This window comes from Perca flavescens, chromosome 2 (genome assembly GCF_004354835.1).
Source record: "Perca flavescens isolate YP-PL-M2 chromosome 2, PFLA_1.0, whole genome shotgun sequence".
NCBI lineage: Eukaryota > Metazoa > Chordata > Actinopteri > Perciformes > Percidae > Perca > Perca flavescens.
The window spans coordinates 37,477,315-37,599,210 of record NC_041332.1 but is presented as its reverse complement, the minus strand read 5'-3'; the positions used below and the strand labels follow the sequence as shown (position 1 = coordinate 37,599,210).

Below are 121,896 nucleotides of genomic sequence, written 5' to 3'. Positions count from 1 at the left end.
AGAACCATTAACATCTATGTGTCTGGCCACACATCTACGTTCATCCTTCTAATCTATTCCGCTGTCCATCCCTCCATCTTTTTTGTCCCTGAGGCTAAATGTGTACTGTATATTTCAATAAGCACATTCATCCAATGACTTACCGCACACCGTGAATGGAGCTTTTCAGTATGGGAGTCTAGTATATGGTGCTTACAGCAAATGTCTCATCTTCAAAGATCTGGATGTACTGCACGGCTCTCATCATGTCTCAGCAGCATAGGACTATGTTGCTGCATATAACTGATATTAGTGTCTGCGGATACACATAAGTGTAGGAAAGAAGCATATAGATCAGTCAGGGCTAGCTCAGAATTGTTTATTACACTGCATGTGAAGGAAGTGCACTTTCAGCAGAAATCATGTCTGTTAAAATCTTTATAAATAATTCCACAAAAGCTTAAACGTAATTCAAGTTGTGCATAGAGATGCATGTTTCCGTCACATTTTAAATTCCCTTTTCTCCTTGAATAAAAACTTAATCATCCAACTGGCACAGCAGAGCAGAGGCTTTTGATATCCAATAGTCGCTGGGTCGATTGGAGGGAATCATTACGGTCACAACAAAATTAGTAGAGTGACCTGGAGTGAGACAGAAATGAAAAGTGAGGGAAAACGTAAAATCAAATTAGCTATCCATTACATTGCCTAATGGTGAAAGAGATTGTTCTACACACCAAAAACTCCCCCAAACAACTAGTAAGTAACTAAGAAGGTAGACGTCCATGCTTAAGTGCCCTTGAACAAAACAATAAACCCCTGCCTGCTCATTCAGTATCAAATGTGTCAGCTAAATGCATTATAATGTAAAAATATAAATTGCAATCTAAAGCAGTAAGTACCTGTGGTGGACAGAGTCCCAGCTCTGGCTGAGGTCTTGTACAGAGGAGCATGGTAGAGGTCAGGCTCAGGTACGTAGTTCTGCTGTGGCTCAAAGTGCACCACCGGCAGCATGGCGTTCATCACTCGAGGTAATGCATCCTCAATCACCATGTTGTCATCGTCCCAGCGACTGGAATCCATGAACAAGCCATGCACGAGCACACCATCCTTGGGCTCTGGTAACTGTTGCATCCACAAATGAGTTGGATGGAGAGTCAAAGATACATATTCAGTTATCAATTCTCTCTTTATAATGCATTGCTGCCTCTTGTATTTTCACATTAAATGGAGGTGGTAATGGAGCATAGTAAGCTTTGACATTCACTGTTGCTCTGACCATCACTTATCCCTTTAGAAGCTGGGTTACCAACACGAACATAATGTTGTTTTTGCCTTTATACAGCAATTTATTAAGGGATTTTTTATTATCCTTACAAAAAAGTTTTACAGGAGCTTATGTGCTGGACTATTTCTTTGCTGGGTGCAGTGACCTCCTCGGGTCTCCCACAGCTATTAAATCAAGTCAAGGTTGGTTACAAAAAATAAAAGACCTTTAATATATTTGGCAAGACATTCAAAAGTACACCAACGTGTGTTGGCTTGAGCCTTCCTCAGACATCCTGAGGTGCCTGGATAGTTTTTTTTCCATAACTCTTTCTCTTCCCTGTGAACTTTATTCCCTGGTTGTCAAAAGTATACTCTGACACTTTTTTTGTTCACTATTGTGACGTGTCTCAAAGGAAGGTTGAGACACGGTCCCTGATCCCATGGGGGCTATGGAGTATGACAAATGCGCGATGTAACAGGAGCTGTGATGTTGGAGAGTTACAGCAAACAGCGCTAAAAATACAGGGATGGTGTCTGATCAGGTGCTCTTTGGGTGCGCAGAAGAGAACTTTTTGGGATGGCAGACCCAAGGACTGCGGACACTTCAGTGAAACAAATCTATCACCCTGATGTTCTATGATCGTGCGCCAGCTCCTGAGCCTTTCGGCGAGTGTAGTGTATGCATGTGTTGTTCCCCAATGATATGAAGCGTCATAATACTGTGACTTCTAGTCTAGTTTAGCCTCTTTGGGGTCTCTGCTGGTTGATGACAAAAAAAACTCCAGTAAGTCAGTGCTCCTGGCCAAAAGATAGTATGGCAGATAACCTCCTGTAAAACCACGTGTTAGGTTTTTGTAAGGATAATTAAACAAATCTCAATTTAAGCTGCGAACAAATCAGAAGACTACTTTAAATCTACAAAAAAACTGTAATGACTGACTTGACTTACTGAAAAACATACTGAATCACTGGGTAAAGACAGTAGATAACAGACTTATTGGCAGATAGGCGACTCTGCTCTGGGACTAGACAAAACCTTTGTGGACAACCATCAGTGAAATACAGTATTTGCAATGTTAAGTTAGCTGTGCTTCGTGCAAAAAAAGCAAAGAAGCTCAGGGAGGAAAACAACACATATGGGTGAGTATGTTGATGGAGACATGAACAACAGAAATTGTAAATTCTGCTAAAAGAATTTGAGGGGAGTGAACTTAAGCAAATGTTCAAACTTAGGTGAGCCTTGTGTCTGCAGTGAAACCTCAAGCAAATAATACTTACTATTGCCAGAAGACACTATTTTTTCTTTTTGTTGTGGGGGAGGGGGGGCATTTAGAGGTGGTGGCTGAGTGGTTAAGGTGATTGACAGCTGATCCATTGTGCTTTGCACGCATTGGTTCGAATCCAATCATCATTAATTCAGTTATTCTGCTACAGTTGCATGTTAACAAGATAAATGGCTGCATTCAAATCACTCTCTTTGCAACATTGTTATCAGTTTCTCTCAGAGAAAATGCTCATGTCATTATTTTATGTGTGGTGATGGCGCAGTGGATATGACACATGCCTTTGGTGTGGGAAACCTGGGTTCAATTCCCACTGTGAAACATCAACCAATGTGTCCCTGAGAAAGACACTTAACCCCTAGTTGCTCCAGAGGCGTGTTACCACTGACACATATAGCAATTGTAAGTCGCTTTGGATAAAAGCGTCAGCTAAATGACATGTAATGTAATTTAATGCTATAGACAGCTGCCACTTAAAGCGTAATTCTCGCCAAAATGCAACCTAGAGTCTTTTTGTGAATTTACCCGAGTCAAACATTGGGTTAAAAGCATATTTAGGACGGAAGAGCCACTTTTAAGATTCACCATATTCTCGTTTTTCGGTTTGAATGGGAGTGGTATGGGCACTTTTATGCTAGCCTCAAAATAGCTACAGTATTTTTAAAACACTAAGAAAGCTCGACACAACATGAAACTTTGCTCAAAGTATCACCAGGGGCTCTACACCTTAACTACACCGGTGCACAAGGGATATACTAAATCTGTGGCTACTTGTTTTGATATCGACTTGTTTTGACTGCCGAGGTAGTAGCGGCCAGAAACAACAAGAGCTACGGTGAGTTGTTCAAAACCTTTTTAAGTAAACTCTATATACACAAACAATGTTCTCAATGCTTTCGTTAAGGTGCAGAGCCCCTGGTGATACTTCGAGCAAAGTTTCATGTTGTGTCAAGCCTTCTTAGTGCCCCTACCACTCTCATTCAAAAGGCCATTTGACAGAAAAACGAGAATACGGTAAATCTTAAAAGTGGCGCTTCCGTACTAAATATGCTTTTAAACGAATGTTTGACTCAGGTATAGTCACAAAAAGACCCTAGGTTCCATTTTGGCAAGAGTTACGCTTTAAAGTAATGAGAGGAAATGAGGTGGGAGCAACATGGGCAATGGCAAGCATCAAGTGTTTGAAATATGGAGAGAAGGACAACTGGAACCTAACGGATTTATCAGAATCCTTAAACATCACTTATCAACAACACCCCCCCTCCTTTCACGTACATCATCATCCATGTCCAGTTTAGTGTTGTTAGGGAGACTGAGTAGAGCCTTACAGACTGCTACCTGGTCTCTGTACAACGGCACCATGTTGAAGCGGAAGTTGAGCTCATCAATGGGCAAATTGTAGTGCCTGGCATGATTCTGAAGCACCCCTACAGCCAAGCAGACAGAGGAAAACATGAAAGATACATTTCATCATGTTCTTTTTGCAACATCTAACACATGTAAATAGAGCAGTTAAAAGCTAATCACATTATTATTATGTAAAATTAAAAGATTAGTTGGAGTAAGAAATATCCCAGTAGCTTTGCAACTTCCCTTACTACTATGGTTCAATGAACACATTGAGTATATGTTGTTGCTGCAGTGTTTTACCAGTAAGAAAGCCTTGAGGGAAGAAGAATCCTGAGATCCAGAAAGATTTTGGCGGACCACGTGTGATCCAAGCCTAGCACGGAGAGAGAAAGGGACAAAACATAATTAGAATTTGTATATATATATAAATAACTTTTTAATGTGTTGTGTTCAATGTTTAACAAGCCATGGTGCATTACAGGCATCCTGTTACATATGGGGTCTGGGAGTGACTCAGCTTGGACTGGCATTGAGGTGGTTTCTCTTTTTTGAGGTAGTGAACATTTGCACTCTGACTCAGTGGCTACCCATCACATAATAAACTAAAGCAACTCTGCCCCCTTTGTCCTCTTTGTGTGTGTGTGGGTGTGTGTGTGTGTGAGAGTGAATTTTTAGTGAATGTGCAACACTCATGTTCAGACCAGTCTCATGGAAGAACAGCTTAAGCCAGAGGAGATGAACCAAATGTTAAAAGAGGGTGTACACAGAGAGAGAGAGAGAGAGAGAGAGAGAGAGAGAGAGAGAGAGAGAGAGAGAGAGAGAGAGAGAGAGAGAGGGTCTGTGCCTCAGGGAAGAACGCAACATGTTATTAGTGTTTTCTTGATGAGAGCACTTCCATTTGTTTCTCAGTTCCATGCCTACCAAATTATTTCCTGTTAGTGCTTCAGAACTGTCAAGGTAAACACACACACACACACACACACACACACACACACACACACACACACACACACACACACACACACACACACACACACACACACACACACACACATACACACACACACAAAGTGCTTCATGAGATTTGAGTCGTGTTAGTGTGTGCGAGTCAGTGATCCAGAGACTTGAGCCAGAAGAAGGAAGTGAGTCCTATTATCATATTTTCCCCATGTTTTCACTAATCTCTGATTCATTTATATGCTTTTACATTAACTTTATTAAGACAAAATATTTTAAACAAAATACAAATACAACTCAACGTAAGCAAGTGCATAAGATGCCAATATGTGTATTTGTGTGTCAGTATTTGTTTCCCTTTAACTTCTTAACCTGGATAAAGGAGGTCCTGAGGGAAAGGTCTCTGACCCAGGAGGCCAGGGGTTTGAGAGAAGGGTAGGCAGAGTTCGCCCAGTGGGTGGGAACCTGGTTGTTCATGAAGCTTGTGTATATGCAGTCCATTTCTTCTGACATCACCACTAAACCTGCTATTGCCTTCTGCAGAGTGACAAGAGACGTCTGGGAAGCACAGAAAAATCATACATCAAAATGAGGCAGTTAAAAGGAAAATGAAAATCTCTCAAAAGTTGTTTATTTTTGATATATCGAATGTTTTAATACATGCTCATTCAACATAACTCATCACCTTTTTCAATCAATGAACTAATCAATGGACCAATCAATGAATCAATCAATTTTTTTTCTCTATTGTCTTTCCTATTCTATTATCACATGAAATGTTACCCCATCTTTTTTATTTGTTTTTGTGGGTTTTTGTTTTTTCTTAGGTCATCAAAGATGTCCAAGTATAATTTCTTAAGCGGTGTTTGCTAATATCAATAGCGACAGGACAGGAAATACAACTTTAGCTATGCTAGCTATGTGTGTCACCCTTAGGACTCTCAGCAGGTTGTTAAATCGGTCTGTCTCTTGGCCCAAGACGGTTGTTAGGGAGTTAAAGCGTCCGTTTTTGTCTTGGACAAACAGAGATTCCACCGCTTCATCCATGTCCAGACGCTCTGCACAGGCAGGTAGACAAGCAGGGAGACAAACCAATAACACAGACACAAAGACAAGTAGACATACAAGATGGAAATGGAAATCACTGAGTTAGTTTATGATGATACATATTCTCAGTAATGACACAAATACATTTAGGTAATTGCATGTGTTTTTGTTTTGTGTGTGTGTGTGTGTGTGTGTGTGTGTGTGTGTGTGTGTGTGTGTGTGTGTGTGTGTGTGCGCGCGTGTACCAGGTAGCTTGGCTAAGATGGATTCAGCGAGCTCACAGACTATTTCATCGTTACTTTTAGCTCCCTGACAGGCTGATGAGCGAGGGTTTACATCCAGTATGGTGCTGATCAGAGTCATGGTTTCTTGGCGCTGTGGAGGACACACACACACACACACACACACACACACACACACACACACACACACACACACACACACACACACACACACACACACACACACACACACACACACACACACACACACACACACACAGGTTTATTGATATTTCGCAGTTGCACTCTCACACTGCTTTTTTTAACTGCCATTAAACTGTATGAGGAGCTACATCATCAGCTCATAGTTCTCATAATGAATTTAGTTAAAATGTGCTATTAAACACTTTACCCTTCTACAAAACAAACAACATGAAAACAAACAATAAGTCAACTAGTTTACAACATCTGCCCATATGAGAAAGATGATCGGTATTTTCTGTAAAATACTACTATTGTTCCTCACCTGGAAGGCCAGGTTGGCATTCTCATGCATGCCAAAGACCTCGGGATCATCTATAATTGGAAGGCTCTCAATATATTTCTTATATTGCTCTAGTTCATCTGCCTCTGGGGCATAGTAGATGCCTTAAAACACACAAGTGAGAAAACCATGAAACCACAGAAAATAAACAGCATATGAGCATGAACGGAGACAAATAGACTTTTGCAAAAACACACATACTTAAATTTCATCATATTGTAAATTGTTCCTGTTATGATCCCTGTATATATACAAATAGAGAGAAGAGAATTTGAGATACCTGAGGAGGAGAAGGTGTAGGCAGGCTCCAGGGTTTTAGGTGAGAAAAAACCTTTGAGGACTGTCCTGAGGCAGCGTTGGTCCCAGGCATCCGTCACTCTGCCTCCATATGTGATCTCACCTAGGGAGACACACACAAAGACCAAGGATCAATATAAAAAGACATAAAGACTACATACTGTATGTAGCTACATCATACAGTCTGTGTGCTACACACAGACACCTTACTGTGTCACACGTGTGTAGGAAAGAGAATGGGGGAGAGAAATACAGATACTTTACAGAGACTTATATTGACTTTTCAGCACATAAAGGCTAGTAGGAAAAGATAAACATGAGGGAAGGGATAGGGAAGAGACAGCCATAGCTTGAGGGTAAATATTGCTTAATCAAAAGTAAGATGGAATTTAAATTATATTCACCACTAACAAATTCAACATTTAAAATCCATTCTTTCTGTTACCACACTGTTACAGTATGTAAGACAATTAGGAAGGGAGTGAACAATCAGACAAATCTCTGCTGAAGCCTTTAGTAAGCTGCAGGCATGGTACAACTGTGACTTATTTTTGCAGAAGAGAGAAACTTCAAAAGAGGAAAGGCAATATCATGCTTGGTTTGAGTCCAAATTTGTTTCCTCAAATAGTGTGTAGCTCTGGCTCACAAGGACTGTTAGAATTAAGGGTTAAACTAATAACACAGTAGTGTGATAACAACAATGAGAGACATCAAATTGATGCCGGTGTGGTGGTGCGCTCCACTGAGACCGAACGCAGCACATAATAATTTTTTTAGGTGTAATTGAAAACCAGGTAAGGGAAATAAATGAACTTTAGAGATATGATAAGCATTGTTAATGAAAGGAATCACTCCCTCTTCTTTATTAATTTTTTTTTTGTTATAGAAGTCCAGGACAGACAATATTAGATCAAAATAATTTATGTCCATTTGTTATTTAATTTGTGTCCGTCTGATATTGGAAATGTATTATCAAACAAAATTAAAATCAACAATTACCACCAACACTCATACCCCTATGGACCTTAGCTAATGTTAGCAATTAATTGCGGTTAAACAAAGAAACTGCAGTTATGTAAAAACAATGACAATTTGACAATTATGTAATAATTGTTACAGGCCTAGCTACAATATGGTTATAACAAAACTGTTGTATGAAAAATGCAAGACTGTGATGTGTTACAATTTAAATCACGAGATGAACTCAGTTGCCAGTTTTGTGGGTACACTTAGCTAAAATAAATGCAGTCTAATACAACAGCCCTGCATTATATTCCTTCATGAATATTTTAAGATTTAGTTTTTAGTTTTAGAGAGGTGTTGATTAAACTTTTAGGTCAATTTGGAGGATGTAGTTTGTTGAGCTGTTGAATTGTATTGTGTTATATGTAGGGTTGGGTACCGAAACTTGGTGCCAATAGGGAACCGGTGCCGACGTAAACGGTAGTAACGAGACCGAATAAGAACGAATGTTTCGGTGCCTCATTTCGGTGCCTGACTTTACACTACACCTGACAGCATGTAACGTTAGCCTACCTTTAGCTAGCAGCTGGATTAATCACGGTTAAAATGCTGACAGCTAACGTTAAACAGTGTAAAGTGTGACTGTATTTCACTGTGGAGGACTTCTACAGCGGGATGTAACAGTCTGCCGTTGTCGCAATTCATAGATATACAGTATGTTTATATTGTCGGAATTAAACAACACAGACGGTGCGTTCACTTGCAGCTGCCGTTGTCGGAATTAAACAACACAGACGGTGCGTTCACTTGCAGCTGCCATTGTCGGAATTAAACAACACAGATTCACTTAAAACAGGTAGCCTCGCGGTGCATTGACAGTAATTGTAAAATACCCTTTTCCCATCTGGGGTTCAACAGCAATTTACTGGTGAAATAAGTTATTGTTATTGTTATAGTTATTACGTTATTATTAAATCTTTAATTTTGACCATGGCCTTAGCAATAAACAAGTCACTGACTGTTGTTTACTACCCTTATTTTTTTTTTTTTTTTTACTTTATTGAAAAGTACCGGTTCAGGCATCGTTTAGGCACCGGCACCGTTTTAAAAGTATCGATTTAGCACCGGAATCGAAAAAAAAAAAAAACAATACCCAACCCTAGTTATATGTGTGTACTTCATAGCCATAACATTTGGATTTCTTTATCTGCTATGTTTGACAGAAAATGTATTGTGCAAGGGAACATCTGTTCTTTTCATTTCGTGCTATTGCAACCACATTTGGCGGACATGTGGAGATATTATGTCTGAGTGGCCATAGCAAATTTGGTGCTATTTGGCTAATAGGTGGTGCTATCCATTATTTCACTATAAAGGAAGGAATATCTGTCTGTCTATCTGTTTACGTATGGATGTTTGTTCTTCACATATTTCAAGAAACGTTCATCTAATCGACTTCCCACTTGGCAGGTGGATTGCTGTGGACCCTAGGGAGTTCAGTGTCAAGTGTGAAGTCGATCAGATGAGTGGTTCTCATAGCTGGGCCCGTTCGGAACAGGCAAAGCAATTTGCCTGTTCCAAAGGGGCACATGCTCAAAATGGGCACTGCACTAGTAAATAGAAAATGTGATTGGAGGATAAAAAAAATCAACCACACAAACAAAACCCCAAATACATCAACTTGTGCTGTATGTATGTCTTTACAAATTTAGATAGACCTGCATGCAAATACAAATACATATTCCTGTGTTCTTGCTTCCCTACCAGTGATGTAGATGAGAGCATCCCAAGGGATGGTGCCCTCTCTGCAGTAGAGATTGAGGTTGAGCAGAGCACACTCCCTGTCACTGTCGTTAAACTCATAGCGGATGTTCCAGCCCAGAGGACCAAATTTCTTCCGCTCCTAAGACACGTGCAAAACCAGACACAAATAAGAAGATGCGTAGAAGGACAGGCACATACCCAAGCAAACACATACATGTACAACAGCATGCAAAAGAGTAAAACATGTACAGGCACACAATGCAGTAAGGGTCAAGTATGTGTGAGGTGTGTGAGAAAGTATGTAACCTGGATGATTGCATGGAAAAAGCACATTCCAAAGACGATCTTCCTCCACTCACGTCCCAGAATGTGGTCTTCAAAGAAATTGCTGGAGATCTCGGTGAAGGCCCGTCGTATGTTGGCTCGCAAACCTTTAGGAGGCTCATTAGTCACCTGGCAACAACAACACAGAAGCACAAAGGGCTCAATGACTGCTATAAAGAGGACTGCAGTGACTTCTTCTCAGACTGCCAAACATTCTGGGGTCAATCTAATTTCCCTTGTTGTGCAGGCAGTTAGTAAGCCCAGTTATGACACCTGTAGCTATCATGCAGTACTCCCTCACGGAAATTTGTGTATAAATCCCACTTATCAGATCTCTTTTGTTGCTAACCCAGAAAGCTGGATAATCAATGGACATGTATTATATTCAAGCAGCTCATTAATCGGAGGGCAGTTAAGATTTCAAAACAGTTCACTTATATTTAATTGATAATATCAAAGGTTAAAGACAATGTATAATGTAAAGTGATCTAAAAAGTGTGTTGCTAATTATTGAGAGTATCTAAAAATTTGTTAAAGGTGCCCTGCCACACGTATTTTATTACTTTGTGGTAATGTCTGAAGTTCTACCATGGACTCTAAACATTTTTGTGGAAAAAATGCCTTGGTCACCTTGTTTCAAGCCATTCTAGCGTGGTATAGAAAGCCTACAGGAAGACTCAGCTCGATTTCTGCCAGTTCTCATTAAAGGAGAACTCCGGGCAATTTTTACGTTAATCTTGATTGCTATATGTATATAAGTACTGTCGATAGCAAAAAAAATGAGCCAAATCGGTGCTAGCAACACAGAGCTGCTGCAGCTAATGCCGAGAGCTCCCACTCAGCTAAAACGGCAGTTACGGGGGCATAAGATAAAGACTACCTTTGTGCCTCTTAACAGACACAAAATGCAATTAAAATGTCTGTGCAACATGAACAGGGACCTTACATGACAACAAGATGCATTTAGCAACTTAACCATTGTTTATGCCCTGTGAAAAGTGTGTAAAAAGTGACGATCGGAGGTGTTCACACACTATGGTCCTCCAACCTGCACACTGCTATTTACCTTTTTCACACTACAACTGAATTCCCACGGGACTTCAGCACGAGACTACAGCTAGCAGTCTAAAACACTATTTTACTCTACAGGGCATAAACATAATTTGGTCCGTTTCCATGTAGTTACATAGTCACTAATATGGTCATAACCACTACAGTGCTCAATTAACTATTTGTGAGGATGAAGTAAAATAAAATGTTTCGCCGTGAAGGCTTGAACGGTCTTCTGGAAGACCTCCACCAGACCAGCGGGCGCTTGTTGGATTGTTGTCGGCCTCGGCAGGCGAGGGAGGCGGGGAGGAAGTAGAAGGATGCCGGTCGGGGCTGCTAGCCTGGCTAAGGAAACTACCACACAATTTGCCACTGCAGAGACTCATATTTACCAACGACAGCACACAAAATGGATATATATGCTACAAATACACATGGAACTGCTGTGTGATGATTATTACCGGAGCCTGGCTGAACACACTCACTAACCCCAGACGGCAGCTAGCAGCTAAGAGGGTAGGTGAATTTAAACAATGGCTAAGTTGCTAAATGCATCTTGTTGTCATGTAAGGTCCCTGTTCAAATTGCATTTTGTGTCTGTTAAGAGGCACAAAGGATCTCTTTATCTTATGCCCCCATAACTGCCGTTTTAGCTGAGTGGGAGTTCTCGGCATTAGGTGCAGCAGCTCCGTGTTGCTAGCACCGATTTGGCTCGTTTTTTTTGCTATCGACAGTACTCATATAGCAATCAAGATTAACGTAAAAATTGCCGGGAGTTCTCTTTTAATATTCAACAAGCTAAGCTGTTTGAATCTGATTGGCTAACAGCCTGGCTGTCAAAATCCTTTACCCAGCCCAACTGGGCGAGCTAATGAATGGTAATGAGCTCAGGCAACATGATGTCAGACTGACCAGCTTTTGTAATTGGCTTGATTTCTCTGCTTATTTCTTTTCAGTGGCTAGAGCTGACAGAGGAGGTAGCAGTTCATGTTCACATTCACAACATAACACGAACACATATGGACCTAACATATTTCAAAAAATGCAAGTAAAAACGGTTTTGTATGGCAGGGCACCTTTAAATAAGCGCTCATCCATCTAGCAAGCTCTATCTTGCACTCAGCGCAATTGCCTTTGTACACCGGACGCATGTATCATTCCTATTTTGCACCCGACGCACAGCGGACTTTTCCCTCCACAGACGCACGTCGGTAAATTAGGGAATGTATTTGCGCTGCTGGGGGCGGTTCAGCAAAAAGAGGAGGCGTGTTCCGGCGCAAACGTTCCCTGGTGCTATTTTGCAGTTTCAGAAAACAATTCCGCCACTGACCAGGAAAAACCTGGTCTAAAGTCAGTGCCGCTGGTCTAAAGTCAGTAGCGCGTTATTCAGATGCTATTTTAGTGGCGCATGCTTGACCATAATTTAGCGTGTGCACAACGCGCATACGCTTTGCTTCTCTCATCTAAGCGGACGCAGCAGTTCCCATTTTTGCAAACCATACATAATTACAAAGAAAAATATTACTGAAAATGTGCTTCAGGTGTTTGGATAGGTCAGGAGGCACTTTACAGTACAGTCCTCAAAAAGTTGCAGCATTCTTTGTGGCTTGTTGTGTTTTACACAACATTTCCATGAATCATGGATGTGTTGATGACATGAATGAGGAAATATTACAGGACTTAAGGAGACGTGATGTTGAACTACGGTGGGATTGGACACTCTGGCGGAATCTGGTCCGGGAGTAATGCACGATGCGCTCCTGGTGGAGCGGGTGGACGGAGATGGAGTGGGGGGAGGAGGAAGGGGCACAACAGGTGCAGGTGGTGCGTTTGGAGGCCCACGCTCCATGGCTGCAGCAATCCTCTCCAGACTTGAGGAGATGCGCCCGAGAGGCTGCAGCAACATCGCCACCCGGTCAAAACGGTATTTATTACTTTGCCGCATCCTGAACAGCTCCCACTGGCGTGCGCCAGGCAAATCCGCCGTCCTAATAGCAATCCGTCATGAAACAAGCGCGCCTGCTCTTAAAGGGAATGTGAGATGACGCTCTGATTGGTTATTTTCACGTTACGCCCAAACCACACCTAGCTACTTCAGACCAACCCATTTTAGATTTGCGTCGGGCGCAAGAGTCATTCATCCCGCCGGTATAATAGCAACAGCTATATATATATATATATATATGTTGGACAATACAAGGTCTAAAAATGGTCTTTATGCTTTGATTTATCCTGTTAATCTCTCCCCCAGATGACTGAAATCGTCCACCGTCATCTAAGCTAATGTTTCCAGTGGACAGAGAGTATAGATCTTGAGTTACTGGAATGCTGCCGAATTGCTGTACTTACATTAGAATATTCTTGCATATGAAGAAATACAAAGTTTAAAGCACTGTGTCAAATAGACCTTTCACAAATGTTTTTCCAATTTAGAGGCTTAATGACAGCAGCAGTAACTTTTTGCATGTTTTTAGATCGATCCAGTGATGTAGGAGCCCTCTCAACTACTACTAACTTATCACAGAACTAAGTGCTGGTGTTGCCACTAAAATGACTTGGACCAAAAACTTAGCAGTATTAAAATAAGGACTGCTAGAATATGCACCTGATTATTCTTGTTTGTTGCTGTTACTTAAAGTTGTTGTGATACTGTGGCTTGACCCAGATGATGTACAGTATAAACAGATCCCAAATGTCAACTTCCTGATTTATGCTGAAATCCACTATTAACAATTTATGTGACCTCATAGACGTTTGAGCAGCTTCACAGTTGTTTACATGAAAGCTGAAAAAGTAAATTACGAGAAGAGTGTCTAACCAATGAATTTATGGATCTGTGAATGGATCACATTTTGGGTGAAGTTAGTTTGACCTACATAGCCCATGGAATAAAAAGCATGCACTTAAAAAACCCTTTCCATTTACTACTACCGATGTTGTGACACTTCCTTTTAAGGTGATGGCATCGGTTCTGCCTTTTGTTCAACAAATTACAAAGCATGCAAGACGTCACGTAACTTTCTATTACAAGGAATGCAAATCCAGTCCATTTAGCCTTTTACTTACATCCCGTATCCCAGCAGACACAAATACATTGCCATTATCTAATGCTTAAGAATTAAACCTTCAGGTTCTTCTTCGTAATTAATACACTTTCTTCAACCATACTATCTCTAGAATACAAAATTTATTAAAATGAATTATTAATAGTCTTTTGTACAGATGCAATATGTGCAGTATCAACTGTGATTTCCCAAATAAGTCGTAAACATTAAACTCAGTATTTGTCTTTAGAATATTTGCTTTCAAAGCATGGGTGTTAATTGTGAGAGTGTATGTTTACCTTGACAGAGTTCTGAAGCACTGTAACAGGAAATACTTTGGTAGGCATGGAACTGAGAAACAAACGGAAGTTCTCATTGATTGATGTTTCTGCACAGGAACAGAAGGGAACATTATTTACAGCCATTAACAAAAGAAAAAAAACAATTTAATGAATGTGGCTCTGACTACACAGAAAAAAATATTTTTCACTGATGCTGATGCTGTGAAAAACCAAGGAAACAACCACAAAAACAGCAGTCATTTAGTCATTTGTGTCCCTGGAAGCTCTGTTATGTTGTGTGCACATTACAGTGTATATTCTGTATTCAATTGAAATTTTTCTTCCAAGTTGCAGTGAGCTGGTTTCTCAGCCACCATGCATTAGACAGGAGCAACAGTCTGAAATGTAATCATGAATGGGACGGTAGCCACATCTTTAATAGGTGTCAGGATGCTCTACCCTTCTGTGATCGTGTGTATAGTTACATGGAAGTGTTTCAATGTTGTTTTAATGTGGTAATACCAGGATCAGTGAAGGTCTTGATGAGCTCCTCCATGGCTAACATCCAGGAGACAGCCAGATGACAATTCTGCAGAAAGACCCATTTGCCACTCTTCAGTGCTGCACGGATCATCTTCTCTGCTATCGGCCCCTGGCCTTGACCCAATGAGATGGACTCAACTCTGACAGACAGAGAAAGTTGGAAATACCCCTGTGACTATATGTCAACACCTATATTCACTGATCATCACAGCAAACTCCTCTTCTCTCTCCCAATCAAGGTTGATGTCTGTTGCCCTTTATATTTTCATCTCTATTCTGTGATAACACCCCAACCTTATATCATCTGTCTTTGTCTTTTACCTGTCAAGACAACCTCTCTCTTTTGCGAAGCGCTGGAAGGCCCCCATAGGGTCGGATCCTGTGCTCAGAATGAAGACCAGTGGTGTGGAAGGGGACATATCATTGTAGAGGTTTGCCAGGTCTACTGGAGGGTTCTCCACAAACTGCTTCCCGAGGCTGACAATCACAAACTCTGTCGCTGCAAACACCACCTGGACAAGACGGATAGGAAGTAAATCAGAGAAAAACAAGACAAAGAGGACAAGTAGTTAAGAGAAAGAGACACAGTATATGCGAGAGATGGCATCAATGTAAGAAAAGCAAGAAAAGGGGTGGACATAAAAATAAATTTCGACAGATGTTATAACCAAGGAGAGTGACATTAAGGGGACAAAATAAATAGAAATAGGTAATCAGAATGTCTTAATTAACGCTGGACTGGACATCACTGACGAGAATGGAAGGATTTTCTTTAAATCCAGTTGCTGGCATGTCTGGTTTTCCATGGGAATGCAAAGGACAATATAATGTTTTGACATGGTCAAGATGCAGGCCAGTATAGTTGTAAATTAGTGTAATTAGCCAAATATTTGCTGGATAAAATGACATGTACAACTTGTTTCTACTGCACATAAATGGCCAAAAAAAAAGCTGTTGCAGGTTTAATAAATATCTTTCCACAGACTTCATCTTAGCTCACCTTTTCTTCAAGGAAGCTCTTGATTAGGACTAGCTTCTGGAAGGCCCCCAGCCTCTCATTCCAGTAGCCTCTGATCCCGCTCTGATGCTTCACCTCTTTGGACTCCCCAAGAGAAGGCAACTCTGACACATAGCCTTCCCAGTTCTCTGGATTGATAGATGCTTGAAGTTGTCCTAGGGAGAGGCAACTGCCATTTAATGCTACACAAATGTTCTACAAATCACAATGTGGTAGAAGATTGTAGAAGAATGATAAAATAAAAGCCTGAAGAGTGAAAAAAATATGTTTTTTAGGTCAAGCATTCTAGTTTTATACTTTATATTAAGCCGAAACACGATGCACTAACTATGCTGATTCTTACCTTATCAGCCAGGATAACATTTGGGTTGGGTTACCTAGCTTGATGTGGATATGGGTTCTGGTGATTTCCTTGGAGATGTCCTTGAAGCAGGGTAGTGTGTCCTCCAGCTCACAACATGTCTGCCAGTAAAAATCAGTTAGCCATGGCACATCTGGCCGTTCTGCATAGTCCTGGGAGAAGGAGAAATAGAAAAGGAGACAATTACAGTATACAACCACAAATGAAGGAGATGGGAAGGAGATAGAGGACCGTCCTTGACTAGAGAGGCAGTAAAGACAAATTGAAGGATTAATAAAAGTGGAAAGAGAGGATACTTCAGAACATCTAAAACACATAGACATAGCAGATAAGAGACAGTGATTTGAAAAGCTTTTAAAATCAGCAAGAGAAGCATAGATGATGGATGTATGAAGCTGTGATGCAAAAGACAGGAGACAGAGGCACAGAGGTGAAGGAGAGGAAAGGAATGACAGCATTAGCATGAGGATCACGACGGCTGACAGCCAGCACCTCCAGCCCAAGTAATGCCATATAAATGAGAGCCAAATGGTGGATGAACACAGAAATATACCCCTGGGTGGGACTGTATTGTGGGCTTAAAAGCGTCTAAATCTAGCTTAAACTCAAAGCGCCCTTTATTCATTGCTATGCACTAACTTTTACCTTCTTAAATGCCTAAACCAATGGCGCTTCAGCTGCACACCCTTCTGACCCACTGGGGTTTGAGAAGGAAGATAACAAACCATTGAAATGCCTATGGACTATTCTGCGGTCTATTGGACTCTTAGTTCAGATGACCTTATTTAGCACCTCTGAAGGTGTCATGCCTGACTTGAGGTCAGGCATGACATGAAGGCTTATTTGTTGATTGTTCAAGACCTATTAGCATGCAACATACAGGTTGTATGGACAGCTGAGAAACAGAGATACTCCCTTTCTTATCTCTCTTCAACAGAAAGATTTTTTTTGCCAACCTCTCTAGAGATTTTCTGATTCTTTTGTCTCTCTCTTACTGTGTGTGTTCCCATCAGTCTCAGTAGTTTTTCAACAATAAGGTTGCCAAGACAGAGAGAGACTGCCACTTTGTGACAAAGCCCTTTTTTCAATCAACTCAATCCCAACGTAAGAGGGGGAGAGATACTGCTTACAGGCCACCCTGGGGGGATTTTGAAAGTGAAAATAAAACGGCACCTTGTTCATCTGCAGTTAAGAGGATCCAGCCAAAAACACTGTAAGATTTTTTTCTATTTTTCATCTAATTATAAGAATACCTGAAAGCCAAATTTTTTTGTTTTTGTTTTTTTAAAGCTTATGCCACAGTTAAACATAGAATGTTGCATCTCTATTCCTAGACAATAAACCTCATAGCTAAACCTCAGCTAGTTCTGGCTTCTGTGGTCCAATCTCCTTATTAACAGTTGGGCTATCTGGTATATTCAAAATGATGTAGTTCAGCCATTGTTTTTCTCAATATATCTGAAGCCTGTGGCACCAGTTCACATATGATAGTCTACACTGTATTCTTTTTTCTAACAGTCAGTTGAAATTCTCTTACTTTCTGTTACTCACGTCTTTTTCTCCTGGGAGAAATGTCCCTCTCTGGAACAATGATTTGACTACAGTCGACTTGGTTATGGCTATAGTAATAGTGCAAGTAGAGATGGTGCAACTGAACAAAGTGATGGGTTAAGTGTGAAACTAAACAGTTACAACACAACAGTTGACTTTACACTAAGGACACTTTTACACCTATAGTTCTGTAGAAACAGGGCGATAACTTATGGATTTGATAAAAATTATCAACTCGGTAAATTGTGCGAAAGGTTGAAATTTCAGTCTAGTAAATGCATTGTTTTTCGGTTCACGTCCTATATTTGGGCACCCCTGTTTTCAAGCAGACCAAAGTTCGGTTGTTTGGTCCGCACCAGAGTTCGAATGAGCTTTCACACTACCCCAAACAAACCGGACTATCTGACAAAACACTCCCGGGTTCAGTTAAAATGGACCAAACTGCTAGGATGTGAAAGTAATCTTAAACTTCTGGTTCATCTGGTACAGACTGCTTGAGCCTTAACTGGCTAAAAACTATCATTGCACATTTCTTTATTCATAAACACCACTGATGCATTGTGGCCTGCTCCACCGCCCTATTAGATAGATTCTCATCTGACACAAGCAATTTATCAGGGGGAATTATTTTTGACTTGATTTCCCACCTCACCTTTTCCAAAGAGGCAGTTCCTTTTAAGAAGTGCTGCCACTCAGCATCAGCGATCTCGCCTCGCTGCCTCATGATCTCTATACATAACATGAAGCTGTAGATAAGCTTGTGCTGCTCAAAGAGGCCACGGGACACATTGATGTAGGAGTTGAGCAGGATCTGGTTCAGTAGGATCTGGAGACGCTCTTCTAACACACTGCTCTTCTCGGACGTCTCAATGGTGGAGTTAAAGAGCTGAGGGTGGAGAAAGAAAAGAACAGAAAAAAAGGGACATCAAATTGTCGAACAGGAAGAAAACAATTATGTTACATCGGGGCTTGAAGTGTTTTCATAAAAATCTGAAGATTTCTCAGTGGCTTCTAAAATGAAGCCTGATTCCTCTCTCGTACCTGTTTGAAGTACTTGAGGGAGAACTGGTACATTGGATCGATCTCAGAGAGACTGGCGATTACAAAGTACATGACTGAGCCTCGGGTGGCCACTGGTCGGTATCGCTCCCTTGCAGCGTTGATCATTATCTCAGTGGCCTCTGCCTCCTCCAGACGATGCTTGATGGCCTCTGATGTCACCTGAGGTATGGTGGAAACGGAGAGGAAAAGACAAAAAATAAAGAGATGAATAGCAACAAAACAAGAACAGAAGAGATGTGGTAGAGGAAAGGAGAAAATAGGATAGAACAATATGAGAACACAAGTAAAATTCCAAACGTTAAGCGGAAATTATGATTTGTATATGATGAAAATATCTATATGCCCTTTGCCTGATTTAAGATTCACCTTTGACTCCTGGAGAGTTTGAACCAGCTCCTCATTGTCAAGTATATTCCCCTCAGAGGTGAAGAGAAGCTTAAGGATGCGGTCTTCAATAGCTTTTAGCTGGTTGCGGTCAGCGTTGATGCGCATAATCAACTCATTCCTCTGTTGCTCCAGATGTGGACTCTCCAGTTGTACCACGTCACTGAGGGAGAGAAAAAGGGGAAAGAATGTGGGGGAAAGAAAATGAATCAAACCTAAATATCACTAGCTAAAAATAGTCTGAGATTATGTCAAGTGCAAAGTGGAAAGTGCAAACAGTCATTACTGAGGTACAGAGAGTTGTATAGAAGGTTGTACATGTGGACCAGGTGGTTTGGAAAAGATGCAATGTCTTTTTTCCGTGTTTATGCATGTATGTACCTAAGCAGTTGGTCCTCCAAGCCAGACCTGGTCACGGTGAAGTTGATAATTGTAACTTTGATGCACACCTGAAGGGCAAAGGAACACACACACCCTCACAAAGTGAAAGCCACAATTCCATTTGTCCTAAAAAACAATTGCACATCAATCTACTGACATGACACTTTTAATCTGTCATGTATTTGACAGCTGATATCCAACAAAAAGACAACAGACAACACTGGGTTCACGTTGTCTAAGTTACTGCCTTGATGCACTGCTGGTTTGAACTAACACAGGAATAAAAGTTTGCAGTCCCATAGTGTTGCTGCTCTCCTGCGCTGGTGTTGAATAAAAGGCCGTAGTCGGTGAGCTGGCGGGCGACTACATCCCTACAATTTCTGCAAACTGACCATAGCCGGTGCCATTAGAGGAAGCCAAGCAGTAATTGTACCAGCACAAATGCTATTTTCTTATACTGTTTCTCTTGGTCCACAAAACATATTATTTTTTTGCAAGCCAATAAATATCTGGTTGCTGTAGTTGTAAAATGTTTGGGAAAAAACCTTAAGGCAACCGACAGAGGTGTGTTGGTATTCGTCTAATCCAAGACTCCATAGTGAACAGGCATTGCATCTGATGCACAATGTTGATGCCAGAGGGAGCAGATGCCAGCTTGCTCCTTATGAGGTCATAAGGAGCAAGGTTACCTCCCCTTTCTCTGCTTTGCCCGCCCAGAGAATTTGGCCCACCCATGAGAGAGAGAGAGACATCATGGCTTTCAAACGAACAAAGTGGCAGCTGGTCAAGGCCACGCCCCCACCCTCCACCTTGCCCCCCCCCCCCTCTCCTCCTCAATAGCTACAGACACAGAAATGGCACATACTAAGGAAAGCTTATTGTGGAAAGAGACTTTCAGGAAGAGACTTCAGATACAGTATTAGGGGACCACTAAGGTCTATATTAAAGCATTCAAAGAGCAGCATGTCATAGGACCTTTAAAGGAGTGTGTGTGTATGCTGTCCTTACCTCTGGTAGGTAGTGTGGGTTGGCCATCTTGGTGGTCATATAGAACCTGAAGTTTTTGTCATAGTCAATATCTGAGTCTCCGAGTCGGATTAATGTCCGTCCACCAGTCACAAATGTCTGCTTCAGCAGGATGGGCTCCAGAGCTGGATCTATGGTTTCTTTCAACTATACACACACACACACACAATACAAAAATGTAGGGATGGCAACATTTATACTCAATCATTAATGTTTTGGTTTTTAGTATGTTCCTACCTCCTCTAGAAGTACGGGCATGCCCATGCGTATGGCATTCTCTAGGGTACGGAGAAAGCTTGGGTCGGTTAGTTTGATCACCTTTAGACCATGCTTGGTCTCTTTAGTACGGATCCATCGGTTGGCCTGAGGGTGAAAGAAATAACCTTTATCTAATGTGATACAAATGGCCTGTTTACATATTTTGTAAACAAAAATAACAAATGTCAGCACTTGATGTAGTAAGGGAGACTATATCAATGGTAGCACAGCGGTAAAAACATACACACAATACTGTATGTGATCATGCTCAATGTCATACATGAAAGGTTACACAAACAACTTATATACCCATATTTGCATTCCTCCCTCTATGTAAAGTAAAAGAGAGCTTCTGTACTCAGAAAAAAAACAACAGACAGAGTTACAGGGATGGAGGAGAAAAGAAAGCTAAAAAATGACAGTGGACATGTCAGTGGTCAAGAAGATATGGAACAGTAAGCTGAATGGAGGCCTCAAAACTGAAGCTGTGACAATAATTCTATCCTTTACGTGTTTGTAAGTCTGAGCGAGCTGGTTTGTGTCCTTTCTGTGTGGGGAAGCTTGGAACTGTGTCTCTGGATCACTGACTCTTGCACACACTGACACGACTCAAATCTCATGAAGCACTTTGTTTGTGTGTGTGTGTGTGTGTGTGTGTGTGTGTGTGTGTGTTTCCTGGGGCAGGGGCCAGTCTCTGACTTTGATTGTGTCTGACAAAAAGTTCTATTTTGAGAGATTTTTTTTTGTTGTCCTTTACGCTGGTACTGCAGCCACCTAGTTAATGTGTTAAACACATGCAATCCAGAAAGAAAAGGAATTTATGGAATAGAATATTATTCACTTGGGATTTCAACCCAGTGTATACACAATAACATGACATCAACAGGACATAATGTGTGAAACTTGGAAAATACAAATCCCAAAATAATAAACTGATTAACTGATTAATCATAACCAACAATAGATTAATCTATGCCTGAAATAAGGCTGAATGAATGCTTCCTTAATTCCAGTTTCTAATTCACCTGATCCTGGGGGTCGATCATAAGTGGCCAGCGGCGGCCCTGAGTCACCAGGATCCCGTTTTCCGTAGAGACGGCGTCACGAGGCAGACCTTCTGTGTTCCACTGGCGGATAACAAATGGGTCACCCAGACTGTTGATCAGGCTGAAACTGGAACTGATGGGGATGTTCAGTTCCTGGCACTGTATTATCCACTGGTCAATTAGCTGGGGAAAAGGGGCACACACACTCACAAGCATGAGTGCATTCATTTTTTTCTTTGGTTGGTTTTCGTATCTTGCATATTTTATAATGTTCCTCCTTTCTTAATAACTTTCTTTTAACTGATTTCAACAATGTACTTCTGCAGTTTAATAATGTACAAACATAATTAGTTTAGTGCCATTAACATATATCTATTCTGGGAATTGCATCTCAAAGCAGAAGTACAATATTGAGACACAATTGGACTTAATTTGCTGTCCTATGAACACTGCAACGTCAAAGGGTGTACTGTATTGCAACAAAGTGTAAGACTATAGAGTAAGCTCATAGAGTAGTCCTAAAAAGCTCTGAATTGCAATTAATCCCACTGTACCCACCAGCTGTCTATAGTGGGAAGTGAACGCTCCATAGTAGGCCACACAAGCAGCTGCAATGAACACATTCCCCACGACGTTGATGATCTCTTGCTCAAACAAGGCAACACTTTGTTCCCAGCGTACTTGCTCATCACCTAGGGCAGAAGTTAGCTTCCCTGCCCTGGCCAACCGAGCCTCTGTCAGAGCCATGGTGTTAACTTTAAGGATAGAGAGCAGTCACAAAGAGAGAGAGGAAAAAAGACTATTAGCAAGGTAAATGCTGACAGACATTTTTTTTTATTCAATTCCAATGGGTAATAATAGACTCCTTAAATACTGAAAGGGATATTAGAAATTTAAGTGAGAACTTTTTTGCAGATGTTCACACATTAATACATATACTGTAATATATGCAGAGGGGCAGTTTAAAACTCAGGAAAAGTTTCAACAGGTTAGGGACCGTTTGGTATTTATGGAATGGACCACCGGACCACGTCTTTTTATTCTTTGTTGATGGGAGGGTCACCCAACTTTTGTATTCATGAAAACAGCAAAATTCCATAGTGGTTTGTTTGGTGCATATTTATCCATGGAGCTCTCTCAGTCTCTGCCCCTATCACTAGAAGATGGATCCCTCCCTGTTTAGTCAGCCAGACAATTTGAGCTGTAGCTTTAGAGACCGTGGGATTTCCCAAACTGAATAAATCCAGCTCACACATATAAACACAAAACTGCTTTGCTAGCTCCATCGTGTTGTAACTAAGACATCTGCTGAAAAAATAATTTTATTCATTAGCATGATTGCCTAGTTAAAACACAGCCACACATCCAAAACACTGTGCGAAAACATAGCGGACCTGACAAGCTTTTATTTTGAAAAGTCGAACCTTGCAGACAGCACCAAGCCGGGAGGGCATGAGACGGGAGGTCTCCAGGTTGCAGCCATACCCGACTCAAATATTCTTTTGGTCCCGGTGATTATTTGTAAAATTGTGCAAACGACAGCCTTTTCAAGGCATTTGAGAAGGATGGAGTGGTAGCATGCAAGCTCCCAAATTGACGCTCGTCTGAGAAATGGAGTTTTGGATAATGTTCAGCTTCGGCAGCTTTACCTATGCTAAAATATACAATGACTGAGGAAGCCTAGTGATGAGTCCATAGCAACCCAGAGTGCTTTGTTGAATGTTCTCAATGTTTTATTTTTTTATTTCATGCAAATACTTGTTTACTAGAGGAGTAACTTAGTATTTGAAGTAATGCAGTAAGTGCATTTAGTTTCCATGCTTATTGTGTTTCCACAACAATGTTAGTGAGTAAATCTACTGAAATGGCCACCATAACAGAGGAGTGTGATGCGGAGGTTAAGTCACTTATGTCAAGGCTGTAAAAAAACAATGGGCATGCCAAGCGCAAACCAGTACAGAATGCATCGATAAATTGTTGGGGAGGGTCATCCCTTTTTTGCACATCATTTTGGAGGGTCATCCAAAATGTATTGCTGGTGAAGGAAGGGTCAGGTCTATTTTGACTTAAGATCCCAAAACTCCTCCGGTGGCCCCTGACATAAATAACGAACGGTCCCTTACATATAAAGATTAGACCCCTTACCCAACTCCTCCTTTTCATTTATGCTGCTGTCAAACTTATCCTGTAGGACCTTGATCTGGTTCTCCACATCCTGAAGCTGTTGTTGCTTCTCCCTCAGGGTTGCCATAGTGGTATCCAGCTCCTCCTACAATGGTTGGAATAGTGGAAGAAAGGAATGGAGGAAAATACCATGTATGAACCATTTTAGAGAATTTATTTTTCTCATTATTTGGTCCAATGTATGTAGGGTAAATTTGAGTAAAAACAGAGAATGGATTGGTGTTTACTGGAAGAATGCTTTGATTTCAGTAGACTTGACAAAAATAGGCATCATTATGATTTAAAGCAAGAGTATGTAAAGCACATTCCATTAAATTGTAATGCATGTATATTAAAAACCTGAATGTCTACTGCACTCTACTGTGTAGAGTGTTACTGACCTGTGCCTTGGCCAGTTTTTCTCTCTTGGGGCCAACTTCTTTGAGGACCCTGGAGTAAAGATCCATTGCTCTGACCCACATGCACATTGATTTGCAGGATTTAGATACCTTCTCTACCTAACAGCAATAACAAAATAACAAATTACACCAAGCAGCAAATAGTGAAGCACACTATATTATGTTTCACACAATCTACATATCCAATGTCCATATTAAGGATTGACCAATACTGTTTTGTCAAGGCCGATTCCAGTTATTAGTAGTTAATAAAACCAATAACCGATATTTGGAAGCAATATGCATTAACAGTGAAAATTTAATTTTTAATTTTAATTAATTAACTTTATCGGTTATCAGGAAAATAAAACGCTGATACAGATAATCTGCAAACTGCCAAAAAATCAATCTATCCCTAGTCCATGTGACCATAATTATCGAACCACATTATCAAAACTTAAGCAGTTATTTTCCATTTTCTATTCAACTCTCACACAATATGTATGTTTGTATATGCATTATTTTATTTTGCAACATAACTATGTATACTGTATTTTAGTTGATTCTTATTCAAATTATCTTTTTATGCTATTGTCATTTTACTGGATTTTGTTTTTATTTTGCTGTTGTGAAGCACTTTGTAAGCATGTTTTGAAAGGTGCTATACACATTTGTATTTATTTTATATTATCATTATTCAAAGCTGTTGTTCAAGTGTTTGAAGTCCAATTTCACCACAGTCTGTTTACTCTGAGCCCTACTCCAAAAAATCTGACTGACATATCAGTGTTTGGCATGAAATCCAAACAAACCTTCTCAGGTATGAAATCAGGGTTGTTGATGTATTTTTGCAACTTCTGCAAGATCTGAGACTTGATATTGTCCTTGTCGTAGTCTGTCAGACGCTTGAGGAAATTGGCATCTCCCAGTAATTGCTTGGCATTGGGCCAGTCCGGTCTGTAGGAAGACAGGCATGTTAGTGGAGCTGTGAAAAAAAGGGGCCTAACACAATGCCTAATAATAATTAATATGTGTGCATGTGTGGCTTAATTTGTATGGGGACAAAATATATCTGTTAAAAGAAATTACTGAAGCTGATTTTTTAGCTGAATCTAAGTCTGGCAGGTTGTTACACGTTTAGTACATGGTGCAAGAGTTAGCAAACCCTGCCTGGAACTTTCAATTGCTAGCATTGACATGAGAATGAAATTCTACTTATAAATAATCAAGGGACATGCTAATGTAAACTACTGTAGGTCATGATACCTTAAATATAATGTAGGGATTCCACTGTGACATCCAACAAATGACATTTAACAGAAAGACTCACATCACAATTTAGAAAAACAAACAAAAGACAAGAGTCTAATTTATCAAACGATAGATCACACATTCATGTAATTTGTCCTAGTAATGCTGTAAATCAGTAAGAGTTCTACATAGTGCTAGTCTGTGGCGGGACAAACAGCGGGTGGTAGGTAAGAGTAGATAGGACATTGGGAAGGATTGGAGTTAGTGCAGCAATGCAGTAGATTAATAACTGATGGAATTTAGGGATTGATGCATGCTGAGTCATGAGATGGTAACTACAAATATGTGGGATTAAAAAATAGGCCCAAAATTGAAACATTTGGCAGAGTGCCTGCAAAACAACAGAGAGGATTGTGATTATAATGATGATCATGATTTTTGGAATTACTAAAATGATGGTGATAATAATTACGCTGAAGATATTATAAATGCCAAAATGATGAAGGTGGCTACAATGCTGATTGTGATTATAATGATGGATCATCATGGCCAATGGGATGAGATCAGGATGCCTGATCAATCTTTGTTGGGACATTGGGTGAATACATTTTCCAATTTGGTATTCTTTCTTTTTTACAGTCACTTATCCTAGATTTACATCAGTTTGGGATTGCATACCAATATCCTCTTTTGATCTCTTGTGCTGAACAACTAAAACACACATCATATAGAGAATGTCTGGTCTGTCCTCAATGCTTTATGAATTTATTATGAAAAAGGCATCTGCCATCCCAACTTTGTTCTATTTCCTTATAAAATAGAATGTAAGGCTATAACATAATAACTGTGAAGGGCCTTTGTAACAATGGAATATAAGATGGGGAGAGAGAGACTCTAATAAAACATCTTGTATTTTAGGGTGAGAGAGAAGCACACTGACTTGCAGCTGAGCAGGATGCAGACAGCCTCCATGACGGTCATGACCATGTCTGGGGGTTTGGTGAACACCTTGATCTCAGAGATGTCAGCCTTGTCAAGAGAATTAAGGGCCTGGTTGGCACCCTCCAGGGCTGGCAGAGCCTCATCCAGGTCCCTCTGGGCATCAGCGGCTATCTCCTGGGTGTATTCAGCTTTGACCTTGGCCAAAGCCTCGTCCTCTGTCACTACTTTACGCACCTGTTGAAGGGATATTTCTGTATGATATACAGAACATTATTATGCTTTTTACTGAAAAAGCATAATAATGATCTTATAGGAAACAACAGACACGCCTTTGAAAGCTCTATGGTAGTACTACCACACACACAAACTCACGCATGCGCACACAAACTCACGCATGCGCACACAAACTCACGCATGCGCACACACACACACACACACACACACACACACACACACACACACACACACACACACACACACACACACACACACACACACACACACACACACACACACACACACACACACACACACACACACACCTTGTCAGCGCTCTCCTGGTCTACAGCCAGTTTCTCCATGAGGGCATCAACATCAATGGATTTTTGTTTCAGCACTGGCTCCAGAGCAGACAGGTCCACTTTCATTGTATCCACAAGCACATTGGTCTCCAGCAGTTTGGTCAGACCATTCTTCACACGATCCCTGGCCTATACAGAAACATCCCCACACACAGGTATATTATGCATACAAAGCTTTTAGACATAATCTACAAAATAAAGAAAATTGTTCACAATTACTACAAACCACTAGCCAGAGCAACTAGCTGCTACTGCCTCTAAGATTAGGGTTCATCATTAACACCACAGCCTTCAACTTATCACTTGTAACATTTGTTGCATTTTGATGGTCAGACTTACAAGCACTAACTGCTGTCTCTTCTCGTCTAGCATGGACAGGTAGAGGTTGATGAGCTCCAGGTAGGAGGTAGGTGTGGTGTAGTATCGGCGTCTCAGCTCCGAGTAGAAGCGCTCAGCCATATCAGTAACACTCACATGTATCTCCACGCACATGGCTGAGAAGCTCTGCTTCAGCTCTTCATTGCCAAAGTCCACATTTTGGAAAAAGGTCTCAGAGACAGAGAGCAGCGCCTCACGAGGCCACTGGATACCCGGGGGCAAAGGGGAAAAGAGGAAGGAGTGAGATAATGATAGTGAGCAATAGCAAGGATATACAGTTTTTATTTGAGCTTTTGTATATTTTTCACAATGATTCAACAGAATAGCAATAGAAAGCCATGCAAATGTACAAATACAATAATAAAGACATTCAATAAAGATGCCAATTACAAGCTTCCTCAACTGAGTTTAACAAAACAATAATTTAATATGCTAATAAAAAACATTAATGGAACGATATGGATAGAAAGTAAAAAACTAAAAGACAGGTGAACAGAATGGTGGAGGGGGGAGAGAATAGTTGTAAAACAAGAAAAATGCAATATGACGAAAGTAGGGTCTGAAAAATTACATCAGAGTGAAAAGAAATTACATTAAGGGTATAGCTGCCAGGACCAGCAGCATGGCTGTAATGCAAGATAGACTGAAAGAAGAATGGCGCTGTAGACTCCCTATAACCTGCTGTGTGTACCATACAGAATATGTGTATTTATATTCTATGGTTTTCTATGCATAATAATTGCATAATCATCTTACATTTCACAACCCCAAACTAAAACAAAGTAAGTATATATGACTAGATATGGTCAGAAAAATTTGACCAATCTCAGCATACCTGCACAAACCAGTCAATGGTGCAGCAGTTCACCAGTGAAGGAAACATACGACAGCGGGACCTGAAGGAATCGCCCACAGGACTCATACACAGAACAATGTGCAGCTTCTCCCGTACACGAGAGATGAAATACTGGAACACCTGAGGGCAACACACACATACATATGCAGAGACTCCATAATATCTGGAGCTTTGGCTGTTTTCTTACAGTTTGCTTGGGGCCATGGACTTTAACTGACTGCTCTTGACAAGACTCTATGGCTATTTTTGCCCTTTGTGGGAGACACTGTGTGTTGTTTTTAAAAAATTTTTATGGAAGTTCTTAATTATCTTAATTAGACACGAGAGCCAGCAAATGTAAAAACAAACGCTTCAAGCTGTCCTTTCTCCCAACGTCTATAACACTACTCAATAAGAAAACAGGTTTATCCTTATGTAGTTCATAAGCCATGAGGCACTGTTGCATTTAGTTGTATGCATAATGCACTATGGTTTTTATGAATTATTTCCTAATTTATAAAATGCCTATGTCTTTATATATTTTACCTTACAAGGCATTTTGTTGTATGTCATTTATTACGGTGTACCGCTGTACTGTCTTGTTGGCTATGTGTTGTCTTAAGTTGATTGCAGCTGTGTGTAGTAGCACTATTGCCCCAGAAAAAATTCCCCTTGTAGACAATAAGGTTTATCTTATCTTATCTACCTTTGGCTACTGACAGCCTGGGTTTTATCTGAACATCGTAAACACTGGGAGGGCAAATCTGCCAGTGTCTTGGATTGGTTTATTTATATCTCTCCGAGGACCCTTTGTGTTACTGTTCGAGGCCAAGAGAGTCTGGCACATAACCCAGTGCTTGTACATGTTGTAGATACATACAGTGCTACATATGTACTGCCTGAATGTATTTTTTTTTAACAGTGTTTGTGTCGGTGTGTGTACCTCATCCCTGTTCTCCTCACTGATTCCAGCCTCTTTGGCTTTAGGGCGGGTGGCAGCTAGTACTTGTTCCAGCTCATCTTTTTCAAAAAGGTTGGGCACCTCGCCAGAGTTCAGCATGTTGTTGATGTCCTCCAAAAACTCCTCCACCACAATCTACAACAGGAGAGTGGACACCTCTAAGGTTAAAAAAACAAAACAATCTGCAGGCATCCAAATATTCATATCAGTTCAACCATCATACCTGAGTATCTGTGAAGAGGAACACCATATTCTTGCCCTCCACACCAGCCATCTTGTAGAGTCTCCTCAAGTCTTCATGGAAGCTGTCATAGTTGTAGCCTCGACTCAGTTCAATCTCGAAGCAGCGGTACCCACACATGTGGGATGCCAACCGAGTGAGTGACTGCTTGCCTGTACCTCCCACCCCCACTAGCAGGGCATTGCCTCTCTCCTGGCGAATCATACGGGAAATCCTACAGTAAAAGATAAGAAAAATAGCATTGTCATTATTTTTTAAACAAAAAGAGAGGGTCTTTGAGCAAGACCGTGTAGCCCTACCTACGGACTAGTCGCTTGTATTGTTAAAGAACAGATTTCTGTGGAGTGATATGCAGTGATACAACAATACTGACAATTAGGGGTCCAAGCCAGAGTCTGGAAGAACCCGTTCGCACAGCAGGGCTGTGGAACCCTATTGTTTTTCTAAGGATTATTTTCCATTATTTTTCTTCTCCGCCTAAAACTCAGCCTAAATCGTACATGGTGGGGGGTGCCATTTTCAGGACTGGTCCAAAACTCCTCAGGCGCAACAACTGACCCACTTCCATCACTAGGTGGCGCTATAGCAGAAAAAACTATAACTAATAGATATTACTAAATAGCCCTATAACTCCCACACCGTACACCGGACATGCAAAAACCATACATCCACGCGTTTCCTGGATCCAACTGAATCACGCGATATAGGCCACGGCGATTTCCGCCTAGTATTTTATGCGTGAAAAAAATCACGATTTATCAAAAACATACTTTTTCGATCTCCTCCTAGACCGTGCGACTGATCTGCACGAAACTTGGCAGGGAGCATCTCCAGACCGACCTAAAGGATTTTGATGGGATAAAAATTGTGCATACTACGCACAAACAAATTTGTGTAGCTAACTATGAAAACACCAACTTTGCCATATTGCGGCCAAAATAAAGGCTATCAACACCAAACTTCAGATTCTTGTTTGCCATGACCCTCTGGAGGTCCCCCACGCGTTTTACGAAAACTCTTCGCTATAATGTTTTTTTTTGCCTTTAACTCCCACATTACACATCGCACATTAGAAAACCTTACATCGCTGTGTTCCTTAAAGCTGAATAACATGATATAGGCCACGCCCATTTCCGCTTAAAGGTTTTTTCGCAATACCAACTTTTTCAAACTCGTCCAAGGCCGTGCGACCAATCTGCACAAAACCTGGTAGATAGCATCTCCAGATGTACCTGACCATAGTTATACAAAGAATTTTGCTACGTTAAAGTATGCACATTTGACAACCAAACCAATTTTCCTGGCTAGCTACCACACATATCATATCTCAGACAAATTAAATGTTATCAGCAAAGAACTTGAGTTCGCTGTACAACATCCCACTAAGATGCTCTCAACCAAATTTGGCGAAGATCGGCCATAAGGGCACGCTATAATCAATGTTTATTTGTTTTGGTCAATAACTCAATGCATTTAAATGGGAAATTTGCAATTGCAATATCTTTGCCACAGTGAATACAATCAACACGAAACTTGTGATGCTCGTTCGGCATGCCGCTCTGAGGCTCTGTAACACATTTTATTCAACGTAGACGAGTTTTGACCCTTTTATTCAATCAATGTTAATGGCATATTTGCAATGGGAATGTACGACAGACCTTGCAGCTCACACTTCTCAATATTTACTGATGTTTGCCTCCTACCGTTACATTTTGGATTTGCTTTTGCATGCTCCCCTGGTTTTCTACAATAAACAAACTTCTTAACCCACGTGACAAAGTTTCTACAGCCTTCACAGTGGAAAAATGCAACTCTTTTCTCTCACTTTTTCAATCCAAAATCAACACCATTCATAGGCGCTGATACCATTGGTGCTTCGGAGTTCGAGCACCCACGGAAGATACTGACCACCCACTTGTGCCAGACTGCCAGTAGGCTACATTCATTTAAAATTAAACATTGCAGTTGGTGTTATGTGGAGCGTCTGTCATAGGTTGATTGGTTATGTCGGTGGCATTGATTCTTAATTTCCCCCCAAGCTTATCACGGTTACGTGTCAGTTAAACTTTTCATCTCCAATCCTATCTGTATTTGTCAGAAGTGGCTCTGTCCTGAGTTAAAATCCTACTTTACGGCTTTTTTATCGAGTTAATAGGCGTGTGTGTTCGTGTCGGCCACTGTCCACTTCCTAAGGTTCTGAAATGCAAACAATTTTTGACTTCTTTTTTTTATTTAAAGGACACGCGCTTGTGAGCACCCATGGAGGAAAACATAAATTGGCGCCTATGACACCATTTACAACAACTTGACCACCTCCCCTGCTTTTTCAACCACCACACCTGCCTCCCCCCTCCGGCCCTCTCAGTCACTCTCTCATTTCTCTCTGCTGTCCCCTGTGGTCAGGGGGGTTAAGAAGTTTGTTTATTGTAGAGAATTGTTAAAGGTAGTCTGTATATGCATGGAGATGAACGGTTTACCACTACATTTGCAACGGCAATGTACCGCAGACCTTGCGGCTTACACCTCTCGATATTTACTGACGTTTGCCTCCCCACCACCAGGTCTCGGGTTCCGCTTTCGCGCGCTCCCCGGGCCGTCGGGGGCAACTGGCATCGGTGGCTTGGACCCCATCATAACTGCTTGCAGTTCTAGTTATATTATACGTTTGTATTAAGCTGAGTCTTGATGTACACAAATAACTTAATCATCAATAATCAAAGCACATCCAAAAATGTTAGTCACCTCACCATCAGCAGCAACACACTGTATGTGTGACAAACACTTGAGCATGTCATAGTGACTTTCTAGGTATTCTTTTCTTATTGGTGTAACTCTCTTCTCACAGTTTGTACAACCTGCAGCTAAAATATATTAACCACCAACTAAGAAGCCGCCTTACAAAAAATCTGGCAATTCAGTGGTGCAAGTTTGTTGTGTACATACCTGGAGACATGCTCAATGGCGTCCTGGAAGAAAACCAGCTTTGTCTCCTTGGAGAAGGTCATGTTGTAATCATCGAGGTAATCTTGGAGAACAACCTGAATCTTATTCATGTCTGTCAGATCCTCATACAGACGATCTTCTTTCTCTGCACCCACCTACAGGGATTATTAGATGAAGAGCAATTGTAATAAATAAATGTTACGTGTTAAATGGTATTTTGGTTTAAATCTAGAAATCAAAATGTTTTCTGAATTTGTCAAGCATTTTCAATAAGAAGAGAGAATCTGGCCTTGATGAAGTCTCCAAATATGATGGGCTGAGTCACAAAGTATGAGGGCTCCAAGGTAATGCCAAAATATCTGCCTGGTAGTAAGAGAGAGAGGGTCAAAGGAGGGGTATTGCAAAGGTGCAAAATAAGTAGAAAATGGGTAGAGTGAACTGTGAAAGTGTGTGCATTTAGCAAAGTGAGTTATTGGGACGGCCTTTGTGAGTTCTTACTGGCCATCTCAGAGACAATGGTGTTGAAATAGGTCTTATCTTGGTTGTTGATGAGCCGGTCGTGGAACACTCGCTGACACTCATGGCAGAAGAGACGGAAGATCTGGTTCCGGTCTCTCACTTGACTTGGCTCACACTGCAGTATACCTAGACATCAAAGAGGTCAAAAAAAAGATGTACGGAAAGGAGAATTGTTCAGTTGTACTTATCTTAAGTAAATACATGCTGTACATAGGAGCAAAAGGATAAGAAAAAAAATGAAAGGATGAAAAAAGGGAGCTCATTAAAATATCTCCAAGAAAACAAAAGGAAGAAAACCAAGAGCACAACAAAAAGGTAGGACACAGCTTTATTGGATAAGAATTTTCAACGCAGTGGAAAACATTGTAAAGATGCAAGATACACAAAATAAAATGAAGAGCTTAAGTGGCTTGGTGGGAAATTCTATATTGTCTGTAAGTGTCTCCGAAAAATGTTTCTTCTGCTCACTTTTAGCAGCTGCTTTACTTACTCGTTATGAAGCCATATGAAGACAACTGCAAAGGATACATTTAAAGTAAAACAAAAAACAGAAAAATACATTGTGTAGAGAGAGGCCATGTGATGTCAGCAATATAAGAAAATGGGAAGAGCGGGTGTCAGTTTATTACCCCTCACCAACAGTATGTACTGCAAAGGGAAACTGTGTGTTTGAGTAATGCACTCAAACTATATGGAACAAGTGGTGTACAGAAAACCGTCGTAGAAGTCACTTCAGCTCATCTTCATGCTATAATGATGCCTGCTGGGTAAAGGAAGAGAGGGAGGGAGGGAGAGAGGGAAGGAGGGTGATGGTGCAGACAATCTGGGAGCATGAGGCTGAGACAGAGCCCATAAATGTTGGTAATGTGGCTTGAAGAGATAAATCACAGCTGTGCCCCAAGCTGTGGAGGTACAAAGATTTAGACACTCTCTGTATCTGTAAGTCTCTTTCAGCAAAGCTACAGTTTAGTTTGTGCTGTTGAGGAAAAGAGAGAGAGTACATGCTGTATGCCTGAACATTAAAATGCATATTTAGTGATCAAATCCCCAGTGACTGGAAATTCAAGTTTCAACCAAAAACCAACACACTGATCTCTGAATTCCGAGTGGCCTTTCAAAAGGCAGAAAAATACATATATACATACAGACATATCTGGATACAAGATACTACCTGTACCAGCCTGTGTTTCAGTGGTATGCATGTTATCCTTTCTCACTCATATTTGTGTTCTGTTTCTGAAACTCAACAAAATAGAAATCTGGCTGCTGGCTAGCCAAGTGGAACTGGAAAGCTGCATAAAAGATGTCAATTCTGCAAAAAGGTATCCACCACTGCCCAGCCCCTGAACTGGGCTCTGGGCTGTTAGTCGTTAGCAGTTGTGACAGCTGCAGCTGCTCTTTGTGGAGCTGATCTAAATGTGTGCTTGTCTGTCACAGCGTGTCTCACCTTGGACGCACTTGGAGAGGTCCCGGAGATTGAAGACATAGTGGGACTTAGCGGGAGTGGGCAGCAGATCTACACTCAAGCGGTTGTAAATCTCCACAGATGCATCCACAATCTGATCGGCACTATCCTTCACCTCCTGGGAAAACTCACTAAAGAAACCGCTCAGGATGGCCTGAAGGAAGGTTGGGAGGGAAAAGAGATAATAACAAGCATTAAAGAAGCAAGTAAGTGTGATTAACAGTTGGGAGTGGGGTGAGATGGAGAAATTGAGAGAGTGAGAGAGCAAAAGTCAGATATCTTAGACATAAGTGCATGAACATTATGGCCGCATAATATTGTTCCTAAACCAGTAAGAATAAACATTAAAACATTACATTAAACATTAAATGTAGCCCCATTCTTTGAGTGTGTCTGTCTATGTGTGACTCCTCACTTTGAAGATCTGCTTGAGACTTTGATCTGAGGGTGTGGGAAGACACAGCATGCTGAAGTGGCGGATGAATCGGGGGGTCACCGGATTGCGCCCCCCTCCCGGAGGAGCACACGCTGCAACAATGGTCATTTCCTGGAGGAGAGGTAGAAAGGAGAAGGAGTGGAGGAGAGGTTTGCCAAAATGTAAAAGAGAGAAAACACGTCTCCCATCAGAAACTTCATCAGATGTCTACATCAGGTACACACATTTCATTTAAACATAAGAAAATTCCACCCCTAATCCAATGTGTTAACAATACCAATATTTATACTGCTCTGAAGTCTGACATTCCAGCATCTGAAAAGCTGCTATGACTATATTAGCATTTCTTTAGATAAAAACATCCATAAGGCCAATAGGTGTGTGTCAAACACACATGCATGTCAAACACACACAGACACACAAGATAAATGGGTTTCTTATATAAATGGACTAACCTTATTAAAACTCCAAATGAAATGATGTTGATGCTGACTGTGCAAAAACAATAATCACCTTGTTGCCAAAATGTGTAAATGTTAAACATGCTCGATCTAAAACAAAGGTTCTAACTGAATACTGAAAGGCATGTTTACTTGTCTGTTTGTAGATTTATAAAATAGACAGCCACATAAGTCACTAAAACAGCCATCTGCTGAACTCCAAGATATATGCACATACATAATCATAGCTGTAAAATGTGTCGTTACAATGTAGCTCATTTTATTTGTATACATTTATACCTGAATCTCCTTCCAGAAGAACTTGTTTCTGTCATAGAAGCCAGAAAAGTCCTGGAACTGGCGCAGGAGTTCTATAGGGGGCTGAGAGCCATAACTGTCAAGTTTAGGCATATTCAGGTCATCAACAAAGACCACTAACTTCTTGTTACCAGGAGCACCTACAGGGAGGGAAAATGAAAAGGATAAGGAGAGAAGGAGAAAAAGGTTAGCGGATGTACAGATGCATACAAAAGGATGATACTGTTTGTATGATATCAAAAGCAGAATCAAGGACAAATGACCAGATAGATGAATGGATGGTTAGAAGAACAGATAAACTGTTCAGAACCTTTCTACACTGCAGCATATAAATGGTTATCGATAATGAAAGTGCGAGCCAATACCCATAATGTTTTTTCTCTTTTTCTCCAGTTTGGACTCAATGATCTCCTGCGTGCGGGCGGAGGTGGTCTGAGCTGAGAAGTTGATGTAGACAGGGACATATCCTGCTTTTTCCTGGATACTGTTAAGTAGGCCCCGAGCCACCACCGACTGTCAGGGACAGAAACATTCAAACATTTTTAAAACACTGACGACTTGAATTTTTTCTCTCTTTCTTCCAAACTTGAGGATTAATGGTCAAGCAAGACAAAACAGCCCTATAATAGAAAACTCAGCACCAAAGCTAAACAGTCAATCATTTTGGGGGTATTTCATATGGATCTTGTAATGATCTCTACAACCACTGTAATTCTTGTATTTTAAAGTTTACCTGAATAGGTGCAGTATGTATAGGTTTGGTTGTATTAATGATTTTTGTGTGTATTTTTAGTCTTCATTTAGTCATGATCTCTAGCTATCCCTTCTACAAATTTAATCAGGAAGGTGGGTGTAGACTACCAGGAGCTATCTACACTACACATTGACTCACAAGGCAAGATCTAAACTAAAGCAAAGAGCCAACTATTAAAAGCACACAAACATTTTATTGACAGTATCTTCCCAGTTAATCATTTTAATAAGCTTAATGAGCTTTCTGTACATTACTTGCTCATAATCCAACACTTCTCCTACCACACTACAACTGGAGGTCACACTGTATTTACTGAAACACCTGGTAATGCCAGAAGCACTACTACTGGGAAGTGAGCCCAGGTTTGAGCTGTAGTTCGCCAGTGATATAAAGCAGATGCCCCTTTAAAGAACACAACTGGGCATATAATTATCAACATAGTGCTGTATCTGGATTCTCTTGTTAAATTCCTATAGGTCAGTGTGCTATGATTTAAAGTACAGTATGTCAGTGTTGCTACCATTTTCACTGTATCCATGAATCCTTACCTTCCCCACTCCAGTGCTGCCAGTGAAGAGTACAGAACGTCGCACAGATAACAGTTTCTCCATCAGGTAGCCATACCGGACAGTGTCTGTGGTGGGGACCAGCATCTCAAAAAAGGGCTGCTCCCTGTTGTATGTAAATGAAGGGATTATCTTCTCCCAAGACTCCAGACGCTTGTGGTTAAAGGGTATGAATGAACTCCACAAGGTACCATCTCTCGGGAGCTACATGGCACACATTAATTTATATTAACATACAACACACACAAAAATTAGGCAAATAAAGTATAATGAATGTTTACAAAAATGTATACAAGTGCCTTCGTAAGACGGTATGCAATAAGCTTTAACACCTCCTCAGAAATCAGGCAATAAAGAAACACATTTTACTTGATTTATTTGTTATGTGGAACTTTGGAAGTTTTCCCGGCGGAATGTGAATTAATATTTGTCAGCCATCTTTGTTTTCCTGAATCCTGCTGTTAGTATTGTGTGTGCATGTGCCCATGTGTTTGTTTTCCCTCAAACTGCACTGCTGGGAGCTGGCTACACTGGCTTTATCTCATGGTAAACACACAAAAACATACACAAAACAGTTCTCTGAGCTAAATAATATCAAAATGCCCAAATACACACACCACCAGAAAATACAACATAAGCACCTAAACAAACGTGGAATCATGTTGGATGTTCCTGATTATACTCTAAAGACTTCATAAACCTTTCCCTTCCATGCTCACTCCACCTTGAGGTAAGTGAGTCATGTTCTGCCCTACTGTGTTCTGCCTTTGTCATTAAGGAATTCCCTCAATCACCTGCCACTGCTGCAAGCCAAGACAAGCCTCTCAAACAATCAACTTTCCATTTCCTGTTAGGCGGAAGGACTCAAAATATCAGCCCCCCAGCATCTACCTTCCTCCATTGTCTAACGACCAACTCATAATTCTTTAAAGTTGGCATGGTGGAATAATGATCTGCATCATTGCAATTTTATAACCCTGGCACAGAGCTCAATGTTTTATCCAACTGACCTTTCCAATATGTTCCCTAACCCACTATAAGTATTACAGTATTACAAAAATGTACGATATGGATGCTCTTTCTTAATGTCTTATTTTCACATGAGTGAGTGATATCATAGGGAATAACCCTTTTTTGGACTAGCTATACTCAAGTGAGATACATTCAGTGCCAAAATTAATTTGGTAATATAATATCAGCTAACCTTCAGGCCTTTTCACATATTTCATGCTAATGTCTGCAAACGCGTCTGCGTACACGGATTTGACTCTGTAATAAAGATGAGTGGGAAAAGAATGCCTTGAGTGGCTGAGTTTTAACAGCAGCACTGGGCCTGTAAGACAAAGTTGTGACTTTTCTGTCTTTATGCATGTCGCTGTGTTGTGAACATATCATATGCAGTGTCTGCAAATGTAACAATATAGTTTAGTGATAAAGCCCTCTACACTGTCCATCTATTTCTGTATGTATGAGTGGGTGTGGGTGTGTGCACAGGTACATACCGTAGCATTGCTGTTGCCTTCAAACTGCTGTTTGATGAAGTTGTCAAAAGCATCCCAGTGAGAACTGACCAGGTTTCCGCCGACTGCCCACAGGTAGCAAAATATGAAGGTCTGACATAATACACTGTTAAGAAGTTTGGAATCCTGACACCAACACATGAACAGAAAAAGGGAAAAAGCTCAGTTAGTAAGTTATGGCATGGTTCAAAATGAAGTACACACACCTATATTGACTTTATGCAGTTGTGGTGTCCAATCATCTACAAGGTATTGGTGACATTTGAGGTCCTGCCTTTGTCATCTGACCTTGCCCACAATAACACTGAATATTTCTTATTATAGTGCTGAGTTATTGTGAGAAAATGTCCTTATTTGCATTAATAGACCAGTCCTGGTGTGGCACCATAGACAGAACTGAAATAGACTAAAGTGACAGTTACATTTTGTGTTTAATGTACCATTTGAAGGTCTGGCCCTCCTTCACCCAGCAGCAGAGCCTCCAGCAGGGAGCACAGAGTGGTGACTTTACTGATGTCCACCTGTCGCATTGCCTGGGTACAATGCTTCAACACAAACTGAAGACCCTTCTCCACATACTGCTCAAACAGATCCAGCAGGTATGTCCGCACTGGGTCTGGGAGCTAGAGAGACAGCATGCAGTGAACAGAGGCAGAGGAGTGTATGTTTATGTAGTAATCTTTAAGAGACGTTTATCTACATAATCATCAATTCAACCTAGTTAGTTTGATATAGATACAGTTGAATAGTTTTGACATTTTTACTGAATCATTTATTTATTTTCTTGCCAAGAGTTAGATGAGAAAATCGAAATCACTCATATCTGTCCGCTAAATAGAAGTTTAGCTTAGGATAAATGACTGAAAGCAAGGGGGTCACATCTAGCCTGACTCTGTGCAAAGGTAAAAAACAAATCCACCTTCCAGTATCTCTAAAGCTCACTGGCCTCTATTATTTTCAAACAGTAAGAAAGAGAAAGGCTAGCTGTTTTCAGTCTAGAGTGGTATTGATTTTCACATTTATCTGTAAGCAAGAAAAGGAATAAGCTTATTTTCTAAAGTGATGAACTATTTCTTGAACAGGTACACAACCTACTAATTTGAACAAGGGTTTAAGAATTTAAAAGGTAAAGTATGGACAATGCTCTCCCTGTCCCAGAGAGACAGACCCTCTCAGCTAAAATAGCTAAGTGAAAATCAATAAAAAACAAATTAAACACTTGAATAAACTCTAACTCCAACCACTCTACACATTTGTTGAAAGTGTAATCAAAGTTTCCCCAAACGAAGCAGAATGCAACACTGAAACTAAGAAAAATAAAGTCCTTTCCCAAAAAAATGTTGCTTGGTACAAAACAGATTGAAGCATCTTAATGGAGAGGTTGAAATACTCAAAGGTGGGAGAGAAATGTGGAGAGAAAAGAGTAGAAGGCACAAAGATGGACAAAGACACACAAGCAACAACAAGTGACAGATTTTTAGATAAATACAACAAACAGACTAGTCTCAGTCAATTAGACAGTGAAATAGAGAGATATACAACAAGAGAGCGCGACAGTTCAAAATTAAGGAGAGAGATGACCCACTCACTGCGTTGTTAAGTAACCTTAAAAGGCTATAAGGGCTAATGTTGCAAATTATGTGCTGTCATCAACATTTATGCTAATGCTCAAGTTCTTCTGCTTATAATGCCTGAAAAGGCACATTACCATTCATTCGTTCATTCATTCGGTGCACAAACAGTCAGGAACACACAGTCACAGTTCCACAAAAAGAATTTAAGATTACAATAGATCCTGAGCATGCTGTTAGCCACATTTAAAGGCCTTTTGCAATCAAATACTGGGAATGACAGAGACTTAGTATGTACCTTCACTCCTAAACCACTGCTCCATGTCTGGACATAGGGCATCCACTTGAGCTCATCTGGGTCAATATATACCATCCCACAACGACTGACTGTGGCTGGAGACGCTACAGCCAAGTCCTGGACCTGAAACCCACAGTTGACGAAATAGACTAAATCATTTGATCTAGGAGCACAAAACACTGTAGAACCATGTAATTATTCACTAAAGCAGAGAGAATCACATTTTTATTCTAGATTGAGCAGTTTACCCAGGTCCGACCTGTCTTCAACACATTGAAAACCGCTTACTGAATAGATAACATGTTCAGCTCTAACCTCAAACAGCATATGTATGGATGGAGTAAGCTTGATTCGCTCGCTGTTAGCCATACAGAGCATCTTGTTGTCATCCAGCACTGTGTTCATGTTCTCAATCCACAGGGCGTCAACTGGCCCATCGCAGATCACCCACTTGTGGTCGTCAGTGGTGTCGCTGACTGCATCACGGACACTCAGCGCCATCAGTCCGTCACGCCACTCAAGTGTTAATGTGTTAACCTGAGGGTTTGAGGATAATAATGAATGTAGAGAGAGAGAAGTGAAGAAACTGTTGTGTAATTAATTCTCTTGTCCGCAGTACCTCTCCATATAGCTCTCCCATTGTGACAGATTTTGGGTTGAGAATATAGGTCCTGACATGTTGATAGAAGGGGTTGTTAGCCTTGTGCTCCGTGCCTTGAAGGGTCTCCAGTGTGTCTGCCAAGATGCTGTACACAGTGGTCTTACCTCCACCAGTAGGCCCTACCAACATGACACCATGACGCACTAACATGGTTTCATATAGCTGGATCACCTGGTCGTAATAAAAGAAGTGTTTGGAGAGGAATGAGGGCATGTTTTGAGAAGGGACCTGTTTTACAAAACAAACTAAATACATACAAGTGTACTACTATAGCAAAGTGAAACAAACAACGCATCTGAATTGACCTGCATTATATTTTCGCACCTTGTTGTATTTTTGTAATTTGTGTGAACCAACCTTTTAAAAGATAAGGCTGGCCATATTGTATGATTTTTACTATTGTTAATGAATCTGATGAAAATACAAAAACAATGGATTGATCCTATTAACAGCTAGGCTATTGCCTGTGTGGCTAAAGCTTGACATAGCTATTCCCTGGTGCCATAGACCACCAATGTTGTCAAATAACTATTATAAAACATAAATGAAATGGTTAATAGACAACAATATATAGTGCTTTTATCCATAGTGCTTTTTAATTTGTCTCGCATGTATCCATTTACTCACTCATTTGAAAATCATATGTATTGTGACTTTTGTGCAGCAATTTTTAAAATCGATTCTTTTCCCTAGAATCAATATTTTTTATTTATCCATTTTACCTATGATTCACCTAAATATTTACTGTTTATACGGTACCGCCAATGGCGACTACATCATATCGGTTTCCAGCAAAACAGAAAGCAGAATTTACAGGTTATGCACTTCTTTACAAATTGAATAAATGTCAGACTGACTGACTGTGATGTGCATTCTTTAAAAATTACTGTTTAGAAATGTCTCATATGTATATTGTCTCTAGAAGTGTATTATTCAACTTTTGTTTTTGTTCAAGAAGAAAAAGAAAATCGCAACACTCAATACTATCGAATCGCATTACTTCTAGAATCGCAATTAATGGAAATCACAATACAAATCAAATTGGCACCCATGTATTATGAATCAAATTGGGACAAAAGTATATTGTCCCAGCCCTATATTATGGGATGAACTTGATTTGTTGATGAAAGAAAGAAAAAATAAAGAATAATGCCAGCCTCATCTTAAAATGTATATATTACATGCAGAGTGTTTTTACAGAAGTAAAAATATTCATAAGGAAATAAAAAAATAAAGGAACATCACGTGCCCTTGTACCTTCTTGGTCATGCCATCCAGTGGCTGTAGGTTTCGCTTAACCAGAGATTCCAGGATGGTGGTGTACAGCACACCGTAGTCATGCTCGGGAATAATCACACCAGGGAAGAGGTCAGACAGGATACCACTGTTGGCATAATACAAACACACATACAGTATATATACACGCACGCAATAGAAAAAATATTGTTTTTACATGCAACAACATAGAAAACAACACCTTTTTCTCAGTGAAACTCATCTTATTTGTGTAGGCTGTCCAGAAGTAAGATGTGCTTCCTTACCAAAATGTATGATTGGCTTACCCAAACAGCACAGTATCATCAGTGAGGAACTTTGGCAGGTTGGAATCCCTCAGAGCTCTGATAAGAACCACATCCTCACTGAGATGGGGGTTTTGTCTCTTTAGAGATCTAAGAACACACACATTGTTACATTCAATTATATGCATTTCATGTGAAGTTTGTTACTGCATACATCAAGCAGTTTTTCGTTTCATTAGCCTGTTTTACTTGATTTAACTTTTTCATTTCCTTCATTCCTCACGATGTCTTTGTCATACTGAAGAACAATCCTCAGTTTGCATGTTGTTCACTAGAAACTACATTGATTAACTACTACTCAGTTTCATAAAAAAAGGCATTAACATATCAAAGAAAATCAATAACACTTTCAACATTAGGAAATGAAGAAGGGATTGTAAAATACCATGTAGACAAAGTAGTTTTCTACAGTCAGCTTTTTCCTTTCGAGCAGACCATACATGGAATAGCATACCCACAGAACTAAGGAACATCACATCTATCAAATCCTTGTCCTAATCCATTATGCATTGGTTATTGACTAACTCAGTCAGTGTTGTTGATGTGTTTTAATGTGTGTCTATGCACTTTCACCTGTGTCTATACACTCACCTGGATTATTAGGAACACCATACTAATACCGTGTTTGACCCCCTTTCTCCTTCAGAACTGCCTTAATTCTTTGTGGCATTGATTCAACAAGGTGCTGGAAGCATTCTTTAGAAATGTTGCCCCATAATGATAGGATAGCTAGCATCTTGCAGTTGATGGAGATTTGTGGGATGCACATCCAGGGCACGAAGCTGCCGTTCCACCACATTCCAACGATGTTCTATTGGGTTGAGATCTGGTGACTGTGGGGGCCATTTTAGTACAGTGAACTCATTGTCATGTTCAAGCCATTTTGAAATTATTCAAGCTTTGTGACATGGTGCATTATCCTGCTGGAAGTAGCCATCAGAGGATGGGTACATGGTGGTCATAAAAGGATGGACATGGTTAGAACAATTCTCAGGTAGGCTGAGGCATTTAAACAATGCCCAATTGGTACTAAGGGGCCTAAAGTGTGCCACGAAAACATTCCCCACACCATAACACCACCACCACCAGCATGCAAAGTGGTAACAAGGGATGACGGATCCATGTTCTCATTCTGTTTACGCCACATTCTGACTCTACCATCTGAATGTCTCAACAGAAATCGAGACTCATCAGACCAGGCAACATTTTTCCAGTCTTCAACTGTCCAATTTTGGTGAGGTTGTGCAAACTGTAGCCTCATTTTCCTATTTTTAGTGGAGCTGAGTGGTACCCGGTGGGGTCTTCTGCTGGTGTAGCCCATCTGCCTCAAGGTTGTTCGTGTTGTGGCTTCACAAATGCTTTGCTGCATACATTGGTTGTAACGAGTGGTTATTTGAGTCAAAGTTGATCTTCTATCAGCTGGAATCAGTCGGCCCATTCTCCTCTGACCTGTAGCATCAACAAGGCATTTTCGCCCCCCAGGACTGCAGCATACTGGATGTTTTTCCTTTTTCAGACCATTCTTTGTAAACCCTAGAAATGGTTGTGCGTGAAAATCCCAGTAACTGAGCAGATTGTGAAATACTCAAACCAGCCCATCTGGCACCAACAACCATGCCACGCTCAAAGTTGCTTAGATCACCTTTCGTTCACATTCTGACATTCTGTTTGGAGTTCAGGAGATGGTCTAGACCTGTATGACACCCCTAAATGCATTGAAGCAGCTTCCATGTGATTGGTTGATTAGATAATTGCATTAACAAGAAATCTTACAGGTGTTCCTAATAATCCTTGTGTTAGGTGTTATCTTTTTCTCAAGCAATCAACCTGCCAGCTGTCATGATCTGGAATAGTGGTTGTGTCATTTTACTTCATATGTCTATGCTTATGAGTTCTTGTTTTATGCTTATGTGTTATATTGTTGTAACTTATCCAATGTTTTCTTTTAAGCCATTAACTTGCTAGGGACTGCAGATGAAAATTAATGTACATGGTTAAATCTGACAAATTTCCATGTTGGACTCTGTGTTCATGTTAATTAATATGCGTTGTCCCTTTTAAATAAAGAAAGTTAAAAAAAACAAAAACAATTAAAATTACTACAAAAGTGAAAATGAAGGCATCTCTTCAAAGAAGTCGGTGCACTCATTTAAATATATATAAATAATACGGGAATTATAATGAGCAAATTCATTACTGGAAAAAAGTTGCATTACAAGAGAGATGTAATACAGATAATAAGCAGGCAACATAAATTGATGATTCAATATTGCACAACCTGATCTTTGCGACACATTTGGTCTGACGTTAAAAAAACAATTAAAAAACATTAGAGACATTATAGTGGGAGATTATGAATGTGCTCTTAGCGTGGAAGAAGCAAACTAAGAGGAGTAATACAGTATGTGGGCAAAGACAGACAATGAATCACTAGCCAATTACAATTCCCTGAGCTTCAGCTAATAACCAACTGGTGAAAGCATGACTTTCACTACAACGAAAAAATCCATTCAAATCTAGTTGAAACAGAATTCTTTGTGTATCTTCCAGCATGCGGCTTAATCAGGTGCTTCTCAGTTCTAGCACAGCAAACCTCTAAGGGAACTGGAGCGCACTTATTGATTTGTAGCCTTTAATTGTGCAAACAGACGAACATTTCAGCACCATTTCACTACTGTGTCTTCATCAGAGTCAAAACGAGTCGTTTTGACTCTGAAGGCTGAAAATCAATCAGTGTGTCCAAGTCCCTCTTCTTCCCTTGGAGATCTATTCAAATCTATGCACCCACGCAGAACACAACTGTGTCCAAATCTTTCTTTTGTCTACCAAACTCACTGATGTGGCCTGTCTCTGCAATGGACTAAAACATGACAACTTTGTGCGTTTTAATACTGAGTGTATATACGCATGTATGTCTGCAAGAGTGTTAAAGTCACAATGGTACTTCTGGGACATGTGTGAAAAGGTGAATGTGTGTTTGTCTCTATATGAATGCACATGTGTGTCAGTGTGTGCATGAGTGTGTTGCTCTGACCCAGCCATGACCAGGACAGACTTGACAGCTCTCATGCCAAAGTCGTAGTGGTCCTGCTGAGACAACTGCTCAGAGCACAGCTTGTACATCTGGGTCATTTTCCTCGCTAGAGTCTTACTGGACTGGAATCCCTCTGAGTACAAAATCACCTGCAGGAAGGGAGAGAAAAAAGGCACTGACAAAAGATATATAGAGAAAATAAGCAAGCACAATAGAACAACACACACGCAGAGAGCCTGTTACCTCAGCAATGAGTGCGTAGTTTGGCACCATCATGGCTATGGGTCTAAAGAGAGCTTTAAGGTTGTCAGGTAGCTCTGTTCTTCCAGCATAGCCTGGGTTCATGGTGATGAATGCAGCACACGTCATCACCAGCTTGATCTCCCGGCCCTCAAATCGAAACCTTGACAGCTGCAAAATATAGAGTGTTAGATGTGAGATGCTCCTGTTTATGTGTGCGTGTGATGTCTACACAAGCAAGTAAAGTCTGCATGTGGCGGGGATGTATGGACCTAATAACTTCTAATTTATGTAATCTGTGCTGCCACCTAACCTGATGGTCATGGTCTTGATAGAAAATATGGTAATGCTACAGTAGATTACTGACTGCTATTCAGTTGAAATGTACATGTTACATATTTTAATTTGTTCTGTTGTAGTCTTTCATCCACTTTCTGTATGAAGTAAAAAATGTTATCTTAGTTTGCCATGTATTTTAAAATGTGTAAATTATTGCAAACTTAGCTGCTGGCTGAGACAAACCAGCCCCTCCTCCCTCTTTCAGCTGTAAATCTACAAGTATTACTAACTATTTTGCACGTCAATGAACTCATCGGACTTTGGCGGTGTAGGTTTGAGTACCTGAGTTACCTCAGCACAGGGAGGAGGACAGGATGAATAACTGATACTGAATGAGGTCTGTTGATGACAAATAAATGTCTTGAGTTTTCATTGTTTCTAAACTTCCCTTTAGTATGAGTTTATATAGTTTGCTACAAACAACATTTAGTTTCCGCTGGAAACTGACTGGCATTGTTTCCTTGTGCTGTTCTGTTTCTGTTTCTGATTTCTTCATAATGTGTAGGCCTACTCCTTTTTGTTATTTAAGTAGTTTATCTTTCACCATGTTTATACAGATTGCTGAAGCACTACCTGCTTCCTTTTTGCGCCCATGTTGAGCAATTGTGCTATTGCAGCTCTCATTTTGCTGTGTCATCTATTTTTCCCACAAGGTGTGTGTGAATCTTGCAAGAAAACCCATTGACAATCCAATTTAAACCATATAGAAGACATATTAAATATAATAGAAATGATCTGATTCTGATAAATCATCAAATATGCATGCCCTGCTTGCCAACCATTTTGATTTTCTTGCCCCTTTCCCTGCTGTTTTCAATTTCCCCAATTTTTACATGATGTAAAATCAACATCAGCCCATCCACTATATTTATTTAGAAATAGCTGAGTGCCACTGTTGTTTGTGATTGTTTTTTTTCTTTTTCTAAATTATGTAGGCCTACTTGTTCCACACATTCATTTGTGGAAGAAGAGAAAGCGACAGAGAGAAGCAGGCAGACACACACGCACACACAGTGGTGTGTCGTACATCTGCATGTAGCCTACTCTGCATGTGCTACTAAGCCCAAAACAGTTAAAATGGCTGGCAGCAACAACAACAAGAACAACAACATCCACGGTGTATTGACAAAGTTAACCAGCTGATTGATGGGAGATAATAGAGATAAAGCCTGTGTCATGCCAATAGTTTGAAAGGGCCATGGCCGATGGAGAAACACCAACAATGACGTCATTACACTAATTTCGACCAATAGTTGAACTCCATCAGTTAGTGACAAAGCGACAGAGGGACAGAGTTTTGATGTTGTTGGGCTGGTCTTACTGTCCAGCTATAAATATGAAGCTAGATATATATTTTTACAGTGACAACTGGAAACCATCAGCACATTGGTACAGTGGACTCAGTTGTCTAATCGTCAACTGACTGACTCTTGAGATCTGTAAGCTTATCACTTGGTGTTACTTAGAATTTTAGGATAGTGGAGCAATGTTCTTCGCAAACATAAGTGTCTTTGCAACAATGCAAAAGTGTTGTGTATGTGAGTGTGGGTGTACCTTATCAGCTTTGGCGTTTCGTATGGTTATGAGCTGCTGAGCGATGACAGACAACACTTCGATGTCGATTCGGTTAAATTCGTCAAAACAACACCAAGCACCTGACTGAGCGAGCCCACTGAAGAAGCGCCCCATCATCTGGAAGAGAGAAGTGTGACAAAATAAGAGAAAGAAATATTACGGGTGCAGGTTTGGGTTGTCATTTCTACTCCTTTTTTTAAGCATTGTTTCATAAAGTGGGCATATTAAGGTCATGTGAGACTGTCCCTGTAATTCAAATTCACTCATTCGATACCCATCCATCCATCCATCTTCGTCCGCTTATCCGGTATCGGGTCGCGGGGGGAGCAGCTCCAGCAGGGGACCCCAAACTTCCCTTTCCCGAGCAACATTAACCAGCTCTGACTGGGGGATCCCGAGGCGTTCCCAGGCCAGGTTAGAGATATAATCCCTCCACCTAGTCCTGGGTCTTCCCCGAGGCCTCCTCCCAGCTGGACGTGCCTGGAACACCTCCCTAGGGAGGCGCCCATGGGGCATCCTTATCAGATGCCCGAACCACCTCAACTGGCTCATTCGATACCCTCCTGTACATTATAAGACATTTGCCCATATACAGTAAACTAGCTATTAACATGATTTAGGGACAATGTTAGGAGAGAAAAAGATTAAATTAAATTAAATTAATTAATTCAATTCAAGAACATGTAATGTAGGTAAAATAACTACAGTATGCTTAAATTTTTTGTTTTTACATTTAATTTATTGTAAATTATTTCTGATTGGAGCTCTGAGTTCATTAGTACATCTTTTCTCACCACAAATAAAGCCAAGTATAGAACTTTGAGAATTAGTCATATTTTATTAATTACATTGCCACACATAATCCCTTTAAAATCAGCTTGGGATCAACCTTAGGAACATTAAGTTGGAAAAAGTAAAAGTAACCATACAGTATGTTAAACAACTAAATCCCTGTAAGAAAGTTTTTTTAGGCTTTTAAATGTTAAGCTTTTTGAGCAGAAGGGTCAGGGTTATTAATATCTCACGGACAGCAGAATTAAATGTTACAGTTAAATGTTGATTAGCCACAGTGGAGTACAGCTGAACAAAGCACTAACACATAAAACCACATAGTGTTGTGATTCTAGCCAGGCTAAATTAAAGCTCTGTCCCACTCCAATACACAGGTGTCCGCTATGAATAACTAACTACAGCAAACAGGGAGAATGGCTTTCCAGCTGTCATGCCAGCATGTCATTTCAGCTGTATTGCAAGACAAAGTAATTAACATTAAAATTTAACGTATGGTGTGTATTAAGGAAAAAGGCCGAATCTGGAGTTTGTGGGTTTACAAAGTACAGATATATTCTTGTATATAATTGAAGGTTTCTTTGGATGAACTATCAGCATTGTGTTTGTCAACTGATCATACTTAATGAAAACGTACTGACCCAAACAACTTATTGAGGCATCCCTTTTTGTTTACATTTGGATCACAGGATGTGCCTTTTACTAGATCATTAATGCAAGAAATACTCACTAACTCAATACATAATAACTAATTTAAGGTTGTTATCAGCCAGATACAGTATGATTCCTATCATACTATCACATGCAATTCTTATGTTTTTCAAACAGCTACAATGTTTTAGGTGCGCACAACTATTAAAGGCTCTGTACAGTGTATCTATGCTTTAACTGGCACCAGCACTTGAATGCTTTCACAATAGTGCCATCTAATGGTGTTACTTAGTAGCTACAGTCAGAGTGAGACAGAGCCTTCTAGAGCTAATTGAAATAGTTATTTGGAGTAATTGGAAACAAAAGGAGGATAAGGGTGAATGTAGGTGAAGAGGTGCAGGGGAAGAAATAAAGGATTAAATAATTAAGAACCTAGTGGACAAACAAGTAAGTATTAGAAACAAAAAGTGTAATAAAAGGATGTGGATTAGAGATGAATACAGTTTGTCATGCCTGACCTTGTAGTCAAGTCCATCAGAGCAGTTGAAGACCACACACTGTATGGCCAGGGCCTTAGCCAAGTCCTTGGTGGTTTCTGTTTTGCCTGTCCCTGCTGGCCCAGCTGGAGCTCCTCCCAGGTCTAATTGGAGAGCCCCCATCAGACACAAATAGCAACGGTCCTGGGGAGGGTGACAGATAAAGAACTGTTTGAATACCAATAACACACACAATATGCTGTGTTTCTGTGTCACGTTTTCAGTTCTAGCTACTACAGGACAAACCTTTTATAGGCTACACTATTAGCTAAATTTTTTTAGCTTGGTTGTTTGTGGCTTTTCCATACAGGTGTGTGGGTTTACAAACAAACTGAATGAAGTAAAGTAATATTTATGAAGCTCTGCCACTGGTGTAAGCTTGTTCACTGCAGTTGCATTCAAACAAATGCAAAAATAAGGTGTATGTGTTAAAAGGGCTTACATTAATGTTGGAACAGGATAAGGCTTTTATCAGTCACATATGTGTGCATCAGTATCATTGTGTATTATTGTGTTACCGTGAGTGGTGTGATAACTAGTCTTGGACACGCTCCCAGGTATTCATAGCCATAGATGTAAGTGGACAGAGCCATTTTGGCTACACAGTTGTCCAGGTCCAAGTCCCAGTAGTAGCGTAGCTGTCTCTGCCATTCAAAGTTAGACCTTGTGTCCACCTGAAAAATAAGTTAGAAGCAGAAATTACTTAAAGGTAGTGAGTTTTTACAAACATTTTCTAATTACCTGAAAACCCCCAGTTAATGCCAAACCTGCACCTATTATACCAAGCCAAGGACAAACATTGTGTGTGTGTGTGTGTGTGTGTGTGTGTGTGTGTATACTATTGTACCTTATGGTTGACTAGATCTGTGACAATGTCTCTGGCATGGACGTCAATGGTGATAAGGGCAGTGATGATATTACGATGTAAAGTAGGCAGCTGTCCTCGTACCAATGTCGCCAGGGCATTCAGCCTCTGGAATACACACAAATTCACACACACACACACACACACACACACAGTATTGGGTTATAAAGTCGAGGTTAAAAAGTTAAGACACATGGGCAACCACAGGTGTAGATTTGTTTTGTCAAATCTAATTTTTAACCAGACATTTCCGGAAAAAAGCTTTTATTAAGTGTGGTTTACATCAATGCTAGTGAGTTCAAATTCCTGCAGGGCAGCAAAGCGGTCGTGGTCTCCCTCCAGACAGGCATCCATGTCCCTGCACCACATCATCTGGGAGATAGTCAGCACCACCTGGTGGATACACACACACACACACACACACACACACACACACACACACACACACACACACACACACACACACACACACACACACACACACAACCTGAAAGCTTTAGACAACAGCAATAAGTCTTAAAGTCTTGGTCAGCTCCTGCAAGTGAGCAATCAGAGAATTACAATATGGTTAGAAAAAAAAAAGTATAATAGTAAAAGTAAAATGTAATTTTTGACATGGAAACCCAGAGTGTAAAACTATAGGAACTATAGCGCAAAGGTCTGTTTCTTAAAAGGTGCCCTGCCACACGTATTTCATTACTTTGTGGTAATGTCTGAAGTTCTACCATGGACTCATTTTTGTGGAAAAATGCCTTGGTTACCTTGTTTCAAGCCATTCTAGCGTGGTATAGAAAGCCTACAGGAAGACTCAGCTCGATTTCTGCCAGTTCTCATTAATAGTCAACAAGCTAAGCTGTTTGAATCTGTTTGGCTAACAGCTAGCCAATGAGAGCCTGGCTGTCAGAATCCTTTACCCAGCCCAACTGGGCAAGCTAATGAATAGTAATGAGCTCAGGCAATATGATGTCAGACTGACCAGCTTTTGTAATTGGCCTGATTTCTCCACTTATTTCTTTTCAGTGGCTAGAGCTGACAGACGAGGTAGCAGTTCATTTTCACATTCACCACATAACACAAACACATATGGACCTAACATATTTTAAAAAATGCAGGTAAAAACGGTTTTGTATGGCAGGGCACCTTTAAAGGTTTGTGAGTGTGTGTGTTTGTGTATACCTGTGATGAATGTCCAGCCACCACCCATTCCTCTCTAGGCTTCACCTGGTAGTCAGCAATGGCAGCCTTGCTGAGGCGTCGCAGTGAGGCATACATTGCCTCCTCCACCTTGCAAAGCCAATCTTCCACATTGCCCTGTGCCTTCAGGCCTTTAGTCAAACCCACCTACAGTTACACACAGGACAAAATCAGTTACAGTTAAGAAAATAATTACATGTGTCTTGTCTTTTTTATTAAGGGTTCACTGTGATTCCTCTGTATTAATTCTCACAACCTTCATTTGCCTTTCATGATCAAAGGACTGCAAGGGTGATAACTAATAACCCCTTGTGGTCATGACTGACAAGCCCTATGCCTGATACAGCCACCAGCTGTGAGCAATCAGTGCAAGCAAAATTGCCACTGCACTCAAAAATTTGGTTATCATCCTTTTGGCAGAATATGAGATGTCAAACACAATTATACCACAATGATTGCAGTGGTATGATGAAAAGAGGCTGGTCTTCAGCTGGTACAAAGAAACCTGAAGCCAGAGCAGAAAAAGCTAGCAAACTGTACAAGTCTGAGTACAAGACCATTCAAATTTTTAAATTCTCAAAGCAACAAATTCTAAACACGTGTAGTTTCTAAACAATACTATTATTACTTAACTATTTAAATTAAAACATGTCCAGTGTTTGCCATACTGCTTTTACAAGTGTCGGCATACACTGAGAACCTGCTTTATTCTTGCACTTACTTAGGGTTGCTAAGTAAGAGAAGAGTGGTGTCATTCAAGATGGCTGACAGGGTGAACTAATTGTTATTGTTTATACAGTATGGAAGGTATTTTTTTACTCACACTCTCATTCTCAGCAAGAACTGAAACAATATAATAACAGGTAGAATAAAACAGATTATGGTGACTGAAGGTGTTAATGTTACTCAAACCTGACCTTCTCTCCCTCAGGAGAAACCATGTACAGAATGTCTTTGCTATAGATGTTCTCCTGTTCTTCAGTATCCAGCCCAGTTTCTGTATTGGCCCCAGAAGACTGTTCAGACAGCAAAGCAAACTCTAGCCGTATAATGGCATCAAAACACTTCCTAAGGTGGGGCTGCACTGCCTGTGGGTTTCTTGTCTGGGCCAATATCTTTAGCAGCTCATCATTAGATAAGAAGTAAAACCTGCAAGGGACAGATAGAGGACTTATCAGAGTACTTAACACGACACATCAGCATCCACATCATAATGTTGATCACTCAGTGCACACTGGGAAGAGATGTTTAGAGTAACAACTGGTGGTAACCTGTCAAGGGAGAAAATGCAGAGCATCATACTATGTATTTTATAGGCTTACGTTTAAAATGTAGTTTGTGCACAGGGAAAACTAATCAGACAACAAAGTAAAAACAAGCAAAAATTTTAGGATGACAAAGAGGATGTATATAAAAATGTGTTGTTTCAATATGTTACAAACCAAGCATGTGTGTACCTGGGAAAGATGACTCTTTTGGATTCCAGGTAGTCTTCCAGACACTTCTGTATCTCATCCAAAAGAGTATTGTTGTGCTGAAAAGTCTCCAAAAGATCTGTTGTAGAACAAAAACATGTGCATGTGTGGTTGTCTGTCTTCCTGTCTCCGCATATACATGTCTTCTTGTCTATTTTTCCATCAATGCTGTATGGCTAAATACCAGGGTGTGTGGCGGCTTTAAGGGCATTGGGCATCTTATTGACCCTTGCCATGATCTCCTTCCAGGACTTGTCCACCTTAAGAAACATCTTGGACTCAGCAGGCAGCTGCCTCTTGATGTCTGGTGCCAAGAAAATACTCTCTAGGTATAGCCAGCTCCTTTGGCACGTAAGCCACTCATCCTGGCAAGGAGGGTAGAAAGAGAAGAGGGAAAGAAAGAAATCGAGGAGGAGAGAAGGCAGTGGGAACAATATGAATGGAAAGAGAATTAAAGCAGTAAAGTAAAATTAATAGTGTGAATAAACTGCAGTCTCAGATGTGATGCAGTTAGTCTTTTCTTTCATGAAGCAGTATATAGCCCTCAATAAACATTAAAAAAATGAGAATTTATTTTGCAAGCAGTTTGGCTTCTTGTTTGCAGCCACTAGGGAGAGCTACTGTGTAACATTTGAAGCCAAATCCAAAGTCAAAATCTGCATTAAGCATGTAGAGAACCTTTTAATATCTTGAGAAGAGTCACTTAGAGCCAACTGAAATATCTGTGTTATTATTCTCTATGCCTTTACCAGTGTTTGGTTAAAGAGGGTCAGCTGTCTCAGCATTTTGTCCACCTTGGACTTGATGGGACCTACGTAGCGAGAAGATGCCACCGTGCCCACATTGATAATGCTGTCATCCAAGAGTACCTTAACAGTAAACAAACATGGAAACATATAATTAATTGAAATAAAACAATACTATTGAGCTACAACAGACCTGTGCCTCAGAGTGTTTCTGCTCCATGTTACCACCTGGATCTCTTCTGTGCCTCCCAAGATGAATACCTCTTTGGATTCACCGTGAGACAGCACCGTGAACTCGGTGGTCTTCCACACATCCTCCACCTGCATGGCTCATTAAGAGGGAAGAAGGTTAAAGTTAAAGTATCAAATATGAATTGCGGACAACTCCAGACTAGAGCTGCAATAATTAGTTGATTAACCGATTAGTCAATCTATTAAAAATTAGATGACACGTCTTTTGATAATTGAATAAATGTTTCAGTCAAGCAAAAATGACAAACGTTCTCTGGTTTCTGATTTTGTCATTTGAGCAATTGCAGTTCTTCTATATAAAAGATTAAAATTGTTTTGGACTGCAATTTAACCGTGAAATAGTAAATGTCATTTTTTCACTTTTTTTAAAAACATTTTATAGACTAAATGATTATGGATTAATAATGAAATCGAAATCAAGTGTATGCATATTTGCATATAGTGTAGTAGAAAGTTACTTGTTGCAGCACATTCCATTCTTATTGGACATATTACTAAAATGAAAGTAAATAAAACCATATACAGTATATTCATGGGGAACATGGTGATCAGGCTTTCATTGTCTCTAGAGACATACCCTAAATTCAATTTAATGGGATATGTTGACATTTCTTTTAAATATGCATATTTGTTCTCTTGTTAGTGAGTTGAGATGATTGATACCACTGTCAAAGAGTAGTATCAATCATCTCATCTGACTCAACAAGAAAGCATAAAAGCATTTATCCAAAATATTCTTACTATTCTTTTAAAAACAAAAGTAAATTAATCAATCTTTGGTAACATATTTGTGGAACAAATTTGTGCAACTCTGCACCTCCTGGAACATTAGCTTCCTCTTGAGAGAGGCCTGTCTGGGCTCTCGTCCTCATTACAAAACTGTCAGTCTGCTATAGCAGAGAGAGTCTTGCTTTAAAAGTGGACCAGAGAAACTGATTTTAATTGGCTATAATCAATGTCTGCCTATACCATATCCTTACACCAAACCACGTTGCAACCCACAGTGCATCACATGCCACCAGAGACTAGTCATAAAAAAACGAAAGTTGATTACATCACACCCACTGCATTTTGTGCCATGTGTCCATTCAAACTAATATGGTTTATTAATAATGGCAGAAATCTCTGTTATGTGATGATATGATTGTTGAGTCATACAATATGAGTCATCAAATTGAGATGAAAAAGCAACTCATATTCAAAAGGACAGGACGTTAGAGTACAATTCCATTGAAGATAGACATACAAGATCTGTATACATATTCATAGTTCTCTTTCCACGCACCTTTGTAATAATGTTCTCCACTGATGCTTCCCCTGAAGCCTGTCCTGACACCTAAAAGTCACAGGTTGTGTTAGTCCTGTTTCCAGGTCAGACTTAAAGATATTAAGTATAACCAGCCTGTGTACTTTTATCATTGACCTCATTTTGAGAAAAAAAAATCTCTTTAGTGTAAGGTAGAACGTTAGATAAAGTAAGGGCAAGTACTACTGTAGTACATATGGTACTTAGCCTTTTACCAACTTAAACAAGGCCCAACAAGTATAACAAGCAAGACAAGCTCATAATGTAGCCAATATTAACGTGTTACCTCCTGTATGTTCACGCCATAGGTGAAGACATTGAGCTCCTCCAAAAGAGCCACAGTAAGTTCCTCCACATTCAAGGAGGCCCCCACAACACACTCCAGAGTCTTCCAGTGCTCTGGTTTCATACATGGGTTACGTAGATCAGTTATCACAGGCAGCTGAAGAAAACCATGAATATTTTTTTGATTAGGTCACAAAGCTGAAGTCAAGAACAAACTGGCTAAATCACTACTTGTGTATGCTGTCTATATTTTACAGTTTTTTTACAATCACTTTGGCGCTAATTTCAGAACCTTGACGTCATTTTTCAAAACTCTAGACACAAAACTCACAATCAATGATCAAAATGCACATTTTTCAAAACTCTAAAACTTTTTTCAATTGCTTGGATACAATACACATAAACCAAAGATCATTTGTTCATTTAACAAAGATCATCTGTTCAATATGACACAACTTAACATCAAAGTACTACTATTTCAAAAAGCAATTCACACATTACATTTCAGATGACTGTCTATTCATTTCATTACAATGATCTAACTATCAATTGACACAACTGCTCAAAATGATAAGTAACTGTTCCATTACTCTTAATACATAGTTGTATGGAAACAGACAAACAATATTCCATGTTTAGATCATGAACGTTTCAAGATAATGAGATTCATCACCAATTAGCGTGAAGCATTAACCAATTAGACTACAATATCTATGGATGTAATATTTAATCATCCTTCTTTACTGTACTGTACTACTGTTTACTGTATCAGACACTGTTTCTATGGTCCCATGTACCACCTTTAAGACGACTTACTGTATTGACAGTACTGCACTGTATGGATGCAGGCCCTTGGAATTGCTGGTCCAATTCTGCCAACTCGTTACTGATGATTGAGATATATAATTTATATATACTTTATATATAAAGTATTGTATGTGTGTGTGTGTGTGTGTGTATATATATATATATATATATATATATATATATATATATATATATATATATATATATATATATATATATATACATACACACACACACACATACATATATATATATATATATATATATATATATATATATATATATATATATATATATATATATATATATATGTGTGGCCAGCAGATCAGACTGGGGTTGTACTGGGCAGCTTCCAGGTATGAATGTGGAACTGTGTGAATGTGACAGGTTGTCGTTGCAAATGAGAATTTGTTCTAAATCAACTTACCTGGATACTGTAAATAAAGGGTAAATACAGTAAATAAATAAATATAAATACATACTTGTCTGCCTTTTGCTATGTTTTGTATTGTGCTATGGACCGTTTTTTTGTATGTCCTGAATAAAGAATATGATATGATGATGATATATATATATATATATACTCGTACCACATTGGTCTGTAGTATTCTCTCTACTACTGCGGTACTTTTACAGGGATATATTTATATGTAGTACCATAATGAAACATGTATCACCTATTTGTACTACAATATTTAATGATTGTACGAACAATGACCCAGTGAAACTATGGGTAGCTTGTGTGTGGGTGATCTAAAGTAACGTTTCCATGGTATTTCACAATAAATTTGTTTTTTGAACCAATGATTGTGCAAGTGCAATATTTCTTTAAAGATATGAATGCACAATGCAATGTTTTGAACATTGGATAGCCTGTGTTACAAGTGATGACCGTTTTGAGTTTTGTGTCTAGAGTTTTGAAAAAAATGACATCAAGGTTCTGAAATTAGTAGCAAAGTGACTGTAAAAAACTGTAATGTGAAAATTAAAATATAGAGAAGAGAAATCTGATAACACATTACACGCACGTCAGTCACTACAGGAACATTTGTCCTACTCACCCTCAGCTTCATGACTTCCACCTTGTCCTTAAGACTCGGCACTACATTGTTACGTGGCAGACCCTTCTCCAGCTGGTTGACATATTTGCTATATTTGGTGACCTGGGAGCTGAGCTGCTCCAGGTCCAGTTGCCCAAGTGTACTCTGGTGATGGGTGAACATGAAAAGACACGGTCAAGCTTAGAAGACAGGAAGAGCTGTTTACATGTGTCTGTACATACAGTTGATGTGTCCAGGCCTTCACGTACAATATCCTAAGTACACCTCACCTGCTTCCATTCATCTGATAATGCGTCCCATTCCTCTAAAGAGTCCCAAAGCAGCTTCTTCAGCCTAAACTCTGCAATTAACTCTGCCAAGGCGTCAAATTTGGTGACCTCCACCTTTATTCATCAGAAGGTAGAGAGGAAAAACTAATTTGGGTTGGGTTGGTTGGCTTGTTTCTTGGTAAAGTTTTAAATAAATGCCATTTTCTGCTTTGGACCAAGTTTTCCAACACAAAAAAAGATTGTTATGACTTGATTTTGTTGTTGGTGAAAGAATCATTTTGGAATTACTGAAAGAATCAGAGCACCTTGAATTTCTTTTGGTAGGAGGTGTAGGCGGAGGCCTGGGCCTGCAGCTCGTCTATGGAAATCTGGATCTCTCCCAGCAGCAGACGCACTTGGGAAGGATCTGCATTCATGTTAAGAATTTGTGGATCCTACACAGGAAAAAACACAAGGCAAACAAGTAAAAATAGAGCAAGGAGACATATATAGAGAAACCTTGAGTAACAAGGCGCAGCATTAATAACACCCAACCAAACTATGGTTAATAGAAAAACAAATAAAACTCCTCCACGTACCTGTGACTTAAACATGACCTGTACAGCGTCACGGTTGAGATCCTGGATGCCCTTTTGCACGGAGCTGCACAGCTTGTCTATGCTGGACTCCCTTTCTGCCGCTGCCTCATCAATGATGATGATCAATGAGCTAATGGTGGGTTGCAAGGTGGCGAAAACAATCAGATCCTCAGGTGGCGTAGGAACTGAGTACATGTTAATCAGATTGTACATCTGACATACTGTCTCCTGCTCCCCCTCGAGCACCATAATCTGGGGAGAGTGAGAACAAAAAGAGTAAGAAACAATACAGCGTTGTAGAATGTCAGGAATTAATTGTGCCTCGTACAATTTCATGAGAAAAATATTGATTGATTAATTGGATGATTTATTTATTGCTTGATTGATTGATTGATTGATTGATTGAAAAGGGGACAAAAGAGAAGAGACAAGACTGGGTGGTTAAATATATACTGTAAAAACATGTTTTATTTACATCTGAATGGTTAATTATTGCTAAAGAAACTGCTTTTAATGTGAAATGTTTGTCTTACCCTCTCCTTTATCTCATCCAGGAATGTGAGGAAGTTGGCTAACTCAGCTGTGGTGGAGGGACTGGACTCTAGTTTAAACTGAGCTTCACAAGCCTCAGAAATGACAGCATCTAGCTTCTTCTTAGCCAGCTTGGTAAGCATCTCGTTGATGACCTGGAGGAGAGATGCGGAGCAGAGCAATGAATGATTCCTACATGCCTTTTACATTTTTACTGTAACGTTATTTGTTTTCACTCACTTAGGCTCTGGACATTGCTTGTGTTTTAATTTCAGTGAGGTTTGAATAGCATCACTGCCCTTTTGTTTAAATCACATGGCCATAAACTCATCATTACTCTCAAAGCAAAAACAGTTGTGTAATACCAGTAGTATGTGTTTGCACATTGCTAGTCCTCACCTCCAGACAGCGGAGCGGGGAAGACACAAGCTTCTCTTTGAGCTCCGTTTTATCCACAAGCAGTAAGCCCAGATGTCTCTTCTGTCGGATGGCTAAGGCCTCCTTATGCTCACTATGGTAGAACTCCAGTGCTTTTTCAAAAAAGGATAAACCTGCGAGACAAAGCAGTCAACATCCATCAGTCATGAAGAACTGTTATTTCGTATGCTTTGAGTTTATTTATTTTATTTTCTGTCCAGTCAGTTTTGGAAGATGCAAACATATATATATATATATATATATATATATATATATATATATATATATATATATATATATATATATATATATATATATATATATTAGGGCTGTCCTCGACTAAAGAAATTCTTAGTCGACTAACACTTATACGATTTTGTCGACTAATCGATTAGTTGATTTAATTGACAGAGCTGTGCGCTTTGAGAGGTGGTTAAGACTAGAAAAGCACAATATAAATGTAGTTAATTAACTATCTGTAAAACTGAGTTTCTCCACAATTAATCCTGCAAAAGCACCACTTTAAATCTTGTGTTTACCATAAATGTGCTCAGAAGTTTCTTGGAAATAAGTAATTAAGCATGAATAAGCATAAAAAATGACTAATCGACTAAAGAAATCTTAGTCGACTAAGACCAAAACGATCGATTAGTCGACTAATCGACTAAGAGGTGGCAGCATATATATAGTTTATATATATATATATATATATAAACTACTTCCTTATTGAATCCAAAAATGAATCTACCATTATCCCTCTCCCTTCTTTGAACAGTCTTCCCAGAAGGGCAAGTGCACTGTCAGACAGTTATTATATAGGCTAGTAATCACTTCAGTCAACACAACATTCAGTAGCACTGATTAAGATGTATGGTGAATAAAAAAAAAGGTAAAACAATATACGAAAAATAACTTTAGACATGAAGTGAGTATTTGATTCGAACATTTGAGGACTTCATGCTTTAACCACAACAGTTTTATAATTAAGTGCCAAATATATCCATATAGATAAGTATTTTACATATACCTACACTTTTGGCCAAAATGGAAAGATTTGAATGCACAACATGCAAGTAGTGGTCACTATATGATGTAAATCTAACTGCGACGGACTACCATAGTAGGATTTGATTTTCTGACAGTACTGCGTCTGAATGTAATACAGGTTGGCAATCTCCTGTCACATCTCAGATGTAAAGTCGCCTACACATGATCAGCGGTAAAACCACAACGATCGACACTGACAAGACTAACGCCAGACGGATCACACACAAAATGGATAAATATGCTACAAATACACACGGAACTGCTGCTTGATGATTATCACCAAAGCCTGGCTGAACACACTCACTCATCCCAGACGGCAGCTAGCGGCTAACAGGGTAGGTGAATTTAAACAATGTCTGAGTTGAAAACGCATCTTGTTGACCATCGATTCGGCTTTTTTTTTTTTTTTTTTTTTTATCGACTGTACTCACATAGTTATAGCGATCAAGATTAATGTAAAAATTGCCCGGAGTTCTCCTTTCAGACTTAAATGCAACACCAAGGAACTGTTTCCAATATAGTCTGCTTTCAACTGCACTACCATGCAATACTGCAGTTTTAACATACCCTTGAAAAAGGAAAATGTCTCTGCAAGTTAATTTTCCTATTGCAAATAATCTACAAACCTATGATATGCTTTGAAAAATTGACATATAGTTTATAGACTAGAAAATTCAAAGAACGATATGGTCTTTAATAGGTACCATGTGGAGTTTTTGACCACTATATGAAGCTTATTTTTTTCACATTTTGTTTGTATCATGCATGAACATAAGGACACACCATGCACATTGTGTGCTAGCACTGGGTTGATGTGATACACATTCCTGCTATTCTGCTAATGGCCAATTGGTGGCAGTAACACACCAAGAAATGTAGCAATGGGCCAACAAAGACAGTGAAGAATACTGTAGGCAAGCAAGCAGTAGATGTAAACTACTTATATAAATATGGTTATAAGGACATCAGCTTTGCAAATTTTAAGGAAATGCATTCAACATATTTGTTAAATCTCAAGAACACACCCAATGTGTTTTGGTTAGGAAGACAGTGGATACTATATTTTCATGTGTACTGATAATTCACGAAAGGCACAGTACTGGTTTAAGCAACAATGTTTTTGTTCCCAACTTGTAAAATATGCTTCCAATACCAGCACAGCTAACAAAGGACAAAGACAATTAGATGAGCACTATTCTCATCTGAACTGCTCTCTGTGTTGTGAGTGTGAGATCTGTTACAAAAGTAATGTTTATGTTGATGCATAGTACATCACCATGATCCTGTTGCTGCATTGCATCCAGATCCAGACTCTCATTCTCTTTATAGAACAGTCGAAAACGCTCAAATGTGTGTGAGTATACTTTTGCTGCGTCAAAGGCAAACTGGAGTGATTCCTAAGAGGGAAAAAAAAAAGTCTAGCCCACTCATACACAGTAATGTACATACAAAGTACAACCTCCAGAGATAGAAACTATGCAGTAAGTAAAAGTATAAACTGACCTTGATGTCCTGGATGATACGCTGAAGGTGGTCATCATTTTCTATGATAGATTCCAAACAGGGGCCTTCTTCATATTTACTTTCCAATTTCTAAAAGTTAACAAAAGCATGTAAAAACACATACACACATTTTTTTTTTTTTACATATCAACATTAGCATTTAGAACAACTAAGTTACCCTGAATATACACATCAGGGCGGTCAGGATGAGGTGGTGGATTGTTTTACTACCTCATAGTCTCCAGGCTCTGTCAATGAATCAAAATCAGGATCTCCTGTAAGTGTAGTGACTGACATCACTGTTTTCTCAAACCACCCAATGATCTCTGCAACACTCTCCTGTAGGAATTAACAAAAAAATATACTGTAGATTGGTATTTAATGGGTAGTAAATAATGTAATGTGTAACAGTTTGTGACAATTTGAGAAAACTAACCTGAAAGTTCTCCTCAGAGGGTTTGTAAGTCAAAGCATTTGGGTCCAGCATCAGCTCAGAGGTGAACATAGGTGGGTCACGGCGAGTTTCTGACTCGACAGACTAATAAAGACACACACACCAACCTTAACCAAAACTGAACACTGCTCTGTGTTTGCTTGAAAACTCAATTTGGTGGATATAGGAATTATTGTGGTTTCACTGTAAACAATCCAACTTATTAAGAATAATAATTATAATGAAACAATGACTTACCTTCTTATCCGTCTCTTCTTCAGTAGGGTCAGTGGCAGCCTCAGCGCGCTGGCTCCAGCTCTGAATAATGCCATGGCTAGGCGTTTGGCGTACCTGCTCCTGGAGCACAGCCAGCAGTTGTGTGACTGCATTCACCACTAAGATGTGCAAGGTGTTGACGACCAAATAGTCAACAAGACGGATAAAGCTGGGTAGATGAGGGACGGAGGAGGATTGGACTGGGTTAATGTGATAGACGTGTCTGATTAATTAGCAATCATTTGACTTGTCATAGCATGAGAAGAAAAGGTGTTACTAATAACATTACCAATTGCTCTGTTCTATGGACTAATTGTCACAGTAAGCAATGTAAGGTATGTCCACAACGCAAAGAGAATTTAAGGGAAACAAGTACAAGAAAATGACCCACCAGATGAGGCGGCTAGATTGAAAAGTCTTGTTGAGCCGTGCAAGAGCTTTCTTGTCCTTTTGGTCACCTGTGATGGACAAATAATACTATCAACATTTTAATACTGGATATGCTGTACTGTCTATGTACAATATGTACATTTCGGTGTCTCCATATGGTCAATGTGCACGCACTTGGTTTATTTAATCTGGATTGAAGTTCCGTCAAGTAGTTGCTACACGCAGAAACTGTCACCTCCTTTACTAGGTCTTGAAACTTCTCCAAGTTACTCAACACCTGACAATAATGAACAAATAAGGGCAATGAGCTGCTGAGGAGGCATACTTCAAACATCTGGACCGATTTTTGTATGGATGAAGAATAGCACCTCTTGCTGTTGTTTGTACTGGACGTCCTGAAACTCCGGCAGTGTGTAGGTGTGTTTTTTCTCCATGTGACACAAGCCTGTGTCACTGATTTGGTAACACATTTTCCTGATGTCTATCAGTGCAGGACTTAGAGGCTGGATGACATATGCAAATGTTAACACAATATCCACACTACTCACATCAATTGAAATGTATAAACCTCAAAGATGTTTTGCTCAGTAAGCATATTTAAAGTGTACATTCCATATTCAAGACCATTAAGACAGATTGAGAGAAAATCCAGGTCTCAATTTATACACACTGTCACGTACCTGACTGACAAAAAACAAACGGTTTTGGAGGGACTCCCTGGTCAAATGAATCTTCTTGTTGCGAACTTTGGTGCGCCAGACATAGAAGGGTTTCCACTTTTTGAAGAGGGCAAAGAAGGGGATGCGGATCAGCTTGCAGTGGTACTCATACTCCTCTTCCCAGCGCTCACGGGTTATAAAGTCATACTCCTCCTCGTACACTGATATCACACCTCCCTGGCTTATCATCAAATAGTCATCCTTACTGTACTTATAGAGTTTAACTTTGGAGGGATCGTCCAGCTGTCCACCACTCTTAATGGAAAAGGGCCGTTTGGGGGGACTTGGGGTTGACAGCACATTCTTGGACAACTGAGGAGTGGTAGAGCGACAAAATCTAAGATAAATATCTCCTGCAAGTAGCTCATTTAAAAAGGCAATAAACAGTGAATTGAGCCTTTACCAAAGGCTTTGTCAAACTTCTGCCTGAGGAGCCTGATTTTCCCTTTTAACATTACAATACATTTAGTCACCAGTTAATTTGATTGGCAGGTGAGCCTGGAAGCTTGATACTTTTGCCACAGTTTTAATGGTAGTCTTGTTTTTGTTTTTTAGCATTGCCTTCATTTTAGATGTGTACAAATATTTAATTGTAGATACTTTCGAGGTACTTGTCCATCATGCACTACAGATATCTTCAAAGCAATGCTTATTCTCATCACTGACCTTGTTCCTGGATTGCTGTGGAGGTAGGTGGACAGGATTTTTTTTCCCATGCTGCCGGTGTGGCTGCTCGGTTTGATGAGATGAAGGTGACTGGGTGTACCCGCCTGGATTTTCCTTTATTTTTCATAAAATAATTTAATTGTAGATTTACTTTTGAGAAACCTGTCCATCACGTGCTAGATACATCTTTAAAGCAATGCTTATTCTCGTCACTGACCTTGGTCGCGGATTGCAGAGGAGGTAAGTGGACAGTATATTTTTGACGCAGCCTGTGTGGCGGCTCCGTTTGTTGAGATGAAGGCGACTGAGTGTACCAGCCCGGAAAAAACATCTGCTCACGGGCTTTTAAGTGGTGGAGGCTGGGTTGTTTCCGTGTTACACGCCTATTCAGCAAGGTCTAGATAAGGGGGAAGACATTGACATTTACAAAAGACCCACACCTTCATACTGTAATTACTTTTTGACTGATTATATTAATAGTATGGAGAGTACTAAATTAGATGTACAGTAGATGGTATTTCATATTGTCTCAGGTTCACCTGTGTGTCTTGAACATGGACCGGGGGCCTTGGTAGGATGGTGGAGCTCTGTAGTTCAGGGAGCTTGTGCAGCCGCTCTGTGACAGTATGTCAACATTGAATTAAGAGTTGACAAACTAATGCTTGTTGGCTATATTGTATAACACGTAAGACATAACTAACCATTTGCATAGTAGCTACCTAAAGGCCCTATATTAGCTTGGCCTACCTCTGGAATCATTTTCCCTGCTTTGACCAGGGACGCTCAGCAGAGAGGCCCTCGGAGATGCAGAGGCCATGGCATGTATTCGCACAGGCTCTGGGACAGCAGCACAGAGGAGAATCCATTTCAATGTAACGTTTGCATCAGTAACGTTACATTAGTAACGTCAGCTAGAGGTTTTTTTTTTAATCAGACAAAATAGTGATATAAAGAATTTTTGTTTTATTATTTACGCAACTTTATTAAGTGACGTTATCATTAGCTAGCTAGCTAAGTTCAAGTCAAATATTGCGTACCCTTTTTGTGGTCTAATTTGTGGTCCCAGCACATTTCCACACATACCGTAACGTAACGGTAGCTATTACGTTAGTTACAATACACAGTGACATTAAGCAAAAATACGCAAAAAGCAATTGTGGACAAGGTAACTTAACTGCTGTTAAAGACAACGTAAGCTAAAGAATACTAACGAACTCCTGTTAATTAACGTTAACTTACCGTTAGCAAACTTTTTTCAACTTGCTTAGCTACTGTGTAACGTCACTTCGCCTTATTGAGCAAGCATCGTCTTCGAGAGATATAAAACTGGCTGCCATATCAAATATTCAGCTCCGAAATATTTTAGATATGGCTTAACGCTAGCCAACGTTTTTAACTATCGATAAAGCTAATGTACCGTAACTTTTGCTGACCTAGAGCTGAGCATAGACATTTAACGTTATGTCTATGGAGCTGAGGTTTACGGTTTCCTAGCAACATAATTATCTCCCGGCATGCAACGCAGCCAAACAAAAACACGTTGCTGGTTTTGTTTTACACAGAGCCATAAAGATACAGTTTCAGTGATACCAAAGCCGGTCCCCCTTATTAGAAATTCTTTGATGATACCCTTAATATATTACCGTAAATAGGTTTTTCAACCCAGAGGGTTTTTTTCGCCCCCTGGTAGTTTGACAAAAGCATTTTAAAGAACCAAAGCACTTGATTTCCATTCAATCTTACATACACAGCAAAGACCATGTTGTATTTTGTTATAACAAAGTTTATTTTACATACCAAACGTCAGACAAACAACATTAGTGTATAAAATTAGAACATGTTGCCATTTATTAACCAAATGGCCAAAATGTTGATATCATATTTACAAAAAGGAGCAACATGCTCTAAACACACATGGCTACATTATAAATACTAGAATATTGTAAAAGACATTTTGAATCTCAATGGGATTATTTCCTGGTTAAATAAATAAATAAATAAAACTGTTAGAGAGTCTCTGGATCCACCATGGCAGTTTTTCTTCGCTGTGATGCCAACAAATTCAGCTGTTAAAAAAAATAGGCATAACACAACACATAACATAATGTCAGTATTCAATCAGATAAATGAACTGGAATAAGACATATCTCCCCATGTAAGAGCCAAGAGTACCCATACCTGTTGTGTAGCAGTGGTTGCCTTTTGTTCAGCTTGTGTCAGTCGTCTCTGGAGAAGACTCGTCTTCTCTTGATACTCTACTAGCTGCCTCTCATACTGCACAAACAAACACATGCCAATAAGTCACATGTAGTCAAACCACTAAAAGTCACTACGTTCGCAAAGCTTTTGTTTCCAAAGCACTCAAGTACCAAGGAACATATGGTGCATTTGTCACTAAACACAGACACTTTTTTTCAGGTTGTTCTGCATTTATAAATAAGCAGAGGTTGTGAGTTAATCTTTATTTGTTAGTATCACTACTTTTCTACTAAAGAATACAAACTTATTTTAGTTCATCATCCTAACACATTCTCTGAACCTTAGACCGGGCACAAGACCCACAGTCTGTCTGTGCCAGATCCCATCATTCTCATAAACGTGACTTCACATTTATGCAGTAAATGTATAACAGTTCAATATCCTGTTGAAGTCCATAGGATGGACGGCCTACATTTGAACTTTTAATTTTTTACTTTCCCCAACTGTTTATGTAATGCTGCTTGGCACTTATGACGCTAATGTTGCAGGTTTCTAGTAAAATGCCTCCTGCTTCTTTTCTGTAGCTGCTTTTCTGAGCACGCTGTTACAAAGGAGGCCTGACATTTGCAGAGGCCAACAACAGCTGGACAGGCCTGAACAGCATAGACCGCTACAGGGCATGACAAACATCTTACGTTTCCTCTTAGACCAAAATTCTTTAAAGAATTGCTCACTGTTTCATCTTCCTTTTACACTAAACTTCCTAGTATTGTAAATCAAGCTGCCGGGTTGTGTGTGTGTGTGTGTGTGTGTGTGTGTGTGTGTGTGTGTGTGTGTGTGTGTTAGACAAACCTCAGCAACAGTATTATGGTCAGTTTCAAGCTGCATCTCCAGCTCGTAGGAACGCTGCTTCTGCCGATTCAGCTCTGCCCTGAAGTAGACAGAAAAAAAAGCTAGAGATAAGCCACTTCTGCTGGAGATAAAGCATTTACAAAGCTTTATTTTCAAGTGTTTCAACATGTTTAATATTTCCAATAGGTCTCAGTGTAGTACAGCTGTCGCTGAGGGGAAAGTGCTCAAGTGTTAAGTCAGTTTGTTTCAACTGTGATCGAAATCTTTGTTGCTCCACTTTAGCTGTTGCCGCTTAGTCTTTGATCCACTGTTTGTGATAAAAGTGATAGAATAAAAAAAAAACAGTCTTAAGGCAGCACCAGAAGAATATATTGTAATGCACTTTAAAGAGGATTGTATTAAATATTCTTATTTTAAACTGTCATATTATGTTGTTGTTGCAGTCTGTCAGTTACCCACTAGTTTCCATTAGACAGGTTATCATTGGAAGATACATTTTGCAGGGTTTATTTAACAAGATGTTTGCTTAGCCTGCCTGCTCTTTCTGAGCACTACATTGCTTTACATTCATCTATACAAGGAAAAAGCCCTGCAAAGTCACAGAGACAGATGTTGTTAGAGTAGGAGGTTTTATTTAATCATTTTAGTGTATGGTTCCTTTCTATTTTAAAGCTTTAAACTGGAAACCTTTTAGTCCCTGGGGACATTTCTCAGTAAATTTTTTTTCTTTTCGTTCTTTAGTAATGTTAAATCTGCCTTTACAAGTTCTTACTTGAGGCCTGTGATTTTAGTCTCGAAGGCATGAACAAGGTTCTTGGCCTCTTCTTTCCAGCGCTGGGTACTTTTCTGCTGTGCTGTAAGGAGGCGCGTCAGATCAACACTGGAGCTTCGGCTGCTTTCCTCCAGCTCCTGCACGCGTGCGTCAAGTCCCTGCTCCTTCAGACTGTACTCCTGCTCCATCTGTGACAGCTTGGGGGGGGAGCAGCAGAGTGAGGTTGAGTGGATATCATTTTGCTGGTCCAAAATCCATTTAATTAGATGAAGAAGATTCAAATGCCCTGTCTTGTCAGAACTAGTCTGGCTCAACGGATGTACATTGCTAGGATAAAGCCCGACATCCCACGTGCCGGGGTCCCTTCCCTCTCGACATCTCCATCATCCGGGCTCAGCGCCGCCCAGGAGGGTTGTGATTGGTTTTAAAGAAATACTAGTCTCACATTGCCAGACCTTCCTCCACAGCGCTGCGGAGGAAGGTCTGGCTAGTCCACACAGCATTCCGGGACGGGAGAAAAACGTGCTCTGGTTTATTGGCTTTTCTTTAAACCAATCACAATCGTCTCATTCGATAATATATTTACTTTTTTTCCCCAAGGTTCATTTATTCTCAATCTACAGCACAGGGTTAGGCAATGAAATGCAAATTGTAGTCCCTTTATGCAACCCAAGAAAAATACTTTTTTTTTTTGGTGGAGTACAGAGGAGTTGAGGAGTCTCTCCGCCTGAGGAAAGAAGCTGCTCTTAGTCTGGTGGTACCACAGCGGATTCTTCTGTATCTCTTACCAGATAGCAGCAGGGTGAACAGGCTGTTGATGGGGTAGGTATGGTCTTTTAATGTAATTTAGGCTTCGCGCAGCCACCTCGTCTCACCGATATATGCTCAGTAGATGGGTCTCAATGATGTTCCGGGAGGTTTTAATCACGCACTGCAGAGCCCTCCTGTCCTAGATTGTGCTCAGTGCATGCCAGTTTCCAATGTCTCTAAAAGCCGGTATACACCAATCAGACGGCCGACCCTCGTCGAAATGATCAGTCGGGTCCCCGAGGTCCAAAAATACTGCCTCGGAACACACTGAGGCGACACCGACTCGAGAAATGTAATACGTCTCCATAGCAACAGGCGGCGCTACTCTGTATTGTTGCCCAAGAAATGAAAACCGGCAGCTGATTGGACGAACGCGTCACATGGGTTTGTTTTCTCCGGAAATTCAAAGCCAGACTGGCATGGCGGCTCGTTCAGAATACGATCTCATATTGTACTAAAATAGTTCACTGAAACGTGTTTCTGAAAACATTTTAAGCGAGAAATAGACCATACAGTTGCTGAATCTGTCTTCATTTCAGCTCAACAAAGGTCAGTTTAAAAGATTTTCGTCAGATTTTGAGAGACTCTAGTCACTCTCATTCCGCTCGCCGTTTCCGGGTGCGTCCTGACGGCCCTGCCGCCGACTGAACATGTCAGGTCGGCCAAAATGAAGGCCGACAGCCCCCCAGACTGACGACGGCACGGGACTCACCGAACAGATTTGCGTCACTGACCTCGCCAGACTGTCCAACGGCGGATTTTCGGCCCTGTGTCCCAGGCTTTAAGGGATCCTCTGACTTTATATCTAGCGCCATTATTACAGTAGGTCAAAGTTTTCATTTGTCCAATATTTTGGTTTATGACCAAACACCAGCAGAAATGAATGCTAGAAGTGTAAGATCGATACTTATTGGTGTAAAATTGGATCTGGGTATGAAACCATATGTAGCACTCACAGACTGAGTGGCCAAATTGTTTTGTCCAATTGAATAACATGATTTTAAAAACAGACTTCCGTAGAAGCAAAAGTTATACATTTTGCTTTCAAAAAAGGAACAGGTCAATGTGTGGGAGGAAAAGGACAAGCCCTTGACTGAAGATTTTAGCACCTTATTGACAGGTTGATTATAGTGCAGTGTGACTGGCACAAGTGGCTGCTTTGCACTACTCCTGCTCCACTACATGAGTAAGTGCCTGAAGTGCCTATTCCTTTATTTCCTTCCTTTTCTATCCATCACTGGGTTACCTGTTGTTTGGCCTTCTTTTGGACCAGCAGGGAGGCCTTGCGCAGGTCATCCATCTCCCTGCGTAGCTGCAGGTTCTCCTGTTGCAGCTGGAGACGCTCCTCGCTGACGTTGACACAGTCGTCCCGGGCTGCAGCCAGAGAGCCCTGCAGCCGCCTCACTTCCTCCTGGCACCGTGACAGCTCCTCACTGTAGCTACAGACGGCCAGATGGATGGATCAAGAAAGGAAAGGGTGAGAAAGACAAAAAAGAAGACGACAAAATGTTAATCTTTATACAACAATCATTATTGTCAGCAGATGAAGCCACTCACCCTGCTCTTGTGAGAAGGATTGGAGTTAATGGTCCCATGGCATGAAAATTTCACTTTATGAGGTTTTTTAACATTAATATGTGTTCCCCCAGCCCGCCTATGGTCCCCTCAGTTGCTAGAAATGGTGATAGGTGTAAACCGAGCCCTGGGTATCCTGCTCTGCCTATGAGAAAATGAAAGCTCAAGGCCCCCCCACCTTGCCGCCCCCCACCTTGCCCCCCCCATCTTTTGGGAAAGAGACTTCAGATACAGTATTAGGAGACCACTAAGGTCTATATAAAAGAGACTTCAGATACAGTATTAGGGGACCACTAAGGTCTATATAAAAGATACTTCAGATACAGTATTAGGGGACCACTAAGGTCTATATAAAAGATACTTCAGACACAATATTAGGGGACCACTAAGGTCTATATAAAAGTATCCAAAAAGCTCCATGTCATGGGACCTTTAAGGTGGAGAGCTTCAACTTGCCGGCCATGAATGTGCTACATTCAAACTAGCGAAATGTAAACCTACAATGCTAAGTTACACTTACTCCATCTCCATCTTCCTCAGTTTGTTCTGTGTGCTTTGCAGAGTGAGGCTAATGTCTTCCTTCATCCTCTCTGCATCTAGACACCTCTGGTGAAGGGCATCAATCTTCCTGAACTCTGGCTCTGCCCTGCCCTCCTTATACACCTAAAAGAAAAACAAGTATACAACCACGCAATCAAACACTATCAGAACTCTGGAGCTGGCTTTACCAGCGACTTTCTTGAGCTTTCACGGATACCTTCTCCAGCTCCTCCTCTACAGCTTTTCTCTCCCGCAGGGACCTTTCAATCTGAGACTCTTTATCTGCACACTCCTTGAGAGAGGTGGAAAGAGAACAAGGAGAGTCAGAATTAATAAAACACACGAGCAGAAGAGATTTAGTGTAATGTTGAAAGGGATTTGTCTTTAATGAGGCAGGTTCTTACCAGCTGCAGTGCAGACAGCTCCTCGGCCATACGGTCAATTTGAACATTGCACTGCTTGCGCACATTATCCACCTGTTAAAGAAAAAGTAATTGACAGTAACTTTAATTAGACACACAAAGTAGGTACTTGAGTTGGCGACTTGACTAAACAGCTTAAGTTCAAAGATTAAGTCAAAACATGTGTGAGGAAAGTTACCGCATTCAGACTTTTGCTTTGACTGCATATTTTATATAAAGCAGATGAATAAAGGAAATTTAAATAATGTGTGAAAAAGCGATACATGCCTTTGAACAAAAAGCAGAGAGTAAAATGTATGAATATATAATGGTAACATTAAAAGGAACACGCCGACTTATTGGGACTTTAGCTTATTCACCGTATCCCCCAGAGTTACATAAGTCCATACGTACCGTTCTCATCTCTGCGTAACTCTGCCTGACGCACCCACCGCTAGCCTAGCTTAGCACAGATGCTATAGGTAACCGGCTCCATCTAGCCTAAAGCTCCCAATAAGAGACAAAATAACGCCAACATTCTAACTGTATACATACTGGGAACTATATTCTCAGAAGGCGAAGCACTGCTACTTCTGCTACTTGGGCGGAGTGATTAGAGCAACACCTGAAAAGCACCGTTGTTACTCTCTGCTGCTCACCACAGCGCTTCTTGTGTGCTGCGAGCAAATCACTCCGCTCAAGTAGCAGTGTTTCGCCTTCTGAGAATATAGTTCCCAGTTTGTATACAGTTAGAATATGGCTGTGTCTCATGTGACCTTGTTATTTGTACACACTATGACTATACAAATCACAACATGTAAATAGGAAAATGTTGGCGTTATTTTGTCACTTATTGGGAGCAGTAGGCTAGATGGAGCCGGTTATCTCCAGGATCTGGGGTAAGCTAGGCTAGCGGTGGGTGCGTCAGACAGAGTTACGCAGAGATGAGAAGGGTACGTATGAACTTATCTAACTCTAGGGGATAGGGTGAATAAGCTAAAGTCCCAATAAGTCGGCGTGTTCCTTTAAAGGTCAAGATGCAAATAAACATCTAGCAGGAACTTTGTAATGTATTTATTGACCCACAATTTCAATAAAAAAAATGGCATTCTTTTGAGAAAACAGGAAAATAGAGGGTCTTAACCCTAAACCTAAGAAATCTGAATTTACTCATTGTTCTTCAGCCACAAAACATCTCAACTTCCTTTAACTTCCTTTCCTGGGGAGTTTTTGACCACTAATAGCGCTGTTTTTAAGAGTGAGCCTAGTTTGATTTGTTCTCATGCACATTTTTCTTTACAAGGAAACTCAACAAGGCATCTGTAAAGGTACCCCGTTTCTTTATGAACAAGGTTACACACTTTGTGTCACTTTTCGATTTAGAAAATAGGGACAACCCTGAAAAATACTGCTCCATAGCACTACTGGCGGTCAAAACTCCTGAAGGTACAGGTGCTCTGAGTCAGGATAGTGGATCACTCTGGACACACCTCTATTTTGGGAAATTTTAACCCTCATGCATAACTGTGAGTGGTACTTAAATCTTCAAGTAAGCCTGGGGTATGACTAGCAATGTGAGCAGTTTTGGAATTCATTGTTTATCACACATACTTCAAGTGAAGATGAGGGGGAGAGTAGATGAAAAAATTGCCTCACTTCGGCTGCAATGTGTAACCTCAACCTCTGACTCAACCTCCAAGAAAATGTCCTGGAAGGTAAAAAGGCAAAAGCAAGGGAAGGTCTCCAACTGCCATATAGTCAAACACATCCACAGTAAAAAATCATTTGTTGAAGGCCAGCCAGGGACTCAGATGACAGCCAACGCTGCAGTCATACTAGGCTTCATTAACAGGATTTAAACAGTTGAAGGGCTTGATGATGAAGACCCATTAATTGAGCATTAATCAACATGTCCCCCACTGAGTTTAGGAAGGGGGAAGAGAGCAGTGCTTTGCTTTTGGATTAGTACATCAGTATAGACAGAGGCTGTGCCTTCATGTAAGGCTAATACATTCAGTGGTTTCTGTAGTTTTTACAGATATTCATTTTTAAGAGCTTAAATATAGAGTTGGCTCTATCTTGACATCATCTAGTGCTTTTAACTAATGATGCAATACATTCGGTAGCGTAAAAAGGAGATTTTAGTCAAACGTGCAGCAAATTATATGGAGGGCATTTAGTGATTCTGAGATATTTTCTAGATTGTAAAGCCTATTGCAAGAGCTAGATTTTTTTCATGAAGTTTCAGCATGATATCTACTTCTACAGAAACAGCCCAGCAGTTCTTGTTCAGAAAGCCATTCAGTAACTCCCCACCTCTTTTCTGGTGCGGACTGCAGCGTCCTGGATTAACTGTTTGATGGCCTCCTTTGTCTTCTCCAGCTCCTCTATCTTCTGTTTCTCTCTTAACAGGGCCTGAAGGGAGAGGGTAAAGACAGACACAGCTAAACATTTCAGTGGGCAAAGTTCTGAAGTGCTGAAAGGACACAGAGGATTGATTGTCAGAGGATCTTGCAGCTCAACAGATTAAAGGGAAAGGCTCGGGCAGTGAAAAAGGCAAACAAATGGGGAAGGGATAGAGACAGAAAGGAAGAGACAAAGACAGTGACTGCAGTCACCTGGTCCTTCTGCAATGCAGCCTCCTCAGCCACCTGAACACTCTCTCGAACTTTGGCCAGGGCCTCATACTTTTCCTCTTCTAGGGTGGTACAACGTGCCTGGAGTACCCCCACCTTTCTCTCCCACACAGTTTGATCTCTGCGAACTGATTCAGCCTCCTGAGATGCAGCTTTTAGTCTGGCATTTGAAAAAAAAAAGAAGTGAGTGCCAGCAGCAAAGGGCAAAAGACAGGGAACTGCTGATCATTTTGATGTTAAATTCTATGACTTCACAATGCATTCAGACGTCGCAAACATTTCCATAAAGCTCAGTAACTGTTCTTTCTGAAGTTGGTTACTGGTGTTGGGCTCCTGCTACAGTATACAGTGGGGGAAATAAGTATTTGACCCCTTGCTGATTTTGCAGGTTTGCCCACTTACAAAGAATGCAAAAATCTACAATTTTAATCATATGTACATTCTAACAGTGAAAGACAGAATCCCAAAGAAAATTCCAGAAAATCACATCATATGAATTTATTAAAATTGATAACCATCTGATGAGGAAAAACAAGTATTTGACCCCCTGGACAAACACCATGTTAATATTTTGTAGAAAAGCCATTATTGGCCAGCACAGATGTCAAACGGTTTTTATAGTTGGTGACAAGGTTTGTGCACATTTCGGCAGGGATGTTGGCCCACTCCTCCCTGCAGACAGCCTCCAAATCATTCAGGTTCCGAGGTTGTCGCCTGGCAACTCAATTTTAAGCTCCCTCCAAAGATTTTCAATCGGATTCAGGTCTGGAGACTGGCTAGGCCACTCCAGAACCTTGATGTGCTTCTTCTTCAGCCACTCTTTTGTTGCTTTGGCGGTGTGCTTAGGGTCGTTGTCGTGCTGAAACACCCATCCTCGACCCATCTTCAGCTCTCTCACTGAGGGAAGGAGATGTCGGTCCAGAATTCCACGATACATGGCCCGTCCATCCTCCCCTCAATACGATGGAGTTGTCCCGTCCCCTTGGCTGAAAAGCACCCCCAAAGCACGATGTTGCCACCACCATGCTTGACGGTGGGGATGGTGTTCTTTGGGTTGTACTCTGTGTTCTTTGCCCTCCAAACACGACGAGTTGAGTTGAGGCCAAAAAGTTCTATTTTGGTCTCATCTGACCACATCACCTTCTTCCAGGCCTCTTCTGAGTCGTCCAGGTGGTGAATGGCGAACTTCATGCGGGCCTGTACATGTTTCTTCTTGAGCAGGGGGACCTTGCGTGCGCTGCAGGATTTCAATCCATGACGGCGTAGTGTGTTACCAACCGTTCTTTTGTAACTGTGGTCCCAGCTGCCTTCAGTTGATTCATCAGTTCCCCCTTGTGGTTTTGGGATGATTCCTCACCGTTCGCATGATCAGGGACACCCCACGAGGCAAGATCTTGTGTGGAGGCCCAGACCGAGGGAGATTGGCGGTGGTGTGGTGCTTCTTCCATTTCCTGATAACTGCACCGACAGTTGATCTTTTCTCTCCAAGTTGCTTTCCGATTCTCTTGTAGCCCATCCCAGCCTTGTGCAGATCAACAATCTTGTCCCTGATGTCCGTAGAAAGCTCTTTGGTCTTGCCCATGGTGGTGATGTTGGATGCTGGTTGTTTGGGTGTTCACAGGTGTCTTTTATACAGGTAACGAGGTGAGGCAGGTATATTTGATGTAGATAATTGGTTCGGATTGGGGCTGTGTCTTAAAGAAAGACTAACTGGCTTGTAGGAGCCAGAATACTTGCTGTTTGTCCAGGGGGTCAAATACTTGTTTTTCCTCATCAGATGGTTATCAATTTTAATAAATTCATATGATGTGATTTTCTGGAATTTTCTTTGGGATTCTGTCTTTCACTGTTAGAATGTACATATGATTAAAATTGTAGATTTTTGCATTCTTTGTAAGTGGGCAAACCTGCAAAATCAGCAAGGGGTCAAATACTTATTTCCCCCACTGTATATGTTAGCTCAACTTGAAACACAGAATGTGGTGTGATCATGTCGAGTGACCCATTTGTAAAACAAGCTGAAATATTCTTAACAATTTAGTAAGATTTGATACAATTTCCGTTTTCACAATGCTGCATACATTTCCTAATTGAATGAAACTTTTTCTACAAAAAGGGTCAGAAAAGAGTGAAATGGGATTGCAGGTGAAGGAGCAGTTTAACACGTGCTCACCTGGCCTCTAGCTGGCTCAAGGCTGCCTGAAGCTGTTGGAGCCGTCTGTCTGCTGCGTCCTCTCGGACCTGAGCGTCTGCCACTTCTTCCTCCTAAACGTATACACACACACACGTCTCATGATTATTTTTTCTCATTAACGGGATTCATTATTCTGTTCATAAAATATTCAAAATAATGACTAACGCTGGCCACTATAGCCCAAAGGGATGCCCAAGGCAAACAATCCCCACAAAATCAGTTAAATGTTCTATTTATTAAAAAAAATAATCAACTGGTGTTCCCCATTCCCATTAGGTGGACTACCAATTTTCTTCTGCATATATATATATATATATATATATATATATATATATATATATATTTTATTCTGTGTATTTTTCATTGATTTATCTTCTCTCACCCGTCTCTGCATCTGGTCCTGGACATTCTGTAGCAGTTTGGTCATCTCATCCACTTTGGCTGTGGCCGTCCTCAGCTCAGCTTTGGCCTGCCTACACCAGGAGGATAGTTCAAGCATATGTAACAACATAGAAACCTGTCTGCCTTCTTGACTTTATAGTCACCTTATTTGGTTAATACAAAATAGTATTAACCAAATAATAGACATTTCCAGAAATACATTCAATTCACTTTCTTCTTGGATTAAACAAATAATATTAAACATGTTAACTTGGGAGCTTTGGAGGTGTTTTCAGGTGGATTTAGTGACCTTTAAACTGAGCCATGCTAGCTGTTTAAGGTTGGTTATCGCTTTTTCCGATACTGGTGCTAAAACGATATTTTTAAAACGTTGTTGGTGCCTAAACCGATACTTAAAAAAACAACAACAGAAGAGCACAAAACGGCACCTGGCGACATAAAAGAACGGCTTGTTTATTGCCAAGGCCATTTGGTCAAATTTAAATAATCAATTTTAAATGTAATAATGACTTATTTCATTAGTTATTTCACTAGATGGCAAAAGGGTACTTTACAATAACAGCATGAGTACCTTGAGGTGCACTTGAATCCACCATGAACTTACGAAGTGCAATTGAATGCACCATGTTGTTGGTTGGTTTCTCCTGTCTTTGCTGCACAGTATTGTATGTCCAGGTGTTGGAATCCTTTCCAGTGAAAAATACAGTTTAGCTTTCAGCATTTTAACCGTGTTTAAGCTTGCTGGTAACTAACGGCAGGCTGACGTTACCTGCTTCTAAGTGTTATGCTAACTAGCGTCACATGCAGTGATGCTTCTGTTGCCTGTCCTTTTAGGACCACCAGTGTGCAGCGCAGGTATTTCATTGACCATTCGGTCCGGTAGATGCCGGTCGTCTAGTGCCGTATTAGCACCGGGTTTTGGTACCCAAACCTATAGCTTTTTTTCTGTTGTTTTCAGTCTTTGTGCTAAGCTAAGCGGGTCCTGGCTGTAACTTAAAATTTACTGTACAGACATAGTTAGTGGTATGGATTTTCTCATCAAACTTTCAGCAAGAAAGCAATAAGCCTTTTTTATAAAATGTCAAACTATTCCTTTAACTTAAAACTTAAACATATACGTAAGCTCACAAAGTACATTTACAGAGCAAGACCTCTACCAGCAGCCATTTTCAACCTCTGATGTATTTAGTTACCTGAGCTGGCTGTGAAGCTCCTCCATTTCTGTGCTCTGCTCTGTCACCGTCTTCAGGAACTGCTGGCTAGTCTGTGTGTGGCAAGAGAGACAAGACTGCCATGTGTGTGGCATGACTCCAAAGACACGTTGAACTTTAGCTCAAAAACCGACTTTCCCTTCAAACTTATCTCTCAAAGCTTTCTAAGTCCTTTCAGAACAAAACCTAAGGAGACTGTCAGTCATTCATGGTTACAAAGCCAATCGACTTTACAGCAATTGAAAAAGGCTGTTTGTATGAGAAGTCAGAGAAGGGAATGCCCAAGGCTTACCCTCTCATTAAAAATGCATCTGCGAGATATAGTATTACTCTCTTCCCCCACTGAATTGTGTCCTAAGTAAGCACCAGGCATGCATGTGTATGTGTGTGCATGGGTTTGTATGTAAATAAATATATGTACGATATTCTGTATGCCTTATTCGCCACGCTCCAAACGTTGAGCCTGTCAGATAACTGTCTAAATAGAGCCTAAACAGTTTGACACTGAGTGTATTTATGTGTGACTGTGGGGGTGTGAGAGAGAGAGAGAGAGAGAGAGAGAGAGAGAGAGAGAGAGAGAGCCAGAGAGAGAGAGAGCCAGAGAGAGAGAGAGCCAGAGAGAGAGAGGGAAACAGACAGTATGTGCTGGTAGTTATAGGATTACTGAGCAAGCTGACAGTCCATTATACAACTAAGGCAGTTCTGGCTAACTACCAGAGTGATTTAGAAACCGATAAATTTGGTTACAATATTAATTATGAGAGAAGTGCACAGCATTTCAATCCCATGGCTAATTAGGAGGCAATAATTTAACATGCTTTTAATTAACCGTCACTTACCGATTCCAGTTTCTGATTGGCCACTTGGAGTTTGTGTGCGTGCTGCTGGAACTGAACAAGCTGATCCTGTGATGGAAAAAGGCACTAAATAAATAAATGAACTGCTTGTAATTACCTCATGCTTATATCAAGCATTGACTGAGGCCAAACTGCTCTAATTAACCTAATTTCTATTATAATGTCTCCATCTAGTGGTGAAACATTGATTTGCAAATCATGTGCTGGCTCTGCATGTTAATGTGGGAATACTGAACCTTGAGCTGCTGCCTATGAGCATCGTGGATCTGTCCATCTGAGACGGTCTTCTGGTAGGTCTGCTGGAGGCGGTCCAGCTCCTGGGCTGCGGTCTGCCACAGCTCCATGGCCTGCACCCGCTCCTAAACAAATACACATACAAATATACAGACATGCTAAATGAAATGTTGCTTACTTACTACGTGTTACATCTCCATGCATTCAGAGCCTGGATCAGGACATAACCTAGTGTAGGAAAGACACTAGCAGCGTTGACAACAGCTAGACTCTGTAAAAGAGAACAGCTTAAATTGTCTTTTTCCCATTGTATCGTGTCAGCAAGGGAAGAAGTCCCCACAAAATGAAAGGGCTGTGCTGTGTAGAGCCACAAGGACCAACTGTAGTTGTTGCTATTGTCAGTTAATAGCTCCAATGTGTTACTAAACTACTCAATGAACAATTATGTCTTGTTTTATGTGAAATACACAAGGTGCAATATGTAAATATTATTTTTATAATATGGTTTAAAAGTTGTCGGAAAGCACCTTTGAGGGTTTCCCTCTGCTTTCAGTCTTTGTTATTTGAAAATAAATAAAACACAAGCTCAATACAATCAGAGCTTTTGCTATTACAGTTTTACTTTGTCTGGTATGACACGTAGCATATGTTTAACCTGACTCCGCCAGATGGATTGCTTCGCATTTGCTTGGCATATCCATCTGGGAACTTTCCGTTGGAGAACTTTTGGGAAGGGGCGGAAATACTGGTTAGCTGATTGGATGAACCATCTGTTTATCACCTATGTTGGTGATAGAAGGGCCAAAACAACCAATCAGATCCACGAAGCGTATGAAAATACAACCACAAGCCCGCCCCTGCTGCTGCAGGCAAAGCATAGCTCGTTAGCTCCTGCAAGCAAGCAACATGTCGGTAAAGGAGATTTGCCGTTTGTGTAACGAGAATTTAGGAATAAAAGACACCATTTCAGGTTCCCGGACCATATTCCAAAAGAAGGATCCAAGAAAAAAAAAAAGCATTAGTGAGCGGCTAACAGAATTAGGGCTACCGCTGTCTGAAAATACTGGTTAGCTGATTGGATAAACCATCTGTCTATCACCACCTAACCCACCTCAAAACCAACGCTGATTGGCCCGGTCGTTTGGCGAACAGCTACAAATTTTCTCTATCTCAAGATGCCAGACTGATCTGCGAGGGGAAAACTGGAGCTCGCGAGATCAGGACGGTCTCACGAGGCTAGCATATGTTGGCTAATAGTAGCAAACTTTAGGTAAATACCGCTGTATTACACTCATTAATGAATCACTTTGCGGACTCTTGTCCACTTGTGCTACTGTAACATTAGCTTATCATTTATCATAACCAAATGCTTAATGTGGTTTAGCTACATGGTATATTGTAACAATCTGAGTCTTCTGTTGCACGACTAAAACAATCTTTGAAAGTACATGTTCCACCAAAACAAGTTCCTTCCAGAGGCTATTTTGCAGAGGCGCCGTTGCTCTGCCAGTCGCTTAGCACCGCCCAAGACGATTGTGATTGGTTTAAAGAAATGCCTATTAACCAGAGCACGTTTTTCCACCAATGCCGGAAGGTTGTGTGGACTAGCCAGACCCTCCTACGCAGTGGAGGTGGGTCATTGGCAATGCCAGACTACATATGGACATATGCAGACCTGTTCACACAGCTGGACCTGTTCTTGGAGATTTCTGATGACTGCTTCCTCCTCCAGGGTGCTGCCCTTCGCTCCCGAAGCCACCGGCAGGGCATGAAGCTGTTTCTCAACAGAGTCCCTCAACTCTGCATGCAGCCTGGTAAAGGTGAGGGTTGACATTGATATTGTGTAAAAATAAAAAATAAAAATTTAATATTTTATTTTTAAATTAAATATCACAATCTTAATTACAGTAAAACAAGCCCACTTTATTTGGCTTCTGTGTACAGTAAATGGTCAAGTTGCCTTGATTATCAACACAGAACTAAACTAACATAACTACTCGACTACTACTCACTGTTACCTTATGTTTGGTGGGACACAATGCAAGCATAGCATAATGCCAGTCAATGTATAATAAAAAAAGGTTAGAAAACCAATAAATATCTGATATTCTCAAAGAAAATCTCTAACGACAGAAAGGTTTGGTTGATTGGCTTATTGATGTGTTAAGTGATTGCTTCTGTCTCATGTTGTGGATATACTCTCCATATGTTGACACCAGTTGAACTTTTCTACCTTTCATTCTCCTTGACAACTCTCTCCAACTTCACTTTGACATCTGTCATCAGCCCCTGTTGATTTAAACAAGTAGACCAACACCAAGTGTTATTAATTAGTTAGGACGTCCTGATACATTTTAGTGCACCTGTATTCAAATTTAAGTCTGGATTTTCTTTATTTTTTTTCTTTAGAGAAGCCACAAGTTACTCATTAAAACCATCTCAGTTCAAGTGATATTCACTCAGCTCCATCTTATCAAGTGTTGGGCTTTCTTTCACACAATGGGGCATATTCCAGGATCTTAAATGTATGCATCCCATTCCTTTATAATGTCTGTAAGTCAAGATATGTAATATGTGAGATTCGCCAATATTTTATTTCACTGTCCGAATTGAATTTGTCTCTTAGTGTTTTTCACCTGGTATCTCTGCAGCTGGTCAGTCATTTCATCCATGTGCCGATCGTACTCCGCTATCAGTGGAGCCATTATGCTGCAACAAGGATGAATAATCATGTCACTTGTGTAAGAAAGTTTTTGCTCTCCAGTGCACTCATATCTACATATGGTTGGTGTCCTCATAACTCTTGTAACAAGAATGTGTTGACTGTCATACAAGAAAGACTTTAATTGCGCCTGTCTGACCTTCTATCTGAGATCCAAGGTGTAGGAGAGTCTGCCCGCCTTGCCTCCTCAACCTGATGAGCACAAATGCAGAATATGAAGGTTTGGCACGATGGGGTGTCCAGTTATAGATAATTCTACTCAATATTAAAAATGTCCTTATGTTAATGGTATATCTTGTCAAATAACGTCCTAACAAAGTCAAACGCATACCAGCTGTTTACTGGAGATACCAGATCATAAGCTGAATCTTTGTCAGTTTATAGAGATATTTACAGATGTCTTTGTACCTGAGATGATGTGGATTGAGTACCGTGCCCATACTGATACTGACTGAGAGCAGAATTCAATCTGTGGACTGAAAACACACACACACACACACACACACACACACACACACACACACACACACACACACACACACACACACACACACACACACACACACACACACCTCCACATTTCAGAGTTGAAGTTTCCCCACCAAACTCAGCTATTTTGAAAATGCTAATTTTCATCTGTAGTTGAGTATCTGATAAGTCAAGAACAGATCCAGCAATTGTTGGCTGTGTTTGCTGCTGGCCAGTACACTGCCAGTTCAGCCAAAAGTCAAGTTATAGCAGTTTTGCTGAGAGCACTTACAGTTTAGGCTAGAGGTAAGTTACAGTTCAAAGTTATTCAAAACTTTTTAAAAGAAAAAGAAAGAGGCCATGAATGAATTTCAAGAACACGTTTGTAAGAAGGCACTGGCAGCAAAGATGATAGATGGATAGAGTAGGCATTAATTAATCCAGCCTTTCAGACTGAAAATGTAGTCCTACTTTTAGGCAGAGGAGTAAAAGCATTTCATCAAAAAGATATACAGTTCATGAGGTTCCTTGGATTTGTCACTGCGATGAATATCTTAGAGCATATAAAATAAACACTGCAGTATCAACAAATTGGCCCTGGTTGCATAATTGTTGTTGTGGCCATATGATCCAGGCACACATAAGCACCTTGACAGTGAAAGGAAAGGACAACAGTCCTGAAAAAGCACGTATTATGCTGTCTGAATGTGCCTGACTGTATTATCCATTTACAAAAGCAGATTAACTATCATGGATGTGTGGGTCATTTTGAGCCTTTTGTCAGTTTTAAAGAAGATATATTATTAGCCATCATCAGCGCTGAAGGAGCTTGTCATACACCACAAAATGATGTCATTTTCACTATTCATTTAGGACTGTAGGGCAGTCTCATAATAGTCTCAGATTCTTGATGAATAATAGCCATACTGTTGTGGGTATATTTGTCTGTTCTATATAATTAACTTAAAATGCATGATCTACAATATAGTGTGTGTGTGTGTGTGTGTGTGTGTGTGTGTGTGTGTGTGTGTACGTAGAGATCATATAGTAATGATAAAGCAGTCACGGTGGTTTATTTTGAATGTACAGCCTTTTATTATTCTCTATCTGAACACTTGAGCTAAACTTCCCTTGAACGGATTTTGAGACGGCTTTGGGCTGGACAATTATGCTGAAGTTAGTTGACAACCTGCTAGTGCGTCCTACTTGGTCTGTTCTTACCTTGGTCACGTAAAAACTCGACTTCTGCTTCCATGGCGAAGGCGCAGCCTGGGTAACTGTTACAAGCAAAACGATCAACACTAACGTTACCTTCAAACTCAACATTAGAAGCAAGTACAATCTGTGCACTAACGTTAGTAATGCCAACTGTTGTTTTTTATAGTGTTAAAACTGTGCCTCAAATCCACATATTTTCCGCCAATGACATTTTTCAAAGTTGCTAAAAAAACAAACAAGGTAGCTTGCGTTGACGTTACCTGTGCTTACCGCGGCAGCTAGCTAGCGCTGGCTAAACAATCTCAGCTAGGCTCAGCTAGCTAACTAAACCTTTTGGTCTGTTAAACAAATAGCGAACTTGCTACACTAATCTTTTTCAGGGAAAGGTCAAACTTACGGGTTATATAAATGTATTATTTGAGACGTGGTAGTGTAAAATACAATATCATGAGTGTGGCTTTTACATTACTCTTCCGCCGTCCGTTTTGAGGCAAACAAATACCAACCAATGGCAATGAAGGTTGTGCACGGCAGAAGTGGTTCCGTCTGCACAACAGGAAAGTGACAAAGTTCCGCTTTGTGTCAGGAAGCTTCAGTCGGATATATTTAGAAGGATAATTCATATCAACAAATCTAATCATGATGTTTCAGTTTGAGTATTTTTATGACGTTTTTTTTTAAACGGAAAGAGATTACGTTTTCGCCCTGACGAGCTTGGTTCATCAGAAAAAGAAACAAACGTATTACAGTAATAGAACTTGGCCAAATGGTCATATGATTGGCTAACAAAATAAGAGTATGGTTATGCCAGCTTGCCTAACTGTATTTCTGTTGAAAAACAACGTTTTCTGGGTATTTTGTTTAACGGTTGTCAAGAATTAAAACAAGGTCTAATCTCAAACAACTACCTGGCACCAAGTAAGTTCACTTTGATAGTTGCAAGTTTTCCATATCAGGAAGTTAATTTTACTATCTTGAGAAGTTATTGGGTAACAGAACTGCATATCAACAATCTAATTCGATAACAAACTGCTTAAAGAGCTGTTCAGGGTGTATATTAAGACATGCTGGAGCACAGTTGAGAGTATTTTAACCAGTGAGTCTTTGGAGCTTTGACAACATGGGGGTAGCTCATAGTCTCCAGTTTCTGACACTTATCTACATTTTGCTATGCTGTGAATCGCTGTAAGTTTGCAATTTATTGCTGCACTGTGTCATTATGTCACATAGCAGTTTCTCATTTTGATTATGTATTTCTTTCAGTCCTTTTACACAAATGCAGTTTTTGATCCAGCACACCTGGGACAGCAGTCCTGTGAATCATGACCCTATCAGGATCAATTTCTCTCCGGGGCAAGGGGGGCTGAAGATAGAGATGTTTGGTCCCTTCTTCAATGACCCAGCAGCTCCTGCAGGGCCCCCCAGTCAGCCCTTCCCTGGACTCTGGGATTATGAAGGTGGGTAAGAAGTTCAGGCAATACTGTATGATACTGCACTACAGCTTCCTAAACATGCAAGTATGCGTATCTATCTCCATGATAAATATCTATAAATAAAGTGTGATCTTTTAAAAAGTATTATACAAATCTTATTTCAAAATTCATTAATGTATTAATTAATACAGATAGACAGATAGAGTTCCTTTTATACTAACTACTTTACCAAAATGTTTTAATAGTATTACTTGAATGTAAATGTAATTAATCATGTTATAACTTGTTTTTTTTTAAAGGCCTACATGACTAATTTAGGGAATAGTTCAACATTTTGGGAACTGTATATTTGCTTTCTTGTTGATGAGAAGCTCTACTGTATACCACTTTCATATCTGTCTGTTTAACATGAAGCTACAGCCAGCAGACAGTTAACTTAGTTTAGTTTATCTTAGAAAACTGCCTTCCAGCACCTCAAAAATCTCACTAATTTGCATGTTTAATAACATTTGTTTAATCCGTATGAAAACCAAAGTGTATAAGTGACAAGTTTTCAGTCATTACGGTAAGCTAAGCTAACTCTGTGCTCCAGCTTTATATTGAACTCATGGCAAGAAAGAAAGTGAGCGTACTTCCCAAAATGTTGACATATTCCTTTGACTGATTATATCTATTATCTAATATTTTATCTTTCCAGGCTCCATAGTGTTATTTCAAACACAATTTCATAAACTACACAAAGGTTGCATTGATGGCCTTTATATTGTACTGGTGTTGCTGTTGGACTTATAACGTTGTTATTGCAGTCATGATTTAGGGATTTAGTCTGTATGATGCAATTTTAGGCCACTCTAAAAACTGAGATAAAATTATGAATATGGTCCAATGAGGTTGGAGAGACTATAGGGACTAGCTCTGTTTATGAGGCCATAATAGTAATTGCATTATCATCATTTTGGTGACAGAGCAATTAAACCCTGTAATGAGGTTGAGTAATAACAATCCTATCTAATTGACCTTAAGTACGTTCGATTTCCGGTTAATGAGCCCCACATATTTGACCTCATTACGGTTACTTATTAGATTGGAAACCAACCCCATTATAATCTAGGTAGATAATGAGAATGCTGTTAGGTGTGCTGTTCTTCATATCCTATGTGGAAGTTTATGTATTTTTACATAATATTGTTTAGCTGTAACTCAAAATAAATGACTCAGATGATTTCATGATTGTTATTATTCTTTATTCACTGATATTTCTTCTTCGTCCTCTCCTCAGTTGTGGAGTCCTTCTTCCTTGATAGTACTACAGAAAATTACCTAGAAGTGGAGTTTTGTCCGTAAGTACAGAGCTAAGCTGTTGTAACATCCATGTCACCATATGATTTTTGGCAGTCCTAAATAAATATACAAACTGTGGGTTTTTCCTTCATTTTAGACATGGGCAGCATCTGATATTATTGCTGTCAGGAGTTGGCCAAGCATTCCAGGTAGGCAGACATCGAGGGAGTTATTGAACGGAGCGACGGTACTTTGAGTTAGGTGTTTAAGGATTTATAATTATTTTCTGAAATTCTTTCTCTAGCAACAGCTGCCCATGGTGTTTAATGCTACGATCACAGGGGACAGATGGATGGGTGAGGCTCTCCTCCCCTGGTCGTACTTTCCTCCCAAAATCAACAAGATGAACTCGTACGCCATCCATGGCTCAGGAGAGAAGCGTACGTATGAGGCTCTCTACCCCATCCCCAAGGAGGAGCTAGTGGAAGGCCAAAAACCCAACTTGTGAGTATGCTGAGTCCTATGAGGTCAGTTGTTTGAGGTCATGTGCTGTAGTTCATTTGTAGTAAAACATTGATTTGTTTTGAAGTCCAGCAATTTAATATTGCATTTTCAGGAAGTTGGGGGAACTGTGAAAGATAGATGTATAAAAGAGTGGTCAAAATAAAAGCAGCAGAGGTTAAGATCTCCAGTATGGGTCTGTCAGGGTACAATGGCGGACTCAAATGCACGACTCAGAACTCGGAGCAAAGGTAAGTTTGTTTATTGTTCGATGAACAAATGCCAGCAACAGTACAAAATCGGCAGGCAGAAGACGTGGTCAGGAGTACAAACAAAAGGTCTAGTAACACTGGGAAATAAGGCTGGAAAGTGAGACACACGAGGTACTACAACAATCTGGCAGGGAACAAGTGAAACAAGGGTGGGGGGTATATATACACGGGGAATGGGAAGGACAACTACACACAGGTGAATCACATTAGGGCAGGGACAGGCAATCACAAAAGGCGGGAAACAAACAAAGACTGGAAGACAAGTGACCAGGAATGCGAACAAACAGAGAATTTCAAAATACAACAGGAAGTCCATGAACACAAACAGAAAACAAAATAAGAGCAGGAGCTGGATGTGACAGGGTCAAGCTCCAAAAACACTTGATCCTACATTTCCCATAATGCAACTCTGTGGTGTCTTTCGTTAGACTTCCCCTTACTGGTAACATCCTTTAAGCTGCACACCCCAGTTTGTAACAAAGCTTCCTGTTGCAAATTTAACGTCTCAAGCCCCAGCCAAGATAACCCTGATGACTTCATGAGGATTATTTTAATGAAATCATCAGGGTTATTTTCTCAGATTTTTCTCAGATTTAAGAGACCTTCCTCCAGAGCCAGAGAAGACAGAAAACTGATTTTCACAGGCAGAGTTGTACTGGGAAATACATATTTTAGATTGACGTAAACTGATCTGATGTGGACAATCAGTGGACTGCCCCTTTAATGTTTTTAATATTTTGCAGCCAGACTTATAAGCGTTTCTCTTAGAATTTGACAAACGAGATGACAAAGTTTTGTAGGCTAACTTGCACTTTTTACATTAGTCAAATTTTAGCATAACACCTGGCTAGGTAATTACATTCAAAATTATGTGTGCAGTATATGTGTGTATGAATGTGCAAGTATATGTGAGGTTGAATCCTTGGCAGTGGCCCGGGGTTCGAATCTGACCTGCGGCCCTTTGATGCATGTCGCCCCCAACCCCCTCTTCCCTTTCCTGTCTTCAAACTGTCCTGTCATTACAGACCATAAAAGCCCAACAAAAAAAGATCTTTTAAAAGTGTGTATGTAACAGTTTTGCACATCCTATATCAAATTGCTTCTCTGTCTTTTAGCCACCGCCTGGAGTATTTCCAAAATTTCCGCCTGCAAAGCATCATGGGAGAAGGTTGGGTCCAGCCAGAGTCTGGTCTGTGGCATGGAAAAGCCTGAGCTTTTCAAAAACACTCCTTTTTCTCTCTCTCTCTCTCTATGTCTCTCTCTTGTACACACACACACACACACACACACACACACACACACACACACACACACACACAAAAACCACGGCAGCAGGGCAATAGTACAAACACTCATTGACGGAAAACAAAGGGCAATCAATCTTTATTAGTTAATGATGCCAAACGATATGACAAGAAATATGTTACCAGCTTGTCAGAGCATATTAGCCTTCGCACACATCTGTACAAGCGCACAGTCACACACGCATCACAAGGTATTGGACGTCACCTAAATTTGCCTTGGCAGAGTGTGACCTACAGCAGTTATACTCTGGATGGTGGCAAGGAATGCTCGTTTTGACATTCAGCTCCTGTGTAGCCTGTGCATTTCACTACAGTGGAAGAAACCACAGCAGATTCTTGTGATTCTTTGCCCTGACTGTTACTAAACGCACACAAACAATTGTACACACCCCACTAAAGGGAAAAATCTGTTCTTCAGAGATACTTGTTAAAGCTTTTAATTTAGTGCATTGTTGCAACCATTCCACTATCCTTTTATTTCCTTTTACAATTAAATGTGTTTACAATGTACGATTACATATTGCTGAAGTGAAATGTGTCAGTTTTTTTGGGGGGGGGACTGTTTGTGATACGTCACTTTAACTGTATTTCTAATTTGTGATCATGTTTCAGTGCCATGTCTAACTATTAAAGCAATGGTTCATCATATGGAGAAATATGATTTTAAGCTTTCTTGCTGAAAGTTAGATGAGAAGGTTGCAATGGTAGAAGAAGCACTCTGATCCTTTACTTATGTAAAAGACCAATACAGCAATGTAAAAATACGCCATTACATGTAAAAGTCCTTCATTGAAACTCATCCTTAAAGTGACTTTTTGTAACTTTTTAATTCTGTCTAATGTTCCATCTGATGATCATAAATGACATGTAACGGCAAACGAGACTAACAGTTAAAAGAACTTTCTTTGTATATATGTTTTTGTTAATGCCTTTTCCCGGGTCAGATTTTTCCCACAAAGTGACAAAATGATTTTCGGCAAGCAGACATCGCTACAGCAACACATTCTGACAGGTCACAGATTTCAGCGTAACACTGAAAAAGCCTGTGTTAGTGTATCCAACCAGGTATAGGCCTGATTGTATTTTAATTTTAGAAGTTATTTGTTGTAGTTATGGCTGATACTGGGGCAGGACTATCATAGAAAAATAGGAAATGAAACGAAGAACAAAGAAGCTAAAATGGAAAGTGACAGACGACGGTCAGGCTTTCAACACATGGAGACAATTACGGGATTGTAAATGATTCAAAACCCACCCTGAATTGGCCCTCAGGTATGTAATATGTCTATTTCATTCATAAACGAGTTGGATACGTTACCGTATGCAACACTTGAAATGCAACGATGCATCTGTAATTTATTCTCTTATTGTAAATGAATGATTTTCTGGCTTAGCAAAACATTCATCGCAACTATATAACCTCCCCGTAACCCTAACTCTGTAATACAGCACGGTAAAGAAAAGACCTTTACGACAGCAGGTGTGGTAAAAATACTACCGCTTTTGTCCAAAGCGGCCGCTAGAATCAACACAAACTGAAAGTTACAAATAGCCACTTTAAACCTACGTTGTGTAATGTTTTGAGTTGTTTCTTACTAAAAACCGCTTTGTTCTTTCACAAATATGTGTTCATTCATGCGTAATTACTTCCACCAACTAATCAAAGTATTCTCGTAAGCGTGGAATCTGCCATTTAGAATCATTCAGAATACATAGTAGCGACTCGCTCGAATGACGGCAGCCATGTAGAGCCTCCATCTTTAAAATACATTAGCCGAAGAGGGACATACCTCCGCATTTCGCCCTCTTACACATAGTGGCACCGTGACGAATGCAACGGGGAGATTACTTGCCGTGGAAGCAAAAAAGAGAATTAAAACGGCAACGCAACAGGCAAAGCAACAAGACCAAAGTTATCATTGGAGTGGCTAGAACAGCTGCGTGTATACGATGGAGATACTAAGAGCTAATTTCGGGTTCGGCCCCCGTAGGAGTTAAAACGCACTCGGAATGGGAAGGGCTAAAAGGTAATATTCAGTTGGTTGTCATGTACAGTTTTATGGAGGAAATATTTATTCATAATTCAAATTGAAAGTCCAAAGAGAAATTGAAAGTCCAAAAGGAAAACAAAGCGAGATCAAATTAAAAATATTATTATTTTTTAAATTTTCCTTTGGCTTTTGAATTTAATATTTGGCTTTTGAATTTCAATTTATCATTGGCTTTTAATTTTCATTTAATATTTGGCTTTTGAATTTCAATTTAACATTGGATTTTAATTTTCATTTACTATTTGGCTTTTGAATTTCAATTTAACATTGGATTTTAATTTTCATTTGGCTTTTGAATTTCAATTTAACATTGGATTTTAATTTTCATTTAATATTTGGCTTTTGAATTTCAATTTAACATTGGATTTTAATTTTCATTTAATATTTGGCTTTTGAATTTCCATTTAACATTGCCTTTTCATTTGGACTTGACACATGTCAATGTAAATGAGGAGGCGTGGCCCAAAGGCTGGTGGGAGGGTCTGAAACGAAAGGGGTGCAGAGGCCCCTTATGAGCAGCAGGGGGAGCTTACTGCTGAGGAGCTCACTGTTAAGCATCTGTCTGCAGATTCACCACAAGGCTGGGTCTTGTTTCACATGATAGAAAATGATGATGTTAGCTAAACACAAACCACATTTCATGCAACAACCGTGAAGTTTTCATGTAGTTACTATAATTGGGCCCGTGTTAGTGAGGACTAGATTAGGACTGGATTTAAAGCTGATTCTGGTTAACCAACTTCGCCCCAGGTGTGTCTGTTTAAAACACGACTCAGACAACTTCTCTCTTTTTAGGTTATATTTAATTAAGCAACAGTAGAAACATGGGTGTGGGTAGCTCTGCTTACGTGTGTTTGTGTGTGGTCAGATCTCGAGGACGCACACACACACACAATCTGCGACCTCTCCTTTTTCTTTCTCACTTTTTTTTTTTCACAACTATCATAAAAAAGCAATCGATTCCATAATCTAGATCCGGAGTTTGCCGTATTAGCAGCAGCAAACAACTGGAAACTTTTTTTTGAAAATTTTCATCTGCTATTCCACCACTAAATTCACTATTGAGACTTTTTTATGCGATAAATTAACTGTGTAGAGTTTGAATAGGGACAGTTTTACAAACGTTGATGGCCAACTGCACATTTTCTCCGATGTTGTCAGAAGCTTCAGTCTGACGGGACAGCCAGCTGGTGGCGGCCGGGATCGCCTCCCTGCTGGCCGGCCAGTGATGCTCACAGACACCGCTGTTAGCTGGAAGTCTGAAAAAGTAGCCTACATGGGCTGTACAAAAGGCCGTCAATCAGGAGTGATAGTTGTGAGGAGGCTCCATGTTGGAGAATAGCGCGGACATGCACCTCACACCGCGCGCACCAGAAAAAAGTGAGAGAAAGAAAAAGGAGAGGTCGCAGATTGTGTGTGTGTGTGCGTCCTCGAAATCTGACCACACACAAACACACGTAAGCAGAGCTACCCACACCCATGTTTCTACTGTTGCTTAATTAAATATAACCTAAAAAGAGAGAAGTTGTCTGAGTCGTGTTTTAAACAGACACACATGGGGCGAAGTTGGGAACCAGAATCAGCTTTAAATCCAGTCCTAATCTAGTCCTCACTAACACGGACCCAATTATAGTAACTACATGAAAACTTCACGGTTGTTGCATGAAATGTGGTTTGTGTTTAGCTAACATCATCATTTTCTATCATGTGAAACAAGACCCAGCCTAGTGGTGAATCTGCAGACAGATGCTTAACAGTGTGGTCCTCAGCAGTAAGCTCCCCCTGCTGCTCATAAGGGGCCTCTGCACCCCTTTGGTTTCAGACCCTCCCACCAGCCTTTGGGCCACGCCTCCTCATTTACATTGACATGTGTCAAGTCCAAATGAAAAGGCAATGTTAAATGGAAATTCAAAAGGCAAATATTAAATGAAAATTAAAATCCAATGTTAAATTGAAATTCAAAAGCCAAATATTAAATGAAAATTAAAATCCAATGTTAAATTGAAATTCAAAAGCCAAATGAAAATTAAAATCCAATGGTAAATTGAAATTCAAAAGCCAAATATTAAATGAAAATTAAAATCCAATGTTAAATTCAAATTCAAAAGCCAAATATTAAATGAAAATTAAAAGCCAATGATAAATTCAAATTCAAAAGCCAAAGCCAAATGGAAAATTTAAAAAATAATAATATTTTTAATTTGATCTCGCTTTGTTTTCCTTTTGGACTTTCAATTTCTCTTTGGACTTTCAATTTGAATTATGAATAAATATTTCCTCCATACAGTTTCACCGCTAGATGGGAGAAATTCTTACACAATGTAGCTTTAAGGAAAAGTACAACATTAACAGTAACATTATCTGCAAAATGTAATTTAAGTATGAAAGGGGTGACCCTTTCTTGCATGTCTTCCCCCTCTCTCTCCCCCTTTCATATCTAGCTGTCCTTTCCATTAAAGGCTGAAATGCCCAAAAAGAAATCTTAAAAAAAAAGAAAATATATGAATGGGGCCATTTTTTCTACAGAAAAATTATATATGACATTGTTAGATGGTTAGTACTGTTGCCACAATGTATAAGCAATGTGAAGTACCGACTTCTGGCTCTGGCTCCATAGTCAGCGTACAGACATGTGAGTTGGTGCTATCAATCTTGCCATTTTTATCTCAGCAAATAAGCTCATTTCCCAAAATGTCGAACCATTTCTTTAAAGCTTTAGTGCGTAACATTTCTTGATATTAATGAACGGCCGTTACATTCAAGCCATTGCCAAATGAGTTGCTACAAAGCTAATTAAGACTATCAGCTCCACACAACTCTCTCTGTGTGAAGATTATTACCTCTTCTGAAGAGTCCATCATGTCTTTTTAATCCTCCTTGTCCTCCTTGCATACCAGTAACTGCGTGGAGGAGGGGTGGGGGCGCGTGCACGATCACGGAAGGCTTGTATCATGTGGACGCTCCGACAGTTTTGTTGTCATTACTTCGAATTCCTCATGGGGGCAATATTGCTTTAACTGACGTGGAATATATGTCCTCTGACTATATCAAATGATTGTATGATGTGGATTAGGGATGACAAATGAAATAAAGTAGGTTGAAAGTTGCTTGGAATATTAAATTGCCTGATCCTGACAGCCTGCAGTTCATCCCTCCTCATATATATTATATCAAAGCCCCCCTCATTTACTTTTCCACCTACTTTTAGAGTAGAGTTGAGATCACAGGCCCACTGATCCCCAACACACACCGGCACACACACATGATGATTGGGGACTCACAAATCTCTGTCTGCTCTCCATGACCCTGCGAGTCTTTGCCCCCTTGCCCCTGCTGCAGCCCCTTGTAGATCCCGCGTATTTATCAGAGGCTCCTGTTGGATCACTGGCTGGCAAACCACTTCTCCTGACCAGGAGACAGGGGGCTGATTGATTTTCATGTTGGATGTGTTGCTTCTCGCTGTGGCAGCCCAAAAGCCCATATTGAGCCCTATCAGTTTTAATTGGCATTCTCGCCTTTGAAATGCATGCAGTGATTAGGCCTAGAGAGCCCACTGCTTAAGCCCCCTCCTTATCATCGCTTGCTGTGCCTTGCCACCGCACTGCACCCTATTCACATGCGCGCACACGCACATGGAGTTGGCACATTTGATTCCGCCGGCATCTTTCTTACTAATAAAACGTTGACCTAAAATGAGTGTCTGGACACAATAAGACAGAAACAGGATCTTCATAAAACAATTTGATGAATATATGTGCCTATGCTCACCCACCTGTGTGCAGTCAGAAGACGTGTGTCCCCCACTAAGGTTTAAACCCAGTTCTCTCTAATTAGTGTGAAGAGATGAGAGGGGCGAGCAGGACAGGTAGCTGCCTCTCCTCTACCGCCAAAGCCCCGGCGGACAAGCAGACACAAGAGCCGTCTTATCCCCCTCAGAAAAAGAGACCAGCCTGCTCTAAAACATTCAACACCAGCTTAAGGGTGATTCTGCATGTCAGAAACTTACTGGTGATCCCCCCCAGACCTAGTTCCTTTTTTTTTTTTTTCCTCCAAGAGACGTGGGTCTCATTTCTTCAAGTTTGAAGAGTGTTTGAGGGTATGAATGAGGATAAAGTTTTGATGAAAAATAGAACACCGGGGATAAAGGAGTGATCTCGGAACATGAAAAGAGCGAGAGATTGAAAAAGTGAACACGGTAATGACTTTGTCTAGGGGTTCTGGGATAGAGACCCAAATAAAAGATTCATACTGGAGCTAATAAGATACTGGGACAGTGGGACAATTTGTCGCCTTTGCAGGCTACTGCCAAAAATGGCATCAGAGTTTACAAAGAGATAGCACTTATCAACACTGTGCAGAACACAATCCTAGTCTGGCTGGCTTCCAATAGACCACATCGCATAATCAGAAGCAAACTTTGATCAGTGTTCATGTGGTGCTATTCGGGCCTAAACTGTAGGCAACATTATCCCCAATCTATTTTCCACAGCGACCAAGGCTAAACAGTCATAAAATATGATAATACACCAACAGAGCTGTGCTGTGTCAGTCTTCCACAACGGTTGAAGGTAACAGGCTTATCATAAAGCTCTAAAGGAAGGGAACAAGGCATTCCAGTGTTTCCCTGGACCAACTGAATGCTTATTAAGTCTGTCTAATTATTGTCCAACAAGTCCATCATTATTGAAAGGGCTGCAGGGGTGAAGGAAGGGAAGGGTGTTGCTGGACCTGAATGCTTCTCCAGTGTATATGTGTGTGCATGCGTGATGACACAGGTACTAATTGCAGCTGAAGCCTGCTGGTGTTGCACGTACAATGATGGCATGGTTAGAATGTGGAATGAAGCCGTAAGAGGCTGGGGAGAGGAAAAGCGATATGCAGAGCCGAGCGAATGCCAGGGAGACATTAATGAGGGCCAGACGAGTTCTACTTCTTAAAAACACTGCGGCGAGCAAGAGAAGAGAGAGGGAGAGAATGAGGGGAATAGAAAAAAGAAAGAAAGAGGAACCTAGGGGTTTCATTACAGAAGGACGGTGGACAACCATTTGCAAACTTAGGCAAGCGAGGGTCTTTTTTTTTTTTTTTTTCTTAAATCCACACACCCAGAGATATGCAGACATATTTCCGCTCAACATGAAGACAAATTACACATACATACAAAGAGAAAGTATAATCTACTCCAACCAGATACACGCAGAAATGGCCTTTGTGTTTACAAATCAATATTAATATGAGCATTCGCATTTTTATAGTCCGACTTAATAATTAACACCTCTGCTTTATATACGCATACAAACACATCCCCATGTGTGTACACGCACAGAGAAATAGAAAGGCAGGCACTACTGCTCAATTTTTTTTGTCACAAGAGGGAATGGGATTCATATGTTATCATCGCATAAACATTAGAAACAAATGATATCAGCGAGAGGGGAAAAGTAAATTAAGCTTTCTTTGTTATCAACACAGAATATAAATCACGTGTGTTTGCCTAATTGATTCCATTACATTCCCACCTGCCTGCCGACTTGCTCATCCATCCGTGCATTGTTTATCTTCATTTTAAGCTAGATGGATGAAAGAGGTTGTTATTGGATGTGAAGCCCGCTGAATTTCATCCTTTTTAGCGAGCACATTAATTGCCAATTAGATGTGACACACACTTATTAGAGAATATTTGTTCTTGTACAATAAACTCGCAAAGAAGTGAACTCTTGATACGGAAGTTTGCTTGTTTGGGAGATACAGGATGGTGATATTCCTTTGCTTTTAATAGTAAATGGGCCGCATTACGCCTGAAGGTAATTTATGTGCAGCTTGATATTACTGGTCGTAAGTGAGCAAGTTCACTAACTCTTAATTGGGAAATAAATCACACTGTTGCCATAGTAACAAACACTTAAATGTGGTAATGGCAAAATAAGGGAATGCTGAGAAAGTCTTAGCACATCGAGGTGGGGTGTGTGTGTGTATGCGTGTGTGTCTACATGTGCATACGTGAGTGTGTCCTCTCAGACATGTGTTTATTGCCTCCTCCAGCTCATTAACAAATAACCTTGTTAGTATAGCTGCTGCTATGTACTGTACATGGCATGGAGTTTTATTCCATTAGATCTTGTTTTGTCTATATTGCTCCTACCGAAAGAGCCGCAGGCTTGCTCATTTAAAACACTGACAAATGTTGAAATAACAATGTAGTTAATCACATATGGTGAACCAAAAAATAATGACGTTATTAGTTGTCACAGTCTACCCGCCATTTCTTCCATTCAGTCCATTGTTATTATTTACCCCCTCTTTATACTTTTTGAAATCTTTTCCACACTTTCCCCTTCATCCATTCCTTCTCGTCCCGTCCACTGTTCTTCTCCTGTCTCCAGTCCCGTTCAGCTCATGAAATGGATGGAGGCAGAAAGGACATTAGCATAGATGGATGGGTAGACTGGCCAAACACAATCTGCCCTACTTCAGTAGACAATTTAATATGGACTCGCCCACAGTGCGGTTACCCCGCCAGGGCGCTTCACTAAATCTCACTTTGACTTACTATGATGGATACAGATTTGACACTTGTGTGTGTGTGTGTCTTAGTGTGTGTGTGTGTGTGTGTGTGTGTGTGTGTTGGTGTGTGTGCATTCCTGTGTTTGAGTAGGCATGATGGCTACGACAGACAATCGGCAGACGGGTGAGCTGTGAGAGGCAGAAGCAGTAATTATAGTATTTATCTGGGTTAGGTGTTGCATTATAAACAGATAAAAGACTGAAAAGACTTTCAGTGCAACCCATCAATTCAACACCTGCAACTTACTTTTAAAAGGGAGCAGACCATACAGGAAATAGATGAATTGTAAATTTAAGTGAAGGTCTTTGAATGCAGATGGTGGACTGTTGTGATTATAGGAATTTATTTGATTTGAATATAGAGCTATGTGAATTATGTATTAGTGTAAATTAACAGGAAATCCACATAGATTTTCTGCCCTTGACAAAAGAGCAGGGCTGGTAAGTAGCAAAATAATATAAAGTGCTTTATACTTCATATTATTTATATAGTATACTTAAATGAAGTATAAGTTACATTTTTTATCTTAAATGTGTCAACAACGACAAACCTCAACGTATCTGTAAATCCTCTCCGTGCTTACACATGAACCGAAACTTCTTTCAACTGCCGTTTCAACTTCTTTCACTTATTTTATTTTGAGTTCCATTTAAATGTCTTTTGATATTTTAACTATTTCAAATGTGTCAACTGCAAATGTTTCAGCTGCAGGTACACTTACATTTTCAACCAAAAGTGTAGACTTTTAAAATGTACAAGTACCATGCGTAGACGTGCCTAAAGGTTAAGATTTGGTCTCAGCTCCCAAACTATTTAGGACCAGTTAGTCAGGAGAGACCAACATGCTGGTCATTCCTATCCATCTGCAGACATTCAACACACCCTTTCTAACAGAAAAGATGCATCATCGGCAGTTGATGAAAGACACGTGGGCTGTCCAACAAAACATGAGATAGTTGAAGCCGTTCGACCCATAGTCTCTTGTTAAGATAACTTGGACATTTAAAGTAGACACGCTTAAAACATTCAGTTGAGCCCGTTGTACTGTAATATTTGATTTGCAGTATTTATTTATAGTAATGTGGTTCCAGGTTTAATAAGCCTGCATCATAACTTTCCTGAAATTAATAGAATGAGGTCTCTCTGGGGATTTTTACCCCAAATACAATGTATGCATGGGACTTGTGCTAATATGCTAACAACCATTACCAATTATAAAAGGGCAATAACTAATATGTCAGCTGGGTTATTAAATACAAGACTTGTGTGAGAAGAGTTTGAAGGGCAACAATAAGAAAGCATAGAAATGACAAATTCATCTTAATCTACAGATATAAATGTACCAGTAAACTTGTTTTGAGGTTGACTATACCTTTTTCGCAGCTAAATGGAATTTATTTGATTTATCGTCAATGTTATATTTGTGTGCTTTTCCTATTGTGACATGTCAAAATGTCTTCTGTGAACAAGACCTAATGGTCTTAAGTGGACCATTTCTTAGAGATGTTATTCATACCATACAGGACTTTAAGTCAAGTAAAATAAATACTAGGCCTACTGCTTTTACTACAATCACTACTATTGCTGCTACTAATCCTATACTAACTGTTCCTGATGTTAATTATGTTTGCTAATTAAACTGTTAATGGTTTAATTGGCTGCAGCCAAAGAAATAGGCAACACTAAGTGGCTTTGGTCTGAATAACAACTGCCACCCTGTCCTCTACTAACAGCATCTTTTCCGCCAAGATAGGGGACAAATCAATGGCTTTGGAAGTCACTGGATGATCACTGCACAGCCATTTATCTCCACTGACTCAATTAATTCTACCGCTATCACTAAGCAGATCAATCAGCACAACAAAGTGCATTTCTAAGTGACAACTTTACCAATATGCCCTAATTGCCCCTTTTGCTGGAAAATACCATTGATTTTCAGAATGACCATATGTTACTCTGATGCCCATAAATGGTCAATAGTTGTGAACTGAAACCGCTATCTTGCACAGCAACCTAAGAAACTAATTTGTTATTTGTTAATATGTGTTGCAGCTGAACTTTAACATAGTAGTGAGCCTGGCATTGCTGCATCAGGGCAGAAAATTGATATCCTGTGGGATTAGAAGACAGAGAATGTTGACAGAGAATTTTAACAGAGAGGAGTGAATTCTAAAAGAAATAAATGAAGTGGGCAGGCTCGTTACAAAAGCAAAAGGCTCACAAATGTATGTGCTATTTAGGCTGCAGGGAAATGTGATAGAATGTGATGTGCTGTTCAGTATGTTCCCTGTTCTCCCTTCTGGGGCGTACCCACTTCCCCACGAATTCTTATATTTACCAGAATGCCTTTAATCAATCTCCATGTAAATTGACTCTATACGTGCTGCGGAAAAGGTTGTGTGTTGCATGTGTACATTTATGTCAGAGGAAATGTACTGGCTAAACATGTAACATGTTGACATGCAAAACATGTCAAGATAATTCTATAAGCTTTGTTTTCAAAATAGTATTCATTACACAAACAAGCAAGCCATCAATCAGAGACTGCACTTGCATTATAAAGCTATAGCAGTAGTAGTTTTTGTCCCCCCCATGAGGAATTCTAAGTACAACAACCCCCCTCCCCCTTAAACAAACACATTTCTTTTTGCAATGACATCTCAGTCGGAAACCTCCCTGAGGGGGCCCCATGTCAATCCCTAGTAGCTCCCTAGAGTAGCAAGACCCTCCTTCAGCGCATTTTGGAGGAGGGTCTGGCAAAGCGAAACTAGGTAAGCCCACAATGAAAAATCGGACTTGTAAGTGGAATGCATTCATCTCGGGTGTGACGTCATTCCCAGCTCTGGCTTCCGAGTTCCGAGGTAAATGGAACGCACTAATACTTTATTGATCCCCAGGGGGGAAATTACCTGTTTACACTCTGTTGATATTACAAATTACACACAACCCAGAAATACACACACATGCACAAACAGGACCTACACACGCACAGATGGAGAGATGTCAGAGTGAGGGGGGGCTGCCCATGAAAGCAGATCGGGGTTCGGTGCGTTGATCAAGGGCAGGAGGCGAACTGGCACCTGTCCAGCTACCAGTTCACAGACCGTACTTGAAGCCAAGTCCCTACAGACTGCCCCAAGAGTACAGAAAGTAGACACCGCAATGTGTTAAATACCAAAACATACTGAACTGTAAACCTGCAGCACTTTTATCATGTTGACATTGAGTCCTTTTCGCTGTGACATCGTCTGCTGTTGACCTCATGTAGAAATGTGAACGCAAGTGCTTTTAGCTTTGCAGCTTGTAGTCGGTAAACTAAGAACAGCGAATACTTTCCGAGTCAGAAAACTGACAAGGAAGTGTTGTGTAAGTAGAAGGTCATAATGTGGAGTGTTAATATTCAGCCTTGGGTTTACAGCTTTGAAAGGATTATAAGCAAGTTTCATCACATGAAAGTAGCGCCTCCTGGAGGGTTGGCATCTTTGATATAAAGATGTGATCAGAATTTGATTGGAGTAGTACAAGCAAAGTGTAGCAAAGAGAGAAAATATATACAAAGAGGTGGAAGAGAATAATATAAAGTAAGAGAGTTGAAATGGTAGAGAGGAAAAGGCACAAACAGCACAGAAAGGGAAAAAATGGGAAACAGATGAAAGCAACACAAAACTTTTCTATAAAACAGAAAAATTATGCGGGAGAGAGAAATAGAGGGCAAGCTTCAAGAGAGAGAGCATGGAAGATGGAAGATATACTGTACTGTAAATGTTAAAAGTCAAAAACAGGATTCTACTGGGACTGTGCAGAAGAGGGGAGGTTTGCGAAAGGAAACTTAAACGGACATAAATAAAAGAGGCCAATAGAGAGGTTTTACTTTCATTCTATTATTATTTTTCATCATTGCTGATGTTGGCCAGCTGGCAACCAGTCAAACGGCTCTGGTAATCAGAAGCAGTTTGGTGATGAGTGAAGAAGATAACATATCTCCACTTTTACAGATAAGACAAAATTAGAATATCTTATTTTACCCTCTTCATGGTCCTTTTCTCCTTCTCCAACCCTTGTTTCCTTTCCCCTCTTTTTCTTCTCTTTCATCTTTTGAGGTCTCACTCTCTTCTTCTTCTTTTGTCTGCATCCTCTTCTCTACTTCTTATCTGCCTGATACGGTTTCTGATCTAGCTGCCAGTCAAGTCCCATGCCAAGCAGACACTGATAATGCTCTGACAACTTCTGGAACCGCAATTAACTAAAGCTCTGTGTCTCCCCTCAAAAGGGAGAAAAAAAAAATTTCAGTCTGCATTTTCCACCTCCTGTCCTTTTCTTCTCACTCTCTGAGCCACCTTGTGAATATGTGATCAGAGTGTTGGAACACGTCTAACTTTTAAACCTACCATCACAGATACAGGAGAAGCCAGCTTCACTCATCATGCTTGGTGTTGTGTCTCTCAGTGACTCTGTGAAGAGTCACACTTGGGCAGCATGGCTGATCTCAATTCCAAAAGTAAGTGCATTTGATTCTGTTAGCAAGTGTGCGCTAACATGGTTCACTGAGTGAGTGAGTGAATGAGGATAAACTGTCACAGCTGCTCTGCTCCTTTCCAGCATTACATGGGTAACGTGTCAGCGACTGCTAATAGCTCATTCGCTGCTCCAAATTAAAACACAATCACCTAATAGGAGTACAGGGAGAGAGGCGGGATCTAACAGGATTTATGAGAAAATGTAAAGTGATTGGATGTGAAGTTTGAATTAGAGGAAAGCAGTCTGGTGTCAGACTCTATGAAGGTGACTGACTGGACTAGTGAGCGGCGACTCTCAGTGGACCAAACCCCATCCAAAACCTGTCTGTCAAATTAGTGTGATAGGTAGGCCCCTCCCAACAGTAAGGCTGGGCATGCAACTTGCCAGCTATTAATTACACTATACTTTGAATGGCCTTACATGCCCTTTTCTACTCTTCATTAGTCAAATCATCTGTTAATCTGCATGACTTTACATTCGTCCTAAAAGTTAACATCTACTCTAGATAATACAGAGTTTTAGAGTGAGACTATGTAACTTTTGAAATAAGAAAAAACACAATCGTCATTTCAAATTTTACAAGTTTAAATCATAAGCAGAAAATCGCACCCTTGTTCAATCCAATAAATCCAGATTTTACATCAAAAAGCCTTACTTGGTCTAGTATGACCGGTATCTTATGGTGGGCAACGTAAGCAGTGCCTGAAATGGGCCAGTACTTACGTACTTCAGATTTTTGTCCACATGAGTACCCTTACTTCTAATTGTCATAAACAATATAATTAATAGGCTGATATCATAGGCTGATACAAAAAATAGGCTGTATATCATGATTTATCGGAAGAAACCAAGGAATGTAATGTAATGTAAAATAATTTCATCACATTTAGCACCCCCATATAGCCGGAATGGAATGATCCTTTATTTCATAACGACATTTTCAGATATTGCGACGATTCGACTGTGAGATTGGCAGTCGAATCAGGCTCTTTAGATCGAATAGTCGACTATTTGGGGTCACCCCTAGATATATATATGTATATATATATATATATATATATATATATATATATATATATATATATGTATAAATATAAATATACCCAAGACACTTGATCAGGCTGGACGCTAAATTAGACTTTTAAGGTAATAAACGCCAAAGGCACCCGACCAAGCATTGCTTTTTGACGTGCTGGGTGTGAGAATGTCCTGCAACGTCATGCAACTGCTGAATTAGGGTACTGGCACCTTTTTTGGTCCAGTGCATGCACTGAACATAAGCTATGCTATTTATTTATTTTTTGTTAACAATGTTTTTATTAATCTTTTATTGCAAATACAATTTACAACCTGTCGGCTCTCTGCAGCGGGTGGGGCTGCTGCTCAGTCAAATCCACCAGCCATTTTCATATTATACCAACATTTACAGCATCCTGAGCCTTTTTTGGTAAGGTTACAAGGAAACTCAGCCCAAAGTAGTTTTATTCTCCCCAAAATAAGTTTCCTTTATACGAAAAATTATCGCAACTTTTTTTTTTGCAATTTTCACTGTCTCTCGCAACTTCATTGCAACATAAATACAAAAGACATTGCAACTTTTATCGACATTTTTTACAAAAGCGGCCGCAAAATCAGGCGTTTTGGGCTGCAACAATCTCAAAAAAAGGCAGGGAACTGGAGGGACTGACAAAAACACCCTGTGCCACATTTCCTTGTTGTGGTCCCATTCCAAACAGTCTCAGTCAAGTTAAAGAACTAACAACTCTTAAATCTGCATACTGTTAATGCTGTGAAAAATGTCAGGTTAACTGCTCCTAGCCACCCGTTGTCTATGTCGACTGAATACAACGTTGGTGGAACGGATACATTTCAGCTCAGTTCAGTTTCAGTTTATCCATACGTGATCATCGTATCATTAAAACACAATTTCAGACGGTGCAATTATCATGTGTAGGACGCGTGAAATGGGGAACCCCAAATAAGCTGCTAAAAGCTTTTCGGGGGGCCCCAATAACATTAAACATAGATCTGAGAATACAGACACTAAAAAACTCAATTCACAATAGACACAACACAGACAAATAACATAAAAATACAGACAATCCCAATACAAAAATAACTTAATGAATAATCAACAATCATTATGTTATAAGCAGTTTTTCCTTCAGATTTTTCTTGAAGATTGAGACAGAACGCAACAATTTCAAGATTTCATCGAACTCGTTCCAGATCTGCTGTCGCCTACACACTACACCCAGACTCCTGCACTTCAGCCTTCATTTTTTTGCTAGTGATTAGATGTTTTCCCCTTGTCATAGGTGTGCTGGGGACAACAGATTGGAACAAGTTCACACAATCCGTAATTTAACCTGTGAATGACTTAAAATATCATGCAGGCATTGACATCACTTGCTACTGCTTGGCCAGGGGAAACCTAACTAGAATGACCATGAATGAAATGGTATTCGCTCTATCACTATCAGTCTACAAATTACATGACATTTTGCCAAGATGCCTAACGTGACCTATACATATGTTGTTAGCAGTACCTTTAATAAAAAGTAAGGCTTCGTTCTAGAAGAAGAGACACCATTTGTCAACTGACAGTAGCCAGAAGTCTATAATGCAATTCTTCCTCAAGACATATTGTTTTTTGAGTAAATTGTGATAAAAAAAAGACTTTTAAAATACTTCCTCAAGGCAATTCAAAGAAATTCAAAGAAACTAAGGCATGACATTTGATCTTGCGACGTTCATTATTTACCTGACGACTGAGATGATTAATGCCTTTGTTTTTTCAGTAAATATTCTATTTCTGTCCTTGAGAGAGTATTGTGCCTTCCCTTAGGCATATCAGCCATGTTTTTAGGCTGCAGCTCTCTTGTTTTGTGTTTTGAGCGAGGGCAATAGCCGCCACCGCAGACGTGCCCTAGTGTTCATGAGCTAGTTATATAATAAGTTGTGCTATTATAATATTATTTCTCATACATACACTATAGACAAACTTTTTTTTCCCCAGGTAAACCAAAATGTGAATTACAACACTAAGCCAGGGGTCTCAAACTCATTTTTGTTCATGGGCCACATACCCCTAATTTAATCACAACTTGGCCTGTAAACCAATCCAGAAGGACCAGAAACTTTCTTTCCAGCTTGATGTTGGCAAACAAAAGTTGCTTCTGCTACGACAGCGTTCGAAGGCCATTGTAGGAAAAAAAATTATGTTACGGACCCAGGAAAGAGCGTAATATTCCGAGAAAAAAACTCAGAATTTCTAAGATTAAAGTTGTAAATTTATTTATTTTAGTCATCCAGTGGGCCTGATTGGACCCTTTGGTGGGCCGGTTCTGGCCCACAAGTCGTATGTTTGACACCCCTGCACCAAGCCATCTACAATCATCTATCCCTTCAGACGTCTTCATACATCAGTGGGTGTCTAAGACATCAGCCCTGTTGAGATAATAATCTTGCTGAACAGTGGAGCACCATATCTAATCTGTATATAGCAACAGTAAGTGCATCCCTTCATGTAGGCTGCTTCTTTCCATTTCACTCTTTCCCTTTCCCTTTATTACGCCCCTCCACACATATCTCTTACCAGCCCTCACCTAAGTGCTGCCCCTCCTGTCTTGGAAGCTGCTGTCATTAAAGTCCTCCATGTATCTTGGAGACCATGGCGACGCAGCCATCACTGGCAGCCAAATGGGATTGCCTACTTAAGAGCGCTCCGTGGCAAGGTAAAGAGCATTGCAATCCTCCCTATTCCCTGCACACCCCTTCACTGTCTCCCTACCTCTCAACCCTGTTCTTTTCCTCTGTCACTCTCAATTCTCGGTTTCTCTTTGGACGTCTCTTCTCTTTCTCTTTGTGTCTCTCTCAAAAAGTGGCTTACACTGAGATCTTCTCTCTCTTTCGCTGCCCTTTTGTTCCTTCCTTTATCTTATGCTGTCCCCTGTCCTCTTTTGGCTAATTACTGTGGTGGATACAGTAGGGTAGGAAGGAGGAGGGATACATTAAAGAGGAGGAGGAGGGGGAAAAGAAAGAAGGACAAGGAGGCAGGAGAAGGAGGGAAGAGGCGGTCGAAGGGAGGAGAAATAAGGTGGATCAGCAGAGAGGTAATGTAATGTTATTGTGGGAAGTGTGGTAATATATCACCTGCCACAGTTAATAAAATGTCACAATGTCATGGCTTTAGACAGAAAAGAAAGGTTAACTGGCGCGTCATATAAATGTACTTCAACATGCACAGGTGGAGGAGATAAAGACACACACACACACACACACACACATACTGTACAAATGTATTTGCAAGTGCATAGGCAGCAACAAAAAGCACATTTTTGAACGCACACATGCATGTCTCCACATGCAATATATGCACACTCAATTCCTTGCACCCTTTGATGATAGTTGTAATCATATGTGGTGGAAAATCTCATTTTCATAAAGTGAGGAGGTTTTTTGTGCCTTTTCCCTCCACACTGTTATCTCCCTCTGCTCTCCTCTTTCCCTTTCTTTCTTCTCTCCTCTCTACTGTATGCATATCTCCACTCTTCATTCTCCACCTCCTATCTCACCCTCACCCTCCACCTCCTATCTCACCCTCACCCTCCACCTCCTCTCCTCCCTGTGGTCGGCTCATCCCTCTCTCCTACTTCTTCTTTTGCCCCAAGGATATCTTCCCTCCTACACGGCCTCGCCTCATCCCTCTCTCCCTCTCCATTTATTTATATCAATGAGCAAAAGTCATCCTTTCATCTTCCTCCAGATGAACAGACTCTGCTTGTGGAAGAGGACAGAAGAAAAGAGGAGCGGAACACAGAGGAACACAGTTTCTCTTAGTCAATAAATGCAACTGTACCAAGCAGTGGGAATATTATATAAACTGAAGATAATTCAATGTGTTTTGGCTGGCTGGTAAATGGATTGTTTCACCCCAAACACTCCAACTGCATATTAATACTGCATTGGAGAAATCAAGACTTTGTTCGAGCAATAACACAATGGACTATTGTGTAAAAAAAAAAAAAAAGAGAGAAGCTTTTACAGCATCAAATTCACCTTAGGCTCATACTTTGGCCTGAAATTCACAAAAACATTTTGTGTGCAAAATATGTCTTTGGGAACTGAAAGAACAAGAAACACTAAAAGCAATATGATGTTTTGAAAATCCAAGGTATTAAGATTATTTCCAAGTTTGTGGTTTTGAATGTTTTAAGATCACAGTCTGTAAATTACAGTGTGATTATTTTGCAATTATGAGGCACTTAAAGAGATCATGGGACATTCTAACAGAGCAACAAAACAGGAAGTTTGGAATAAAAGGGTAATGTACTGTATATACTGGTGTGACTATTTTTAAATTAGGGGAAACATAGAGATGTACAGTAATGCCGTTTTCAGGGAATAACCTTTTAACTGTAAGACTTCTTTTTCTCACTTTTGAGCTACAGTAACTTATTTACTGTTAGACAAAACAAATATGCAATGGTACATGCCTATTGGATTGGATAATATATATATATTTAATAGTTTTAATTCTGTCTATGGTCAATGTGTCTGTTTTGATGTCTTTCCTTGCCATGCCACAACAAATGCATAATGTCCCATGTGGGACAATAATTAATTGAACTGAACTTGAACTGAGCAAAAAAGCTCATTTTTTAGCCATTCAATGGTAATGGGTGCATAACCCTATTGTTCCCTGTAGTCATTCCCAATTCTGATACTGCGTACAGAACGATGAATCAATAGCAACATCAAGTAGCGACCCACTTTTTTAATACAGGTGCACATAGACCTTAGATGTGAGGGATAGCCTATGTCCAAGGACTCAATTCAAGGCATCCCGATCGCGGAATCTGCACGCAAATTAACACTTGGCCCACACTTTATTGACGTTATTATCAGTAAATTGTTAAGAATAACTTACACTAAGTAAATGTTGTGCATGTGTAATGGCAACATTTTATTGTAACATGATTGTTTAATATTCTACAAGATTTTCCTATTCTTTAATATTTGTGTAGACTCAGAGACTCCAAGTGAAACAGCTGAAATTGTAAACCTTGAGTCTAGTTGAAGTTATTTTTGTTAGAGGACCTCCGTCCCTCATTCTGTTTTACTTTTAGCAGATAAGGGTGAAAAGGGGCCATAAACAATGTGAACTGTGGATCCATTTTGTTCTCTGGCATCTGAGATAAACAGGTGTTGAGACTAAAGTTAGGAACAGGAGCAGAAAGGAAGGTTGTAAAATGATTTGACTGTTTATGGTGTTTTTTCAACTGCTAAAGATATCTTGGAGAGGGGTGGTTTAACGGAGTTTTCTACTATAAAGATGTGTTGACATTTAGCTTAGTCAGAAGACTCTTTCAGAACGTGCCGTGGTACATGTGAAACTGTTTTCCTGCATCTGCAAATGTAAATAAATGCTCAAAGACCAAACTTTGGTTTAATTCTCAAATAGTCTTTATTCGTTTCATCTTGTGTTGTGTTGATACGCACTCCTGCTGCTAACAAGAAAACTTCCACCACACAAGTTACTTAGAAGAAGAACACAACACCATACTAACATATATGTGAAGCCATCAGCTGGCCTCCTATTGGCTGGTTCTTCATTCCCAGTATCGTACAACTGATGATGACTTGGTTTTGTTTATCTTTCAAAAAGTTGGATTTTGGGTGGGAGGCAGTGATGTTGGTTAGTAAAGGAACCTTACATGTGTGGCTTAAGGATTTTGTCTGCCCTCTTGGGGGGCCCCAATATATTCATTATTTATGGACTCTTTGTTTCTGGCATCATTCTCAAACAAAGTAATGTTACGTATGTGAAAATGGTCAACTCCTGAAATGTGGGAATGAGTTATGGGCAGGTCCACACCTGAAGAAGGCAACACATAAAATGACAGAGTGCTGATGCCCAGCTAAATCCAAATCCTTTTCTTTTTTTTAACCCCAAACTAATACACTGAAATGTGTCTCTTACCAAAAACAGAAGATGCTGACACAACTGTTTCCAGCTGTGTTGCTGGTGTGTGCTTCCAGGAGTATCCTTTAATGTTAGACTGAATTGCACAATGTGCAGGCTAAGTCTAGTGTGATATATAGTAAACAGAGTTTTATGGATTGTATTACATATATTGAATAGAAGAAATGTTACGGTGTACTCCTATAACATATGTTTGAACTGTCAGATGGGTAAACTTGATTTTCAGACTAAAGTTACTTGCTGTGAACAAGAGGAACGTAGCACTGTTTGGATGCCTACTTCTTACTCCAGAACTACAGGGAACAAGAAGGAAACGTTCACAGCCCACAAACAGAAAAGTGTGTATCAAGACGAGAATTACTATGTATAAGAGGGTTTAACTTTAACTATACTGTAACCAGTTCAAAGCATATAATGCGTAATGGTGCCCAACTTAATATATAAATGGGCCTTTGCAATATAGGCTAATTACACACGTTTTGCTGTGAAATATTTGCTTTGCCCACCTTTAGTATGTCAATGTACCCCATAAGTCATTCTTGAATTCCTCACAATTACAAGATTATGATTATGATATCCACATTTTTTGACTTGTCTGTGCTGGGAGGTACCACAGTAAGTCAGAAGAGCCAGCTTTTAATGCTGAATGTTACTGATTACTGATGAGAGACATATCTAGCATTGCATGTCACGCTTAGTAATTGAGAACATTCCACATGAGATGAGACAGACCTATTTACAGAAACACATAAATGCAAACAAGTCCAACTAACATTGGACATATTTCTCCTGTAGTGTCAAGGAATTATTTGTCTGAACAAACACAACGCAACCTTATACATATCAAGGCAGACAGACCCGTTTCCATTGATTATCTCTGCTTTACTATCAAGTAAATGTTAACAAAAGCCACCTGGAAAATAGAAACGGCCTTAAAATGATCTCTTCTTGGGGTGCTTAGTTGTTGTTTTTTATATAATCATGTATTTTCCAGTAAAGCTTTAGGTTTGACTGTGTACTCATTTGTGTCAGTCTTTGCAGCATACTGTATACTGAAAATCATCTCCACCAAGACAAACTGCCCTGCCTATTATTTGGCCTTTATATGTCAACAAGTAGAACAATTCTGACATTGAGGAGAAATTATTTTTACATGTAGTTTAAGAATTTGCAACAATCAAGTGTTATTGTCTTGATGCTGCCTTATTCCATCTTGAATCATGGTTTTGCACTTTACATCTCAAGTGTTTTAACCAATTCCTCCACTACAGGAATGAGAATTCTTCTAAAGTGGATGCTGATCTTTCAAGTTTATTTCAGTGCACTTAGGGGTTTGCCTGAGGGTCTGTGTATGAGAGGCTGACATGGTCAGGAGAGCTGATGTTTGACACGTGTCTCTCCAATCAGCTCTCCTGCCATGACTCATCTTTTATGACTTAGATGATAAAAAAAAAAGAAAAAAAAACTTCACACTGTGACACCTGATGGGTCTGCTCTCAGAAATGAATCTCTGCTGGGAATCACAGGTGGCATGTGGCAAAAACACGCACGCACGCACGCACACCCACACACACACACACACACACACATATATATATACACAATAATGGAATAACAAACTCCGTTTGGAGAGTTATTGCGTTAGACTCAGATGAACGTGGAATGAGCCGGAACACCTTTAGTTTTCCATTAGGGGGAAAGCTGTGAGAGAGAGGAAGCTGCCTGGAATCAACGGTCTGTGTCGGGGGAGGGTGGGGGGGGAAAAACGCAGAGCTGGATGGAGAGAACGAGACACAGGGTGAGAAAAATGATGATGATGATGATGTTATTGGATAACTGTTGGGACTGTGATTAAATCCTCTTCATTGAGATATAGGTCTCTCTTTGCCAGTTTCCCTTTCGTTTTCAACACATACAGTTCAGCTCTCTGACAGTTTATTCACCACTCTGGGTCAGTCTCTGCACGTACACAGTCACATCTTTTTCTCCATCTATCTATCTCAAGTCTCAACTCACACACATTTAGCCTCTCTCTTTGTCTTCGCTTCTTCACCCTCTCTGCCTATACTTTCGTCGGCTTTACAGTTGAATCACATAGGCTGTTTTCACCTAGTAATAAAATCTGAGCTGAGTGATCCGATCACAAGTGGATAGCTCTAGGTACGTGTGTTTTCACCTGAGAGTAGAATGTGTCTCCAAATGCGTCTTGAACAATGGACGAAGCTTTTGGGCCTATGTATTAAACCTGCATGCGACCAGCTTTTTCCAGCTTAGGCAACTGGCTAAAGTGAAACCGGTTCTATCGCGACATGATTTTGAAATTTTAATTCATGCCTTTATTACTACTCGTTTAGATTATTGCAATGCACTCTACACTGGCATTAGCAAACCTAATATGGCACGATTACAATTGGTTCAAAATGCAGCTGCTCGTCTTTTAACTGGAACTGGAAAATTTGATCATATCACACCCATCCTCCAATCACTCCACTGGCTTCCTGTGCATTTTCGCACAGATTTTTAAATTCTTTTATTTGTTTTTAAATGTCTGCATAATTTGGCCCCCAAGTATTTGTCCCATTTGATTGTACCCTATACCCCCTGTCGTTTGCTCCGGTCGGCGGACCAGGCACTACTGGACATCCCTAAGACCAAACGTAAATCCAGGGGTGCTCGTGCGTTTGTGGTGGCAGCTCCGAGACTCTGGAATGAACTGCCTTTGCACATCAGATTGACCGAGTCTCTTCCCTTTTTTAAATCTCGTCTTAAAACTCATTTATTTTCTTTGGCTTTTAACTCAGTTTGAGGGATGATTTTTGAGGCTGTTTTTTCTTTTTAGAATTCTTTTGTATTGCTATTTTATTGTTCTATTGTGTCACTACTATATGTTATTGCTTATTTTAGATTGTGTTCAGCACTTTGGTCAACTATGTTGTTTTTAAAGTGCTTTATAAATAAAGGTGGATTGGATTGGATTGGATTGGATCTAATTTCCAGCAGGGGGCGACTCAACTGGTTGCATAAAGAAGTCCATTTCTATATGGTCTATGGTAAAATGACCCTATGTCTCACTTGATTAATTACTTCAATAAACATTTTCAAACAATGAGTGTATGGTCTCAATCGCTAGTTTTAAGTTTTCCTCAATACTAGTAATAGGCAGGGATACACCAAATCCAGGAATCGGCTTTGGATTTGGCCGAATATTGGGCTGCGCTGACACAGAGCTGTGGAAATAGGCAATGCGGGAATACTTAAACGTGAAAAGGAGAAGTTGCAATAATCGGGGCGTTTTATGTAACTAAAAAACAAAAAGTATTGTATACCTGTATATATTGTATTGAATTTATGTTATTTTTCTGGTAAATTTGGACCCAGAAAATTAAAAAGTTGCATGGTCAACGGGAAGACAACACAAGGGTTAAAGCTTTCTCACAGTCTACCCAAACCCTGTGCCACTGCTAACTCCATCAACTAGCTACCTACTGTGTGTGTACAAGTCAAAGAAAATAGCTAAATCCTGGACTACATATTAGACAGTTATGTCTTTACCGAATTAAAGGGATCGGCTAAGGCCCTATATAAAGATTGCCTGTGGTTTTTAAGAGGACTTTTTTCAAACTGAGAAAATCAATATTAGTGATGATCATCGTTAGAGTCTCTTCAAGAGCAAGCAGAGGGCTGTGTTTAGATTCAATATTCTGTCAAATCATGTAGAAAGACAAAATTATTCATAACGCCATGCGGAATAAATGATTTAAAAATCTCTCTCAAATGTGTCAGTTTTTAAATAAATGGAAAAGAGAGGAAGCAGAGCCGCATCCCTCACAGACTTCACAGAAGTCTCTTGCATGGGCGCCTCACTTCTGTCTTCTGCCTCCTTTTTTTTTGTTGCCTTTCTCCCCTCCCTTTTACTTCCCAAGTTCTTCACAGCTTGTCATTTGTTCACCACTTCACTCTCCAAGTGGAAGGCGCATAATTAGGTTCCTCATGCTTTTACTTTTAACACCTTTTCAGCTTACCCAGGCAAAAAAAATTGTCCAACATTATGAACAGATTTATACACGTGCAAGATGCACATATGTGTGCAAGTTAGCCACCTGCAAACGCACAACACGTTGCCTGGCAATGTGCTGACATGTTGAGAGTTTTTCCAGCTTGCGAGTAGTGGCTGATAATAGAATGCTAACCGGAGGAGCGGTACAGTATCAATCAGCTTTGCATTTGGACAAATTATGTTTTACATTACTGTCTGAAAAATGTTAGAAAAGGAAAACACATGAGTATTTTCTAAATTGAAGATGTTTACAGTGTTTTATAAGGATCAAGACACGAGACAACAATGGTAACCTGAGAGGCGTAATAGATTAACATAGAGTCCACTCAGTAGGAGTGATTGATTGCAATACATGAGGCTGATAAATAAAGGTCTCTTGAACAATGTTTTCAACATCTAATTCAAGGCTACCTGGTGCAGGTGCATTTAGGGTGTGTCCAAATCCATTTTTGCTAGTTTGACGGGGGGGAAAAAGCATCTGTGCACCAGCCACGTGGTTCAAAAGGGTTGTACTTAGTGTCTTCATTAATTCAGAGGTGTTTTGGGCGTAACATGCAATAAACCAATCAGTGTCATCTCCCATTCCCTTTAAAAGGCGCGTTTGTACCTTTGGCGAATTGCCATTATGACATTGTAATATTTTAAATTTTAATCTTTTGCATGTTTGTGTGCTGCTGCGCATTCCTGTGTGTGTGTAACAAGCATAGTGTGTGCGCGCTGTGCATGGGCCTAGGCACATTTTACTAATTTGCTGTTAAAATAACAATGAAATGCTGCGTTATTGACCTTATACCAGGTTTTTGTTGGTCAATGGTGCGATCACTTCCCTCTGCCTCAAGATAGCAATACGCCCAGAATGCACCTGAACACACCTCCCTGTAATACCAGCACGCACATGGCTGGACAGGAAATTGACATCTGCGTCTGTCTTAAACTAGCAAAGACACTTGTGTCAGGCTTTGCACTGCGCTGGGTGCAAGATAGGGCCCTAATAGTGCAAATAAGGCACACAACATTTTGGCCCACGATTTGGTCCAAAATTCCTCCGATTCCTCGGGGCCTGTGTGCCTTATTTGCACTATTAAAGTATTTTTACGGAGCATTAAAGGTGCTGTAAGCGATGTTGTCACTTCTTGTTGACGTTGACAAAGTATTGTCAAACAAAACGAAGTCTAGCTTGCCACTCCCTCCTCCTCATCCCGTCCCCTCCCCTCCCTTCCGCGTACTAACCCCCAAATCCTTCTTGTCGCTGGAACACTGTTTGCTATGTTTGGTGGTGCAGGTTGGCCAGTTTGTTTTTGTTGCCGTTTGTGGAGCCTGGTCTGTCTATAGAGACCGCGTTTTTTTTACAGTGTGTTCAGGGGACAGGCAGCTAGCGGATAGTGAGGAGATGTTTGCTGTATGTGACAAAAAATGTTGTAGCCTAAAAAACACGCGACATCGCTTAGAGCACCTTTAAGCTTTTGTGTGGACTTTACCTTCTTTGTACCTGGTTACTTAAGACACCTATGAAATGCCTCATTTTCACTGCCTTGTTTGACTCAACTTGACTCACTTTTGTTACCAGGTCCTTTTCTCTATTTCGCTTTCCACTGCAGATAGTACCCTCTCAGAATAGGCGGGATTCTCAGCTGATAGGCATAGCGACGCCACATAAAACTACCATGACATCATCTTTAACGCGACACTGGCTGAATCCTTTCATCGGCAACCAAACAGAGTCTGCACTTCATCAAGTGAAAGGCGTAGCGAATAAAAGAAAAAGTTGGTCTATATTGAGAGTAGCTTGGTTATTTAAAAATGATGGATTTGTGCAGCATGTCCTGTGTTGAGCAAGTGATGATTCTAGTGACGATTCTCTGTGACCAATCAGTGGTCTGCAGCGTTTTCCCTTCACCTTCTAGTATCGACTCTGCTCGCTTGAAACCTCAACCAAGGTGGTACCAAAAAAAGTACCAGGTAGCATCTTTGTGAAGGCTAGTGCCTAGCAAGCATGAATGTAAGTGCTTCTAAATGTATTTGTAAAGTAAGTGCAGTATGTCATTATATATACAGAATCAGAATTTAGATATGAGCAACTTCTTTTTCCCAAACATTTTTAATACATTGTATCAACGCCAAACCACCAGACCACAGTCATTCGGCTGATGGAACACATTCTGGGCTCCTATGGTTGCCAGATGGATTTATGACAACGGCACCTGGGATTTGATCTCCCGACTGGCAAGTGTACAAAGGATCTTGTAAAAAAGGTTATAAAGGATCTAAAAATAATTGCTTTATCATTATTTGTTCTTTTCACCTGGTCTGTGATCATTCAGAAACATGAAGAGAAGGAGATCTGTCCAGTATTTGGAACGGTTGATGAATGCAATGGCAAAAGATCAAATGATAGTGGTTGTATGAAGGAATATATTTTTTTGCAGCACTGATTCCCACTTGGAAAATGAGTAACATTTAGACATGAGGGGACAATGTGGCATTTGGCCCTGAATAGCCTGATTGGAGTAGAGCTGCTTGACATGATGTCCTCTTGAATGACCATCCAGCATTTGATGGACATAAACCAACAGGCACACAAATGCACACATTATAAGTGCACCATTATGCCTACACATGGTCATCCAAACACAAACCCACACGTACATCAGTCCATTTCATCACCATAGTAAAAAATCTCCAAAAAGCAGCACTTTTCACACAGTAGCTTTAATCATGCCTGTGAGAAGTTGCCAAGTAAGGCACCCTAACGGTGAGCCAAGGTGATAACGAGATCTGTTGCAAAAGTGAAAACAACATCAGAGAATACTGCTGCCTTCCAATGCCACTGCTCCCACCTGCAAATGAGGGAATAAGAGAATTAAAAGAGATTAAGGAATGACAAGCGCTCTCTGTAAAGGGAATGAGTCGCTCATGGCCTTTTGCAGAGTGTTTCTGAGCTGTGCAGCGAAACCATTCTGTCACCTTCTGATAAGGACTGAGAGAAGCACAGGGACATAGACAAAGGGAGAAGGGAAGGAAGAGAAGGGATGTAATGAAAAGAGAGGAGGTGGATGTGAGAAAGACTGAGGGGAGGGAGCAGCGACTGGATTGGATGCCAAGCTGTTTTCAAGCACGTACAAATACTCCGAAGAGAAGCTGTCTGCTGAAACTGTCACCACTGGAATGGACTTCTAACTAGTGTTTGATTAACCTTTCTCTCCTTGATCCTCACAACTTGCTGTAATCTCCGATGCCCTCCCGCTTCACCTCCGCACACGCACACCACATCTAAAGCCTGCTGGCGCTTTAGACAATACACACGCAGTTTCTCCCCTGGTATGAAAAAAAACTTGTCTAACCTTTCAGTGTCTTTTCTGAGCTTATTAATATGCCTCATCGCTAAAAGGCAAGAAGGGAAAATGTCTCATTTAAATTTGGAGCGCCGATGAGATGGATGTGGGGTTTTTCATGATGTACACACAAGTACACACTCGCACTTGTACTTACACACCTTGGCAGCGTTCCACGCAGCATTGCATGACTCAGTGATTAAAAGGATGGCGGAGAATCTCAATCTGAGCACGTCCTTGCCAAATCTGACATTTCAACTACTAGCTCCTCTGTAATCTTGTGTCTATCACACAGTGCTAAGTAGCTAGTGGAACAGCTTATGTTTCTTTTTCTCTTATTCCCTTTTGTAACAACGTTTTTTGAGCCAACCACAGTACCTTCTGGGCTTTTTCTTATTTATTTGACTTTTCTTTTGAGTTTATTTTGCTTTGAGGTTTTCTTACCTCACCTCACCTTTATGTATTCCACTTTTGAACCAGCTATTTCCTGCTCTCCTCTTGTCCACCCTAGAAGAAGTATATATCTACTCTGACAGCAATGTTGCTCTCATCTAGCTTGTTCATTTCTGGTCATGTAAATATTTGATGGCCCCCTACTTTATAATTTAAACAAAACCTTGACTTGCTTTCAGGTACTGTAGCACTATATAGCTAGAAAATGTTCCCAACGCTAACAGCAGCAAGCTAATCAATAAGCCCGGCCCCTGAATCAAAAGAAATGCTTAGAAAAAGGCAGATTTTTAAAATGTGATTAAGCTACAAGAACGAAAAGTCAAAGCACTGCAATTTTTGAAAGGGCTTCAACGCTAGAATTGTTGCTTTGACTTCTCTGCCGCCGCCAGTTGTCTAACTCAGTTCTCTTCGGGATACAACAGCAAACTTTGAGCTATCAAGCTACATGCTAAAAATGGCAAGAAAAGAAAATTTGGATCGTGCAACAAGGCAGGCCTGCTTGGTTCTTTCGGGAAGATATTGTAAAGATTTACAAAGAATATGTTTGCAGCTTTTTACTTTTTACGGTTTTGGGACCAATTGGCGGGGATTTGCTATGGAGAAAATACACACAACGATACACTGGTAAGAGTAAATTTCATTTTTAACCATGTATCCAGCTAATTTAAATAGCTCACGTTACTGTATTGTGTGAAAAGTTAACTTAATTTAGTATTGTATGAGGTGTTTTCTTTTGCGGGGTTCAAATGTTCCCCCAAAACAAGTTCCTTCAAGGTCCGGAGCTTAGTGATTGGTTTAAAGAAATGCAAACAACCCAGAGCGTTTTTTTCCCTCCTATCCTGGAATGTATGTGTGGTGTAGCCAGATCTTACCCCACAGCGCTGTGGAGATAGGTCTGGCAATTTCAAATGACATTACAGGCGATGTTGATGTTAATGGCTTCCTACTTTTTCTTTAGGTAGTGTAGCACTACATTATAGCTAGTATATATGACTATATTATATTAATATTATAAGGCTAACAGGAGCAAGCTAATTGTTATGTTTGACCCTTGAATCAATCAGAAAGCTTACAAAAAGGCACAATTATCTGACAGCTCTCTTACTAGCTAGCTAACTAGTTAATTTCTGTCAATTGAAAGGCTATAGGGATGATGGGAAGTTATTTTTACCTCATTTTTTCACTTTTATATCTTAAAATTTCCTTTGCAACTCTTGCCCACACTGGAAGCAGTTTAATACTGAAGTGTATATTTGTGAGTGCCACCCCAATATAATTCTGCTCTGACAGTAATGTTGTGTAAATTATCTTGCATTTATGTTCATTTTAGATCTACTTTTCTAAAAGGAATCAGTTTATCACTTTACATCTCTCTGGACCGGCCTATTTTCTCCCTGCCAAACCTAAAAGGTTTTCTTGTCATATTCTTGTTTCCCTAATGTAAGATAATTGCCTATAACAACACATTTGAAAGAGCACAGCCTGTGTAAGGACATTTTCCTTTTTGCTAATGATCTGTCAGGGGTCCCTGGATGAACAGCTTTCTTTTTTAAGTCCTCGGGCATTGCTGTGGACAGTTGACAGGTTACAGTTTACAGTCTGGTTTTCTTCAGCAGCAAACAAACTTCTCAGGTTCACTAATGACCTCAGTGCTGGGGAGTGCACTGCATTACTGCTGCTAGAAATAAAAGCTGCATTCAAGCTACTAGGCATGACATCCTTGTTGACCCCTATTATACACTGGGTTTGGCATTTGTGGAACAGCTTTAAAGTGGCATTTATTGGAGATATTTTTTTGGCCACCATTATGCCTCAGATTATTATACTTTATCACACACAGTTTTTAAATATGGTGTGTCACAACGTTTTTTTTCTCTGTTTGTAAATGGTAATTGCTCAGTGTCCCTGCCTTTATTTTTAGTGCTATGAGCTATAGCTGGAAAGACCACATCGAATCTGTCTACAAAAGGACAAAAGAAAGAATTTATTTTCTCCACCACCCAGGTCTTTTGGGGCAACTAGACACATTTTTATTTTGTAGTTTTCTACAGTATTGGAATCGTAAATGGTACACATGCTTGTCCACCACTGTAATGTCAAAACTTCTTTACCAAATGAAAATCTGCTCAAAAAAGATAAATATGGAGCCTAATTCCAGCTCAAATGTACATTTAAGGGTCTTGAATATATTGCTTCCATGATTGTAACGTGATGTTAAATGTACGCTTGTTTCTTGTCTTGAAATTTTTCTTTATTGATGGATCAATGATTTGAGCTGGCAATAATCATAATACCCGGTTGTCAGTTAAACTGTCCAGGTTTGATGATTCTTCACCTGCCCTGCCTGGTTAACTTTGCATATTTCTGGATTAAAGAACTTTTGCTCACCTCTGACTGTCTATGTCATGCTTTTGGGCCTTAGTCTGGTCTGTGCCACATGAGTTACAATCGTAGAGGGATTTGAATGAAAAAATGAAAAAGAAATGTAATTATATTCCTAACTTAGCAAAAATAAAGTGAGATCATTGCCTATATGTAGTTAAAAGTAGGGTAGCGATGCAATTACTGTAGGGGAAAGTGGGGTGAGTTGTGCCAGTTTTTACTCAAAGTGACTTTAAAGTGAGGCCATGACAGTAATGCCTTCAACTTAAGTATGTACATATATTTCAGGATGTGGTGCATCCCTGAGAACAATAACTTTGGATCTGAAATAAATTGTTTCAGAAATATAGCTTTTTGGGTTATGAACTGTAATGCTATATGAAAGCAAGACAAATTCAATACAAAATTACTCATTTAAGGTTTATTTAGATATTGTCACCCTATTGAACTGTTGGAATAAGTCATATTTTGTACAACTTAAATGCACAATATATGATATTTGTGAATCATTTCAGGCAAAAAGGCTTGGGCAATAGATGCCTGTTGACATATAGAACGCTGTCTGTCAATTATGTAATATATAAGAATAAAGTGACTAGGCTAATTTCTAAACATCCTATTGTGACTTAGGCCACTTAAAAACTTAATAAATCTTTAATAACATAGTGCAAACTCAAAACTGAAATCAGTGTTAGCTAAATTAAACAAATGGCAGTTAGGCCTAAGTCAAACACTGATGAGGTATGCCCATCTCCTCACTTCTCCAGATTATCCCCTGTGAGTATGTAGTTCTAGGTGGTCTGGATCTAGCCTACTACTTAACATCCCACTTGTCAATGCTGCAGGGGAATATAAACCTCTGCTCCCTTCTGGCTGTACCACCAAGTTTTTGGGGGTGTGGGTAGTTTCTTGAGCACATCACCTCTAGGGATGACTCCTTCATCACTGGCACAACTTAACCCAGGCCCTTTGGCACAAATTACCCCAGACCCACAAGTTTGAAAAACTAGCATGATCCAGCAGTTAAGAGCTAAAATCATGCTAACTCTATAGACTCATTGTGTAGCCAGCTAAAGCACTAAAACAAGTGTGAAATGTTTTCAAACTTGTCTATAATTGTTCAGACATTACAATCAAAAAACCTTAATCATAGAAATTTTACTTTGAAAAGAAAAAGAAAAACTAAAATGTGCTTACCTCTCATGCCATGTGTCTCCCTTCTTTGGAGGATGAGTAAAATGGATGGCTTTTCGAAATTATGTGGTCACATGACCAATGTCTTGTATTGTTTTCCAGAAACAAGGGGTGGATCTACTTCCCCCCTGGCACAAATCACCCCACTCTCCCCTATATAGAGCCACTTTAAACGTTACAGTTGCTGCTTGTCTGTTTTTGTTCCTACCTATCTGACTTGATATTTTATGACTTCACAAATACTGTTATATCTAGCAAAAACAGTAGCTATGTGTCTGTTGGACTACTATGAGCCAGTGTACTGTAAAGCCTGAGTTGAGCAGAGTTGTCTTGGCTTTTCCACAGTCCACTCTGAGGACTTAATGTCACCAGATTCTTTTCTGGGAGGGCCAGTTGAGTCTGCAGAAGTCCAGCACTGCCAGACTTTCCTCCACAGTGCTGCTGAAGATCTGGCTAGTCCACACAGCATACAGGGATAGGAGAACAACGTGCTCTGGTTTATTGTCATTTCTTTAAACCAATCACAATCGTCTTGGGCGGCGCTAAGCACCGGACAAGCAACAATGCCTCTGCAAAATAGCCTCGCTAAGGAACTTGTTTTGGTGGAACATGAGCACGTTCAAAAGTTGTTTTAGTCGTGCAACAGAAAACTCAGATTGGACAGATAGTCTAGCTAGCTGTCTGGATTTACCCTGCAGAGATCTGAGGAGCAGTTAACCATAGTCCTCAGAAATCCACCGGAGGTTAGAATGCCAACACAAAGGAAGCGGAAGCAGATGAGGGACATCCGGCGGCACCTCCGGCGGCACCTCCGGCGGCACCTCCGGCGGCACCTGATCTATCCCGTAAATGAAACGCCGTTGATAGATAGACTAAGGGCGTACTCACACTTGGCCTAGCAGCCTTGAACCGTGCCTGAGCATGATTGTCCCACCTTCCCACTCCCCGGCTGGCCTACACTCACACTGCCGTAAAACAATCAGGGCACGCTTACGTCACTACATTGCGGGACTCGCCAACTACAATTCCCATTCATCTGTAAGGTAAGAATCAGACCCTGGCATGTATTTTTTTAAACAATTTCTTAGCACGCACAGGTAGTACATTAGAACTTTAGTTTATCAAGTCTCAGGTGCCTCAATTTTCTTCCAGATGAGAGCTATAGTCCTTCTTGCCAGCAGTATAGTGAAATCAATAAATTCATGTTCTTGGGGTTTCAGATTCAGATTTGTTGGATACAGCTGCAGCAATATCATCTTAGGGTCAAGTGGAATGTTGAACAAGATGAACATGGTTTTATTGATCACCTCCCTTCAAAATGTTTTAATTTTGTCACACTCCCAGACAACCCTGGCACGTTTTAGCGATCACACTGATGCATACCGTGCCCGAGTCCAACCGAACCGTGCCCTGGCCCACCTCTTTCCAGCGGGCCAGGGCACTGATTAGCATGCCGTGCCTGGGCATGCTAATGGAGCGTTCACACTAGTCAAACAAACCGGAGCTAGGGGTCAAACGTACCGAGGCACAGTTTAACTGGGCCACGTGTGAGTGCGCGCTAAGTCTGCAGCAATGAGTCTGATGAGAAACAGATGCTAGACACAGTTATTGTGTGTTCATGCTCTTTTTATTTTTTATGAGGCATTATGTATTTGCAGTATTATAACAT

At 40.2% G+C, this 121,896-nt stretch overlaps 3 protein-coding genes across 10 annotated transcripts; 1 reads left to right on the top strand and 2 right to left on the bottom strand.

Annotated features, from left to right (window-relative positions):
• Nucleotides 1-344: 344 nt before the first annotated feature.
• dnah6 (dynein, axonemal, heavy chain 6) lies at nucleotides 345-66,272 on the bottom strand. Its single transcript, XM_028596369.1, has 83 exons — nucleotides 66,048-66,272; nucleotides 65,556-65,645; nucleotides 65,348-65,424; nucleotides 65,026-65,205; nucleotides 64,809-64,922; nucleotides 64,104-64,454; nucleotides 63,792-63,926; nucleotides 63,598-63,700; nucleotides 63,425-63,491; nucleotides 63,016-63,202; nucleotides 62,761-62,862; nucleotides 62,556-62,663; nucleotides 62,325-62,414; nucleotides 62,098-62,218; nucleotides 59,757-59,908; nucleotides 59,360-59,512; nucleotides 58,827-59,078; nucleotides 58,554-58,682; nucleotides 58,249-58,362; nucleotides 57,980-58,123; nucleotides 56,113-56,268; nucleotides 55,806-55,856; nucleotides 54,497-54,589; nucleotides 54,272-54,391; nucleotides 53,707-53,887; nucleotides 53,505-53,601; nucleotides 52,965-53,196; nucleotides 52,030-52,194; nucleotides 51,136-51,246; nucleotides 50,836-50,961; nucleotides 50,507-50,662; nucleotides 49,971-50,132; nucleotides 47,992-48,129; nucleotides 46,102-46,269; nucleotides 45,859-46,007; nucleotides 42,807-42,914; nucleotides 42,502-42,628; nucleotides 41,203-41,415; nucleotides 40,899-41,120; nucleotides 40,584-40,706; nucleotides 39,155-39,337; nucleotides 38,697-38,840; nucleotides 37,177-37,398; nucleotides 36,240-36,387; nucleotides 35,857-36,014; nucleotides 35,096-35,227; nucleotides 34,663-34,834; nucleotides 33,195-33,341; nucleotides 32,986-33,059; nucleotides 32,697-32,851; nucleotides 29,736-29,967; nucleotides 29,495-29,647; nucleotides 28,552-28,692; nucleotides 27,678-27,920; nucleotides 27,300-27,467; nucleotides 26,756-26,991; nucleotides 25,377-25,521; nucleotides 24,568-24,684; nucleotides 24,149-24,272; nucleotides 22,562-22,758; nucleotides 21,983-22,186; nucleotides 20,937-21,062; nucleotides 20,682-20,846; nucleotides 19,674-19,741; nucleotides 19,275-19,455; nucleotides 18,888-19,067; nucleotides 18,499-18,732; nucleotides 16,312-16,447; nucleotides 15,917-16,089; nucleotides 15,238-15,428; nucleotides 14,896-15,056; nucleotides 14,392-14,480; nucleotides 9,981-10,127; nucleotides 9,675-9,813; nucleotides 6,931-7,050; nucleotides 6,633-6,754; nucleotides 6,131-6,260; nucleotides 5,769-5,896; nucleotides 5,211-5,396; nucleotides 4,182-4,254; nucleotides 3,807-3,958; nucleotides 882-1,104; nucleotides 345-621 (listed from the first exon to the last, which is right to left on the bottom strand). The coding sequence occupies exons 2-83, from the start codon at nucleotides 65,623-65,625 to the stop codon at nucleotides 518-520; spliced, it is 12,270 nt and encodes a 4,089-aa protein (XP_028452170.1). The 5' UTR covers nucleotides 65,626-65,645; nucleotides 66,048-66,272; the 3' UTR covers nucleotides 345-517.
• A 301-nt stretch (nucleotides 66,273-66,573) lies between these two features.
• Nucleotides 66,574-84,462, bottom strand: sclt1 (sodium channel and clathrin linker 1). 4 transcript variants are annotated; one of them, XM_028600960.1, is made up of 22 exons: nucleotides 84,364-84,462; nucleotides 83,903-83,958; nucleotides 82,622-82,689; nucleotides 82,353-82,405; nucleotides 82,128-82,200; nucleotides 81,725-81,780; nucleotides 81,167-81,302; nucleotides 79,494-79,616; nucleotides 79,240-79,305; nucleotides 78,383-78,453; nucleotides 77,170-77,260; nucleotides 76,767-76,858; nucleotides 74,576-74,753; nucleotides 74,274-74,372; nucleotides 71,961-72,032; nucleotides 71,774-71,848; nucleotides 71,537-71,679; nucleotides 70,688-70,880; nucleotides 68,632-68,828; nucleotides 67,860-67,938; nucleotides 66,987-67,082; nucleotides 66,574-66,874 (listed from the first exon to the last, which is right to left on the bottom strand). In XM_028600960.1, exons 2-22 carry the CDS (start codon nucleotides 83,934-83,936, stop codon nucleotides 66,815-66,817), a joined length of 2,055 nt encoding a protein of 684 aa, XP_028456761.1. In that variant the 5' UTR covers nucleotides 83,937-83,958; nucleotides 84,364-84,462; the 3' UTR covers nucleotides 66,574-66,814. The 4 variants fall into 4 exon arrangements, with proteins under 4 accessions (XP_028456761.1, XP_028456745.1, XP_028456750.1 ...); XM_028600944.1 differs by having other exon boundaries at nucleotides 84,160-84,458; XM_028600949.1 differs by having other exon boundaries at nucleotides 84,297-84,458.
• c2h4orf33 (chromosome 2 C4orf33 homolog) lies at nucleotides 82,189-89,338 on the top strand. 5 transcript variants are annotated; one of them, XM_028600992.1, is made up of 6 exons: nucleotides 82,189-82,232; nucleotides 85,163-85,356; nucleotides 86,612-86,672; nucleotides 86,771-86,822; nucleotides 86,918-87,117; nucleotides 88,502-89,338. In XM_028600992.1, the coding sequence occupies exons 1-6, from the start codon at nucleotides 82,222-82,224 to the stop codon at nucleotides 88,596-88,598; spliced, it is 615 nt and encodes a 204-aa protein (XP_028456793.1). In that variant the 5' UTR covers nucleotides 82,189-82,221; the 3' UTR covers nucleotides 88,599-89,338. The 5 variants fall into 5 exon arrangements, with proteins under 5 accessions (XP_028456793.1, XP_028456810.1, XP_028456801.1 ...); XM_028601009.1 differs by lacking the exon at nucleotides 82,189-82,232 and adding an exon at nucleotides 83,771-84,035; XM_028601000.1 differs by lacking the exon at nucleotides 82,189-82,232 and adding an exon at nucleotides 84,398-84,817.
• Nucleotides 89,339-121,896: the final 32,558 nt, after the last annotated feature.

Coding starts and splice junctions, on each gene's coding strand:
- sclt1 (XM_028600960.1), bottom strand. CDS start 83,936: ATGGAAGCAGAAGTCGAGTTTTTACGTGACCAAG. Junction 74,754..76,766: donor TTGAGCCAGCTAGAGGCCAG/GTGAGCACGTGT, acceptor TTCAAATGCCAG/ACTAAAAGCTGCATCTCAGG. Junction 67,939..68,631: donor ACTAAAATCACAGGCCTCAA/GTAAGAACTTGT, acceptor TGTCTACTTCAG/GGCAGAGCTGAATCGGCAGA.
- c2h4orf33 (XM_028600982.1), top strand. CDS start 85,020: ATGGGGGTAGCTCATAGTCTCCAGTTTCTGACACTTATCTACATTTTG. Junction 85,357..86,611: donor TGGACTCTGGGATTATGAAG/GTGGGTAAGAAG, acceptor TCCTCTCCTCAG/TTGTGGAGTCCTTCTTCCTT. Junction 86,823..86,917: donor GAGTTGGCCAAGCATTCCAG/GTAGGCAGACAT, acceptor TTCTTTCTCTAG/CAACAGCTGCCCATGGTGTT.
- dnah6 (XM_028596369.1), bottom strand. CDS start 65,625: ATGGCCTCTGCATCTCCGAGGGCCTCTCTGCTGAGCGTCCCTGGTCAA. Junction 42,629..42,806: donor GATGATACTGTGCTGTTTGG/GTAAGCCAATCA, acceptor TTATGCCAACAG/TGGTATCCTGTCTGACCTCT. Junction 22,759..24,148: donor AAATGAAAAGGAGGAGTTGG/GTAAGGGGTCTA, acceptor CTATCCTTAAAG/TTAACACCATGGCTCTGACA.